This window comes from Pelodiscus sinensis, chromosome 26 (assembly GCF_049634645.1).
Source record: "Pelodiscus sinensis isolate JC-2024 chromosome 26, ASM4963464v1, whole genome shotgun sequence".
NCBI classification, from domain to species: Eukaryota; Metazoa; Chordata; order Testudines; family Trionychidae; genus Pelodiscus; species Pelodiscus sinensis.
In genome coordinates this window covers 19,273,912-19,418,090 of record NC_134736.1, presented here as the reverse complement: position 1 = coordinate 19,418,090, position 144,179 = coordinate 19,273,912, and the positions used below count along the sequence as shown (strand labels likewise).

The following is a 144,179-nucleotide window of genomic DNA, read 5'->3' as shown; positions in this document are numbered from 1 at the left end:
ATACAATATAAATATTCCTCCGATTAAAAAAATCGATTTTCATAATTTTTATGAAATAAGAGACATCAGCCAAGTCTTCATTCTTCATCTGATCCATTTAAGAGGGTAGCAAGGGAGCTTCTGTCACTTTTCTGCTTCCGAATCCCAAGTCCAATATCTATTTCTCCATTGTTTCTCTTACATCTTTGAATGCAGCTGTAACACACAAACAATAATAGTCATGGTTACTGAAACCACCACCCACCACTCCTGCTCTGCAGGCCACTGATATTAGTACATATTACGTACTAATATTGGGATCACATACTACGCTAGGAATTTGCTTGTGCCAGTTGCAGTGGTTTGTGTTATTCTATGATGTTGAATGATTTCTCTATTCTCCCCTGCATCAGATTCTTCATGTGCTGTGAGTGACCCACGAGCTAGGAGCTGAGAAGGAATGAAGGCAAAGTCCAGATGAGCTGCAGGTGAGCAGTGATACCTCTTTCCTGAATCAATTGCCACCAAAAGGGATCCCATCGGCCAGAAGAGACTTTCTAGCATTGAACCTCCGGATCTCCAGAAAGATCTCAGTCCCCTGTGTGATGCACTACAATATAAGACACATATAATATAAGGGAGATGGGGAGCTGCATTGGGTGTGCCTCCTCTTTATAGGAAGCACCTTACCCTGTACTCTTGAGGAAGACATCCCTTCTCATCTAACTTGGAAAGACACCTCCACCAAGTACTCGACAGACAAATTTCACCTCTTACCAGCAAGCCCCATGTTTGGTTCTCCTGGAGAATGGTCCCAAAAGGAAGAAACCCTTATTCACACAGTGCCCTAAGCATTATCTTTGAGGGCAGACTAGATGATCACAATTGTCCCTTCTTACTTAGAAATCTGTTTCCTAATGCCAACTATCCGGGGGCTGTAGCAGGATTACAGGCATTACGTGGGGCTGGAATAGCAGCCCTGGTAATTCTGAGAGATTTTAGCATATCAGGGATTGGATGCAGTCCTTGGGGGCATTCCCTGCAAGGAGTCTGGCATGTACCTATTGCTAACCTGTACAGGGAGAGCCACATCTGCTTTGTACTGCCAGAGAGGCTAGTGGTTTCAGGGAGCTGATTCACAGCAGGCAGAGACAAGGCTGTCTTGTTCTAAGGGCCAACAATAGCAAGGTGCCAAACACTGCATTTAATGTAGTCACTGCAGGGCTAGATGAGCAAGTGCAAGATATTCAGACAAATGGGCATTAGCTGGATACGGTTCAGGTACAGATGGGTTATACTGATGTTAGTGTGATACAGTCAAATATTCTTTGCGTTTATGGTGAGAAGTATGAAGAAAAACATTTCTGTGACTCAGAAACATTCCCGTGTTTCTATTACAGAGCTTGGCCACAGAAGTCCAGTGTGATAGAGGGCATCTTATTTACGGGGGTAAGTTTTCTTCTCCTAGGCACAAGTTATACTCACAAAGTTTAAAAATTACTTTTTTGCTCTTGGGATTGAACTGTGGGTCCAAATCAGAGTATCTGCACCTCTAAGTGCCTGAGTGCAGGCACAAATCTGAGAGTTAGAGGTCATATTTTAAAGGTATTTAGGGACTCTATGGATACTGATAGACATCTCATTTTCAAAGACACTTATCTAAATCTTTAAGCATCTTTATGAATCTGGCTCCCAATTTGTTTTGTAGGCCTAAAAATACAGCTGCAAATAACACTTAAAAAAAGGGAAGCCTTGTCTCAGCTAGGCTGAAAAAAAATATATACCCCTTACTCTCTTGTGGCTGTTTGTTTTCAATCTGAGGGTTTCCAGTGTTGTAAAGCAGGCTTTTTCTGTCCACGGCCTTTGCGTACAGCCCATCCTGCCACACAAGGCCCCTCACACAAAACCCGGATACTCAGAGGAGCATGGGAAGCACAATGCAGTTTCTGTGAATGGAATTTGACCTTACAGGCACCAGAAAACATGGAGGTGAGCATGACTAGATAGCGCCCAGCTGCACTTACAGATAAACCTCATTTGACCGTAGCTTGACCGGTCTTAGGGGCAAGGGAAAAAGCAAACATAGGGTAATAAAACACAACTGTCTCACACTAACTATGCCCCATCTGGTCCTGTCCAGAGGGGATCACGCATACATCACGGAAATTCCTATAGGGCAGTATCATACTACCTCATCACTAGCCTATCAGGCCCTGCCAAATGCAGACCCTAGCATGGCATTAGACACCAAATTTTTGTATAAAAGACCCTCTCCCCCTTTGTTCGACGGAGGTTTTGTGTATTGAGGGCATGTGTCTTTTTTTGCCCGGCTAAAGGATTGATCCCCCTGAGGCTGCCTCCCCACCCTTCGAATCAAATATAGGGGTGCACGAGTCCTGAGCATGCTCCGAGTTCTAGTGTGTCTTTGTGTTGTTATCATTGCTGGATTTGTAAGTATTGCTTAAATGTATTGGTTATTGGTTTAATTAATAGTTAAATTGTGTTAATTTCACTGTGTAATTCTGTAAAGTGTATCTAAGTTCTGTTAACCACACTGTGTAAATTGTATAAACTTGTGTTGTGTAGTAGTGTTGTATTTAGGTTAAATATAAGTGTTAGAAATAGAAGCCCTGGAGTTGTTAAGTTATAAAAGTAGATTTATGACTAACTCCACCAGCTGCCCTAAAATAACCATAGAGGGGCTGGCTTTGGACGAAGTTTTTATTATCATTATATTGGCTTTGTTTTTGTAATTTTTGTTAAGCAAATTAGAGACAGTGATTTGGTATAGTTGAATTGTAATCAAAGAAGTTTGTAATTAGTTAAGTACAGCTAAGTTTAGGGTTTTCTACCCTGTAAAAGCATTGGGCAATTGCTAGTTTAAAAAACCATTTGCTAATTGTTAGTTTTGATAAAAAAAAATCATTCCACTTAATAAAAATCATTTGTTTCACCATCTTCCAGTAGTTTTCACTGGGTAGTCGGTGTTAACCCTTGAGGCTCCCATCACATCACAGAACCAAAGTGTAACATCCAGGATACCAGTGTTGCCTGCTCTCATGATTTTATCACAAGTCTTGTGATAATTCATGTTTTTTTCTGAAGCTCCAGCTTGTGACTATATTGAATATCCCATCTTTCATTTGAAAAAAAAAGTGTCTTGCCTGTGTCTCTTTGGGCAACTCAGGATTCTCTGTGCATCAGTTCCCCATCTGTAAAATGGAGATGAAAGTACTTCCCTCCCTCACCAGCTCATTTTCCAGATAAAGACAGACTGTGCGGCACTCAAGTATTATAGTGCTGGGGCTATACCAACATCTAAGATAGATGGAGAACCCTCTTGGGGTATGTCTACACTACAAAGTTAATTCGAACTAACAGATGTTAATTCAAATTAACTTTGATAGGCGCTACACACAAGAACCGCTAGTTCGAACTTAATTCGAACTAGCGGAGCGCTTAATTCGAACTAGGTAAACCTCATTCCACGAGGACTAAGCCTAGTTCGAATTAAGTAGTTCGAATTAAGGGCTGTGTAGCCACTTAATTCGAACGAGTGGGAGGCTAGCCCTCCCCAGCTTGCCCTGGTGGCCACTCTGGGCCAAACCAGGGAAACTCGTCAGCCTCCCTCCTGGCCCTGGAGCCCTTAAAGGGGCACGGGCTGGCTACGGTGCCCGTGCCAGGTGCAAGCCTGCCAGCACCCAGCCAGCAGACCCTGCACCTGGCACGGCTCCAGCCAGCCACCCGCTGCCACCCAGCCCTCCGCCTCTTCCTGGGATCAGGCTGGCGGCTCCTGGGAGCCTGCCCAGGACCACAAGAGGCGGGCGCCTGCCTGGTCTAGTGCAGACATCGTGGACCTCATCCATGTCCTCCGCACTAGGCACAGGAAAGTGGCCATCTAGGGCAGGATAGCTGCCAGCCTGGCCACCCAGGAGCAGGTTTGCATGAAAATCAAGGTGGTCCACTAAGACCCCCGACCCTGAGCCCTGAGCTTAGAATGGCAGTACTGGGTCAGACCAAAGGTCCATCTAGCCCAGTAGCCTGTCTGCCAACAGCGGCCAACACTAGGTACCCTGGAGGGGATGGACTGAAGACAATGACCAAGCCATTTGTCTCGTGCCATCCATCTCCAGCCTTCCACAAACAGAGGCCAGGGACACCATTTCTACTCCCTGGCTAATAGCACTCCATGGACCCAACCTCCATGACTTGATCTCACTTCTCTTTAAACTCTGTTCTAGTTCTAGCCTTCACAGCCTCCTGCAGCAAGGAGTTCCACAGGTTGACTATTTGCTTTGTGAAGAAGAATTTTCTGTTATTAGTTTGAAGCCTGCTACCCATTCATTTCATTTGGTGTCCTCTAGTCCTTCTATTATGGGAACTAATGAAGAACTGTTCTTTATGCACCCTCTCCACACCACTCATGCTTGTATAGACCTCTATCATATCCCCCCTCAGTCTCCTCTTTTCTAAGCTGAGAAGTCCCAGTCTCTTTAGCCTCTCTTCATATGGGACCTGTTCCAAACCCCTGATCATTTTAGTTGTCCTCTCCTCTCTCACCCTCTCTCTTCCCCTCTCCCACCTCCTTTTCCCAGTCTCCCCAAGTTTTGTTCAATAAAGAGAGTTTCTATTTTTGAACACGTGTCCTTTATTTTGTACATCAGGAAGGGGGGCTGGGAAGGGGTAAGTGGAAGGAGGTGAGGGAGGAATGTGGTATGAGCCCCCGATGGGGAGGACTGGGGTGGCTCTGTGGGCTCCTCGGGGTAGAAGCTCTCCTGAAACCCCCCGATTGACCCCTCCTCCCCAGATGGCAGCCTGCGGCAAGTGCAGCCAGGCTGATGGCCGAGTGCTGTGATGTGCCAAGTGTGGGCACTCAGGGCACTCCAAGCCAGGACTGCTTTGCTGTCCCTCATCGAGTTAGACAAGCAAGCAGGGAACCCTGAGAACTGTCTGTCCGGGGTGGGGGTCGGGTCCCTTTAAGCACAGCCCTCGGCTAGCCTGAGGCAGCAGCTCCATGCTCTAAGTCCTAATCTGATGCCCTGCCGGCACTGCTTCCGACCAGCCTTAACCCCGGTTCAGGGTCCACTTAATGTGGACATGCTAGTTCGAATTAGCAAAATGCTAATTTGAACTAGTTTTTAGGTCTAGATGCATTAGTTCGAATTAGCTTAGTTCGAATTAACTAATTCGAATTAAGTTAGTTCGAATTAGTGCTGTAGTGTAGACATACTCTTGGTTACATGGAAAGCTAACCCTGTTGTATCAGGAAAGCTCAGAAACCAGGAAGTCTTCAAAGGAACTCCAAATATATTTACTTATTTTTAAAATAATGATTTTTTTAAAGGTAGCCTCATGATTTTCTGGAGTCTAGGTACTTTTTGCAAAAATATTTGGGATTGGCAATATTTTGCTCTACCTTCTAAACAAAGGTGTTGTGAATCTAGATTATTTGCTGTTTTAAAGTGCTTTGAGATCCTTAGAATGTAATAGACATTTCAGTGCCACGATACGTATTTCCAGCAATGCTTTGACTGCTGATGCTTTCATTCGTTTTTTTAAATTAATTCTTCATTTTCAATGGCCAGCCAGCACCCAGTGCAAAGAAATGGGGGTTTGATGGGTTTGGCTGTTCTGCAGTAACACAGGCAACTTTTGCTGGCATGGTTTGAATGGATGCACTTAGCAAGTGAAGAATATACCTCTTGCTTTGAAATTTAAAGCCACTAACATAGCCATGACTTTGTACTGCAGGTCATGATATAAGCCATTCTGCTTTATACAAATTGTTTCCCTCTCATCCCCATCCTTCCACCATTAACATACCAGTAAGCGAGAGTGTAGTTGGTAATCGTGATGAGAATAGCCACTGCGTAGTGCCAGAAGAAGCACATGGTGACAAACATGATGTTGCTATGGTCATCTTCAACCCAAGCTTGGCCTCCCCATGGTGGGAACAGAACAAACCCAATCTGGTTAGAATAAAAAGATTTGTTACCTTTGAGAAACGAGTGCATGCCAGACCCTCCCGCACCATGCCACTTCACCCTCATTATTACAATGCTTTGATCACTAATGGCAGGGGCGGAGGGGGCTGACCTCAACTCAGCTGCAAGGCTGGAATTGTGGCGGAAGCATTGGATTGGAATTGAAGTCACATCAAGTCACATCTGTTCCATAAACTTGCTATTTGACCTTGGGCAAGTCATTTAAAATCCATGACTCAGTTTCCTTATGCACAAAATGGGATGGTGACACTCCTTGATTTCTGAGGAGCATTGTGAAAATAAGTTAAGGTGACTATAGTGAAAAGCACTGAAGTAAAAATCTAGAACAGAGCTGGGGAACCTTTTTTGAGTGAGGGACCGCTGACCCACCGAAAAAAAAGCCAACTTGCCTCACACAAGTGAGAAACGAAAAAGCAAAAACCCCTCAGTGATGTGGCCCCCAACTGAGGAGAAAGACACTCCCCATGTTCCCCTGGCACACCAGAGTCTAGGGGCCCAGCCTAGTAGATTTTGTGTGCTCCATGGTGGGGGAGCTGGAGTGCCAGTGTGGGCTCCCTAATGCTGGAGAGGGCCTAAGCCTCAGAGGGCTGCGTCCAGGAGCCGGGGGCCACACCCAGACCCTGGGCCTGAAGTTCCCCACCCCAGTCTAGATCAATAAATGCCGCGCTGAGAAGGGGAAGGCTCTGGGCTCACCATCTTTATCAATGAACAGTTCCCAAGAGCTGCTTGGCAAACTTTTGTTATACATTTAATTCTATTAGAAAGGAAGCTCCCTATACTGAGTCACAGGGAAGGGAGAAGTTACACGCGAAGAAAGAAAACACGACCAATATTTATCTTGTGTTCCACTTAGTTCTACAGATACATATTTAACCAGTGGAGACCAACCAGCAGGTCGGGATCTACCGGCAGATCTTGGGGCCTCTGACAGGTGACCCTGACTGGTTTGGCCAGGAAGCTGTCAAGCTCTGGCACTTCAGTTTCCCCCACACACGCTGTTAGGCTGCACCTGCCCTCTGCCTTGGAGCTGCCCCCGGGAGCCTCGTACTTGCTGTGCAGGGTGTAGGAGGCAGAAGGGAGGGGGGTGCTGATGTCAGGGTGTCCCACCTCCCTCCACTTCTGTACCCTGTCTCCACACAGAGAGAAGGGGGTGGAAGGAGCGTGGCAATGCCAGTAACAAAGTGGGTTAGTTTTGGTTTTTGACTGGACTGTGCATCTCATCATTTTCATTTCTCTCTTATGCTTACATTTAATTCTTTGAGTAGTGAGATCTAAAATGCCTAACCTGACATGTTTGGATTCATTATCCCTGTGGTAATTGCTGCTTCTGGAAGTGGCTGGCAAGTCCCTGCAGCCCCTGAAAAAGGCAGAGCAGGGGGTCTCCACGTGCTGTCCTTGCCTGCAGACACCACTCCTGCAGCTCCCATTGGTCAACAATAGGGAACCGTGGCCAGTAGAGGCTGTAGGCTCAGTGCCTGTAGATGAGGGGCAGCACATGACACCATGGAGCCATTCCTGTACATGCCAGCTACTTTGAGGAGTGGTGCAGGGCCAGGGCAGGAGTAAGCCTGCCTTAACCCCACTGCTCCACCACCCAGAAGCCGTCTCAAGCTATGTCTATACTGCAGCCTTCTTTCGCAAAAACTTATGCAAATGAAGCGAGGAGTAGAATATCGCCATGCTTCATTTGCATAATTAATTAGGGGCCATTTTTGCGCAAGAGGCTTTTGTGCAAAAAGGAGCTGTGTAGACGGCTCCTTTTTGTGCAAAACCCCCCTCTTGCGCAAGAGCCGTTCTTCCTGAAAGAAATGTGGAAGAACAGTTCTTGCACAAGAGGGGGTTTTGCACAAAAGCCTCTTGCACAAAAACGGAGCCTCAGTAATTATGCAAATGAGGCTTGGTGATATTCCACGCTTCACCTCATTTGCATATTTTTTGTGCAAAATGGAGGCAGTGTAGACATAGCCAGACAGTCTAGAACTGTATGTGGATTTCTTCCCACTAAACCACACGGAATATTGTGAAGCCCCACTATGTGCAATAAACATGGAGGAAGATAGCTATAGTACATGGCTAGGAGAACATGGCAAAAGTTCTTGATCACAGAAAGTAATTTTGTTTATTAATTTACAAAAGAACAAGTCAGTAAAGAAAATCAATTATTTCATGGTCAATTGTCATAGTAAAGGATCTGGGCTCAGTATGTTTTCAGGACAATTATTCATGGATGGGTTTTGGAGCATTTGCAAAGTAAACACTGAAAGATTATCCTTTAGTGACAACTGATTTGTATGTACACACACAGGATTCCCCATCCCAATGCTCAGTCCTAGAACAAAGCTGAAAGCCTTGAATCAGAACTGACCTGCCAGAACCAGGTTCCCTGCAGGATGGTGAGGCTAGTCCTGAAAAGCTCCAAGACAATGTTATCACGCAGGAAGGCTTCCACCAGGATGCTGAAGGCTGCACCGAACAGGGCAATGAGCAGCAGGGAGTGGATGTGCTGATCTAGCATGGGACGGTGAAGGACGTGATAATAAAAGAGAAAACCTGTGGAAATTAATACCAAATTCAGAGCGAATAGTAAGGAACATCTAGATTTTGCATTGCAGTTTTCCCACATTAAAAATATCAAAGTGTTTTGCAAAAGAGGCTAGCTCCATTCCATCCTCATTTTGCACATGAAGCACATGAAAGCAAAACAATTTGCCTAAAGTCACTTAGGAGAGCAGTAGAGGACTGGAAATAGAACCTGAATCTTCCAAGTCCTCATCCTGCGATAGGATCTGGCTCACACATCACAAGCAAGACTAATAGGTTTCAGCTGCACATCGCTACAGCAAAGCCAGCTGTTCCCCCATTCCCATGGCATTCACAGATGTGCATGTACACATGCAAGTTTATGGCACTGGTGGGCAGAAAGAAATCTTGACATCTACCGTAAAGCTTCCTCTTATCATAATTTAAAGCCAGGTCAGGGTTTGGCTGTGCCAGGACAATGGGATATGCCCGGAATGGGATTGAAACCCATACAGAAAAAAGGCAGAATCACCAGGCAGGTGAAAGGGGCTAGTGGAAGTGTGCCTGCCCCAGTCCCGGGTGTCCCACCCTCCCCAGGCAGCCTTTAGGGAGGCTGGGTGGGGGAAGGGCTAAAGCTCTCTCGATGGGGAGCGCAGGGGGCAGACGAGCTGTGCACTTCGCTCTCACTCCCTGACAGGGACAAGAAGGGGAAGAGCAAGCATCTGTTACAAATCATGGAGTGAGGGATTTTAGCCCCCCTAACTTTCTTCCCCAGAGTCCCCTGCTCATCCTCCAACCCTGACTCCTACACCCTCCACCCTCAAAGGGTGCGTCTAGATTGGCAAAAATTTGCGCAAAAGCACCTGCTTTTGCGCAAAAACTTGCCAGCTGTCTACACTGGCCACTTGAATTTATGCAAGAGCACTGACTTTGTAATGTACAAAATCAGTGCTTCTTGCGCAAATACTTTCATGCTCCCGCTCAGGGATAAGCCCTCTTGCGCAAGAATATTTGTGCAAGAGGGCCAGTGTAGACAGGCACCTTAATTTTTTGCGCAAGAAAGCCCAATGGCTAAAATGGCCATCAGAGCTTTCTTGTGCAAAAGTGTGTCTAGATTGGCCTGGATGTTTTTGCACAAAAGCACTTTTTGTGCAAAAGTATCCGTGCCAATCTAGATGCTCTTTTGCGGAAATACTTTTAACGGAAAAACTTTTCCATTCAAAGTATTTCCGCAAAATCATGCCAGTCTAGACGTAGCCAAAGAGTCCATCCTTAAGGTAAATGTGTTGGTATAAACTAAGCAAAGCTGCCACAGAACCTCATCTGACCAGTTTCCCCAATTATAGCCTATATTTCCAAGCAACAAGAAGTTGGCTCAAAGCTTCTGAACAAAGCATATGGGCAGCAGAAGCAAATTAAAAGAGCATGGTACTAAAATCCCTGTTTGAAGATGCTAAGTCAACTCCCAACACCACCAGCAGAGCTCCCCTTCACAAGCGAGCTTTTGCTTCCCACTGTACTTCATCAGTTTATCATTCACCACTTCCTCCAGGAGATTAGCCCAGGCAGGATGCTTTTAAATCATAACCCTTTGCAAACTATCACTTCAGTGTCTGAGTCATTCTGTGCCAAAGCTCCTTGATATCCGGCCCTTCCCCCATCTCTTTTATGCTTTCTTTAAAGTCATGGGATTAGGAGGAAACGAATCTTGAGACATTCCTAGACCCAGTGGATTCACTAGCCACAGGAGCTCTGTTCGGACATATCATCGTCTTGTCCTTGGGACTCAATGATGTGAGGAAGGGAGTGAATAGACCATTTGGATTTAACAGCTGAGAGGAAAGCAGGCAAGACTAGCTGCCCACAGTGGACTTAATTGCTCTCTGAGGATACCCACGACACAAGGACAAAGCTCTATAGATGTGAGGTAAGAGCGACATCTACCAGCTGTTTACAGTAACAAGGGAATTCAGTCTTCTGTTTCATACCATAAAGCCTTGCCAGCCTACAGCAAGTACCCTATGTAATCATGGGGAAGTGAAATAATGGCAAGATCTTTAGCTTTATCTGTGTTGGTTACATTATAGTCTCTTATCCCCACAAACAGAGCTCACCTGCCTGATGTTCATTGCTGGGCATCAGAAAGGCCCTCATTCTAGTGACGGTGCAAGAGTGACTGGCCAGCTCCCTGTTGTGGCACATCCTGATCTCAGGTCTATCGCCATGCCCTGACCAGCACTTCCAGATTCTGGCCACTGAACAGTTTCAGTCTTCAACTCTGTCCGCTTCTAATGGATATAAGTTCAGCTAGGAAACCTGAAATCTCTTGTGGTCTTCAAACCTCCTCATAGTCAGAGATGCAAAGGAATCTCTCTTGCTGCAGATAAAAGTTCTGGTGCAGTAAAGCCAGAAGGAGGCCTCCTTTGATATAGGTGTAGTGGCTGCACTTGTATCTCACTGGAGGTGGACCTTAAGTAATTCGCCATAGTCCAAAGCATCCCAACTTTCATTCAGAATTTGGCAAGACCCAGCGCCTCTCTGCAAATCTCCATTAATCCTTCTTTTACAATATTTCCTGTGTTTTGTATTTATGATATTCCAAAACAGGGGAGCCAACAGCTTTACCAGGCCCCTGGGCAAGCGGGGGGGGGGCTGGCTCCACAGTCCCCTCAGTGCTGCATGAGGCTCGCCACACAGCACTCAGGCAAGAGGCTCCAGGTGCTGCTGCTGCCACAGTAGCAGGTGGTGGTGGTGGCGAGGAGCCCCAAGCCCTTTTGAATTGCCAGGTCCCAGGGCAACTTCCCTTTTTGCCCCCACGCCAACCCTGTCGGCAAGCCTGTCCCCGAGCTTTCTCCCTGATCCAGGCTGCTTTTAGCAACAGGTGAAGATGTTTCCCACCATTTCAGAACCCAATTTACAGAGTTTATTCCAGTGATTTTTGTGTGTGTAGTTTCTTTAATCTCTTAACTCTTTTCCCCAGAACATCAGTAGGTTTTACAATCCAGTTCTCCTCCCAGTGGTACATTTTCAAAGCTGCCTAGTGAATCTCTATTCCCAACTCCCATTAGGGTCAGTGGGAATCAGTCTAAATCCTCTGAGCAACTTTGGGAATATCCGCCCATCAGGCTACTCACCTTCAGCAAACACAGCAATCGACAGCATGAGGCGATCCAGTCCCAGGGGCACCTTGAGCGGGGAGTAAGTGAGCACATCCACCACTCCTGAGAGTCCATAGAACAGGTACATGGTTGTGTGCTGCCAGTTCATCAACTTCACCCAGCTTCGTTCCTTGCCACTGTAGAGGTACAAGTGGGGGCCATCGGGGACAAACTGCTCAGCCAGCATTCCTGGACAGAGATACAACAGGGTTACATGGCTTTCCTTCTCAGGGTGGAAATTAAAAAGATAGAAATCCAAAACCAAGAAAAAGAAATAATTTTTCACACAACATGTGATTAGACTGTGGAACTAACTGCCACAGGAAATCACTAAGACCAAGACTGTAACAAGATTTGAAAAGAAAATGGATATTTACATGGATATCAAGACTATCTAGTTATCATAATTAGTGACAATACAATTTTTGGCAGGTTGATTAAAGTTTGTGCTTTAGATCTTAAACCAATCTCTGTTAGAGACCAAAGCGAGACCTATCTTGGGGGCATACTATTCCACATGTGCCTACTGCAGAGTTCTTACACCATTCGCTGGCACATCTGATTCTAGCTACTGTCCGCTATGTCTACACTGCTGAGCTTTTCCAGGATACCTAGCTATTCTGCATCCAAGGAATGCGTCTGCTTTTTTGGAACAGTTTCCAAAAAAGCAGATGTGTTCTTTTGGCATCCATATAGTCCTTGTTGTATGAGGAATAAGGGAGGTTCTGAAAGAGGAGGTTTTCCCAACATTTGGCCAGGCAAATTTCAGAAAAGCCTCTTCTGAAAAAAAAAGTGGAAAAAGATACACAAATTGTGGTTCATAATTTGCATATCTTTTTCCTATATAACTCTGCAGTCTAGACATAGCCTTAGAGACAGGACACTGAACAAGATGAATCTAGCCTGGCCATAACTACAGGGGATAGATTTGAAGACAGAACCTTCTCCAGACTGCAGAGAACAAAAAAAGCCTGGTAGTGTTTGCCTCTGTTTTTCAGACGCTGGAAATTGGTGATAGGGGATGATTACTTGTTCCGTGCCTTCCCTCTGGAGCACCTGGCCTTGGTCACTGTTAGAAGACAGGATACGTGGCTAGTTGAACCTTTGGTCTGACCCTGTCTGCCTGTTCGTATGCTTCATGTTACCATTGGAAGACACTTGGTGGTGTACAGTTCATTGGACCTTGTTTATATTGTACTTTACCATTACTTTTGATGAAATTAGGGGGCTAAGGTGTGTGGAAAGGTCAGCCTTTCCATGGTAAGACAATAATTGGAGCATGGTGAGTTGTCCTGGATGGTCGGGGATGTGCTGTGTTCTAATCCTTACCTATTAAGGCAAAGATGATTTTAGCCACTCCTTCAATGACTTCCAGACGTTGGTAACACTGGCTTCTATGAGACTTTTTATTCACCTTCTCACTGAGGTACCTCAGGGGGTATTTCACAGACCACCAGAGGCCAAAGAGCAGGAAGAAACTGCCTGGGAGAGCATGACCTTTGAAATTTGCCATCACCGTCAACCTGCTGGTGCTAAAAGGCAAGGAAATAAAAGGTAATTGAGAGAACTGTTTTTGCATTCTCCCTATCAATGCAAATAACTCTTGCTTATGGTGCGTGACCATGGCTAGCTCAGGAAGAGAGCTCTGTGAAGAGCACCAAAAAAGTGTTTTTTTCCCCCCAGTCTATTTCAAGATAATTTTACAACCCAAATAGTTGCTTTTCACCTTATCTTGTAAAGAGGCAGTGGTATGACAGGTATGTTAAGCACATTCCCTTTGTTCCAGGCGTAGTCACAAACCAGAGCCCCCATGCCCTGCCAGTGGTGCCCCAGAGAGAAGCTCCTCCCTCTGTGTGAGCTACCAGAACTAGACTGATCTTTATTAAGATAGTAGGCACACTTCAAGACAGACCCAAAAGAGAAAACAACAGAATTCCACTTGTCATTACCTACAGTCCACAACTTAAACCCCTCCAACACATTATCCACAATCCATAAACTGTATATCATGGTCAGTGATGCAGCACCATTTACAGAGGGATTTCAGACCCAGTGATACTGAAAAGAATTCCTTTTGAAACTGACCAATATCCCTTCAGAGAAAGCATTAAAAAACAAAACAGAGTTAGAATGAACTTTCTATACTGTAGTATGGACAGAGATTAGTATGACACTATCTAGAGGTTCCACCAAGTATATTGGATCTGTGAGCTCTGAATAATTGTGACTGCTACACACTGTAGTTATCCAGACAAGTTGGTCTGATTTGTGGAGCACGTGCATCACTGCAAGTGGAGAAAGCATGCAAGAAGTTGAAATAACCATCTTGTGGATAGCCACAGCCCATCCAAACTGCTTGGCAGACAATGCAATCACTTCCTCACTGAATTGTGCTTTTACGACAAGAGAAGTATCTCCCCATTTCATCAGTCTGTTTTAAACTGATGGAGTTCCTGAAGCCTATTTTGAAGGATGGCTTGGTGGCAAGGACGAAGCTCTAGGGTACTGTGGCATATCTGCAAAGGCTTCAAAGGGGAAGAGTGCATAGGTAAGAAGAAGACTGAATTCACCTGCAATAAATCCTTCAGGACAACATAGTCATCCAAATCCATAGCCTCTCATCCAGTTCTGTGGCTTTTGCAAATAACCAGATGAGAACAGAGCAGGCAGGACAGTGACATGATCGACCTATTTATTCAGGATAGAAAGGATCAGTTTGGTGGTGGATGTGTAAGCCACACACCTACTGGGTACGGTTCATTGTCCCATGTAGTGGCACTTACACCACTCACAGAGAGAAAAGAGTTTCTTCTACAGCAGTGTCTCTGTCGAAGTGAGCCACGGGCCCACTCTGAGAAAGCTGCTAACGGGCTGCTCCGGTTTGTTTACTTAATGGCTCCTATTGGCTGTGGTTCACCATTTGAAGCCCCGGGGAGCCACAGGAAGTAGCAGCCCAGGCCATGCCACTTCCCACAAACAGCGAACAGGTGCAAATGGGACCTGCCAGGCTCTGTGGTTGCAGAGCCATTAAATAAACAAATGGCAGCCCGCTTTGAGAAACACTGCTCTGCAGCCTTAGCTGAGAACCAGCTGGCTTTATAGCTCACGCACTAAGCTCCGAAGTCCCAGCTTTGGTTACCCAAGCTCTTCCTAACACAAGAAAGGAAACAAATCTAAATACAGAAGCCACACATTTGCTGTGCAATATGAAGGAGGCTATTGCTAACAGAATTTAAGACCAAACGCTGATGGTTTTCAGGAGGTGTGAAGAGTTATCATCCTTGCAGGCTGTACAGAGATTTCTAATTTAAAGAAAATCCATTTCCCAAAGCTCAGACCTTCAACAAGAGAAAATATCTGGGTGCCAGCTGCGATTACTTCCTCCAGGCCATAGTGTATTTTACCTGGCTCTGGATTGGATGATCCAGTTTCTATGCTCTCATGTGCCACACTCTCCCCTGTGGTTCTTTGTATGGCTCCAGGCAATTACTGCTCGACTATAATGATTCCTCCCTGGCATTCTTTGTTAACCTTTTGGTGGCTCTCAGTAAGCTTCCAGCGACATGGTTTCACTATGCTGTCTTAGCTATTGTATGTGGACATACACCCTCCTGAAGCGTTTGTTTCCGTTAGAGCAACATGATCTGCTTGAGCAGCATTACTCTAATCACTAGGGCTATGTCTGTACTACAGCATATGTTGGCATAATGTATGTCATTAAGGGGTGTGAATAAATCACCCCTCCCTCCCGAGTGACGTACATTACAGTGACATACGTTCCAGTACTGTGGGAGCCTGAGAGCTTCTTGCCTGGACATGGTTGTATTAGGCTGACAGGAGAACTTTCTTCCACTGGCAGAGAGAGAATTCACCAGACACACTGCAGCAGTAAATAAATAAATAAATAAAATTCCAGTGATGTGAAAAATCCAGACTCCTGAGCGAGGCAGTTAAGCTCATCTGTGTCGAAGGCAGTAGGTCAACATCTGAATTTTTCCATCGACATAGCTACTGCCACTCAGGGAAGTAAATTATGCCAACAGGAGAATCCTCCCATCTGTGGAGATTGTGGATGCCCGTGTCGAATTAGAATAGTGTAAATTAGCAAATATTAAATTTCCTCAGCAAGAGGCAAGGAGGAGGATGTGGAACTCAACAAACATATGTTGTACCTTGATAACCTAAATAATACCATCGTAAATCATACAGCTACATAGAGAGGGAGCATAGTTCAGAGATTAGCGGCAGCAGCATGTGACTCAGGAGAACAATGTGGCACACCTACTTTGCCAAGGACTTGTGTGATCTTTTGTGAGTTACTTAATTTCTCTCTGCCCCAGCTCTCTACCTGTAAAATGGGGCTAATAAACACCTCCCACTAGCTGATGGGGTGATGTGAAGATAAGTACATAAACCTGGGGAACACATACACCTTTGTTACTTTATTACATATTTGAAAGCAATTTTTTTTTTTAAAAAAAATCCTGTTCCAGCCAGAAATGTTCCTGTCTGCTAGAAAATTGATACAGGATCTGTATCAGGGATCTATCCAGCAAACATTTTATTATGGTTTTAGATGAAAAGTGAACTGAATTGTTGAAATTAAACATAGATAGATTACTGTTCAGAGTTTGACTGCAGCTAACACACTTATTTCATGAACAGAGCTGAAAAACCAGATACCAATTACAGAAATGTGGTTGAGCGGAACAAAAGGATTAAGAGAACTGAAATGATTTACTATCTACATTAGAATAACAATTATGAAGAAAAGCAGAATGAATGGGAAAAGGTTTAAACAAGTTTTATAATAGTACATATATCACTGTAACTCCTAGACAAAGCTATCTAAATTCATAGTATCTGCATGCCACTTGTATTTGTCACCACTTAATATTTAGGCAAGAAAATAATTTTAGAGTCAGCAGCTCTGTGCATCTTAATTGCTAACTTAATAAATCCCAATTTGACACCAAATTTCCTTACCTGTGAACTGTTCTAGTTAGATCTGTAGAACTCTCCGTGGATATAAAATTCTGCATCAGCATCTGTATCTCCAAAAAGGAGCCCACAGATACCCGTGGATATAAAGCAGATATCCACAAATTTTCAGGGCTCTGTAGATCTGTCTGTATATAGACTACTCCTCCGAGAAGGTAATAAGTATGCCAGCAAATACCAGAGAAGAGAGAGTCTTAGCTGATGGAAGGAACTAAGATTCTTTCTGCTGTCCCTACCCATTTGTGAACTCACCTTTACAAAGGACACCAGAGCCCATTCTTTTAGGCCAGGGGTCTCCAACCTTCTTAACCACAAGAGCACTTTTTCAATTTAAGTGCAATGTAAGATCTACCTCAAACCCAAATACCCTTGCCCGGCTTCCTTCCCCCGCTTCTTTGAGGCCTCACCCTGCTCCACTCCTTTGCCGAAGCCTCACCCTGCTCACTCCATCTCCCTTCCTCTCCCATCCTCACTCTCTTTCACCAGACTGAGGTAGGAGTTGGGGGGCAAACTCTAGTCTCAGCCCAAGGAGTTTGGAGTGTGGAAAGGGTTCCAGGCTTAGCCCAGGGTGGGGGATTGGGGTCCAGGAAGAGTTTCAGGGTGAACGCTCTGGGAAGGAGTTTGGCTGCAGGGGGACTCACATCTGGGGCAGGAGATTGGGTGCAGGAGGAGGTTTGGGGGTGGAACAGGGGTTCAGGAAGCAGACTGTGGCTGGGCACCGTTTAACTGAGATGGCTTCCAGGTGGTGGACCAGTGGAGTTAAGTCAGGCTTACTCCTCTCTGTGTGGTGATAGAGTATAGAAGTGGGGGGAGCAGGGACACCCTGACATCAGCACCCTCCCTCCCCACCTTCTCCTTCCCACAGCCTGCAGAAGAATTTGGAAGCTGTACTGGAAAGTGGGAAAATCCCTTTTATTTGTACTTAGATTCTGTTGTTGCAGCTGATTTGGTTAAATGTATATAACTAAACAGTGCTTTGATTTCACAGAGGATGGGACACAGGGATGAAAGCAATTAGGTAACAGTGATGGCCCACTTGGTGTGCAGTAGGATTCAGGGTTGCCCCAAATATTAGTGAATCAGTGCTTGGTACTTTGCACTTCAATGCCATGAATGTTGATGAGACATCTGCTTCTTGCTGAATTCTGACCTGCCTTTGCTAACCAGTCTGTGCTCTCCCTGTCCTTTTGGTTCCTTTTATTAGAGCATTTCCTCTTATTTTAGATTCAAAGTCAACAAAAGCTCACTCAGCCAAAGTTAATGAACAGTTGGAGGAGGGAGATTATTATATCTGTCACATCATCTTATCTCCCCCTTCACCAAATCAGCATCCTGAACTGCCTTCAAACTTCCCCTTGTCATAGACCAGTTCCTCAAGCCAAATCCACAGGGAAAGCTTGGAATTACAATACATATGCAAAATCAATTAAATTAATTATGGACTTAATCAAGACAGGGAGTGATGGAACCTTTGTCAATGAAGGTGCTAACTACTTCCTGAACGGTATCCTTCCTGCCTTATCCATCCATTGACTTTGATCTTTATGTACTCAGGTTTAGCAGCCTTTCTCCTGATACTTTATGCATAGAGGTAGGGGGGTGGGTGACAGAACATCTTTCTTACCCCCCATGCCTTCCCTTCTCCTATTTATTTTGAGTTTCCTTATCCTCTAATCATAACTCCGGTCATCTGAAGAAGTGGGCTGTGCCCACGAAAGCTCATGATATCATCTACAGTAAACTACTGATAATCCGGCACCTTTAGGACCCAGGGGGTGCCAGATTATCAGATATGCCGTACTATCGGAAGGGGGGGCTATGACAGGTCTGGGGTGGGGTGGGGGGAGATGCCACCCCAGACCCCTCATAGCCCCCCTTCTGATAGTCCGGCTCTGTCCCAGGCATCCCCGATTCAGCCACTGCTGGTCAGTTTCAGCATCGGCTGAATCTGGGACGCCTGCGGCAGAGCAGCTGGGGTTCTGCCAGGTTGGTCCGGTAGCACCGCCCCTCGGTGCTGCGAGACCAACCCAGCAGCACCCGAGCTGCTCTGCCCCAGGCATCCCCAAGTCAGCTGCCACTGAAACTGATCAGCGGCTGACTCCAGGAAGCCCGGGGCAGAGCTGCTCTGCCCCGGGCTTCCCAGAATCAGCCGCGGGTCAGTTTCATCAGCGACTGAATCGGGGATGCCTGGGGCAGAGCAGGCCAACCCGGCAGCACTCCAGCTGCTCTGCCCCAGGTGTCCCCAAGAGAGCTGGGGTGCTGCCAGGTTGGTCCTGCAGCCCCGGGGGCAGCGCTACGGGACCAACCCGGCAGCACCCCAGCTGCTCTGCCCCAGGCATCCCCAAGTCAGCTGCCACTGAAACTGATCAGCGGCTGACTCCAGGAAGCCCGGGGCAGAGCTGCTCTGCCCCGGGCTTCCCAGAATCAGCCGCGGGTCAGTTTCATCAGCGACTGAATCGGGGATGCCTGGGGCAGAGCAGGCCAACCCGGCAGCACTCCAGCTGCTCTGCCCCAGGTGTCCCCAAGAGAGCTGGGGTGCTGCCAGGTTGGTCCTGCAGCCCCGGGGGCAGTGCTACGGGACCAAACCGGCAGCACCCCAGCTGCTCTGCCCCCAGCTTCCCCAATTCAGCTGCTGGTCAGTTTCAGCAGCGGCTGAATCGGGGAAGCTGGGCGCAGAGCAGCTCCAATTGTCCGGCTTCCCGGAGCACTTCCGGGTTCCCGATGGTGCCGGACCATCAGGAGTGCCGGAGCACTGGATGCCGGACCAATGGAGTTTTACTGTACATGTTTTGTTAGTCTGTAAAGTACTACCAGACCATTTGCTTGCTGTTTTTTTCCCCTTATTGGTGCAGCTTCAACCCATCTTTCCTTTATCTTCCATCCTCTATTCAACTGAAATAGAGGTTCCTCCCCTCTACTTTCTAACCTCAAACAAGATCCCTGTCAAATCTTACATCAGTGCTACTTAAGATTTTATGCTGAATGGGAAGTGACTGTCTAGGGAGGAGTACTGCAGAAAGGGATCTAGGGGTCATAGTGGACCACAAGCAAATATGATTCTGGGATGTATTAACAGGAGTGCTGTGAGCAAGACATGAGAAGTCATTCTTTCGCTCTACTGAATTGGACTATTGTGTCCTGTTCTGGGCACCACATTTCAAGAAAGATGTGGAGAAATTGGAGAAGGTCCAGAGAAGAGCAACAAGAATGATGAAAGGTCTAGAGAACATGACCTATGAAGGAAGACTTTAAGAACAGGGAGGCTGTTTTTCCGTTAAAAGTATTTGTGCAAGAGAGCGTCTATACTGGTATGTGCCTTTGCGCAAAAGATTTGCTTTTGTGCAAGAGCATCTGTGCCAGTGTAGATGCTCTCTTGCGCAAGAAAGGTCTGATGGCCATTTTAGCCATCGGGCTTTCTTGCACAAGAAATTAACGTGGCTGTCAACACTGGCTCTCTTGCGCAAGAATACTTGCTCCAGAGGGCTTATCCCTGAGCGGGAGCGTCGGAGTATTTACGCAAGAACCACTGATTTTGTACATTACAAAGTCAGTGTTCTTGCACAAATACTCGCGGCCAGTGTAGACAGGCGGCAAGATTTTACACAAAGCGGCTGCTTTTGCGCGAAAACATGCCAGTCTAGCTGCACCCAGATTGTTCAGTTTGGAAAGGAGAAGACTGAGAGGGGACATGAGAGCAGTTTTCAGGTATCTAAAAGGATGTCACAAGGAGGAAGGAGAAATATTGTTCTCCTTGGCCTTTGAGGATAGGACAAGAAGCAATGGGCAGCAAGGGAGGTTTAGTCTGGACATTGGGAAAAACTTCTGTCAGGGCGGTTAAACACTGGAATAAATTGCCTAGGGAGGTTTTGGAATCTTCATCGCTGGAGATATTTAAGAGCAGGCTAGACAGACATCTATAGGGATGGTCTAGGTGGTGCTGGGTCCTGTCATGAGGGCAGGGGACTGGACTCGATGACCTCTCAAGGTCCCTTCCAGTTTTACTGTTCTATGATTCTATGATTTCTGAAGAAGAGGGGGCCTGAAATCTCTGCTGCAATGAACTGATCTTTCTACAAGGTCATGTTCTTGCTTTCTGATTGGATGATGATTTTTCAGCTGTGGAATGACCCTATTGTGAATTTCTGGGTGAACAAGTAGTGCTGAAATTCAAAAACTTTTGGTATTCACAAATATTCTCAAGAATACCCAATGGAAGATAGCGAAGGGATACAGCAATCAGAGCATTGTAGGGGAGAGGGAAAGGGTAGAGGAATGATTTTAACAGCAGCATTTTGAATAGACTTGAGTGGGCACAAGATGGGATGTGGACAGTGCAGAGAAGAGTCAGTTGCAGTAGTCAAAGCAAGAGATGGACAAGAATTGGGGTTATGTGAACAGAGGGGGAAAGAGGATTTCAAAAGACAAGATGAAGCACAGTAGGATTCAGGGATTAAAAAGAGAAAGAGGTGTAGAACAGATCCCTTGGTTTATACAGAGTGACTGGGAGGTTAACACAGTCACAGATCTTTGGGTGACACTCTGACGTGTGACCCTGCTGTACACTGTGTTATATAGTACCACACTTTCAGGTTTATGGAATGAACTTTTCACCTGTGAACACAGAGAACAGCAGGTTGTGAGTCCCGGTGTTTCACTTAGTCACGGAGCACACGCACGTCTAGGTGAGTCAGGGGATTGGTTACCTAGGAGAATTGCAGCAATAAAACACAGTAGGTTCCTGTTTGCCTTTTGCTGGTTTGCTTAACGAGGTGAAGAAGCTGTTCACTATTTGGTATAGCCTGTGTCAGGAAGACCATCTGGCATCATTACCAGTCAGTGATGCCAGGATGATTAATTAGGCTTTTTTAATTAATAGCTAAAACTCAGTGCACCCAGATGTTTCTTTTCTGTTTATTAGCCTCTCTCTCACTCAAACTGACTTGTATTTAATGGTAAGCAGCAGCCATGTATTTTGCTACTTGGAATTATTTTATTTAAAAGAGACCGGCTGAACTGCAGAGCTGGCTCTGACATCATGGGACCCACCCACCTTCTGGGTGTGGTGTACTATCCTATATTGTGGCACTGAGACCATTAACAGAGATAATAAGCCTGCTCTGCAATGTTAGCTAATATGTAGTTGACTTTTAGCTCATGCAGGTAGAAGCTCATACACTTAGCTCCAGAGGTTCCTGGTTCAGTTCTGCCCACTGACAACAGGGATCTGATGGCAGCTTGCTAGTCCCATCCTCTCCGTTCACCAGCTCCACAGGGATTTCACACAATGTACCATTAGTATTAGAAACTGCAGGGGGTAGCCGAGTGAGTCTGTAAGGGATACACTTAAAAAACAACAAATGGTCTGGTAGCACTTTACAGACTAACAAAACATGTCGATGGTGTTGTGAGCTTTTGTGGGCACCGCCCACTTCTTCAGATGACCGGAGTTTAGTATTAGGTTGGTGCTCACCAAGGCACTGACTGGAAAGTCCCCTGCAGCCTGGTTCCGTCAGAGATGTGTTGCAATGGAGCTTCACGTGGGGGCACAGGAGCTGTGACAAAAGCTTAAAGTGCCAGCAGAGAATACAAGATCCTTGCATTTTGGGGCCTTTTCCATTCCATTACTCATCAGAGGCAGGGGACGTCTTTTTGTTCCATGTCTGTACAGCACTTGGAACTGTGGGGTCCTGATTGGTGGCAGAGGCACTTACGTACTAGAATAATACAAACACCAACCTACCAACACAGGCCAAAAATCTACAATGTCTGCCTGAAAATTCTGATCCCATGTGGGTTTCTCATCATGGAAAAGATGATCTGGGCTGAAGATTTTAAAATGGCTGCCTTACTGTGAGGCTTTGACTGGCTGAGACTTTATTTAAATGGCAAAGTTGCCCTGTCTTAGTTTAAATTGGTTTTTAAAGTAATTTAGTTAAATCTGTGGTGTTCAGTGCTCAAGGTGGCTTCAGGAGGAAGCTCTGTTATATTCCACGTCTGGTTCCAGTGGTCTGTGCATAGAGTCATGGAAATGTTGGGCTGGAAGGAACCTCGAGAGATTAGCAAATCATCCCCCCTGTGCTGAGCCAGGACCAATTTAACCCATACCACCATCTTGTTCTTACAAACTCCAAGCCATGAAGTTTCCACAACCTCCAAGAGTTTTACCAGCCCTTATAGCTAGAAAGGTTTTCCTAATATATAACTTAAATTTCTCTTGAAAAGTCCATTACTTCTTGACCATTCTACAGTAGACCACCATCATCTTCTTAATATATTTGAAGACTTATTAGTCCTCCCTCCGTCTCCTTAGAACTAAACATGCCCAGCTTTTTAAACCTTTCCTCATAGGTCAGATTTTTAAATATTTACAAGTTTTCTCTTGCTCCTCTCTTCTTACTCTTTCCAGTTTGTTCATATCTTTCCTAAAGTGTGCCACCCAGAACTGGATACAGTATTTCAGCTGAGATGAATGAGAGTTTTGCACCACCTGATCTAGATTATCTTTCTGGAAGCTCAGTCCTTAAATCCCCATCTCTTAATACCACAAAACCAGTGCAAACCCCTGTGTGGACACTTTTTTCCCCGTTTAATTTACACCTGTTCCCAGTCAACTTCAGGCAGTGGCAGATTAGCCATGGGGCCAGTGGGGCCCATGCCCAGGGACTGTGACCAATTGGGGGACCCTAAAAAAAGAGCACCCCCCTTATCCCTCTCTGCCCAGAGCTTCTGCAATGGAGAAGGGAAAGCCCCCACACCTGACCCCATTTCCCTTGCAGGAGCATCAGGGTGCAGGAGTGGGCAGGGTAGAGCAGGGGGACTGCAGGAGAAGGGGTGGGGAAGGTCCCACAAATGAGTTATCCAATGTTAAGTAAAATAAGCCACGCTTAAACCAAAAGAAGTGCATTCCCACAGAGGTACTGATTTAAATCAACACCTTCAGCTGAACCAGTGCCACTTTCTCAAACAGAAAAGCCTTGGGTTTTGTGATCATTGGTCACTGCAGCGCTATCTGTCTCTAGCTTTATTACTGTTTATCAGACACTTACTTCTTCAGCTGAAGACGTAGAGGACTTTGCTTCCATTGCTGGGGCGTAGGGCTCCTTTTCTACAAAACCCATAAAGCTGGGGTAGGGGACCTAAGGCCTGGGGTCCAAATCTGGGCTCTGGTTTTTGCCTGGATCTGGCCCCCAAGTCTCAGCCACTGTCCTCAGCATTAGGAACTCATGCTGGCACTCCAGCCCCATGTCCCTCCCCGCCTCCCAGTGCCAGGGCTGGCCCCCAACATTTTGGCACTTGAGGTGGGGAACTCAAATGACACCCCCATTCCCTCTTCTCCTGCCTGCCTGTTATGTCTCTTGTGCCCTCCTTCCTCCAGCGCAGCACTTCCCCATCTCTGTGCATCTAGAGCAGAGAATACAGATGCACCAGCAGCAGACACAATTTTCTACACTCTGGATCCTAGTGGTGCTCCCCCCCACCCCGTCTGGCACCTGAGGCGGTCGCCTCACTTTGCCTCATGGTAAGGCCAGCCATGCCCAGTGCCAGCCTGGGGCTGGACCACCGGCGCAGACTCCCCACTGTGGGGGGAGGAGCCTAGTGGGCCAGAATCAGGCAAGCCAGAACCAGACCCAACAGGCTCTGTCAGTGGCTCCGCACACTGCTGCTCCCCCTCCCCTTGGCAGCTGAGGTAAAGTGCTGCCTGGAGGCTTTTCCCCCACAAAATCTACTAGTGAGGCAGGTGGGGTTTTTTGTTTTCTTTGCTTCTCACTTTTGTCTGGCCCCTCACTGATTTCCTTGTGTGTCAGCAGTCCCCGACTCCAAAGAAATTCCCCACTCCTGCCATAAGGATATATTGCTCTCCCTGCCAGTACCTCCTATATGATGATATTTACAGCTGTGCTGTGTCTAAATTGGCATGCTTTTGCACAAAATCATGCTGCCTGTCTACACTGGTGGGCAGTTCTTGCGCAAGAACACTGGCGTTCTAATGTGTGAAATCAGGGCTTCTTGTGCAAGAACTATGATGCTCCTGCTCAGGAATAAGCCCTCCTGCGCAACTGATCTTGTGCGAGAGGCCAGTGTAGACAGGCAACATGAATTTCTTGCGCAACAAAGCCCGATGGCTAACATGGCCATCAGAGCTTTCTTGTGCAAGAGAGTATCTACACTGGCACAGATGCTTTTGCGCAAAAGCACATCTCTTGCACAAAGGCGCATGCCAGGGTAGACACAAATACTCTCTTGCACAAATACTTTAACACAAAAACTCTTGCGTTAAAAGTATTTGCGCAAAATCTTGCCAGTCTAGACGCAGCCCTAGATCGGAACTATCCCATGCAATAAAATATTATTTTCTAGTGCATTTTATAGTAACTTTGTGGCCAGCTGTTAGAAGCAGCTAAGACTTTGCTTCACTCTGTGGCTGAAGGGGAGAGATTATAGGCAAATAAGCATATTGGCTCATTAAACACATAAAGCAAGAGAGAATCCTTTACCAGCAACACTGATACAATCCAACAGTTTTATGTAAAAGATTCTTTATTTTCTTGGAGACACACAAACCACCTACCCAAATTGCTATAAAAAAGCCATATGAATAAACTATAGAGCTGGCTGAAAATATAAGATTTCTGGGTAAACAGATGACCATACAATGAGGCTGCATGAGCGCTTTAGCAGCTGAACTATGAAAAAACATTTAATGGCAATTAAAAGAGTGCCCCATAAAATGGGTGCTATCAGAATGCACCTCATCCTAATTAACTAATGCACAGATGCATCAAGGCATGAAAAGCTAAGGGCACACCCTTTGCCCCATTAAACAGCCAGCACGCAACCTGTTCCAAAAGCAAGACACTTGAATCAAAAGTAAGAGATTCAAAAAATTATCTTCAATGTCTTTTTAAGCACACCAAGATAGACCTAATGTTTTCCCATGTGCCTGACCCACCCTGAGAGAACAATCATGTGTCTGGACCCATCCTGCACAGCACAGAACTGCTGGCAGTGTTTGTGTGCCAATGTAAATAAAGGCTCAGGTGAGCACAAAAGAGCAGGAGACTGTCTCAAGCATTTCTGTGCAGAGCCTTTATTCTGAAGCAGAGAATAGGGCACAGTAACCTGTCTGGAACATGATTACTGGGAATACAAACTTGTCTGAATGCACTTGTCTCTGCTGTTACCTTGTCCCCTTTCTCTTCATTCACCTTTTGCTTATTATCTAAATCCTAGTGCTCCACAATCTGTGTTACTTGTTTGTAAAGCCCCAAGCACAATGGGGCACTACCACACAAGATACAAGTGAAAAGAGCCTAATGACTTCAGCTGAAGTTTGAGGGTGTTTAGTTTCTCATGAGAAAGGCAGGCCCAAGGCTTCTCATCTTGGGCACCCAAAAGTGGAGGCTGTTTTTTCTTTCAGAAGTTGGTTTGTCCTTACCTGATTTCCTGTTTAATTCCATTAATAAGTTCACCTTTGATCCACAGCACACCTGATTCTCCACTCTAATATCTTCCCTGAATTCATTTTTCTTTGAACCTGTCAATACTTCACTTTGAACAATCTCTCTGGTTCCTGGCGGTGTACAGTTGAAAAATAAAGTCTAAAGTCCAGTGTGTCATTATAACAAACAGTTCAGACATCCACTGTGCACCCTCCCTTCCTCAGACTACATAAATCATGCATGTTAGCTCACTGTCTGACCATGTGACAAGAACTACGCTGGTATCACTCGATGGTACCATGCAGGGATTGAGAACAGTGCCTCTGGCGTGTGTGTGTGTGTGTGTGTGTGTTAGAAGGATCATTGTAACCATCATAAGGGTATTGCTGGCCTCTTAATTCAAGTGAATAATAGGAAATCTTCCATGCTCAACATGAATTTAGTTCAAACATACATTTCACTGGAAAAGCAGCAGGAAAGTCTCAGGGTATGTCTACACTAAAAAGTTAATTCGAACTAACAGACGTTAGTTCGAATTAACTTTGATAGGCGCTACACTAGCGATCCGCTAGTTCGAACTTAATTCGAACTAGCGGAGCGCTTAATTCGAACTAGGTAAACCTCATTCTACAAGGACTAAGCCTAGTTCAAATTAACTAGTTCGAATTAAGGGCTGTGTAGCCACTTAATTTGAACTAGAGGGAGGCTAGCCCTTCCCAGCTTGCCCTGGTGGCCACTCTGGGCACCACCAGGGAAACTCTTCTGCCCCCCTCCCAGCCCCGGAGCCCTTAAAGGGGCACGGGCTGGCTACGGTGCCCGTGCCAGGTGCAAGCCTGCCAGCACCCAGCCAGCAGACCCTGCACCCGGCATGGCTCAAGGCAGCCACCCGCTGCCATCCAGCCCTCCGCCTCTTCCCGGGACCAGGCTGGCGGCTCCCAGGAGCCTGCCCGGGGCCGCAAGAGGCGGGCGCCCGTCTGGTCTAGTGCGGACATCGTGGATCTCATCCACGACCTCCGCACTACGTACAGGAAAGTGGCCATCTAGGGCAGGAGAGCTGTCAGCCTGGCCACCCAGGAGCAGGTTTGCATGAAAATCAAGGTGGTCCACTGAGACCCCCGACCCTGAGCCCTGAGCTTAGAATGGCCGTACTGGGTCAGACCAAAGGTCCATCTAGCCCACTAGCCTGTCTGCGGACAGCAGCAAACACTAGGTACCCTGGAGGGGATGGACCGAAGACAATGACCAAGCCATTTGTCTCGTGCCATCCATCTCCAGCCTTCCACAAACAGAGGCCAGGGACACCATTTCTACCCTCTGGCTAATAGCACTCCATGGACCCAACCTCCATGACTCGAACTCACTTCTCTTTAAACTCTGTTCTAGTTCTAGCCTTCACAGCCTCCTGCAGCAAGGAGTTCCACAGGTTGACTATTTGCTTTGTGAAGAAGAACTTTCTCTTATTAGTTTGAAGCCTGCTACCCATTCATTTCATTTGGTGTCCTCTAGTCCTTCTATTATGGGAACTAATGAAGAACTTTTCTTTATGCACCCTCTGCACACCACTCCTGCATTTATAGACCTCTATCATATCCCTCCTCAGTCTCCTCTTTTCTAAGCTGAAAAGTCCCAGTCTCTTTAGCCTCTCTTCATATGGGACCTGTTCCAAACCCCTGATCATTTTAGTTGCCCTCCCCTCTCCCACCCTCTCTCTTCCCCCTCCCACCTCCTTTTCCCAGTCTCCCCGAGTTTTGTTCAATAAAGAGAGTTTCTATTTTTGAACACGTGTCCTTTATTTTGTACATCAGGAAGGGGGGCTAGGGAGGGGCAAGTGGAAGGAGGTGAGGGAGGAATGGGGTACGAGCCCCCAATGGGGAGGACTGGGGTGGCTCTGCGGGCTCCTTGGGGTGGAAGCTCTCCTGCAGCCCCCTGGTTGATCCCCCCCCGGATGGCAGCCTGTGGCAAGTGCAGCCGGGCTGATGGCCGAGTGCTGTGATGTGCCGAGTGTGGGCACTCAGGGCACTCCAAGCCAGGACTGCTTTGCAAGCGGAGAACCCCTGAGAATTGTCTGTCCAGGGTGGGGGTCGGGTCCCTTTAAGCACAGCCCTCGGCTAGCCTGAGACAGCAGCTCCACGCTCTAAGTCCTACTCTGATGCCCTGCCGGCACTGCTTCTGGCCATCCTTAACCTCAGTTCAGGGTCCACTCAATGTGGACATGCTAGTTCAAATTAGCAAAATGCTAATTTGAACTAGTTTTTAAGTCTGGATGCACTAATTCGAATTAGCTTAGTTCGAATTAACTAAGTTAGTTCGAATTAGCGCTATAGTGTAGGCATACCCTCAGACAGGATTTATGTCTGTCCTGCCACTGGGTGCAAATGCATCTCTTGCAGCAAACACCTAGTTTGATTCAGTTTCTAAAGATAACTCCACTTAGGTTTAATGGACTATTTCATCTCCTGCTCACTTAAATGTGTATAGCAAGACTGCACAGTTCCAACATACAGTAATACTCATTGCTAATGCCAGTGTAGTTGAACAAATAGCCAGTTTACTTGGATCTGAAAGTTTTCTCTATTTATATTAACATCTTGCTCAGTCTTTATGGAACAATGGCCCTCTTAATCAGCACGGTTCCCTGCTGGTTCTAGTTCTGAAATACGTTTGGCCTGCTTAACTAGAGAACATTTGATCTAGCCAGAGGAATCAGACCTCAACAAAGCTGCCTATTCTCTCACATTTTCATTCATCTCAGCATGTGCTTTACTAGGAAAAGGGGTCTGATTTTCAAGATCTCTCAATTCTTTACCTGCATACTTGTTCAAAGAAAGATGAGAAATAAAAAGAAAAGATTGAATTTCTGTAGGTGCATGATCTCAGAAGGCAGAGACCTCTATCGCCAGCAATTAATTGCTAAGAACTTAACAGAAAAAGAACAAAATCCCTTTTATACTGGAGTTCCTCACCCTTTTTCTGCCCCAAGCAATGAGTTCGTTTTCATCATTTACATACTGGACAAATACAAGTGCAATTGTATGACACAGTTGCATATTTGGGTCGGAGACATAGCTCAGCAGCCATGGGGGTCATATGTTCCTAAGAGCTTCACAGTTTCAACTGGCCACCGGCAGAGGTCAGGTAGAGATTCCCTTCCCCACTGGATTCTGGGATTTTTAAAAATATCCTTCCTCTGAAGCATCAGGAATAGCAAGAACTAGAGATGGGACAATGGACAAGGAGGGCCAGAGAGAGCAGCAGGCATTTTCCCCTCCCAAGAACTTGGTTGGTTGACTCTTTCTAACACGCTTGGAATCTAATTGACTGCATATGCGGTGTTGGGAAGGATTTCATAGAATTATAGAATCATAGAGCTGGAAGAGACCTCAGGAGGTCATCAAGTCCAGCCCCCTGCCCAAGGCAGGACCAATCCCAACTAAATCAACCCGGCCAGGGCTTTGTCAAGCTGAGAGTTAAACACCTCTAGGGATGGAGATTCCATCACCTCCCTAGGTAACCCATCCCAGTGCTTCACCACCCTCCTACAGAAAGAGTTTTTCCTAATATCCAACCTAAACCTCCCCCACTGCAACTTGAGACTATTGCACCTTACTCTGCCATCCGTCACTACTGAGAACAGCCTCTCTCCATCCTCTTTGGAACCTCCCTTCAGGAAGTTGAAGGCTGCTGTCAAATCCTCCCTCACTCTTCTCAACTGGAGACTAAACAAACCCAACTCCCTCAGTCTCTCCTCATAGGACATATGCTCCTGCCCTCTAATCATTTTCATCGCCCTCTGCTGGACCCTCTCCAATGCGTCCACATCCTTTCTATAGTGGGGGGCCCAGATCTGGATACAGTACTCCAGATGTGGCCTCACCAGAGCCGAATAAAGGAGAATAATCACTTCTCTGGATCTGCTGGCAATGCTCCTCCTAATGCAACCTAATATGCCATTAGCCTTCTTGGCTACAAGGGCACAGTGTTGACTCATATCGAGCTTCTCATCCACTGTAACCTCCAGGTCCTTTTCTGCTGAACTGCTACTTAGCCACTCAGTCCCCAGCCTGTAACAATGCTTGGGATTCTTCCGTCCCAAGTGCAGGACTCTGCACTTGTCCTTGTTGAACCTCATCAGATTTCTTTTGGCCCAATTCTCCAATTTGTCTGGACTCTATCCCTACTCTCCAGAATATCTACCTCTCCCCTTAGCTTAGTGTCATCCGCAAAGTTGCTGAGGGTGCAATCCATCCCCTCATTCAGGTCATTAAATAAAGATGTTGAACAAAACCGGTCCCAGAACCGAACCTTGGGGCACTCCACTAGAAACCAAGCACCATCCTGATATCAAGCCATTGATCACTACCCACTGGGCCCAACCATCCAGATAGCTTTCTATCCATCTTACTGTCCATTTATCCAATCCACATTCCCTTAACTTGCTGGCAAGAATATTGTGGGAGACCGTATCAAAAGCCTTGCTAAAGTCAAGGTATATCACATCCACTGATTTTCCCACATCCACAGAGCCAGTTACCTCATCATAGAAGCTAATCAGATTGGTCAGGCACAACTTGCCCTTCATGAATCCATGTTGACTGTTCCTAATCACTTTCCTCTCATCCAAGTGCTTCAAAATGGATTCCTTGAGGATCCCTTCCATTTTTCTGGGGACTGAGGTAAGGCTGACTGGTCTGTAGTTCCCTGGATCATCCATCTTCCCTTTTTTAAAGATGGGCACTACATTTGCCTTTTTCAATCATCCGGGATCTCTCCCAATCTCCATGAGTTTTTAAAGATAATGGCCAAAGGTTCTCCAATGACATTTGCCAACTCCCTCAGTACCCTTGGATGCATTAAATCTGGGCCCATTGATTTGTGTATGTTTAGCTTTTCTAAATAGTTCCTAACTTGTTCTTTCCCCACCAAGGGCTGTCCACCTCTGTCCCATACTGTGTTGCCTAGTGCATTTGTCTGGGAGCTGACCTTGTCCATGAAGACAGAGGCAAAGAAAGCATTGAGTACCTCAGCTTTCCCCACATCATCTGTCACTAGGTTACCTCTCTCATCCAGTAAGGGCCCCACACCCTCTCTGATCACCCTCTTATTGCTAACATGCCTATAGAAACCTTTCTTTTTCCCCTTCACATCCCTTGCCACCTGCAATTCCAGTTGCGCTTTCACCTTCCTGATAACTCCCCTGCATTCTCAAGCAATATATTTATGCTCCTCCCTAATCATCTGTCCAAGTTTCCACTTCTTGTAAGCTTCCTTTTTGTGTTTAAGCTCACTATGGATGTCTCTGGTAAGCCAATCTGGTTGTCTACCATATTTGCTTTTCTTACTGAGCATCGGATGGTTTCTTCCTGTGCCTTTTAGAAAGCTTCTTTAAAATACTGCCAGCTCTCCAGGACTCCTTTCCCCTTATGTAAGCATCCCAGGGAATCTTGCCCATCAGGTCTCTGAGGGAGTCAAAGTCTGCTCTTCTGAAGTCCAGGGTGTGTATTTTGCTATTCTCCTTTCTTCCTTTGGTCAGGATCCTGAAATCGACCTTCCCATGATCACTGCTTCCCAGGTTGTCACCCACCTCTACTTCCCCTACTTGTTCCTCCCTGTTTGTGAGCAGCTGGTCAAGCTGCACACGGCCCCTGGTCGGTTCTTTCAGCACTTGTACCAAGAAATTATCCCCAACATTCTCCAAAAACTTCCTGGATTGCCTGTGTACTGCCGTATTGGTCTCCCAACAGATGTCAGGGTGATTAAAGTCGCCCATGAGAACAAGAGCCTGCGATCTGGACGCTTCTCTCAGTTGTCCAAAGAAAGCTTCGTCTACCTCATCCACCTGATCTGGCGGTCTATAGCAGACACCAACCACAACATCACTCCTGTTGCTTCCACCTCTAAATTTAACCCATAGACTCTCAACAGTCTTTTCTCCCTCTAAGTACTGAAGCTCCGAGCAGTCGTACTGCTCTCTTACATACAATGCAACTCCTCCTCCTTTTCTCCCCCACCTGTTCTTCCTGAACAGTTTATACCCTTCCATGACAGCGCTCTAGTCATGCGAGTCATCTCACCAAGTCTCCGTTATTCCAATCAAATAATAGTTCTTTAACTGGGCCAGGGCTTCTAATTCTTCCTGTTTGTTTCCCAGGCTTCTTGCATTGTTGTACAAACACCTTAGATAACTAGTTGATTGCCCTGCCTTCTCCATCCAAATCAGGGGTACTCCTTTCTTGCTCATTCCTCCTTGTGATTCTTCCCAGTGTCCGACTTCCTCACTTAGCTCAGGGCTTTGATCACCGCCCCCCAACAAACCTAGTTTAAAGCCCTCCTCACTAGGTTTGGAAGCCTGCCCGCAAAGATGCTCTTTCCTCTCTTGGTTAGATGGATCCCATCTCTTCCTAACAATCCTTGTGCCTGGAACAGAGTCCCATGGTCAAATAAACCTCTCTCCAACACCACCTGCTCAACCATGCATTTACTTCCTCAATTCGAGGATCCCTACTCAGACCTTTTCCTTGAACCAGAAGGATGGATGAGAAAACCACATGCTCTTCAAATTCCTTGATCCTTCTTCCCAGCGCTACATAATCTGCTGTGACCCGCTCAAGGTCATGCTTGGCTGTATCGTTAGTTCCTACATGGAGAATCAGGAAGGGGCAGCGATCTGAAGACTTAATCACTTTTGGAAGACTCTCGGTCACATCCTGAATGTGAGCCCCGGTAAGCAGCACACCTCTCGAGATTGCAGGTCTGGACGGCAGATGGATAACTCAGTCCCTCTTAGGAGGGAGTCCCGTCCACAACCACCCATCTTCTTCTTTTGGGGGTGGTGGTCGTGGAACCCCCATCCCTAACACTACGCACCTCATGCCTTCCAGCTTGCACTTAGTGCAGATGAAAGACCTTCTTTCTTCTGGGAGTCCCATTTGACTATCTTGGGTGGCCACCCAGGCACCCAACTTACAGGAACACTGAGGTCACTTGCCAGGATCAGTTATTTCCTTGGCATTGCTGGAACCTTGGGCAGTGATGCCCTGCTGCCCCTCTGACTCTCTGCCCGTGGCCCATAATAGCCTCCCATGGGCTGTGATACTTGGCTTTAGTTTTAATGGCTGGAGTTAGTGTGCATACCCTGGTCTATGATACCGATGGTCAGACTAGATGAACTGCTAGTCCTTACAGGCTTCAAACTGAGTCCTAGATATTCTATAGGAATAATGCTCCGTAACCTGTGCTGCTGCAAGGTTTTTGTTTTGTTTTTTGTCCAAGTGTTTATAAACAAGTCACTGAATGACCAGTGACCTGGGAAAATGTTGTGTCACTTTCTCCCTGTGACGGACCAGGCCGGGTCTGGGCACCGCTGAGGGTGTCTGCTCAGGACGAATTGCTCAAACTCGGGGCTCTCTATTGCCCCTGACTGGCAGCCCTTCCCAAATAGGCCACAGACCAGCCCCTCAGAGCACTTCAGCTGCCTGCCTGGCCAGCCTGAAGCCTCACAAGCAAACCCCTCTGACATCCTAGCTCTCTCCGTACCCCAAACAGCCCCAGGCCTGCTCATAGGTAGGGGTTTTAGAACCTACGGGTTCTGTCCGGTCCCAAGAAACCAGCCACAGGTCCCAATCAATTTACACTCTAGATCTTACCCACAAACCACGCTGAGCATCTAAAGGTTTATTACTAAAAGAAAGAAAAGCATGAGAGTAAGGTTGTTAAAGTATCATACATTACATGCATCGAATCTCCCAATTCTCAATGCAGGCTCGCAGCAGAGATGTTATAAATGCTGTCTTAAAAGTCCTTGGTGTACATCCTATGTCAGGATGGGTCCACAGTTCTTTCCAGCTCATTGATCCCTGCAATGCTGCATCTGGGATGAAGAGCCAAGCTGAACACAAAGATGGAATTGGCCCCATGGCGTATTTATATCCTCCCCGGCTTCTTCCAAGCTGGAGACAGCCACATGTTCAGTGGCCAGGTGTGTCTTTGGCCTTCAGAGGTCCATTGTTCCCGGGAGCTTTGCTCATTAGCCTGTCCATAGGCTGAGCATTCCTTGTCTATTGCTCAGCCACAAACAGAGAAGTTTCCAGTATTGACACAGAATACATATTAATAATTCCACACCCAGACACTATACAAGTATATGGATAGTATATACAGAACCAGTAGAAGGAAAGCTTTTGTTAGACACCTTACATGGCCCCCTTTGTATCTATTTTTGGGGCAAACACCCACCCCCATGGGTGTAGCAGTGATCTGGCTACTCCCCTCAAAATCCAGTAACATGACACTCCCACACTCTATCCATAAGCCAAATTGCACCCCTGGAGCTGTGACTGTGAGATGCCACTCCTCAAAGATCTTGGTAATAGAATTTTCCGACAGTTTTTGTAGCTCAAAGCATGCAAAGTGAAGTAGTTAATGTTGGCAAGGACATTTTCATCAGCTCTAATTACCCACTGGGACAGGTGTCAACTTTTAACTCATCTCAGGGCTGTTGTTCCAGGCTGTCTGCAGGCTCTGGCAGACATTACTGCATTAGTTACTCCAAGGCGGCATTTGAACACTTGAACAAAAGCTAAGATTCTTGAGCAAAGATGGCAGCTTCCAGATAAAGAGCTTAGTTTACAAGCCAGCTCATTTTGGCCTCTGCTTTATATGAGGCTGTTACACATGGCAGGCTTACTTGCCTCATTGATTGCAAGCCCACACGGGCCAGTGCAGTCCTGTTTCTTATTTACAGCCCACTGAAGTATATTGCTCCTCTTCCTACCATCATCAGGGAGTGGCAACTATAGGCAGTGGAGGCAAAGGAGACCTTCCTTACCCATCTGGTTGCTATATTCCAGATGTTACTTGAGTGCTTGGTTTCTCTTTGTCCAGGGCCCTTCATATATGGGACAACACATGGGGAGGAGACAGAGAGAAATGGAGAGCCTCTCCCACCGCTTCAAGAGAGGGGAAAAAATGATAAAAGGAACCAACAAGAGGTATGTGGAGAAAACTACTCCCACAATCTAAGTTGTTCTTAAATTTGTTTCCTTCCTTGCTCTGTTCACCCCTGTTCACCCACTGCCTGTTTGCAAATTCACCCTGTGCAAATATCAAATTTAGAATGCAAGGGTGGTGTCCTATTTGTCTGCAAAGTCTCACATACACCTCTCATCACATAAGCATTTCAACCTCTTCCCTTGATAATCTATTTCCTTGTTTGTTAGTGCTCTTGGTCAAGCTAAAATTCCCCATTGCAGAATTTCATGCTATCACTCAGATGTTTTCTTGTCTTCTTTCCTCCAGCTGCATCCAGGAAAAATGACAATGTTTGTGAACAGTTTCATTATTACTTATATTTAATTAGGCTGATAAAATCTGCAAGACTGGTGGAGCAACTTTCCTTCATTCTATAGTTGCTTCCGAAAATTTCCAGTCTTAGATTTAAAAAGGACCTAAGAATAAAAAAAAAGTCATGTTTGATACCTGAAAGTCACTTTATTTGGTGGGGAAAGAGGGCCCATGCATGTAGCCTGCTCATAGATGCTACCCTAGAAATGTAGGCTGTTAGCTACTGGGGTTAAGTCTCTGCAATTTTCTTGCATAAACATTTCAGATCAGTGCATAATTAGGGTTGGTCTCTATATCAGACCTTGTACCTTATGCTATAAAAAGAGATTGATTATCAATTTTAATAGAGGACAAGGATGAATTTTTAGCTTTCCTTATTGTTCCTATCAGAATTTTTGCTGAAGCAAATCAATCACTACTATCAAGCTCTGATAAAAGCTGTTTCTGGACTGTGATCTTGCTGCTATTCTTTGCCCTAGAAGCATTTGTTTTCTTTTCACTCACTATAAAGAAGAACAACACACATTGCTGGACAGTGTTGCCCAGGACAAATGCATTTCACACAGCTCTGTAACATACGGATGTAGTTCCGATTTTATTCTAGGTGTTGGAAGGAAAGGCTTTGTCTCGTTGGTTTGGTTGAAGACCGAGCAGAATAATCAGAATTAAAGAAAGAGACTCATACAGCCAGGGCCCAGGGACAGAGCAAAATCATCGACAAGTTGAAGGGGCCAAGGGCAGTGGGTATCCTTTTACCTCTAACGTCACTGAGGAATGGTCTTTTCCTCCCCTGCGTCCAAAGCTTTCAACTGCCACTCGCCTGACAGACCTTAGTGCAGCCGCCTAACGAAGAAGTTTCCTCTTGTAGGTTATTGACGCCGCTCCTGGCTGCCAGGGTCAGTTTGCAGCCAGGACACACACTGCGCCCTCACCTTTCCACCTGCCGGATTAGCCACCCAAACACCCCGCCCAGGGCCCGCGCAGGGCTCACGGTGATAGCAGCCCCACCCCCGGCTCTGCCTGCTCTTTTCCTTGCTGCTCTCTGAAGCTCAGGACGGGGAGGATCCAAGCGCAGGCCCCCAGCTGCCCTCTATAGGGAAAGTGGAGCCCGCGGGGTGCCAGGCTTCGGTGTGAGAGTCACCTGGGCAAAGCCTCCCCTCTGCGCTGCACGCAGCCTCCCGCCGGCGGACCGGCCTCCCGCAGCTCCCCCTGCCCCAGACTGCTAGAGGGCGGGGCGGGGCGGGGGATAAGGGAGACGGGCTCAGGTCCCGCTCCTCCGAACATGGGAAAATTCCCAGCCCCCGGGCCCCCTTCTCCATCCCGCAGGGTGGCCGCTGGATCCGACGCAGAGCCCCTGCCGGTGCCTAGTTCTCCCCGCAAGTCTCCGCTCACCAGCTCTCCTTCGGCTCCGCCGTCGCCCCCACTTGCTGCTGCTCCGGCCCCGCACCTGTCCCGCTCTGGACCCTGGCGAGCGGCTGACGCAGCGCGAGCGGGCGCAGGTGAGGGAGGGACTGTGGCGGCTCCGGGCCCCGCCCCGCTTCCCCTCTGGGGAGAAGGAAACAAAACTTCGGCTCAGTAGCTGCCGGGGGAGCCTCCTGGGCTTTGTGGCTCGTCTCGGGAGGCGCTCGGCCCGGCCCCCACCTTTCCCCGCAGCCATCCAGCCCGGCTTTGTCCTGCCCCGCTGCCCGGCGCAGCTCTCCAGAGTCCCGGGGGAAGCTGCTGCGCTGGGGCAGCAAGCCGGGAAAGCAGCTCGGGGAGGGGAAGGCAGGGATCCGTCTCCTTCAGCTAAGGAGGGGGGAGTGCGGTCGGTGCAAGGGCAAGCTGGTGTTTTGGGGGGAGGGGAGTAGATTGTGGGGGAGAGCTGGGGATGAGTGAGGGGGCTACGGGTGCATGTTTTGGGCCGGAGGATGGGGGCAGGGGAGGGGGGCAGTTACCTGGCACAGATGGGGAGGGGAGGGCGCAGGTGGCTCCACGTAGCCATGGGCTTGCAGACATCTGCCCCCCACCCCATGCTCCCACTGGCCCTCATACTACGACTAGGCAGCTTCAGTATTCTGGAGAGCAACAGAGGACTTCGTACTAGAATTACTGACCATACCTCCCGATTTTTCTGGGACTGTCCTGAATGTAAATGCTCTGTCCTGGCGCCCCATCAAGTAGTGAAATGTCCTGGAAAGCCCTACTGGACATTTCACTACCTGATGGGGACACCAGCGCTGCACAGCAGCCTCGTCCCCCTCCTTCCCCCTGCCAGCAGGGTGTGGAGGGCAGCCCAGCTGGATTCCAGTGGTGCATGGCCCCTCCCTCTCCCCCTTCTTTATGCCCCCCTCCCCATGGGACTGCTTCTGCTGCATGGGGTCCTGGTCAGGTGACCCCACCTCCTTCTTCAGGCCGCCTTAGAGCCTGGCAGGAGCCCGGCTGGGGCACTGCGGAGCAGGGCACGCTCGGGCTCAGCAAGTCTGGGACTGGAGCGGAGGCCCCGTGGAGCTATTTTTAGTGCCACAGTCTGGGTTCTCGCAAGCAGCCCCTGCTCCAGTTGGAGTCAAGTGGCAGCTGCACCAGCCTCACCAGGACAGGCCTTGTGCGGTTGCCGCTTGACTACAGCTGGAGGCAGGGCCACCCACAAGGATCCAGACTGTGGCACTAAAGGGCTGAGGGGAGTGAGAAGGGCAGGAGTCAGGACAGCAGAGGAGGGTGAAGGGTGGGTGTCAGCAGGCACCAGGGGCGCAGATGGGGTGAGGGGAGGGTCAGAGACATGGCAGCAGAGGGAAAAGGGAGAGGTTTATAAGACGTTTATTAATAACTTGGTTGTCACAGTGGCACATCCGAACAAGCCACATGAACTCAGTACTGGTGCACAGGACAAAATTCACTCCGCTCATGGGAGGAAAATCTTAGCGGAAACACTTTCACCAGCCTCTCCCCCTGAATTAATGCAATGCAAATTGGGTTCATGCAATTGCAAGATAGTTGCATTGGGGGGTGGTGGTCCTGTGAGGACGGTGAGAGGAGTTCTTAAAGGGGTCACCCAATACCCTTTACTTCTGGTCATGTGTCTCTCTTGAGTCCAGGAGTACTACCTCCAGAGGTGGGACTTCTTGTGGAACGGGTGTGGCTAGCTGGGTTCAGAGGCATTGCTAATGTGTCCCTTATTTTAAGACAAGCAGCAAAGAAAAGAGCGGGAAGAGCCAGGGGTAGGGCTGCTCTCACCGTGAGCCTGCTGTGTGTCCATGCTGGGAGAATGCCCCCCCCCCCATGAATGTTGTAATATGTACACTTGCTTCTAACGTTCTCCTTTGTATATTTTTTCTGTTCTGTGCGTTGATTTGCACTTTGTTTTCTATGTCTGGATACAGCATGTTCAGTCCATAACCACAAGTTCAGGGTGATGGTCATGTCCTTTCTGTGTTGTGTTCTTTTTAAAACAAAACACAGAACAGAAGGGGAGAAATGAACCCTGGCTTAATTGTGTTGTAAAACACTGTAGCCATCCTGATGTTCAGTGATTCTGAGCCCCGTAATATCCCATTGCAGGGAAAACAGGAAGTCCTGAATCTCCTGAATACAAAGCCATGTATTTTAAAACAGGAATATCTTAGATAGTCTAGTTTTAGATCTAATTTAAAACTGAGTCTGAGGTTTTCTAACACAGGTTCTTTAAATAAAAAAAGGGCATTTTTTGTAAACAAGGGTGAAATCCTGGACTAGTTGAAATCAGCGAGAGTTTTGTTATTAACTTCCATGGGACCAGATTTCAGCTCAAATCACTATTTTCATTTCTTGTAATTCCAATGATTGAGTTATCAGGTTCTCACCTGGATTACCTTGAGGTCCTTAAGTGTGGGAAATTGATCAGGTTCACCATGGCCCAGTACTTTGTGTAAAAATCGACATCAGTCGAAAGTGAATGAAAACCACTGTGACATAGTCGGGGTAACTTGCTAGGGCTGTGGTGACCTCTGCTGTCTGTAGCACAACCCAGCAGGGAAAAGTCATTATGCAAAGGGGGCTCCAAACCTGTCTGACCAGCTACCCCCATGCGGAGAAACAAAGGAAGGTGGAATGCTGCCCCTGGCTGGAGGGCAGGGCTGGAAGAGAGTTAGTTTTCTGTCTGGGATCATGGAGGAGACAGCCCAGTATCCCCCATATCAAGGGGGGCTGAGGCATCCTAGGCCTGCCCTGTAACCAAATTACATCTGTGCTGTGCTGTATCCTGGAGAAGCAATAAACTCCCTCTATTCTACTGGCTGGTGGAGCCCGTTCGTGCCATTACGGGGGTGCAGGAGGTGGGGGAATTCCAATGCGTCATCACACTTAAGTGTGGGAAATTGATCAGGTTCACCATAGCCCAGTACTTTGTGTAAAAATCTACATCAGTCGAAAGTGAATGAAAACCACTGTCACAGATGCATCTACACTGCACCCTTATCTCAAAATAAGCTATGCAATTTGAGTTTGTGGCGGGGCAGCCCCGCCACTCCTGGAGACGACCGCGGCCCGGGGGTGCTCCGAACCCGGAAAGACGCTGTTAGGGCCGGCCGGCCCGAGCGCCAGGGAGAATCGGCACCCGCCCGGCCCCACACCGAGCGTGATGTCACCAGCGCGACGGAGGGACGCAGCGCCTGCGGATGACGCAGGGCGAGACGTCATCGGCCTGCGTCGGGCGGGGGATTTAAAAGTAGCCACCGCCTGCCCTGTGGGGGGAGGCGAGCGGAGAGACGGAGCAGTCCCGGGGGAGACCGGGTACTGGCGGCCCTGGGTGCGGTTAAACACAGGGGGCCGAGGATAAGGGAAGGACGGACTGGGGAGAGAAAGAAGTAGCCCAGGGCGGGGCCACGGAACCCGTGAGCGGGGGAGTTTAGGGTTCGCAGATCCCCCCCCCCCCGTTGTGAGTGAGGACCAGTGTCCTCCAGTGAGGACCAGTGTCCCAACCAGTGGCCCTGGGTTGGGGTCCGGAGCGAGGGCGGGCCCGGACCCCCTTCCACTCCCCCTTCCCCGAGTGTGTGGCCGCTGAATAGGCAGCGGTGTAATCCGTGCGTGGCATAGCATGGTGAGACTAGCGAGGATTACAAAACCCTTGAGCGATAGGTGGGGCGCGCCCGGCAATAGGACGGTTAAAAGGGGGGGGGCTCCCCCTCCACCCTCTCCTTCCGGGACGGGGCGCCTTACACATGGTGGAGAACGTGGGCAGGAGACCCCGAAACAGGGGTCTAAAGTGGGGAAGGTAGAAAGCGTTAATGCGAATTTGAATTTCAGAAGAGATGGAACCCAACCGGATCATAGAGTGGTGGACGGAGACCCAAAAAGTGCAACAGCAGCAGCAGATGCAGGCCTTGCAGCAGCTCCTGAACCAGTTTCAAGAGCGACAGGAGCAGGCGGCAAGGGAATCGCGGGGTGCAGCCATCGGGGTCGTGACCGGCACGCCGGGAGCCGATGAGGAGAGAGGGGCCCTGCTGCCCATACGGCTAACGAAATTAGAACCGGATGATGACCCGGAGGCCTTCTTGGTCACCTTTGAGCGGGTGGCCACCGCGGCCAGATGGCCACAGGAACATTGGGCGACCCTACTCGCACCATATCTCTCAGGACCCGCCCAGCTGGCATACCGTGGGATGTCGACGTGGGACACGTTGTGTTATTATAAGGTGAAAGAAGCGGTCCTCGACCAACTAGGGGTTACCCCGGAGACACGCTGGCGGAGGTTCCGAGAGGCCAGGTACGACCCACAAGAACGACCGCGAGCGGTGGCGCAGCGGGTGAAGGAGGCATGCACACGATGGCTCGAGCCCGAGAATAAGACAGGGACCCAGGTGGCTGATATGGTTATCCTGGAGCAGTGTATTCGAATTCTCCCCACGGAAGGGCAGCTGTGGGTACGCCGTCACCTACCAGAGACCCTGGACAAAGCCGTGACCTTGATGGAACACTTTCTAGCTGCGGAGGGGGTAGAAGGAAAGCCCGCTGGCGGACAGCAACGGGAGGCCAGGAAGGGCGAGCCGACCACGCCGAAACTCGCCGGACCCCTACGTAGCGGTGAGGGATGAAGAGGTCCCTTAGGACCCCTCCCGGAAAGAAGGCTGGCACCACGGTGGAGCCGGCCCCCAACCGAAGCGAGGGTCGATCGAGCGACCGAGACCGGGCCGGGGATTTCCCCACCGGAAGGGGCGCCCAAGGTGGTTTGCTACCAATGTGGACAGGAGGGACACTACAAACGGGATTGTACGATGATGGACTGCACCTTCGGCCAGAGACGGGGAGCAGCGAGTACTGCACAGGTAATAAGGAAACTATGGGTCGAGGGGCACCCCATGGAGGCGATATTAGACTCAGGGTGTGGGCAGACCATTGTTAGGAGAGACATAATATACCCAAGGCAAGCAAAGGGTCCCACCATAGCACTCCGGTGCGTTCACGGCGATGTCCACCACTACCCCACAACGCGGGTGCGGATCGGGGATGGAGAATTAGAGGAGGAATGCATAGTGGCGGTAGGCCCCAAGTTGGCATACCCACTCCTGGTGGGGCGAGATTGGCCGGGACTAAAGAGACTTTTAAGCCAATGGGGTGAGGTAACACCCACCGGGAGGGAAGGGGACGCCGAACAGGGGACGCTGGTAGCCCAGGGGGACGAGGAACAGGAAGAACCAGGGCTCCCAAAGAGAGCGGAAGGGACCCCGGTGACGGCACGCCTAGCGGTGGAGGAGGGGGACTTCCTTACACAGGAGCGGGAAGACCCCACCCTGCAAACCGCCTGGGCCCAGATTCGGATGACGGAGGCACCCCGACCCGGAGGACCGTCACGTCAACCCGGAGGACCCCGGTTTGAGGTGAAGGGGGACCGTTTGTACCAGGTAGCAGAGGGAGACCTTCCCGGGGAGGAACGGTGGCAGCTCCTAGTCCCACGACCTTACCGCTGGAAGGTCCTAGAACTGGCCCATGAACATCCGTGGTCAGGGCATTTAGGGACGGAAAAAACTCAGCAGAAGGTGTTACAACGGTTTTACTGGCCAGGGGTGTACCAGGAGATTAAGAACTTCTGCACCTCTTGTCCGCAGTGCCAGAAGACTTCCACCAGTCGGGCACCCCCGGCCCCATTAGTCCCCCTTCCCGTGGTAGGGACCCCCTTCGAGCAGGTCGCGCTGGACTTGGTGGGGCCCCTAGATAAGTCCGCGCGGGGACATAGCTACATCCTGGTTATTGTGGACTATGCTACGCGCTGGCCTGAGGCCATTCCCCTGAAGAAGGCCACAGCCCCTGTAATAGCGGAGGCACTGGTAAAATTGTTTTCATGGGTGGGGTTGCCCAAAGAATTACTAACAGACCAAGGGACAAATTTAACGTCCAAAGTAATGGTGGACTTGTGTAAGGTGTTGCAGATCAGAAAGATTCGAACATCTGTATACCACCCGCAAACCGATGGACTAGTGGAACGTTTTAATCGTACCCTAAAGGGGATGCTGAGGAAATTCGCACAGGACGACCCTCGCGAGTGGGACAAGCTGCTCCCAGCCTTGATGTTTGCGGTGCAGGAAGTTCCCCAGTCGTCCTTAGGATACTCTCCGTTTGAGCTACTGTACGGATGGCAACCCCGAGGCATCCTAGACCTGGTAAGGGAAGGCTGGGAGGCCACCACCTCCACCGCGCTTGGGACGGCCCAGTACGTGAGCAAACTGAAGAAAACCCTGCGTGAGCTGGCGGAATGGGCCCAAGGGAACCTGAAGAGGTCACAGGACCGGCAGAAGGAAAATTACGATAGAAAGGCCCAGGTGCGGGAATTCGAGTCAGGTGACCAGGTCCTCTTACTACTGCCCAGTGGGGAATCGAAACTGCTAGCCCACTGGCAAGGCCCCTTCCGGGTAGTGAGGAAGGTGGGGCCCGTAGACTATGAGGTATGAGTAAATAGGAACCGGGGAGAAACGCAAATTTATCATGTTAATTTACTAAAGAAATGGAACCCCCGGGAGGCTCTCCTAGTAGACCCCCGGCCAACCGACATCGAGTTCGGCCCGTGGGGAGAGCCAGAGGTCAGGATCGACAGGATAAAGGTCGGAGAGGACCTCTCCCGCCCACAGCGGGACCAGTTACAGGGCCTTCTGGAAGGGTTCAGGGAGGTGCTGCCGAGCCGCCCCGGGCAGACCACCCTGGTGCAACATGAGATTAGGATGGAGTAGTACGGGATAATATTCCGTAAAGTAGTATGGGATAATATGCGCCCGCTTCCCCGGAAGCTGTGGGGCACTGTAAAAGAAGAGCTCCAAGCTATGCTGGAGTGGGGAGTGATACAAGAGTCCCACAGTGAGTGGCGGAGCCCTATTGTCTTGGTACCCAAACCCGATGGTTCCACTAGATTTTGTATAGACTTTAGGAAGGTGAATGCCATCTCATGCTTCGACGCATACCCCATGCCTCAGATAGACGAATTGTTGGACCACCTAGGAGGAGCCGCCTATCTGTCAACCCTAGACCTGACGAAAGGCTATTGGCAGATCCCGTTGGCAGCAGAGGCACAAGCAAAGACGGCGTTCGCTACCCCCTTTGGGTTGTACCAGTTCAGGAATATGCTGTTCGGATTACACGGGGCAGCCGCGACATTTCAGAGACTTATGAATCGCATTTTGAGAAACCATCAGAACTATGCAGCCGCCTATATTGATGACATCATAGTATTCAGCAACTCCTGGGAAGAACACCTGGAGCACCTGGCAGCGATACTGGAAGCCCTAAGGCAGGCGGGCCTAATGGCCAACCCCAAAAAATGCCAGTTCAGAAAAACAGAGGTCTCATACCTGGGGTGCACAGTGGGGAAGGGGAAACTTAGGCCCTTGGTAGATAAGGTGCGGGCCGTACGTGAATACCCCACCCCCACCACGAAAAGAAGGGTAAGACAATTCCTCGGCCTGGCGGGGTACTATAGGCGGTTCATAGCTAACTTTTCATCATTAGCAGCCCCCCTCACAGATCTCACCCGGAAAAGACAGCCCGAAAAAGTAAAGTGGACACCGGCGTGTGAGGCAGCCTTCCAGGAGCTGAAAGGTGGTTGGTATGCGTGCCGGTGCTGGCGCAGCCAAACTTTGACAAACCTTTTATCTTACAGACTGACGCATCAGAGGCCGGACTAGGGGCCGTCCTGACACAGGAGGAGGGGGGCGAGGGCCACCCTATCTTATATCTGAGCCGCAAACTTTTTCCCCGGGAAAAGGGGTACGCGACAATAGAGAAGGAGGCCCTGGCCCTGAAATGGGCAATTGACTCACTACGATATTTTCTTTTAGGGGGGAAATTTACCATGGTGACTGATAACGCTCTACTCCAGTGGATGCAGACGATGAAAGAGACAAACCCACGAATATTGCAATGGTACCTCAGCCTACAACCGTATCAATTTCAGGTGATACACCGGGCAGGAACCGCGAATGGAAATGTGGACTGTCTGTCACGAATATCCGAGCCACCGGGGGGTGAGACGGTAAGGAGAGACCCTGACTTGAGGGGGAAGGTGTGTGGCGGGGCAGCCCCGCCACTCCCGGAGACGACCGCGGCCCGGGGGTGCCCCGAACCCGGAAAGACGCTGTTAGGGCCGGCCGGCCCGAGCACCAGGGAGAATCGGCGCCCGCCCAGCCCCACACCGAGCGTGACGTCACCAGCGTGACGGAGGGACGCGGCGCCTGCGGATGACGCAGGGCGAGACGTCATCGGCCTGCGTCGGGCGGGGGATTTAAAAGTAGCCACCGCCTGCCCTGTGGGGGGAGGCGAGCGGAGAGATGGAGCAGCCTCAGAGGAGCCGGGGGAGACCGGGTACTGGCGGCCCTGGGTGCGGTTAAACCCAGGGGGCCGAGGATAAGGGAAGGACGGACTGGGGAGAGAAAGAAGTAGCCCAGGGCGGGGCCGCGGAACCCGTGAGCGGGGGAGTTTAGGGTTCGCAGATCCCCCCCCCCCGTTGTGAGTGAGGACCAGTGTCCTGACTCTAGGGCCCTGGGTTGGGGTCCAGAGCGAGGGTGGGCCCGGACCCCCTTCCTCTCCCCCTTCCCCGAGTGTGTGGCCGCTGAATAGGCGGCGGTGTAATCCGTGCGTGGCATAGCACGGTGAGACTAGTGAGGATTACAAAACCCTTGAGAGATAGGAGGGGCGTGCCCAGCAATAGGACGGTTAAAGGGGGGGTTTTCCCCCTCTCCCCTCTCCTTCCGGGACGGGGCGCCTTACAGAGTTACACAAATTGTGTAGCTTATTTCAAGTTAATTTTGAAATAGCTTATTTTGAAATTTGGTGCTATCTACACAGTACCAAACTTTGAAATAGAACACTATTTCGAAATATCTCTTAATCCTCATGGAATGAGGTTTACAGGGACATCAGAATAGCACCCCTGTTATTTCAAAAGCTATTTCAAAATAATGGATATGCTGTCAATATGCGGAAAACACTATTTTGGGATAGCAGAAGTATCCCAAAATAGCACTGCTGTCTAGATGTACATAGTGATAGAAATGTAGCCGTGTTAGCCTGGTGTAGCTGAAACAAAAACCAGGACTATGTAGAACTTTAAAGACTAACAAGATGGTTTATTAGGTGATGAGCTTTCGTGGGCCAGACCCACTTCCTCAGATCAAATAGTGGAAGAAAATTGGCACAACCATATATACCAAAGGATACAATCAAAAAAATGAACACATATGTGTCATGTAGCAGGTCCTTTTGACCACAGCCTCGCACGTATTGCCCATACTTCCACACAAAAGCCCCTCACAAGAAAAACACAGGCTGCTGAGGCAGATCCAGAGACAGAGCTTGAATTCCCTCAGGTGCTCAGCACAGTTCTCAGTAAACAGAACTGAACTTGGCAAGCACCTAGGCCAGGAAGATAAGAGCAGGGAAAAGAGTTAGGTTAATGAGCACTAAAAACAGGACAATATAGGAATAAGGGAAATGAGCTGTCATAATACACCAGTTAACAAAGCACCTGAACAGGGAAAGAAAAAACATAGCTAGCTTTCATGTGTGCCAGTCATGCCTGCATCAGGCTCCACAATGCCTTCAGGCAGATGTCTTATCAAACAGGAAAGAACCCTAATATGGTACCGGATGTCAAAATGATAGTATAAAGCACCCTGAGCCCTAAGCTCGGGGAGGTTCAGTATCAAAAAATAGAAGGCACGTATCGTCCAGCCTGTCTGAGGGGTTGATCACCCAAGGCTGCCTCCCACCCACCGAATCACAAAAGGGTGTACGAATCCGGAGCATGCTAAGTCTTGTTTTGTGTCTGTGCATCGTAATTGTTACTCGGCTTGTAAGAATTGCTTAATATATTATTTGTCAGCTTAGCAATAGTTAGTTGTATTGTATTAACCATATTGTATAATGGTACCACACCTAGGTCTAAATAAGAACTAGGAGTAGAATTGAGGGGTTGTTAAGTGAATAGGCAAACTAATATCTTTAATTTATGTTTTATTTGCATGCTACGTTGTCTTAAACAAATCAAAGACATAATATAATCAAATTGTAGTCAATAAAGTTTGTAATTGGTTAAGTACATTTAGGTCTCGGGCTTTCCTCCTTTGCAGCCCCAGTCCCTTGCCACAAAAAAGCCACTCCTAGACAATCTTCAAACCTCTGGTTCATCAATATGAAAAGGACAAATCAAATTTCAGAACAGAAGGAGGATGAGGGGGGGAGGTAAATGTCTGTGAGCTAATGATATTAGAGGTGATAATTGGGGAAGCTATCTTTGTAATGGGTAAGGTAATTAATGTTTTTGTTTAGACCTAGGTGTAAAGTATCAAATTTAAGCATGAATAACAGTTCAGAGGATTCTCTTTTAAGTCTGGTGTTGAAATGTCTTTGAAGCAGGATGCAGGTAATCAAGTCGTTGAGACAATGCCCTTTCTGGTTGAAATGGCAAGAAACTTTTTTTTTGTGATCCTGTCTAATATGTTTTGTGGGCATTGATACTTTGGCAAAGTGTCTGAGACTTTTGTCCAATGTACATAGCAAACGGACACTTTCGGCACATGATAGCATAAATTATATTTCTGGACGAGCAGGAATATGTGTTCTTGATCTTATAACTGAATTGGTTAGGTCCAATAATGGTGTCAGCGGAGTAAATATGTGGACAAAGCTGGCAACAGGGTTTGTTGCAAGGGAAGGTTCCAAGGTTGGTTACCTACAGATCAACTCGAGACATTGTTACAGGAAGAACACTGCTCATTATATTTCAGGAGACGATTTTCTGAAGATCTAGCCCTGTAGGCAATGTCCCTCATAGAAGAAGTTGGTTTGAATTGATTTTTAGCTGTAGCTGAGATGTTTGCACCCTGGGCCATTTGAACGCTGTGACCAGCTGTATACAACATTCCTCTAGCTCTGTTTCGCTTATGAGACGCTTTCTCTCGAGGTTTCTGGTATTTCCTCAGAAATGTGTGAAAAGCCTTCCACATGGTCTAGAGAAAGCAACAGCTCTGTTCAACTACATCTTTTGGGTGGGACTGTCATACATGGGGAAAAATGAAAGCTGTCATTTTTCCGGAACAGAAAGCTTTCAAAAGATCTGTATGAGCCCTCATCAGGAGACAAGTTCAGCAAACTCTACAGAGTTTGCCTATATGGGACGTAAGAAACTGTGACTAGCTAGAAACACTTCATTCAACGTTCCTCTAGAGCACTTTTGATTACGAGAGGATTTTTCACGCCATTTCTTGTATTGCCTCGAAAAGGTGTGAAGAAAGTGCCAGTTGCTGCAGAAACCGCAACAACTCTGTTCAACCACATGATTCATTTGGCACCTTCATATAGAGACAAAAACTAAAGTTTTCATTCTCGCTGAGAGGAAAGTTGTCACAAGCACTACGTGAGTCCAGCCACTTACCAGTATACAGCTGGTCCCAGTGTTCGAATGGCCCAGGGTGCAAACATCTCAACTTCTTCTATGATGAACATTGCCTACAGGGCTAGATCTTCAGAAAATCGTCTCCTGAGATATAATGAGCAGTGCTCTTCTTGTAACAATATCTCGAGCTGATCTGTAGGTAAACTGAGTTGCTGCAGTTTGTAGAATGGACGGCAGGACTTTCACAAATTTCCGAGCAAGTTGAAGACACTGTGTCGAAAAGTGTCTCGCAAGCAAAACTGATATGGGGAATGTTATACGCAGTTCATCCGTTTTCTAAAGACCACAGTTATAAACACGATTGGTCTTGCTGAAAACGGTTTTCAAAAGAGGGATCATGCAGCAAAATGGAGCACGAGCTTGTGAAAGTCATCTTGTCAGTGCGAATGAACTACTGCATTTTGCTCTGTGTAAGCAAGTTCCAACCTACCTTGTAGCTGAAATGCGTTGTTGTATTCTCCAGGACGTGGGGAAGGTTTTTCACACATTTCTGAGGTACTTCAAGTAATTGGGGGAAAAACGGAATCGTAACCATTTCTTGTACCATATCCTTCCTGTATAGGCTCCCCCCTCCCAAAAGTGTCCCCAGTTCCTAATAACTCTAAACCCCTCTTCCCTACACCATTGTCTCATCCACGCATTGAGACTCCGAAGCTCTGCCTGCCTACCTGGCCCTGCGCGTGGAACTGGAAGCATTTCCGAGAATGCCACTATAGACTTCCTGGATTTCAGTCTCTTTCCTAGCAACCTAAATTTGGCCTCCAGGACATCTCTCCTACCCTTCCCTATGTCTTTGGTACCTACATGTACCACGACCACCGGCTCCTCCCCAGCACTACACATAAGTCTATCTAGATGGCTCGAGAGATCTGCAACCTTGCCACCAGGCAGGCAAGTGACCATACGGTTCTCCTGGTCATCACAAACCCAACTATCTATGTTTCTAACGATCGAATCACCCACTACTAACACCTGCCTCTTCCTAACTGGCATTCCCTCCCCCTCAGAGGTATCCTCAGTGTGAGAGGATACCGCAACATCCACTGGGAGGAGGGTCTCAACTATGGGATGGTTTCTCTCTGCTCCCATTGAATGCTCTGTTCCCTTGAGACTTTCATCCTCCTTAAGAGCACTAGGGCTCTCAGCCTGGAGGTGGGACTGTACTACAGTGTACCAGAAAGTCTCATCAACATAGCTCTCTACCTCCCTTAGCTCCTCCAGTTTAGCCACCCTGGCCTCCAAAGCCCGAACTCGGTCTCTGAGGGTCAGGAGCTCCTTGCACACATACGCCACCCGCCCACAGGGCAGGTAATCATATATGTTACATTCGATACAATAAACAGGATAGCCCCCACTCTGCTGCTGGGCTTCTGTCTCCATTTTTCTAATGAATGAGTTTAAGTATAAACTGGGATTCTTTTTAAACCTCTGGGCTACGTCTACACTGGCCCCTTTTCCGAAAGGGGCATGCTAATTTCACAGGTCGTAATAGGGAAATCCGCGGGGGATTTAAATATCCCCCGCGGCATTTAAATAAAAATGTCCGCTGCTTTTTTCCGGCTTTTAGAAAAGCCGGAAAAGAGCGTCTACACTGGCCCCGATCCTCCGGAAAAAAGCCCTTTTCCGGAGGATCTCTTATTCCTACTTTGAGAATAAGTAGGAATAAGAAATCCTCCGGAAAAGGGCTTTTTTCCGGAGGATCGGGGCCAGTGTAGACGCTCTTTTCCGGCTTTTCTAAAAGCCGGAAAAAAGCGGCGGACATTTTTATTTAAATGCCGCGGGGATATTTAAATCCCCCGCGGATTTCCCTATTACGACCTGTGAAATTAGCATGCCCCTTTCGGAAAAGGGACCAGTGTAGACGAGCCCCTGGAGTATAGATTATTCTAAGAGCTATGTTTTAAAGAAGGTCAGAAGTCACTAGTGCCCTCTAACCTCCCCCTCTAAACTCACTCTCCAAACTCTCCTGTTAGCTGTTCCTGTTCACGCTCTCCCTGGTCGCTGAGTCACAAGCTTATATAGCTCTGGTAGCCCCTCCCCCTGACTGAGGCTCAGCCAATTAACAGAGGCTTCTAGATTTCAAAACTTTTAGAAGCTCCTTCAAACAAACAAACAAAAATACCAACCGAACAGAAGCTCAGCACACAGCACATAACTCCCCCACACACAAACACACACTCCAGATAGCCACTTACCAGTATACAGCTGGTCCCAGTGTTCGAATAGCCCAGGGTGCAAACATCTCAACTTCTTCTATGATGGACATTGCCTACAGGGCTAGATCTTCAGAAAATCATCTCCTGAGATATAATGAGCAGTGCTCGTTTTGTAACAATGTCTCGAGCTGATCTGTAGGTAAACTGAGTTGCTGTGGTTTGTAGAACGGACAGCAGGACTTTCACGAATTTCCGAGCAAGTTGAAGACACTGTGTCGAAAAGTGTCTCACAAGCAAAACTGATATGGGGAATGTTTTATTCTTAGCTGTTTCGTTTTAACTACCCAATCTTCAGGTGCTTCGTGATTTCCCGCCATCCCCTCCTTTTTTAACTCCCCTCTTTTTCCCCCCATTTATTTTGGGTCTGCACATTCCTAAACTCAAAACACCAGTCATCTGAAGAGCTGGGCTGTGCCCACGAAAGCACTTGATACCATGTACATGGTTTACTAGACTTATAAAGTGCTACCGGACTAGTGGGTGTTTTTTAAGGTTATCCAGGACAGACAGGCTACCCTGAAGGTGAAGCCCTAAGCCAGTGGTAGTAGGCAACCTAAGGCTCAGGAGCCAAATATGGCTCTTTTAGCATATTTGGATGCTTTGTGTGTCAGAGCTGGAGCTTTTCCTTGTGTGTCACATTGTAGCTTTTCCAGTGGCCAAGGCCGCAGTGCAGCCCCAGGAGCAGCCGCACCATGGCCCCAGCTCTGACACGCAGACCGAACCTGGGAGCGGCCAGACCTCAGTTCAGTTCTTTCCCAGGGGTGAGTCACGTGATGGCTGCCTAGCTGCTCCCAGGGTGGAGCTGTATGGCAGGTGGCTTGCTCCATGTGCTGGGGCTGGGGCCGAAGCTGTAGTGCAGCTGTTCCTGCGGTTGCCTAGCCAACAAGGCCCCAAGCCCAGCCCACATCTGAACACAGTGTCCTGTCCCCTGCCCTGATTCTGGGGTAGGCTCTGTGGTCCAGCCCCCCCATCTGGTCACAGGAAAGGCTGGTGGCGGTCTTCCCTCCTTAAGTGGCACGGTTCCAAGAGGAGGCCACGGTATGGCTGCGGTGATCCTGGCTTGGTCCCTTGTTCAGTCACTGCTGTCTGGGTGCAGCAGCCCAGCACGGGCTAGGTAAAGTAATCTAGCCCCAGTGGTCCCCTCCATCTTTAATTTCCCACCCCCAGCACCCTGCCCTGCCTTCTGCACTTCCCAAACACCCCAACCCTGGCTCCACCCCCACATCCCCAGCCCCCTGCCATAACTCTTCTGAGTCCCTCTCACCCCAACCCTGTGCCTGGAGTCCATCATATACCCAACAACCCTGCCCTGAGTCCCTCATACACTCCAAGCCTGACTCCCTCACCCCTACATCCCTAGCCCCCTGCCATAAGATTGAGAGAATGTGGGCATGAAGCTAGATTTGACCAGTTGTGTTGTAACTTCAAAGAAATGTGAAGTCCCATTAAATGAAGTCTGTGAGTACATTTCAGTTATGCTATTTTTAATCATGATGTAAACAATATTAAGTTGTATATTTTCAGTCATGGAAATGGGCCTTCTTATACGGCACTTTGACGACCACTTGTTCTGAATTTTGATGTAGTTTGACTCTTTGGTTTCAAAAGGTTGCCACTAGGCTACAGTTACACAGGCAGTTCTTGTTTCCCCCTGCCACGCACATCCCTGGGCTCTTTTGTGGGCATGAGGCAAATTATACATGGGCAGTTGGTGAAGCTTTCACTTGGGGAGGCAATAGCTTCCCAGCCTTTTCCCACTGTCTCCCTTTCATCTCCTCCCTGAGCATCCTGTGTCCCTGCTCACTGTGTGCATGTCCTCTTTCAGCCAAATCCCTGAACCCAAGCAAATTATTTTTTAACTCTCCCCCTACTTATCTGCCATTTCTTTCTCAACAAAATAGTGCATGTTTTGTACCATGTGCCAGACATGCTGAAGGTACCTAATTAAAAGCAGTAAACGTGGGCAAATTGCTCCAGCATCACACAATGGGAGGAGGAGTCACTCTATAAAGTCCCAAATTGAAATTATCCTGTAATCCAGGAGCAGTGGCTACTGCATGAATAATTCAGAAAGATTTTGAAATTGTAAAAAACACTTCTCAAAGTGCAAGTTGATGACATCAAAACACATAACTAAAACCAATTTATTTACACAAAATCCTGAGAGGCAGGCAAGTATTACTATTATCCCTTTTCTCAGATCGAGAAACTGAAGCACAAGATAATTAAGTTTCTTATCCACTGTTTGTTTTTTAATCAGTGGAAAAACTCCCCTTGAGGCCAAACCTTAAACGATAGTCCAATCTAATACTGGAAGTCTGTGAGAGGAAGACCATTGAGAAAATCCCTTATCTCACGTTTCTAGCAGAGAGCACAGGCCACTGATTGTACTGAGGTGTGGAGATCACCTTGGCATGTCTACGCTGCACAGTTATTTCAGAATAAGCTATTCCAGAAGAGATTTTCCAGAATAGCTTATTTCAAAATAGCGCAGCTGTACTGATTGGATGCTGAATCACATTTAAGGCCACCTGGAACTAGTTCAGGCAGGGCATCAGGTCAGTAGTTACTTAGCCTCAAGCAGCAGCCACACAATCTGAAGCTAGTGCTTAAAAGGAACCCCTGGACAGCTGTTTCTCAGGTTTTCATAGAATCATAGAATAATAGGACTGGAAGGGACCTCAAGAGGTCATCGAGTCCAGCCCCCCACCCTCAAGGCAGGACCACGCTCCGTCTACACCATCCCTGACAGATGTCTATCTAACCTGTTCTTAAATATCTCCAGAGAGGGAGATTCCACCACCTCCCTTGGCAATTTATTCCAATATTTGACCACCCTGACAGTTAGGAATTTTTTCCTAATGTCCAATCTAAACCTCTCCTGCTGCACTTTAAGCCCATTACTCCTTGTCCTATCCTCAGAAATCAAGAGGAACAAATTTTCTCCTTCCTCCTTGTGACACCCTTTTAGATATTTGAAAACCGCTATCATGTCCCCCCTTAATCTTCTTTTTTCCAAACTAAACAAGCCCAGTTCATGAAGCCTGGCTTCATAGGTCATGTTCTCGAAACCTTTAATCATTCTTGTCGCTCTTCTCTGTACCCTTTCCAATTTCTCCACATCTTTCTTGAAATGTGGCGCCCAGAACTGGACACAGTACTCCAGCTGAGGCCTAACTAGTGCAGAGTAGAGTGGCAGAATGACTTCACGAGTTTTGCTTACAACACACCTGTTGATACAACCTAAAATCATATTTGCTTTTTTTGCAACAGCATCACACTGTTGACTCATATTCAACTTGTGGTCCACTATGACCCCTAGATCCCTTTCCGCCATGCTCCTTCCTAGACAGTCGCTTCCCATCTTGTATGTATGGAACTGATTGTTCCTTCCTAAGTGGAGCACTTTGCATTTCTCTTTATTAAACCTCATCCTGTTTACCTCTGACCATTTCTCTAACTTGCTAAGGTCATTTTGAATTATGTCCCTATCCTCCAAAGAAGTTGCAACCCCACCCAGTTTGGTATCATCTGCAAACATAATAAGCGTACTCTCTATCCCAATATCTACATCATTGATGAAGATATTGAACAGTACGGGTCCCAAAACAGACCCTTGAGGAACTCCACTTGCTATCCCTTTCCAGCAGGATTTAGAACCGTTAACAACAACTCTCTGACTACGGTTATCCAGCCAATTATGCACCCACCTTATCGTGGCCCTATCTAAGTTATATTTGCCTAGTTTATCAATAAGAATATCATGCGAGACTGTATCAAATGCCTTACTAAAGTCTAGGTATATGACATCCACCGCTTCTCCCTTATCCACAAGGCTCGTTATCTTATCAAAGAAAGCTATCAGATTAGTTTGGCATGACTTGTTCTTCACAAACCCATGCTGGCTATTCCCTATCACTTTATTACCTTCCAAGTGTTTGCATATGATTTCCTTAATTACCTGCTCCATTATCTTCCCTGGGCCAGACGTTAAACTGACCGGTCTGTAGTTTCCTGGGTTGTTCTTATTCCCCTTTTTATAGATGGGTACAATATTTGCCCTTTTCCAGTCTTCTGGAATCTCCCCTGTCTGCCATGATTTTTCAAAGATCATAGCTAAAGGCTCAGATACCTCCTCTATCAGCTCCTTGAGTATCCTGGGATGCATCTCATCAGGACCTGGTGACTTGCTGACATCTAACTTTCCTAAGTGATTTTTAACTAATTCTTTGTGTATCCTATCTTCTAAACTTACCCTCTCTCTGCTTGTATTCACTACGTTAGGCACACCTCCAGACTTCTCGGTGAAGACCGAAACAAAGAAGTCATTGAGAATCTCCGCCATTTCCAAGTTTCCTGTTACTGCTTCTCCCTCCTCACTAAGCAGTGGGCCTACCCTGTCCTTGGTCTTCCTCTTGCTTTTTAATCTATTTATAAAAGGTCTTCTTGTTTCCCTTTATGCGTGTAGCTAGTTTGATCTCAATTTGTGCCTTTGCCTTTCTAATCTTGCCCCTGCATTCCCGTGTTGCTTGCTTATATTCATCCTTTGTTAGTTGTCCTAGTTTCCATTTTTTATATGACTCCTTTTTTATTTTGAGATCATGCAAGATCTCCTTGTTAAGCCAAGCTGGTCTTTTGCCATATTTTCTATCTTTCCTACACAGCGGAATTGTTTGCTTTTGGGCCCTTAACAATGTCCCTTTGAAATACTTCCAACTCTCCTCAGTTGTTTTTCCCTTCAGTCTTGCTTCCCATGGGACCTTACCTACAAGTTCTCTGAGCTTATGAAAATCTGCCTTCCTGAAATCCATTACCTCAATTGTGCTGGTCTCCCTTCTACCTTTCCTTAAGATCATGAACTCTATTATTTCGTGGTCACTGTCCCCTATACTGTCTTCCACTTTCAAGTTCTCAACTAGTTCCTCCCTATTTGTTAAAACCAAATCCAGAACAGCTTCTCCTCTTGTAGCTTTTTCAACCTTCTGAAACAGAAAGTTGTCTCCAATGCAGTCCAGAAACTTATTGGATAGCCTGTGCCTCGCTGTGTTAGTTTCCCAACATATGTCTGGATAGTTGAAGTCCCCCATCACCACCAAATCTTGGGCTTTGGATAGATGAGGCCTTAATTGTTTAAAAAAGGCCTCATCCACCTCTTCCACCTGGCTAGGTGGCCTGTAGTAGACTCCTAGCATGATATCACCCTCGTTTTTTACTCCTTTTAGCTTAACCCAGAGACTCTCTACACGGCTATCTCCTACGTTCATCTCCACTTCAGTCCAAGTGCGTACATTTTTAATATACAAGGCAACCCCTCCTCCCTTTTTTCCCTGTCTGTCCTTCCTGAGCAAGCCGTACCCTTCCATACCAACATTCCAATCATGCGTCCCATCCCACCAGGTTTCTGTAATACCAATGATATCATAGTTGTATTTATTGGTTAGCAATTCCAGTTCTTCCTGCTTATTACCCATACTTCTCGCATTTGTATATAGGCATCTAAGATACTGATTTGATCTTGCCTCCCTGTTGTGCCCTGACCCTCCTTTCTCCTTGCCATTATAGGCCGTAGTCCCCCCATTTCCAACCCATCTCCCAGTCCCGCACATGCAGCACTTACCTGTGGGCTTTGCTCACCTGCCCCCGTCGAACCTAGTTTAAAGCCCTCCTCACAAGGTTAGCCAGTCCGTGTCCAAACAAGGCCTTCCCGCTCCTGGAAAGGTGAACTCCATCTCCACCAAGCAGTCCCTCCTGGAAGAGCACCCCGTGATCAAGGAAGCCGAATCCCTCCTGGCGACACCATCGTCGCAGCCAGGCATTCACCTCCAGGATGCACCTCTCTCTGCCCGGGCCCCTACCTTTGACAGGAAGGATCGAAGAGAATACCACCTGCGCTCCAAACTCCTTCACCCGTACTCCCATTCACCATTTCCTGCTTGCTTGTCTACCTCTCTGAGGGTATGTCTACACTACCCCCCTAGTTCAAACTAGGGGGGAGGGTAATGTAGTCATACGGAGTTGCAAATGAAGCCCGGGATTTGAATTTCCCGGGCTTCATTTGCATAAAGCCGGCCGGCGCCATTTTTAAATGCCGGCTAGGTCGGACCCCGTGCCACGCGGCTACACGCGGAATGGACTAGCTAGTTTGGATTAGGCTTCCTAATCCGAACTAGCTGTACGCCTCGTGGAATCCTAATCTGAACTAGCTAGTCCATGCCGCGTGTAGCCGCGCGGCACGGGGTCCGACCTAGCGGGCATTTAAAAATGGCGCCGGCCGGCTTTATGCAAATGAAGCCCGGGAAATTCAAATCCCGGGCTTCATTTGCAACTCCGTATGACTACATTCCCCCCCCTAGTTCGAACTAGGAGGGTAGTGTAGACATACCCTGAGGGACAGCAAAGCATTTTCTCTTCTTGCTCTGGTTGCCTAGCTTTTGGACACCACAGTACTATGCACTATGGAGCCAGAGTTGCCTCTGGGCAGTCTTTAGCTCTTGCAGCTTTTGCAAGTCATGCAGCAGTTTCTGCATGCAGCCTTCCAGGCTCTGCAGGAACCCAACCCCCAGTCCTTGTTGGAAACCTTCCTCGGATCTGTGCGGGCACACCTCCTGTAGCTGAATCCTGTCCTGGACACTGCCCCACTGCATCTGGCATCTGCACACCAGTGCAGACTGGTGGGACCACATTGTTTTGGAGCACTGGGGAGACCAGCAATGGCTCTGGAATGTTAGAATGAAAAAGGTCACCTTCCTTGAGCTCTGTGAATGGCTCACCCCTGCCCTGAGGTGACAGGACACGCACATGAGACCTGCCATCCCCCTCCAGAAGCGTATTGCCATTGCCCTCTGGAAGCTCTCCATGCCAGATAGCTGTCGATCCGTGGGAGGCCCTGGTTATGCAGGTATGGAATTCTTGGGCTATTGTCCCAGAAGGGGGATGAGGGTGGAAGGACAGAATGGGCTTCCTTAGGGAAAGGAGGTGTGGTGGGGTGGTGCAAGCTCCCTCTCTGGGAGGGTTTGTTCAATCCCACCCTCACAAAGCCCTGCTAGGGGTTGGGGTGATTGGAGGGGGTTGCTCCTGGTGAGTGGGAGGGAGGGGGACTAGGAACGGGTCTGGGGGTACTCTCCGGGGCCAGGGCACCCCTGTGATTCTGTTACCCCTGAACACCCTGCAGGAGACTATCAACACCACCCTGCTGCGCAGTCATCTGCCTTGGAGACGTGGACGTCATCATGGACTTCCCCAACAGCTGGGGGGGAGGGGTGGCTATCGATGGGATCACATCCCCATCTGGGCCCCAGACCACCAGGCATCAATGTACATTAACCGGAAGGGATACTTTTCGGTGGCTGTGCTGGACCACTGGAGATAGTTCACCGACGCATATGTCGGGTGGTCGAGGAAGGTACACAACACACATGCGTTTCAGAGCATACGCTGCATGCTGGTACTTTCTTCTCCGACCGCACCAGCAGGGTCAGGGACATGGAAATGCCTGTCTGCCTGGTGGGGGATGTGGCCTATCCCCTGCAGCCCTGCACTAGCCCCCTCAATCCTTCCAGAGAACTATACAATGCAAGGCTAAGCAGGGCCTCCACTTTCAGCTGCTTGAAGGTGCGCTTTAGATGCCTCCTCATTTGCCTGGACCTCAGGGAGCATAACATTCCACACATGGTGGCTGTATGTTGTGTTCTGCACAATGGCTACGTCTACATTGGCAAAATTTTGTGCAAATACTTTTAACGCAAGAGTTTTTGCGTTAAAGTATTTGCGCAAGAGAGCGTCTACACTGGCATGTGCTTTTATGCAAGAGATGCGCTTTTGCGCAAAAGCATCCGTGCCAGTGTAGACGCTCTCTTGAGCAAGAAAGCTCCGATGGCCATTTTAGCCATCGGGCTTTCTTGTGCAAGAAATTCATGTTGACTGTCTACACTGGCCTCTTGCACAAGAACACTTGGGCAAGAAGTCTTATTCCTGAGTGGGAGCATCATAGCTCTTGCGCAAGCAGCACTGATTTCTTACATTAGAATGTCAGTGTTCTTGCGCAAGAACTCCCCGCCAGTGTAGACAGGCAGCAAGTTGCCAATGTGTGCAAGACGAAGGGGGAGGCATTCCTGCCAGGATGGGGGGCAGAGGCTGACTGCATAGGCAGGGCCTATGAGCAGCCATGCATGGCTGCCAACCGGCAGACCCATGGTGGGCTGTGTGCATCTGGAAGGCCCTAAGGGAGAGCTTCTCCCTGAGGACCAGTGACACTCTCCCCGGTCCACCCCACTGGGAGCTTCTGCTTCACCCCTCACTGCTGTCCCTCCACTTACCCTCCATTTCGCCCTAGTCCCCTTTCATGATGAAAAAATAAAGGACACATTTGTTTTTGAAAAACTGAAACCTCTGTATTTTCTATGTGGGGTCAAAGAAACTGGGAAGAGACTGGGGAAAAAAACGGGGAGAAGGGACGAGAGAGGGTGGAAGAAGGAGGGTAGTGAGAACCTTGGAGGAGGAATCTGGAAGGGGGAGGAGAGGTGAGGAGAGGGTCAGGGCTGGGGCTCAGAGTTGTGCAGGGCTCTTCAGATCCCACTGCCATGGGTTCGGGGACCTTGGTGTCCACCGGGGGGCAGTGGGGAGAATGTTGAGGGAGAAGTGGGAGTGGGAGTGAGAGAATGAGTGGGAGGAGGAGCAGAGACTGGAGCAGGAGGAGGCATCATGCTCAGGACAAGGGAGTTCACATCCCCACATATGGAGCAGCCCTGTCCAAGCAGCTCCCGCCAGCTCTCCTGATGCAGCAGCAGGTCCTCCTGGATTCAGTTGTGGATTGTTTGCTCCAAGTCTTGGAGTGCCGCCAGGTGCTGCCACTTGGAACTTATCCATGGGATAGTATCGCCTGAGGATGTATCAAGTTCTGGAGGCTGTCTCAGGTGGTGTTGACCACCCTCCTCTCGCAGCTAGTCTGGTAGTGGAGAATAAAGAGACATGGTCAGTCATCCCAAGGGACACAATGCCTGAAGCCTAGCCCCCATATGAGCGCCGAGTGACAGTTCTCATCTCTGTTGTAGGTGATGTGCTTGGAGCAAGGCGATGTGTGCTATGGTCAGTAGGCCCAGATGTCCCCGGAAGTGGGTGCTGCCCCCTGAGACTGTGGACAGGCTCATGTGCCATGTGCGAGACTGCTGTATGTGTTTGTGTCTGTCCCCTACCTCCTTCTAGAACAGTGGTCTCCAACTTTTTAACCACAAGAGCACTTTTTCAATGTAAGTGCTAATTAAGATCTACCTCAAACCCAAACACCCTGGCCCGGCTTCCTTCCTGCCCCTTTGTTGAGGCCCTGCCTTGTTCCACTCCATTTCCCTTCCTCTCCGAATCTCATTCACTTTCACCAGGCTGGGGTAGTGAATTGGGGTGCAGGCTCTGGTCTTGGGCCAAGGGGTTTGGAGTGCAGGAGTGAAGGAAGGAAGATAGGGGGGATGGGTTCTGCAGTGCCCTAAGGGATAGGGCATTAGCCTGGGGAGCGCAGGGGTGGGGGCTTGAGTCCCTCCACCCCCCATACCCACCCCTCCCAAGAGTGGCCAAACAGCCAACACCAGCTGCCCCAGGGATGCACCTGGCTCCCACATTAGGAAGGCAAGATAAGGGACCTGCTGATGGAAGAGAGGAAGAAGTTACTCACCTTCGTGCAGTAACGATGGTTCTTCGAGGTGTGTCCCCGTGGGTGCTCCATGTCTAGTATCAGGCTCGCCCCGGCGCCATGAATCAGAGGCTTCCCAAAGCTGTGTTTGGCTGGACCGCGCATGCGCGAGCGCTCGAGGCCGTTTGCGCCTTTCCTCTCCGAGCGCAGTCCAGCCCCCGCCTCAGTTCCTCTCACCGCCTCATCTGAAACGAGAGAAACAAACAAGATTCCATAGCAGGGAGGAGGGCGGGTCGTGGAGCACCCACGGGAACACACCTCGAAGAACCATCGTTACTGCACGAAGCTGAATAACTTCTTCTTCTTCTGGTAGTCCCCGTGGGTGCTCCACGTCTGGTGACTCCGGAGCAGTGGTCCAAGCTAAGGTTGCGCTACGGGAGCTGTGTTACGACAGCGTTGGAGCACCGCCGAGGCTACAGCGGAGTCTGAGGTGGAGTGCTGCAGAATTGCGTAATGTTTCATGAAAGTGACGTTTGACGACCAAGTAGCTGCCCGGCAGATGTCGCGCATAGGCACTCCTTTCAGGAAGGCCGTCGAGGTAGCCATTGCATGGGTGGAGTGTGCTCTAGGTTGTGGTGGGAGGGATTTGTTACACAGACTGTAACAGGTGGTAATGCAAGCGACAGTCAACTTCGAGATGCGCTGCGCAGAGGGTGGACGACCTCTAAATTGATCTGCAACAGATATAAGAAGAAGACAGTCTGTCTTTCGAATATAATGAGTTCTATCAATATAAAATGCGAGGGCTCGGCGAGCATCCAGCGTATGCAAAAGAGCCTCGAGGAGAAGCGTGCGGTTTAGGACAGAAAGAAGGCAAGACGACTGGTTCGTTAATGTGGACGTCCGAGCAGACTTTTGGGAGAAAGGTCGGGTGCAACCTCAGAATCATTGAGTTCTTATGAAAGATCGTATATGGGGGAGATGCTGTAAGAGCCGCTATCTCACTGACCCTGCATGTGGACATTATAGCAATAAGAAAAACAACCTTAGTCGTAAGTAGTTGAAGAGATGTAGTTGCAAGCGGCTCAAATGATGGCCGTGTCAACGCATCTAGCACGAGGTCGAGGTTCCACGCAGGAGGTGAAGGTCTACGTGGAGGGTTGAGATTGAGGAGGCTCTTGAGAAACCTCTTTGTAATGGGGTGGGCGAAAACCGACTGGCCATCGATCAGGCAGTGGAACGCCGTAATCGCTGCTAGAGGAACTTTAAGTGATGGTATGGAGATACCTGACATATGAAGGTGCAAAACATAGTCCAGAACAGCCTGCAATGGTGAGACAGAGGGTACAACCCTTTAGTGTCACACCAGTGCGTAAAGCGAGACCACTTTGCAAGGTATGTTTTTCTTGTGGAATCTCTTCTGCTATTGAGCAGAACACGTCTCACTTGATCTGAACAAAGGGTCTCCGACGTGTTGAACATCCAACATCTATGCAGTCAGATGGAGGGTGAGCAATTTCGGATGGTAAAGGGATCTGCTCTGCTTCGTTAAGAGGTCCGAGAGAAGAGGGAGCCAGTAAGGCGTTCGAATCGAGAGCTGTAGGGGAGTACCAGGCTTGCCAGATTTTTGGGGGATGAGGAAATATCGGGAGTAAAACCCTCTGTTCCAGGAACTAGTTCTATGGCTCCAATAGCAAGAAGATGATGTACCTCTTGCTGGAGCTGAGTCTCGTGTGATGGATCCCTGAAGAGGGACGGGGAGGATGGAGTAGTGGGAGGTATGGAGATGAAAGGTATCGTGAAACCTGACTTTATTACTTCCAAGACCCAGCGGTCCGAGGTGATGTCACGCCACTGGTGATAATATGGCTTGAGGCGGTGGTGAAAGAGAAGGGTGGTGGTGGGTTTTTCTACTGTGAGCACTGAAGATGTGTTTGTGTCCTTGACACGAGTCAAATTTGCTGTTCGGCATTAGCCCGGGCTGGTGCACAATTGAACTGCTGGCGCTTGCGCTGCGGACGCTGTCGGAATCAAGACTGCTCGGGAGCGCGCTGCTGTTTCTGGAATGGATAGTCATATCTCCTTTGAAATGGATAGTAACGCCTACGCTTAAAGGGAGGGGTATACATCCCCAGAGTCCGCAGAGTGGTGCGTGAGTCCTTACCTGAATGCAGGACGTCATCAGTTGAAGTAGCAAATAATTTCTTACGATCAAATGGGAGATCTTCGACTTTGTTCTAGAGCTCCTTTGGTGCTCCTGCTGCCATTAACCAAGAGGCTCTGCGCATGGCGATACCTGTTGCCATGGCTCGAGCTGCCGTATCCGCGACATCGAGGGCAATTGGAGTGATGTCCTACATGCAGAATATCCCTCCTGGACAATCGCCTTCAGCAGAGGTCTCTTAGTATCTGGAAGGTGCTGCATTAGGTCAGGTAGCTTGGCATAATTGTCGAAATTGTGATTCGAGAGAAGGGCAGCATAATTTGTGATCCTAAGCATTAGGGTCGATGATGAATAAATCTTGCGTCCAAAGAAGTCAAGCTTTCTTGTGTCCTTATCTGGGAGTGCAGTTTTGAAATGAGAAGCCTTGCTCTTATGGTGGACTGCATCCACTATTAAGGAGTTGGGTTGAGGATGATTGAAGAGAAAATCCATGTCTTTAGATGGAACAAAATATCTCTTTTCTGCTCTTTTGCTAGTAGGGGAGATCGTTGTGGGAGTCTGCCAGATCTCGTGTGCCACATCCAAAATGGCCTCATCAATTGGGAGTGCAATCTTGCGTCATTGCTGGGGATGCAGATTTTTCAGTGGCTTATGCTGCTTCACCTGTGCTTCAGACAGGTGAACCTCCTGGCTTTGTGCCACTGGCTTAAAAAGGTCCTGGAATTCCTTAAGGTCATAGGGTGGTGAGGTATCACCTGGGGTCACAGCATCATTTGGTGCATGAGATGAAGAGCACACATTCACAGGCATGTCTGTTTCTGCATTCAAAATCTGTCCCTCCTCAGGGTCCGAATGGTTCTGCTGCGGATCTGGACTTCTTGGAGGGGGTGGAGCATGAGATGGTGATCACGGCCTCGATCGATCATGATGAGAAGATGGACTAACCGAGCGACAGGAGCATGGAGACCTCCGATGGGAGCGGGAGTGGCCGTGACGAGTTGAGACATAATAATAGGGTCTGTCATAATGTCTATAGTGATGGTCCAAATACCGTGGGGATGAGGGTCGTGAAGAGGTGACACTAGCATGCCTGACGTAATATGCACGGCGTGTTGAATGCACAGGAGAGCGAGAACATCGTGAAGGAGAGCGCGAACGAGAATCCCTTAGGTAGGGAACAGGTTCTCTGCGATGGAGATAATAGGGTGGCAAACTCCTGCAGGCTCGAGTGTTTTGATCCCTGGTGGAGTGAGGTGCAGGAGAACGGTGCAGAAAAGATGGTCCGGGTGAAGCTGTAGGAGAAGGCAGAGGAGAAGATGCACGCCTGCAGGATTTAGAGATTGCCTTCCTCGGTGCCGGGGGAGGCAGCTCTGAACACACAGAAGATGGTGCTGAAGGGACAGCGACCTGTGGAGCAAGGGGAGCTGTTGATTCAGGCTGGAGATCTGCCAGTGCCGAGGCTGAGGACAGCTCCTGAGATGGGAGAGGGGGAGCTGCAGCTGAGCGTGGTGAGGAGGACCTCAGAACTGCCGGTGCCGGCAGGGCAGAGTCCTTTAAATGGCGCTCCGGTGCCGTGGCCGGTCGGGAGCACGGTGCGGTGCCGGTCGGCTTCTTCGAGCCCGAGACCAGTGCAGAGCCGGTAGAGGAGTTGGAGGTGCCCGGTTTGTCTCCTGCACTTATCCGCTTCTGCGGAACAACAGGCAGGGACCTGGCCGGTGAAGGTTTCTCCCTCACAGGAGGGGTACCCTCAGGGGAGGGAGCCCATCTCCTCCCTGCATCAGCAGTGCCGGCGTCCTGAAAGAATCATTTTTAGGCATCTCTCGCGGTCCTTGCGGGCTCTCGAGGTTAGGCTGGCACAGTGAGTGCACTGCTGTGGCAAGTGTGCCTCTCCAAGACACCTGATACAGGAGGCAAGGCCGTCGGAAACCGGCATAGCCTCATGGCAGAGGGAGCACTTTTTAAATCCCGGAGAACCCGGCATTTTGCCGCTTGAGTGCTCTTGCCCGCACACCACTCAGTTCGTGGTATATGTGCTATCTTCAGTTTGTAGATATATTTATTTTCTGAATTGCCTTACTTCGCTTATCCTGTTCTCTTATTCTTTGTGGTTTTATTTATTTATTTATTTATTTTGAGAGAGAGAGAGAGAGAGAGAGAGAGAGAGGCGGCTAAGCTCCAACTGAACAAGAAGAATGGCAGGGACAGGCAGAAACTACTGAAACGTCTCTATTTCTACTTCTTTTTTTTTTTAACTTTAACGGAGATAAGGAAAGGAAGGCAGATAATAGTTAATTTACTCTTCTGTCTTAACAGGATGCTGAGGTACTCTGAGGAGAGGAGAGAGCTCCGTCCGTGGCCAGAGGCGGCTGAGAGGAACTGAGGTGGGGGTTGGACCGTGCTCGGAGAGGAAAGGCACGAATGGCCTCGAGCGCTCGCGCATGCACGGTCCAGCCAAACACAGCTTTGGGAAGCCTCCGATTCATGGCGCCGGGGCAAGCCCGACACCAGACGTGGAGCACCCACGGGGACTACCTGAAGAAGAAGTGTGGGTTCTGGAGTGGCCCAGGGAGTAGGGGAGTGCGGGGTGGTGAGTTCAAGCCCCACCAACCCTGGGAGCAGTGGGACAGCCAGCAGCAGAGTCACTCCACAGCCTCTACTGGCCACAGTTCTCCATCACTGATCAATGGAAGCTGCAGGAGCAGTGTCTGCAGGCAAGGACAGCACATGGAGACCCCCCTGTGCTGACCCTCCCAGGGGCTGCAGTGACATGCCAGCTACCTCTAGGAACACAATCACCATCTGGACATGACAGGTTAGGAATTTTAGAACTCAATTCTCAAAGAATTAAATTTAAGCATAAGAAAAATGCAAGTTATGAAATGCACACACCAGTAAATAACTAAAAACAACCCACTTTCAAACAGTACTAATTCCCCAGTACATGTTGGGTCAGGACAGTGTGTGTTTGTGAGAATGACAGCCACTCAAAGATATCCAGAGAGCAGCCAGATGATAGCAAGAATATTGCCAGACAGCAGCCAGAAAATGGCCTGATGATAGCTGGGCCCTCATCTTACTACACTCTGGCTGTGTCTACACTGGCATGAATTTCCGGAAATGCTTGAAACGGAATACTATTCCGTTTTCAGTTTTTCTGGAAAAGGAGCGTCTACATTGGCAGGCTGCTTTTCCGGAAAAGCCCTTTTTCCGGAAAAGCGTCTGTGGCCAATGTAGACACGCTTTTCTGGAAAAGAGCCCCGATCGCCATTTTCGCAATCGGGGCTTTTTCTGGAAAAGGCTACTGGGCTGTCTACACTGGCCCTTTTCTGGAACAGTGTTCTGGAATAAGGACTTATGCCCGAGTGGGAGCAGAATAGTTTTTCCGGAATAGCGGCTGATTTTGTACAGTAGAGCATCATTGCTTTTCCGGAAATTCAAGGGCCAGTGTAGACAGCTTGCAGCTTATTCCGGAAAAGCGGCTGATTTTTCAGAATAAGTGGCACAGTGTAGACACAGCCTCTGTGCTGAGTTCAGGTGACACACCACCCCCTTCACTGCAACTAAAGCTGAATCCCAGGGAAGCAATTGCTTTTATCAGGTTTTTCACAATTATTCTAACACCTAGCAATCAAGTATGCTTTACCAAGTGTATCTTTTTGTTTTATTAATAAAATCACTTTTAAAAGACTGATCTGATTCTTGTGTCCTAGAAGGTAACAGGAGGTCTGTGTATGCATGCCTAACACACTGATAACTCAGCTATCAGATTGTTGGGATTTTTTTCAAGCTCTCTTGTGATAAAAGAGCTTGGGGTACCCCTTTGGAAGAAGTTTCCAAGTGAATCTTCCTGGGTTCAAGAAGAAAGGTGTCTGCCTCCCTCCCCAACTTGGGTAGTGGTAGCATACGTTCCAAGGTCAGGGAATCTGTGTTTTTAAAACAGAAGCTTCTACCTAGCGGCAAAGTATCTGTAAGGTCTCTTGTGGGCTTCCACCTTCTGCACTCAAAGTGCCAGAGTGGGGAACAGCCTTTACACATAAATATTGCTGAAAACTCCATGCCTTGTTCCTGGCTCAATTCATGTCTCTCAACTCTCCCCTGCTCATGCAAAGACTGCAGCAGGAGGGTCCTGCTTTTTAATAATAAAAAAAAAACCCACCATTTTCATTGGCTCCCTGCCAACACTTCTCGGAGACTCTCAGGGGAGATCTACACAGTGGGGCTAAAGTTGAATTAAGCTATGCAACTTCAGCTATGACAATTGCATAATTGAAGTCAAAATAGCTTAATTCAGTTTTTGGCGCTGTCTACACAGCAGGAAGTCAAAGGAAAAACACTTTTCCTTCAACTTCCCTTACTTCTTGTGAAATGAGGGTTACCATGAGCCAGAGTAAGAAATCCTCCAGCTCAACATTATTTCGAAATAAAGGCTTGTAGTGTAGACATGCACTATGTTATAACATCAGTAATTCTGAAATAACGTTGCTGTGTAGATGTACCTCTAAAGACCTACTGTCTCTCGGTTTAACTCTTACAGGCAATCTTGTTTACTGACTAGTTGGGATGTCCAGAAAAGGGTAGTATCCCCATTCATCACAATGTTGGTTTTGACAGGATACATCAGATGGCCCCAGAAACAAATGATTTTTGTTTAAAACTTATGGCTAATGCTAAGAATGAAGAGTTTGTTGAACGAAAAAGTGTTGCTAAACTAAAGCGTGAAAACTGGCAGTCAAATACAACTACAGTCATTATGGGAGTGAGTTTTGAGCTGCCCCCATGCTATCAGGCCTGCTGAAGAAGCAAGCTAGCCAGATGGATTAAAGCAGGACAGGAAGTTGAATGCTGACCCAAAACTGGGCATCCCCCGATCCCAAGGTGGAAACCATGAAAAAAGTTTCTTCTCTTCTACAGAAACAGAGCTAGAAAAGGGGCTCTCTTAGATGTTGGGAGAGGGAGCAGCTGGAAGGTGGTCTTTTGGGAATGACACATTGGCTTCATCCGGATCCTTTGCTTCATTAATAAGGATCCCCAGGAGCAAATGCTTCTGAAATGGAATTCTGTCCAGAATGCACGACGGCAGCCATTTGCTTTCTTTAAAATTATGACTATACTTTATTTTGTAAGTTTTTACAAAAAATTATACAAATTGTGTATTTTCACATCATTGTACATTTGACTGTGATTATTCATAAGTGGTCCTTGTTAATACAAATAAACTATGTACCATTAAAAGAAATAACTGCCTAAATAAGCCTGAATTTTAGGTACCAAGAAAGGGGTAAGAGAAAGGGATATTTCTTATTTCCATGAGACCCTGCTACCCTCCAGCAAATTCCCAACATAAGCTATTATATATAACAGGTTTCACTTTACCTTCCAATGTAGGGAAAACTACAAATACTGAAAAGGGAAAAGAGTTTAAAAAGGGACAAAAATGTTAATACAGTATCTATTCTGCTGCAGACCTCTAAGCCTGCAATACTTAAAACTATAAATGAACAATACAGTGGAATTAGTTCTTTGGGTTCAACCATTTTACTTAACAAAAGCAAAGGCCAAAAAGATATAATAAAATTTAATAAAATTACAAGTCTAAGGCCCACATTATCTCTATGCCTCTCCACTCTATCTCATCACATTTTATAAGAAAGGGTAACAAGTTATTGCTCAAACAGATTTAAAATCTGAAGATACAACAATGAAGTACGGGGGCCAATTTTTTTTTAATTAGATATAGACTCTTCCCCTCTAGCTATGTCCAAGGAACCCTAAGCCTGTAAATGGCTGCAGCAGTCTTGGGGCTGGATATATTCTCCCCAGAAGTCGGTCAACAACTAACAGTCAGGCTGGCTCCCACAAACACACAGCACCCCAATGATGATCCCAATGATTGCTGACTTAGCAGAAGGGAAAAATAAGCCTCATACCAGTAGCTACCAATAGGAAGGCATGCCACCGCTAACTTACTACAGTCAGGAACACCTCATGATCACTATTTGTCTGGGAGGCCCTGAAAACATATTACCAAATGTGCCCTTTGATGAAATGCCCTGGTGACAAGAGTGATCCCTAAAAAAGAGTTTCCATTGCAAGTTACTGGCAGCCACAGGTATTTATTTCTTGATGTGGAATAAAAATAAAAATTAGATCAGTGTAGCAGCATCCAATCCAACGGCAGTTGGAGCATGTGGCAGGAAGTCACACTTTCTGGGTGCTCACAATATCATTCAGTTTTCCCTTAATCTTCAGGAAGTGCCTCTTGAACTCCAACCCATCACCCTAGGTAATAAAAACAAGTTTATTTTGTGGACTGTATGCATGTATAAATAGAAGAATGGGAATGCTGTAACTCCTGCCTATCTGAGGGACATTGGCTTCTATTCTAGATATTTAATTTTTTTTCTTTACAATCTTTATGTTCATTATTTATAATTAGTTAGCAAGAAATTCTACCACCACCTCCACTATTGTTATATGAATTGTATTACTTTTATAATCTTTTACAAAAGGTTTCTATTCTTGCCACTTCAGAGACAGCCATTGTGGATTTTCTCCAAATTAGGGTGCAGCACATATTCTTCTGTTTAAGATTTAAACATATTTTAATTTTATCTTTCAAGAAAGGAAATATGAAACATGGCAAGAAGACTTCCCACCTCTACTATTATGCTCTTAACAGCTTGTTCCAGTCATGACCTAACCAATTTCATAGATTTATTTTTCATGCACACATTTGAAAGTGCATTGATGAGTATTTTCCATAGAAACAAAATAATCTTAAAAAATTCTCTTTGAAATAGCAAACAAATCAATCTATTACTGTTAATTGTCATTAGAAGAGGCAGAAGCTGGAGGTCTCTGCCTCACTTGCAACAGTCTATTCTATACCTTTGCCTAGATATGAGCATCTTTAATATTAGGCTAGGTCTGTTTCACAGAATCACAGATAAGTACTACTGGAATGAATCTCATGAGGTCATCTAGTCCATTCCCCTACACTCAAGACAGGATGCTTAACCTTTTCTCAGAAAGTTATTATCCATCTCTCTCAGTGAGACACTATGGACCAAGTTTATGGCACAGGGAGCCCCATGCACACCAACAGTCGTAATACAGCTGTAGTTTTGGCAGACAGTTCAGCTAGTGTCTGCTGAGCTTCCACAAAAGTTGCCCAACTGTAGTCATGCTTTGTCCCCCACCATAGTAAGTATAAACAGAGCTGATTGGAGAAAGGGAATAAAGCTAGCTACACCTTCAAGGGCTTGATGCTGCTTCCATCGGAGTTCATAACTATTTTTCCTACTGATTTCCATGAAAGCAGGATTACGCCAGCCCAGCATGCTTCCCCAGTGCCCAGAAATCATTATGCTTTAGACCAGTGGTCTCCAACCTTTTTATACCCAAGATCATTTTTTAAATGTCAGGACAAGCCAAGATCTATCCCATCCCTTCCCCAAGACCCTACCCCTTCCTTGAGGCCCGTCCTCTCTGTTCCTCTTCCCTCCATCACTTGCTATCCCCGGACCTTATACACTCTCAGGGTATGGATACACTGCTGCTTTTTTTCGTTCCTTCTGTTGGAAGAAATTTTTCCAACATTTGGCCTGTCCAGACTAGGCCAAATGTCAGAAAATCCCCTTTTTTTGGAAGCCCCCTCATTCCTTGTGGAATGAGGAATATAGGGGCTGCCAAAAGAGTGTGTTTGCTGGAAAAACTCCTGCAGTCTAGCCTCACTGGGTTGAGACAGGAGGTGCGGGCTCTGGGATAGGAATGAGGGATATAGGGTGTGAGAGGGTGAGAGGTGCAAAGGGTGAGGGATTTAGGGTGGGAAAGGGTGAGAGGTGCAAGCTCTGGGAGGGAATTTGGATGCAGGAGAATATGGAGAAGGGGCTGCTGGCTCAGGGAAGGGGCTCCAGGCTGGGGAGTGTCGGGCTCAGGTGAAGGACTGGGGTGCTGAGCAAGCCGCAGGCTTGTGGATGTGAAGATGCAGGAGTTTGGGTTGGGGTGTGTGAGAGGCTCAGGGCAAGGAGGTTGGGAGTATGATGGGCTCAGGACACAGATTTGCAGTGTGTGAATGGTGCAAGAGTGTTGTGGCAGAAGACTGACGATGTGGGGGTGCAGGAGTTTGGGGATATGAGAGGCTCAGGACAGGGGCTTCCAGTATATGATAGGCTCAGATCTGGGGTCAGGGTGGGGGGGTACAGGAATGTTATGATGCTGTGGCCAGATGAGGGGTGGGCCCCAATTGGGGGCTTGTTGGCCAGGCTTCATTTTTAAATAAAATATTATGTCAAACAAAAGATTTCAGCATTGTCTTTATTTATGAGAGGGGCGAGGAAACTGTTTTGAGTCAGGGGTCACGGACCCACAAAAAAGTCAGCCTGGGCCACACAAGGGAGATACAAAAATACAACCCCTCGAGCCTCACTAATGTGGCCCCAACTGTGCTGGTGGTGGCAGGGGACAGAGTGCTTATGGGTGCTGGGACAGGGTGCCAGGGCAGGGGTCTGGGGCAGGAGACAGGGTGCTGGGGCAGGAGACAGGATGCCGGGCCAGGGTGCCAATGGATGCTGGGGCAGGTTGCTTGTGGAAGCTGGGGCAGGAGACAGAGTGCCAGTGGGTGCCAGGGCAGCGTGCTGGGCCAGGGTGCCAGTGGGTGCCGGGGCAGAGGCCTGGGGCAGGAGACAGGGTGCTGGTGGATGCTGGGGCAGGGTACTTGTGGGAGTCCGGGTGGGGAGACGGGACAGGGATCGGTGCTGGGGATCCTGCAGCTGTGCGCTAAGGCCCAGGAAATGCGCGGGCTGCTCCCTCATTCTCCAAACAGCAGCCCAGTACCTGAAACGCTGGTCTGTCGAGCACCTGATGCCTTCCTGCATGGGGTGGGAACAAAGGGAGTCCTGGATCGCATCAGCTGGAGCTGGCGCACTAGAGACTTTATTCCCCTGCTGCCTTCCTGCGGGGGGGGGGAGGAGTCCCAGACTGCACCAGCCCCAACCACTTGGGCAGTGCGTGTTTTGCTCCTCCACTCCCTAAAGCAGCGCATGCCACCTGAGCAGCTGGAGCTGGCGCAGTCCCAGACCTCCATCCCCTTCCCCATGCGCAGGAAAGCAGCGGGGGAACAAAGAACCTAGTGTGTGACGGACCGACAATGCCTTCTCCCATAGTACTTGAAGACTCAAGGTGCTTGCTATCCACAATCATTAACTGGAAAGAGGATTTCCAGACAGTGAGCAGTAACAGCTTTTGCACTGCATTCAGTACCAGAGCCCAAGTTTCAGGAACCAGTGAAATAGTAACATTGCTCACTTCAATTCTGTAATAGAGATGTAGCCGTGTTAGTCTGGTCTTGCTGAAACAAAAGACAGGACTATGCAGCACTTTAAAGACTAACAAGATGGTTTATTAGGTGATGAGCTTTTGTGGGCCAGACAAACATCCACACCAACTAACACCTTAGAAGACTTTTGTTCCACCAGACAAGAAGTCTACTATACACACTTCTATTCTCTACAACAAAGAAAAGAGAATAAACTTTCTAAACTGCTCCACACCACAGGCTACAACAGCAACTACCTCAACCCACCGGATAATATTGTTAACCTCTCTAGCTACAAACTCAACCCAGAAGAAGAGTCTGTTTTATCCCGGGGTTTCTCTTTCTGCCCCACCTCTCCCACGAACTGGATTCAGTTTTGTGGTGACCTTGAGACTTTCTTTCACTGCCTCCGCCTATGAGAATATTTCCAAACTACCAATAAACATCAATCTGACCAACCAGATCCCCCCCATCAACACCAAAAGAAAAATAATTCTATATGGACTCCCCCTGACAGTTGGAATTACCATCTGGATTTCTATATACAAAGCTTCTGCAACAATGCACAGACTGACATTATTCACAAACGACAACAAGTGACATACAATCTCAGCCGTGCTAAACACTATGCTATCCAGAGTCTTAAAAACAACCTGGACATTATAATCAAACCAGCTGACAAAGGGGTTCTGTGGTCATTATGAGTAAGTCCGACTATGACCAGGAGGCAACCAGACAACTCTCCAACACCACATTTTACAGACCTCTCTCCTCTGATTCCACTTCAGAATACCAAAAGAAACCACACCGTCTCCTTAAAGAACTCCCTACATCTACTCGGGACCAAATCCACACAGAAACACCTTCTGAACCCCGACCAGGATTGTTCTATCTGCTTCCCAAAATCCATACACCTGGACACCCCAGACGTCCCATCATCTCAGGTATCGGCACACTCACTACTGGATTATCCAGCTATGTAGACTCTCTTCTCAAAACTTACACAACCAACACTCCCAGCTATCTTTGAGATACTACTGACTTCCTGAGAAAACTACAAAACATCGATAACCTCCGTGATAACACCATTCTTGCTACCATGGATGTAGAAGCTCTATACACCAACATCCCACATGGAGACGGATTACAAGCCATTAGAAACACTATCCCATAGGATACCACTGCCAATCTGGTAGCAGACCTATGTAACTTTGTTCTCACCCATAATTATTTCCAATTTGAGGACAACTTATACCTCCAGATCAGTGGCACAGCCATGGGTACCCGCATGACCCCACAGTACGCTAACATCTTTATGGCTGACTTAGAATGTTTCCTCAGATCCCGTCCCCTTTTACACCTTCTCTATTTACGCTACATTGATTACATCTTTATGATCTGGACCCATGGCCAAGAAACACTGGATGCATTCCACAGAGGCTTTAACAACCTATACCCCCCATCAACCTCAGCCTGGACCATTCTACATGAAAGATCCATTTCCTGGACACCACAGTACAAATCACCAATGGTAAATTAGATACCACTCTCTACAGAAAACCCACTGACTCACAGTTACCTACATGCCTCCAGCTCGCATCCAGAACACAAACTACGATCCATCGTCTATAGCCAAGCCCTTCGATACAACCGCATCTGCTCTAATCCCACTGGCAGAGACCAGAAACGTCAGGATCTCTACCAAGCATTTATAAACTTCAATTACCCACCCAGAGAAATAAAACAACAAATTGAAAGAGCTAGATGAATACCCAGAAACCATCTACTTCAAGACAGACCCAAGAAAGCCAACAATAGAACACCACTTGTCATCACCTATAGCCCCTAACTTAAACCCATCCAACACATTATCAATAAACTACAGCCTATACTGGAACAGGATACTACACTCCGAGAGGCTCTGGGAGACAGACCCATAGTCTCTTATAGACAACCACCTAACCTCAGGATGATTCTTACCAGCAACCACAGGACATACCACACTAATACCAACACCCTGGAACATTCCCTTGCAACAAACCCCGTTGCCAGCTTTGTCCACATATTTACTCTGCTGACACCATCACTGGACCTAACCATTTCAGTTATAAGATCAAGAACACATATTCCTGCTCATCCAGAAATATAATTTGTGCCAACAGAGTCCGTCTGCTATGTATATTGGACAAACTTCTCAGACACTTTGCCAAAGAATCAATGCACACAAAACAGACATCAGTTTCACAACGAAAAAAAAGTTTCTTGCCATTTCAACCAGAATGGGCATTGTCTCAACGACCTTACTACCTCCATCCTGCTTCAAAGAGGCTTTAACACAAGACTTCAAAAAGAAGCCTCTGAACTGTCATTCCTGCTTAAATTTGACACTTTACGAATAGGCCTTAACAAAGATGCTAATTATCTCACACATTACAAAGATGCTTCCCCAATTATCACCTCTAATATCATCTCATAGGGTATGTCTACACTATCCCGCTAGTTCGAACTAGCGGGGTAATGTATGCATACCGCACTTGCTAATGAAGCCCGGGATTTGAATTTCCCGGGCTTCATTAGCATAAGCGGGGAGCCACCATTTTTAAATCCCCGCTGCTTCGAACCCCGTGTAGCGCGGCTACACGGGGCTCGAACTAGGTAGTTAGGAATAGGCACCCTAGTCCGAACTACCTAGTTCGAGCCCCGTGTAGCCGCGCTACACGGGGTTCGAAGCAGCGGGGATTTAAAAATGGCGGCTCCCCGCTTATGCTAATGAAGCCCGGGAAATTCAAATCCCGGGCTTCATTAGCAAGTGCGGTATGCATACATTACCCTCCTAGTTCGAACTAGGAGGGTAGTGTAGACATACCCATAGTTATTAATCTCCCACCCTCATCCGCTCTCTGTTCTAAAATCTGATTTGTCTATTTTATATGTGTGCACTTTTTTTTTTTAAATTATATCCCTTTGATATATATGGTCATGCCAATTTTCTTCCACAATTTGATCTGAGGAAGTGGGTCTGGCCCACGAAAGCTCATCACCTAATAAACCATCTTGTTAGTCTTTGAAGTGCTGCATAGTCATGTCTTGTGTTTCAATTCCGTAGGTTCTCTCTTTGGTTAGACATAGACTACCAACGCAAGAACCCCTTTTCCATAGGCTTGTTGTCATATGCAAGCTGATCCAGTTTACTTTTAAACACTCACCCCTCTAATGGTAAAGTCCATTGGCTTATTTTGCATACCTTAGAAAGGCGGAAATCCACCAAAATCTTGTCTTCCATTTCTACCAAGTTCACCTTGAAAATTAGTTTATTATTCCTTCTATCAGTAGTTGATATGGTAACCTTTAAAGCAAATGAGAGAACATTTTTATGACAACAGGTTTCACATACTACGAGCATGTATGTATTATATTCACAGTATACCAGTGTTTCTGAAACTTTTTAAGACCAAGGAACACCAATTTTTTTTTTTAAATGAGGAACACCAAGGATTTTTTGTTGGGGGGAGCGGGAAGTTATTGAGAAAAAAAGAGAAGGTTCGGGGGGGCACAGAAGGGTCGGGGGAAAGTTATTGAGAAAAAAAAAGGTTGCCTGCCCCTTTAAGGGTGCCCATTTTGAATTCTGATGTTCTCCGTGGCACATCAGTGTGCTGTGGAACATAGTTTAAGAAACACTGCAGTATACTAATAGCTACGCTAAAGGAGTCTGACTAGGGATTTCATGTACAGATCTTGTGCTGGTTCAGAAAATGCTACATCTGACTACAGGATATTTTATAGGATTTGCAAATGGAATCAGAAGCATTAATTTGTTTAATTCCATGGACTCTACCTGGTTTGTGCAGCTTTTCTTCCAGACATAGCCCATCTTCTCACAGACCTCCTTCAAACTATTATAGGAGTGGTCAGCATCCAGCTTTGTAAAGAAACGGGTCATTCTCTTCACCAAGCGTTGCCATGGGTTCTGCAGATTAGAGATCAGATATATGAATTCTACAGATAACCAACTACCTTTCTTGGCTGAAAGTTTGGATAACACTCCTTTAATTTACTTGGATTTAAAATTAGGATAAAGTATCTGAAATGGTGTAAACTGAATCTTTACAGTCTGGAGCCAAAGAACAAAATTGCCAAGCTGCTGTGAACAAATACAGCGTTTTCAAATATTACCTGTGATGAGCCTGGGGTGCCAAGTAATTGACTATTAACTAGCATGTGCTCAGGGCATGCTGGCTGGGAGAAGCTGATCCCTTGCACTAGTTCGTTGATATTGGTTGGACTGCTGTCCCACAAGGAAATGCCAGTGCGAGGTTCTGGCTGAGAAGTGGAGTACCCCACTTTTTCTTCACTGAAACATGAAAACGTAATTAATTACAATCATTGTAATGTTACATTTCTCTTGTGATTTTCACACTGATGTAGCCCCCACACACTTTACACACAACACGAGGGGTTCCCAAACTTTTTGCTTGAGTGACTGCAATTTTGAAACTTACTTGTCAAGGGCTTCCTTTAACTCCAGACAGCAACAAAAAACAACTAAGCAATCCAAGGAATTTACGTGTTATTTAATGCTCTCAAGTGACAGATGAGCTTTCATATTGTGACAGTTCCTCAAAGTCCAACAGCATGATAGAAATTGTGCATCCAATCTCTGACATGCCATCAGCAGTAGCTCAGTGTGATCAAATATCACAAACAGATCTGATTTCTTTGCACAGTTTTGCAAATATACATGCATGGAAGTTAGGTTGCATGGTAGATCACGACAGATAAATGTCAACTAGCTTTGGATTCAGACCTTTAAATACCAGTTGCTCTCTGTGAATCATGCAGTGAGTCAACCAAGTAGACTGAGCAAGAGGGGGTTACTTACCTTGTGCAGTAATGGAGGTTCTTCAAGAAGGTTATCCCTGTGGGTGCTCCACCGTAGGTGTTCGGATGCCACTGCGTGCCTAGGTGGAGATTTTTAGTAGCAGTGCTCTTGGTGGGCTGCGCAGGCCACTACTATGCATGTGCAGCAACCATCCCTTCAGTTCCTTCTCTGCCCTGGAAGGAGAACCTAACAGTTCGAAGCGGGGTGGGGGCGGGGGGGAAGGAAGCACAAGATGAGTAAAAGGGAGACAGGTTGCCTGGAGCCGCAGCTCAGAGCCTTGAAAAACAGTTTCCCCTGTTGGGGCATGTATAGGAGGCGTCTTGAAATGCTCCCGCCTGAGTGTGCTAGCTGCACAGCTCAACCTCTCCCTTTCAGTTCCTCTTTTAGGCCCAAGACAGACAGACTCCAAGCAGAAGGGAGGGCTGTGGAGCACCCACGGGGATACACATCTTAAAGAACAGCTGTTACTGCATGAAGTGAGTAACTTCCCTTTTCTTCTTCGAGTGATGTCGCCATGGATGCTCCAGTGTAGGTGACTACAGAGCAGTATTCAATCCGGGTGGAGGGAGTTGGAGTCACTGTTTAGCGGCGGTGGACAAAACTGCTGTAGCCACTGCTGAATCAGAAATGAATTGTGTTAAGATGGCACAGTGTTTAGTGAAAGTGTGGTCTGATGACTATGTGGCAGCTTGGTAAATGTCTCTTAAAGGACATTGTTAAAAAAGGCCGTGGAAGCCGCTGTAGCTCTAGTAGAATGTACTCACGGTGGATGGTTCATTGGCCAGAGTATGACATCTAACTATGCATGTCGATATCCATTTTGAGATACGTTAGGATGAAATAGATGCACTTCTTGAGTGTTCAGCCATGGAAATAAAGTAATTGAGATTTACAAAATGGTCACGTTCTCTCCAAGAAGGCTAATACTCAGATATCTAGAGTATGTAGGCTAGCATCTTGGTGTGAGGCTTTGCGGAAAAAATAGGTAACACAATGGGTTCATTCATGTGGAATGCTGTATAGACTTTTGGTAAGAATACTAGGTGAGTCTCAGCATGACTCGGTCTTCTGTGAAAACCATGTATGGGGGTTCCGCCATAAGGGAAGTTCCCCTTCTCTCCTCACTGAAGTGACGGCTAGCAAAAAGCAGACTTTCATAAAGAGGAAGGGGAGTGCCACTGTGGCCAGTGGTTCAAAGAGGGGCCTGGTCAGATAACCCAAAACAAGGTTCAAGTCCTATAAGGTGGGGTGGGGTGCTATGGGGTGGATATACGTTGTGGAGGCCTTTAAGAAATCTTTTTGTGACAAGATGAGCAAATATGGAGAAACCAAGCACAGAGGTGTGAAAAGGAGGAAGTTACTCACTTCGTGCAGTAACGATGGTTCTTCGAGGTGTGTCCCCGTGGGTGCTCCACGTCTGGTGTCGGGCTGGTCCCAACGCCGCAAATCGGAGCTTGCCAGAGCTGTGTGTAAGTGGCCGGACTGCGCGCGTACGAGCCGGTTTTGCGCCTTTCATCTGCCGCGCACAGTCCGGTGCCCGCCAGTTCATCTCACCGCCTATCTGAAAGACTGAAAGACAAGATTCTGAAGCAGGGAGGAGGGCGGGTCGTGGAGCACCCACGGGGACACACCTCGAAGAACCATCGTTACTGCATGAAGTGAGTAACTTCCTCTTCTTCTTCGGGTAGTCCCCGTGGGTGCTCCACGTCTGGTGACTCCGAAGCAGTAATCTCAGTTAGACGTGGGCATCGGAATTGGGATTCTGAACACTAGGCAGCACTGCCAAGGCTACCGCTGAGTCAGAGAAGAAGTGCTGAACAATTGCATAATGCCTTGCAAAGGTGGAAGTAGAAGACCAAGTCGCCGCTCGGCAGATGTCCCGCAGAGGGACTCCTTTCACGAAAGCTGCCGACGTAACAACTGCTCGTGTCGAGTGGGCCCTAGGTTGCGACGTGAGCGGCTTCTTACAAATAGTATAGCAAGTTGTAATACAAGAGACAACCAGTTTAGAAATACGTTGAGCAGATAGACTCTCATCCTTAGAAGGCCCTGAAGTCGAAACAAAGAGTCGATCCGTTTTACGCAGAGTACGAGTTCTATCTATATAGAATGCCAAGGCTCTACGAACATCGAGGGTATACAGAAGAGCGTCACGCTGAGAGGTATGAGGTTTAGGCTCATTTATATGAAAATCTGTGCAGACTTTAGGTAGAAAGGCTGGATGAGTCCTCAGTATCACTGATTCTGCGTTGAAGACTGTATAGGGAGGCGTTGACATCAAAGCAGCTAATTTCGCTCACCCTACGTGCCGATGTTATGGCAAGAAGAAAGAGTACCTTCACTGTAAGGGTACGTCTAGACTACATGCCTCTGGCGACAGAGGCATGTAGATTAGGCTACCCGACAGAGTAAAATGAAGCGGCGATTTAAATAATCGCCGCTTCATTTAAATTTACATGGCTGCCGCGTTGAGCCGACAAACAGCTGATTAGCTGTTTGTCGGCTCAGCGCGATAGTCTGGACGCTCCCCTGCCGACGTCAAAGGGAGTTGTCGACAACCCAGGTATGCCTCCTGGGATGAGGCATACCTGGGTTGTCAACAACTCCCTTTGATGTCGGCAGGGGAGCGTCCAGACTATCGCGCTGAGCCGACAAACAGCTGATCAGCTGTTTGTCGGCTCAACGCGGCAGCCATGTAAATTTAAATGAAGCGGCGATTATTTAAATCGCCGCTTCATTTTACTCTGTCGGGTAGCCTAATCTACATGCCTCTGTCGCCAGAGGCATGTAGTCTAGACGTACCCTAAGCATCGACATGGGTACCGTGGCCAACGATTCAAATGGTGGTTGAGTTAGGACATCAAGCACCAAATCAAGACTCCATGCAGGTGGCGGAGGCCTACGCGGTGGGTTAAGGTTAGCCAGTCCTTTGAGAAATCTAGTCATCATCGGATGGGAAAAAACCGACTTGCCTTCAATGGGATAGTGAAAAGCAGCTATCGCCGCCACATGGTCTTTAAGTGATGAGATGGAGAGTCCAGTCAACTGTAGCTGGAGGACATAGTCCAGTAAAACATGTAGTGGTAAAACAAGAGGGTCTAGAAGCGCACCAGCGCACGAACCTAGACCACTTGGACCGGTAAGTTTTCCTGGTGGAATCCTTCCTGCTGTGTAAGAGAACACGCTTCACCTGGTCCAAACAAAGATTCTCGGACGCGCTGAACCATGCACCATCCACGCAGTCAGGTGCAGAGTATCCAGCTTCGGATGAAGAAGGGAGCCTTTCTGTTGCGTGAGCAAGTATGGTAGGTAAGGCAATCGGTGCGGTGGTCATACGGAGAGCTGCAGAAGAGTTGAGTACCATGGCTGTCTGGGCCAAGCTGGGGTTATGAGTATCACTCGTGCCCTGTCCATCACGATCTTCTCGAGTACTCTGGGAATGAGTACAACAGGGGGGAATGCATACAAAAGCAATGTGCCCCAATGAAGGAGAAATGCATCTCCCAGAGAGTGATCGCCCAGTCCTGCTCTGGAACAGTAAGCTCTGCATTTCTCATTGGCACACGTGGCGAACAGATCTATCACCGGAAAGTCCCACCGATGGAAGAGAGGTAAGAGGACATCCGTGCGGATCACCCACTCGTGGTCTTGAGAGAAATGCCTGCTCAGCGCTTCCGCAGTGGTATTGTTCGCACTCGGTAAGTATGACGCGACTATAAAAATGTTATTTTGAATGCACCAGTTCCAGAGGCGGATCGCTTCTGCACAAAGTGAATGGGATCGGGCACCCCCCTGTCTGTTCACATAATACATCGCCACTACATTGTCTGTGAGAATTCTCGTGACAGTGCCTCTTATGTGTAACTTGAAGTGTCTGCAGGCACGAAACACCGCTCGGAGCTCGAGAAGGTTGATATGGAGCATCATCTCCGTCGTGGACCAACGGCTTTGAACTGTTTTTGCGCCCATGTGGGCACCCCAGCCGATGAGAGAAGCGTCTGTGGTTATCTCCACTGACAGCTGTGGAGTGTGAAAGGGGACTCCTGACAGCATGTTGTTGCGATCGGTCCACCATAAGAGGGAGTCTTTAACATGTGCCGGTAGCACCACGGTCTTGCGGATGCTGTGCCTGGTTGGATTGTATACCGTGTTTAGCCAGTGCTGTAGACACCTGAGGTGTAGCCTTGCGTGGCGGACTATGATTGTAGTCGACGCCATATGACCCAGAAGCTGGAGGCATACGTGTACCGGGAGCGTTGGAGCTTGCAAGACTGTTTTTATCAGGTCTTGCATAAGTTGAAAACGCACGACTGGCAGATGAACTTTTTCTGACTGGAAGTCGAGACACGCTCCTATGAAGTTTAGAATTTGTGTTGGTTGCGGCCGTGATTTTTGAATGATCACAATAAGGCCAAGGGAGTCGAACAAATCCCAAGTTGCGACCACCACGTGATGTGCTTCGGACTGGGTGTGTCCCTTGATGAGGCAGTCATCGAGGTAGGGGAAAATGGAGATTCGTGTTCTGCGTAGATGGGCAGCCACTACCGCCAGCATTTTGGAGAACACCCTTGCAGCTGAGATGAGGCCGAAAGGCAGTACCCTGTACTGGAAATGGTCGTCGCCCACTACGAATCTCAGAAAACATCTGTGCGCTATGTGTATTGTCACATGGAAGTATGCGTCCTGCAAATCTAGGACTGTGAACCAGTCTCCTTTGTTTAGTGCTGGCATGATCTTGGCCAGTGTGGTCATTTTGAAGCGCTGCTTTCAGATGAAACGATTTAGACCTCTCAGGTCAAGGATGGGTCTCCACCCCCCGGATTTCTTGGGAACTAGGAAATACCTGGAGTAAAACCCTTTCCCCCGGAATTCGGTGGGTACTCGCTCTATGGCTCCAATCTCGAGCAGATGAAAAACTTCTTCTCGAAGAGCGGCCCTGTGAGATGGGCCCCTGAGAAGGGAGGGGGTGGGAGGGGTAGTAGGTGGGACTGAGGCAAATGGGATCGTAAGGCCTGATAATATGACCTCTAGGACCCATCGGTCCGAGGTAATGCTGGCCCATTGATGAAGAAATGGCCTCAGGTGGTGGTGGAATAAGGTGGTGGCAGGCTTTAGTGTGTTGACCAGTGGAGATGTGTTCGAGTCCCCTGCACAGGAGTCAAACCTGCTGCTTCTGAGGAGGCCGAACTGAAGCGCGGTTCTGCTGCTGACGTTTGCACTGAGGGCGCTGTCTAAATTTCGGTTGGTCAGATCCGCGCTGCTGTTGCTGCTTATAGGAGAAGTAATCATATCTCCTTGGAAAGGGATAGTATTGCCTGCGTTTGAAAAATGGCGTATACATCCCAAGAGACCGAAGGGTAGTACGAGAGTCCTTGCCCGAATGGAGAACCTCATCGGTGGCGGAGGCAAACAGATTTTGACGATTAAAGGGTAAATCTTCCACTTTGGTCTGCAACTCCTTAGGGGCTCCTGCCGACAGTAACCAGGAAGCTCTTCGCATCGCAATACCTGTCGCCATCGCTCGAGCGGCTGTGTCGGCAACGTCCGCGGCGATCTGAAGCGATGTTCTACAGGCAGTGAACCCTTCTGGGACAACTGCTTTAAGGAGAGACCTCTTATTGTCAGGGAGGTGTTGCATAAGTTCCGGAAGCTTGGAGTAGTTGTCAAAGTTATGGTTTGACAAAAGAGCAGCATAATTGGCAACCCGCAGGAGCAAGGTTGAGGAGGAGTAAACTTTTCGGCCAAAATAGTCCAATTTCTTTGTATCCCTATCTGGTAGGGAATTTTTAAAATGGGGCATCTTACTCTTATGGCGAACCACATCCACTATCAGGGAATTTGGCTGTGGGTGACTGAACAGAAAATCCAAACATTTGGATGGGACAAAATACTTCTTATCCACTTTCTTATTGGTGGGTGGTATTGATGTTGGCGTCTGCCAGATGTCCTGTGCTACCTCCATGATAGCATCATCTATTGGGAGGGCAATCTTTCGTTGCTGTTTGGAATGTAAATTCTTGAATAACTTATGCTGTTTAACCTGGGACTCAGTAAGCTGTACTTCCTGGGATTGTGCGACACGTTTAAAGAGGTCTTAGAATTCTTTAAGATCATCAGGAGGAGACGTTTCGCTCAGAGACACCAGTTCATCCCTCGAAGGCACAGGTGAGCAGGCATTAGGAGACATGTCCAGGTCAGTTTCTGAGAGTTGTCCTTCCTCTAAGTCTGACATTTATGATTGGGATACCAAAGAACGAGAAGGTATCGTACGTCGTAGTGGGGAGTGTTTGAGAATCTCTGAATGACCGGAGAGTGGGCTAACAGACCGACAGGAACATGGAGACCTGCGATGAGATCGATAGTTACTGTGATGAGATGATTCAATATAGTAAGGTCCATGATGGTGGGTATAACATTGGTAAGACCATGCAGGTGACGAATGTCTAGAAGACCTAGTACTGCTATATCTGACATAATGGGTGCTTCGTGAACGAATCGGTGAGCGAGAGCATCTTGTAGGAGAACGAGATCTTAGAACATCCGTGGTGTGAGCAGCTACGCTCTCTATAATAATGGCGACGAGATGAGAGACTTCGGTGATGATATTCCCTCTGCTCTCTTGTATGACATGTAGAAGCACCAGGGTGAGGAGATGGATCCCAAGAAAACCCTGGGGAGGTACGCAGGGAGATTTCCTGGGTATTTGATTTTGATACTGGAAGCTGTCCAGAGCCTGGAGACTGAAGGGTTAAAGGCTCAGAAGGGAGAATCTGGGCAGGAGTATGCTGCTCCGGTGCTGGTGCTGAGGACAGCTCCGTGTGAGGAGCAGTCATTGCAGGCATTTCAGCACCCGGTGCGGACAGGTCCGGTGCCGCTGTAGCTGGCCCTTTAAGAAGCCCCTGTGCAGATTGCGGTGCCGGCGGCTGCCGCGATCAGAGAAATGCCGGCCGGTTTCTTTGCAGTAGGAGCACGGGTTACCCTTGAGCCCGAGGTACCCGGCTATCACCTGCGCTCACCCGCGATTGCGGAGCAGCAGGCAGGGAATGAGTGGGGGAGGCTCTCTTCATTTTGGGTGAAGGCACAGCCTCGGAAGGAGCCCTCCGCTTTTCAGCTGTGGGGTCTGAGGCAGAGGATCCTGAAGCAGTGGAAGGAAGGAGAGCCTTATTGAACAGGATCTCTTTTAAACGACGCTCCCGCTCCTTGTGGGCTCTGGTCGTCAGGCTGGCACAGTGGGTGCACTTTTGGGGGATATGTGCCTCCCCAAGGCAACGGACACAAGCCGAGTGCCCATCTGACACTGGCATTGGCTGAGCACACCTGGAACATTTTTTAAAACCAGGGGAGCCCGGCATTTTGCACTGTGAGAGGGCTGACAGTTAGCGCCTCCTAAATGCCGCCTTTTTTTTGTCCTTCACCGGCTTTCTTTCCCTTATACTTCTTTATCACAAAAGTTATTATTTCTTTCTCTTTTTTTGTTGTTTGCTTTGTTTAACTGTTAGTTTAAAACATTAAGAGTAACAGGGAGAAACGGTGAATGAGGGGAATGTCTTTCCTGCGGTCTGCTTGTTCGGGTTTTCTCTCAGCGTGTTTTTTTTTTTTTTTTAAACAAGGAGCCCGCAACCCGAGCTGATGAGGAACGGTTTTAATCTTTTCAAATTTCCCCTCAGGTAGCTGCCTGAAGGAGAAGGAGAAGCTCTGTTTGAGGAGAAAGGGGGAGCTCATCTGTGACCCAAGGCGGATGAGAAGAACTGGAGGGTGCCGGACCGCACGCGGCAGATGAAAGGCGCGAAACCGGCTCGCTCGCGCGCGGTCCAGCCACTCACACACAGCTCTGGCAAGCTCCGATTTGCGGCGCCGGGACCAGCCCGACACCAGACGTGGAGCACCCACGGGGACTACCCGAAGAACTGTTATTGCGGAGAGATGGACCCTTAGAGAAGACAGCGAAAGCCCCATTGTCTTAAGATCTAGCACATAGTCAAAGATGGTGTTCAGTGGGGACGTTCAAAGGTCTATGTTGGCTCTCTGACACCACTGGGAGAACCGTGTCCATTTTTGCAGTTAATTTTTTTGTGTAGACAGTCTCCTGCTATGGCGGAGAAAATACTTCACGTGCTGAGAACATCGGTCTTTTACTTCTGATGAAGAGAATGTAGCTGTGGGTGAAGCCTCTTCCTGTTGTTCTGAGAAAGAAGATCCGCTCGAAGTGGTAATGGCTAGGGAGGTTGAACCACGAGTCAGGTATGGGTACCAAGTCTGGCGTGACCATGACGGAACTATCAGGATGACAAAAGCCCCGTCCATGTGGATTTTGTTTGTGTAGGACTCTGGGAATAAGTGATATGGGGGGAAGCATAATCCAGAGGGCTGTCCATTTGATCAGAAATACATCTCATAGACTCATAGACTTTAAGGTCAGAAGGGACCATTATGATCATCTAGTCTGACCCCCTGCACAGTGCAGGCCACAGAATTTCACCCACCCCTCCCAGAATAATCCTCTCACCTATATCTCAGATATTGAAGCCTTCAAATACTTTGAAGACCCCAAGATGCAGAGAATCCTCTAGCTGTGATCTGTACCCTATGTTACAGAGGAAGGCGAAAAACCTCCAGGGCCTCTGCCAATCTACCCTGGAGGAAAATTCCTTCCTGACCCCAAATATGGCGATCAGCTAAACCCTGAGCATGTGGGCAAGACTCATCAGCCAGACACCCAGAAAGTTCTCTATAGTAACTCCTATCATCCCTCCATTGACCTATTCCCACTGATAATGAATGGTCAAGTAGTTACCAAGATCATGTTATCTCAAACCATCCCCTTCATAAACCCATCTAGTTTAATCTTGATGTCTGCTAGATCTTTTGCCCCCACTACTTCCCTTGGAAGGCCATTCCAGAACCTCACTCCTTTAATGGTTAGAAACCTGCATCTAATCTCAAATCTAAACTTCCTACTAGCCAGCTTATATCCATTTGTTCTTTTGTCCACATTGGTATTAAGCTTAAATAATTCCTCTCCCTCCCTGGTATTTATCCCTCTAATATATTTAAAAAGTGCAATCATGTCCCCCCTCAGCCTTCTTTTGGTTAAAGTAAACAAGCCAAGCTCCTTGAGTCTCCTTTCATAAGACAGGTTTTTCCATTCCTCGGATCATCCTAGTGGCCCTTCTTTGTACCTGTTCCAGTTTGAATTCATCCTTCTTAAACATGGGAGACCAGAACTGCACACAGTATTCCAAATGGGGTCTCACCAATGCCTTGTATAATGGCACTAACAGCTCCTTATCCCTACTGGAAATACCTCGCCTAATACATCCCAAGATCGTATTAGCCTTTTTCACGGCCAAGTCACAATGGCGGCTCATAGTCATTCTATAATCAACCAGGACTCCGAGGTCCTTCTCCTCCTCCGTTACTTCCAACTGATGTGTCCCCAGCTTATAACTAAAATTCTTGTTGTTAATCCCTAAATGCATAACCTTACACTTTTCACTATTAAATTTCATCCTATTGCTATCACTCCAATTTACAAGGTCATCCAGATCTTCCTGTATGATATCCCGATCCTTTTCTGAATTGGCAATAGCTCCCAACTTTGTGCCATCCGCAAATATTATTAGGACACTTTCACTTTTGGTGCCAAGATCAGCAATAAAAAGATTAAATAAAATTGGCCCCAAAACTGATCCCTGAGGAACTCTGCTAGTAACCTTCCTCCAACCCGACAGTTCACCTTTCAATATGACCCGCTGTAGTCTCCCTTTTAACCAGTTGCTTATCCACCGCTCAACTTTCATATTAATCCCTATCTTTTCCAATTTAACCAATAATTCCCCATGTGGTACTGTATCAAATGCCTTACTAAAGTTGAGGTAGATTAGATCCACTGCATTTCCTTTATCTAAAAAAACCTGTTACTTTCTCAAAAAAGGAGATCGGGTTGGTTTGGCACGATCTGCCTTTTGTAAAACCATGTTGTAATTTGTCCCAATTGCCATTAGCCTCAATGTCTGTAGCTACTTTCTCCTTCAAAAATTTTTTCCAGGATCTTACATACTAAAGATGTCAAACTAACAGGCCTATAGTTACCTGGGTTGCTTTTTTTCCCTCTCTTAAAAATCGGAACTATATTAGCAATTCTCCAGTCAAATGGTACAACCCCTGAGTTTAGAGATTTATTAAAAAAATTTTGCTAATGGACCTGCAAGTTCATGTGCCAGTTCCTTTAATATTCTTGGATGAAAATTATCTGGGCCCCCCGATTTACTCCCATTAAGCTGTTCAAGTTTGGCTTTTACCTCGGATATGGTAATATCTACCTCCATATCTTTAGTCCCATTTGTTAACTTACCATTATCCCTAAGCTCTTCATTAGCCTCATTAAAGACTGATGCAAAGTATTTGTTCAAATATTGGGCCATTCCTAGATTATCCTTAACCTCCACTCCATCCTTAGTAATTAGCGGTCCTACTTCTTTTTTTGTTTTTTTCCTATTTAAATGGCTATAAAACCTTTTACTATTGGTTTTAATTCCCTTTGCAAGGTCCAACTCTACCTGACTTTTAGCCTCTCTCACTTTGTCCCTACATGCTCTAACCTCAATAAGGTAGCTTTCTTTACTGATCCCTCCCATTTTCCACTCCTTACATGCTTTCTGCTTTTTCTTAATCACCTCTCTGAGATGCTTGCTCATCCAGCTTGGTCTAACACACCTGCCTATAAATTTTTTCCCTTTTCTAGGGATACAGGCTTCTGACAGCTTCTGCAACTTTAACTTAAAATAATTCCAGGCCTCTTCCACTTTAAAATCCATAATTTCTTTAGTCCAATCAACTTCCCTAACTAATTTCCTTAATTTATTAAAGTTAGCCCTTTTGAAATCAAAAACCCTAGTCTCAGATTTATTTGTTTATCCTTCCATTTAATTTAAACTGAATTAGCTCATGATCACTCGAGCCAAGGTTGTCTCCTACAACCATTTCATCTATGAGGTCCTCGCTACTCACCAAAACCAAATCTAAAATAGCATCCCCCCTTGTTGGTTCAGCAACTACTTGATGAAGGAATTCATCAGCTATCACATCTAGGAAAATCTGAGCCCTATTATTATTACTAGCACTTGTTCTCCAGTCTATATCTGGAAAGTTGAAATCTCCCATGATTACGCAGTTTCCATGAGTATTTACTTCATTAAAAACATTAAAGAGGTCTCTATCCATATCCAAATTGGATCCTGGTGGTCTATAACACACCCCAAGCACTATCCCAGGGGAGGATCTGATAGTTTTCTTCCCCAAATGTGATTTTTGCCCAAACGGACTCTGTCTTCTCCATTCCATCACTTTTTATTTCTTTATAATCTACCTCATCTTTGATATACAATGCGACTCCACCACCTTTACCCTTATTTCTGTCTTTCCTAAACAGCACATACCCTTCAATACCTGTACTCCAGTCATGCCTAGTATTCCACCATGTTTCAGTTATTCCTATAATATCTGGTTTCACTTCCTGGACCAATAGCTCTAGTTCCTCCTTTTTGTTTCCTAGGCTCCTCGCATTGGTGTACAAACATCTGAATTTTTGCTGTTTGGCCTCATTCACATTCTTTACCCAATTTGGCATGGACGTTATACCTCCAAAATGACCTATTAGACTAGTATCCACCCCACCCTTCCTCATGTTCATTCTCCTACCCCCAACTATATCCTTTCTTACTTCGTTTTCCTCCTTCTCAGTGTTAAAATCTGGCATAGAGATTACCTGGGCATCTCCCAACCATCTCCCCCAAGTTCCTAGTTTCAAGCTCTCAATCAGTTCAGCAGGCCTCCATCCTAGAAGTCTACTTCCCTCCCTACTTAGGTGAAGTCCATCACTAGAGAACAGTCCTCTGTCCATAAACGCCTCCCAGTGACCATACATCCCAAAGCCCTCCTTATAGCACCACTGCCTAAGCCATCTATTGATCATCATAATCCTGTCACATCTTAGTTGCCCTTCTCTAGGAACAGGCAGAATCCCACTAAAGATCACCTGAGCCTCAATTTTCTTGAGCATCCTCCCCAGCCTAGCATAGTCTCCCTTAATTCGGTCCAGCGAGAATCTAGCCATATCATTTGTTCCTACATGATGGATGATCAATGGATTCCTTCCTGCTCCCTTAATAATCCTCTTCAACCTCAGTTCCACATCTCGTATCTTAGCACCTGGCAGACAGCACACCCTTCTATTCTCTGGATCTATTCTTCTCAATAAGGAGTCCCCAATCACATAGACCTGCCTTTTCCTAGTGACAGTGAAATTCTCTGGTCTATCTCTAGCTTCCTCTGGCTGCAAGTCCTTGCCATTCCTATTTTCCCTTGTAATCCTCTTTAACCCATCCTGTATCCTCCTAATGCTCATTATTGGTGTTGTCTCCATTAAGTCTTCCCCTTTATCTATGGGACTAGCCACTCTTCTCTTCTTCCTCACCCTTCTTCATTCTCCAGCTCCACATACCTGTTCTTGTGCTCTATTTTTCCTTCACTGACCCATCTTTTCCTCTGCCTGGTTCTCTGAGTCACATGCTTCCACTGTCCATTTTCTTCGCCCAGCAGTCTCCCCTCTGAGGCCCTTGATCCTGCTTCCATCTGCATATCTAAACTTTCCCCTTCAGCCACGTCATGCCTTTGCCCCATCATCTGCTCAAACTCCTATGGAATGTTTACCAATCCCGCTCGGGAACAGAATTGGGGGCATTTAGTAATCTTGGGAGAAGCAAAGAGGTCTATTGATGGCCACCCCCACTGGTTGAATACTGAGTTGGTGACCTTGTAATTCCCATTTGTGATCCATGGTGAATTTGCAGTTCAGGGAGTCTGCTTTGGTGTTGCTGGCCCCAGGTAGGTAAGATGCTACAAGTGTGACCCGGTTGAGGATGTACTAATTCCATAGGCGGATAGCTTCTGCGCATAGGGAGTGGGTACCACCTTGTCTATTATATAAAACATCATAGAGATGTTGTCCGTCAGGATGCAGACTGTACAACGTGCAATGGTATCTCGTTCAGAGACCATCTGCCCTGGACCACTAGTAATTCATATGGGCTCCCCAGCCAAGGAGAGACATGTCTGTGGTAATTTGTATAGTGGGCTCCATTTGGTAGAATGGGACGCCCCGCCAGATGACTGTACGGTGATGTTTACCATTGCAAAGATGCGAGAACGTTTGGTGGTATGGTAACTTTGTTTCGAGAGTGTTGAGATGGGATGTACACTGTTGCAATCCAGAGCTGAAAGCAGATGAAGTGTAGACAGGCATGATGGACCATGTAAGCAGTTGCAGCCATGTGACCCATGAACCGGACGTAGGTGAGTATCATGGTAGTCATGGATATCATGTTTATCATGTCTTCTATAGTTATGAATCATTGTCAAGGTAAGTATGCGTGAACTGTGACTGAATCTAGACAGGCGCCGATAAACTCTATGTCTTGGACTGGGTGCAGTGTTGATTTCTGTTAGTTGATTAGAAGGCCTAGACGACTGAGGAGGGTTCTGGTTATGTTTATCATGGAGGTGGTTTCCTCCCGTGATGCCCCTTTTATCAGGCAGTTGAGGTAAGGAAAGATGATGTGTTGTTGCCTGAGGTATGCAGCAATGACTGCTAGTACCTTGGAAAATACCCAGGGAGCTGATGAAAGACCAAAAGGTAGGATTTTGTATTGAGAATGGTCTGGTCTAAGAGTAAAGTATAGGTAAAGCCTGTGTGCTGGATGGATGGCAACATGAAAGTAAGCATCTTGCAGGTTGAGGGCTGCAAACCAGTCCCCTTGATCTAATGCCGGAATAATTGTCGTGAGTGTGACCATCTTGAATCGGTGTTTCTTGAGAAATTTGTTCAGTTTGCAGAGGTCGAGGATTGGTCTCCAACCCCTAGTTTTTTTTCTCGCGAAGTAGTAATTTGAGTGTTTCCTGGGGTACCCTCTCTATGGCCCCAATCTCTTGTTTTAGTAGGATCTCATGAGAAGGGTCCCTAAAGAGGGACAGGGTAGGCGGTAGGGTGTGTATGTGGGGGGGAGGGGAGGGTAGCAGTAAATGGGATAGTATATCTTACTTAAATTATTTCCAGCACCCAGTGGTCTGATGTTATGGACTACCATTGTGGTAGGAAGGGGCGCAAATGGTGGGTAAAAAGATGGCCATGTTGTCTTGGCATTAGATCGTGAGGGAGGTCTTGCGGACCCTTGACCACACCCTCAAATCTGCTGTTTTGTAGCTTGGTTAGTAGAGGGGTGACCCTGGTTAGAATGCCTTCTCTGTGCCCACTGTCTCGGGCTGGTATCTTCATATGGTCTCTGTGGTAATCCATTATATTGACTATATCTGTTGTGGTTATGGGCGGGGGAGGAGGACGGTATATTTTTTCCACCTGTAGGATGGGGTATACATTCCCAAAGTGCAGAGCGTAGTCCTTGAATCTTTACTATTGTGCAGAACTTAGTCTGTCATAGCTGCGGCCAACTTCAATTTATCAAATGGCAAGTCTTCCACTTTAGACTGAAGTTCACAGGGAACACCAGAGGCCAGTAGCCAGGAAGCCTTGGGCATTACCACCACAGTAGCTGTCGCACTAGCTGCAGTATCAGTGACATCCAACGCAGTTTGTAGAGTGGTGCAGGAGACTGTATGACCCTCATGGATTACTGCTTTGAGAATAGGTCTTTTCGACTCAGGGAGGTATTGCATGAGATCTCCCAATTTGGAATAGTTATCAAAATTGTGGTTTGCCAAAAGGGCAGAGTAATTTGAAATTCTCAAATGTAGCGTGGAAAAGAGAGTAGATTTTTCTGCCAAAGAGATCTCACTTCTTACGAGCTTTGTCTTGATTACAAGGACCTATACTATTGCAAATTAGATCTCTGCTGGACTGATTCCAAAGAGTTCGCTTTGGGGGGGGGGGGGTGTGAACAGAAATTCTGTCTTTTAGGGGAACAAAATATTTTCTGCCTACCCTTTTGTTGGTAGGTTGAATAGATGCAGGTGTTTTCCATAGTTCATCCGACTTTTCCATAATTGCCTCATCTATAAGTAAAGAGTGTCTTCCTGTGTAATGTAGGGTGTCGATTTTTTAATAAGTGGTGCTGTTTCTTCTGCACTTCTTGGAGGGAAACTTGTTGGTTTGCCACCACTCTTTTAAAGAACTCCTGGAATTGTTTAAGATTATCTGTTGGGCAAGTGTCAGATGGTATGACCGTTTGTGATGGAGAGTTATCTGATTGGAGCACATCGAGTGCGTGAGTGTCTGTGTCTTTGTCAGGAACTTGACCCTCCTCCTCCTCTGAGTCTTCTGTAGGAGGCAGGGATCGGGCTGCGGGCAAGCTTCTTTTTGCTGGGGTTGAGTGAACTGAGGACCAGTATTTATATGGGTCCCAGTGTTCCCAAGGCACCCACTGTGGTGAGTAAAGTGCGGGTGGGTAAGCCCAATATTAGTGCCAAGGGCGTTGATGTGGTCCAGCTCTATAACAGTACAAGCGTGACCTCATCAGCGATGTATGCCGTGAGGAGAATACGGTCAACTGATCATCAAGAGGTAAAGGGCTATGGTGAGACAACAGCAGAAATTTTAACATGTGAGGAGAGCCCCTGGCAGAGGACCTTGTGGGTGACAGACCTGCAGAAGGAGGACATGAGTATTGATGCTTGCTCTGTTTTTCAACATTTTATTTCGGTATCTCAGGTGCTGCCTGGCTCAGCCCAGGGTCCATGAGCACTGCTGGCATGGGTGCACACGGTGCTGTTGGAGCAGGTGCCGCTTTAACTGAGTGAGCCGCTTTTCCTTGTAGCTTCATGGTGCCAGTTTCTCATGCGGTGCCGAACGTGTGGAATGCTCCCGGGCTTCTGCCGGCACCAAGGAAGCACGCACCAGTCCAGGTGCTAGCCCTGAAGCTCTCCCAGCTGCTTTGGTAGTGGGGGTCCCCATGGTGCTCCAGGTCTCTGCCCTGCTAATTCTTGGGGAGAAGGAAGAGGGAAGACCGCATGATGGTGAGGATCTCTTTTTTGAAGTTTTCCTGGGGAGTGGGGAAGTAGGCCTTTTTGAGGCGAGTCTTTCTACGGTCGGGAGGTATTCTCAGCCGGCTGTAAAGCTTTATCAAATAGGATGATCCTGAGGCGGTGCTCTCTATCTTTTCTGGCTCTCACCTTGAGGGAGAAACAATGGTTACATCTTTGTGGTGTGTGGGTTTCCCCCAAACACCGTATACATAATGAATGGCCCTCTGATACAGGCATGGACTCCCAGCACTCCTCTCAGTTTTTAAAGCCTGAGGAGCCCAACCATAATTTGGTTGTTTAAGGTGCAATCTCGTTATTTCCTTTCTTCTTGTCTTTCTCTTTTCTCTTTCCTCTTTTTTTTTTTTTTTTTTGAGACGGGGAAGAGCCAGAAGAAGCATGGTTCATGGAGGCACTGAGCGGGAAGCTGCGTTCAAATCCCCTGAGGAGAGAATTTGTGTGTGTGTGTGCGCGCGCACGCATGTGTGTGTGTGTGTGTGTGTGTGTGTGTGTGAAAATGAACAAGGGAAACTATCTAATAACTTGTGGAAAAGTAAGAGAGGTAATAGGCTGACAGGGAAATATTAAATTAAATTAAAAAATTAAATTAATGGAGATTGCCTATCTCCTAGAATTGGAAGGGACCTTGAAAAGTCATTGAATCCAGTCCCCTGCCTTCATAGCAGGAACAAGTACCATCCCTGACACATTTTTGCCCCCAAATCTCTAAATGGCCTCTGCAAGGATTGAACTCACAACCCTGGATTTAGCAGGCCAATGCTCAAACCACTGAGCTGTCCCTGTCTGCTAATGAGGGCAGTTAAAGAAGAACTGAAAAGCAGGGGCTGAGCCACACAGCTAGCACACTTGAGCAGGATCATCTCGAGACGCCTCCTGCGCACGTGTAGTCCAACGGAGGGAACTGCTTTGTGTGGCTCTGGGCAACCCGTCACCTACAGTGGAGCACCCATGGGGACATCACTCGAAGAAGAGAGGGTTCTTCTTCAAGGAGTGTCTCTGTAGGCACTCCACCTTAGAGGACTAAAAAGCAGTACCCCTGAAGGAGGTGGGTGCTTCGGTTAGGTGTTATTGTGCACCATATTGAGGATGGTGTGTCCAAAATGGGTATCCTGAGAGGGGTGACTGTCCAGAGCATAGTGCTTTGCGGAGGACCATGTTGCCGCTCTACAAGTGTCCATGAGCAGGATACCGAACATATAGGCCGTGGAGGCCAAGCTGAGTGGGCTTACAGCTGAAAAGGTTGTCCACTAGTGGAGTAAGTTAATCTGATGCACTCTAGTATCCACCTAGATATCCTCTGAGTTGAAACTGGCAGGCTCAGATACCTCTCCATGGTGGAGACAAATAGTCTGTTTTGTGGAATGGTTTAGTTCTGTCCAAATAAAAGGAAATCACCTGATGGGTGTGGAGTGTGCGCAGCATAGCTTCCTGCACGCTGACGTTGGACTTCAGGAAAAATACAGGTAAGTTTATGGGCTTGTTACAGTGAACGGGGGTGGACACTTTGGGAGGAACTTTGGAGGAGGATGTAGAACAATCTTACCTTTGTGGAATATCATGAATAGAGGGTCTGCCATGATATCACCGATCTCATTAACTCTCCTAGCAGATGCCAGCACTACCAACAAGGCCACTTTCATGGATAGGTGGAGCACGGAGCACATTGCCATAGGCTCAAATGGGTTAGCAATGAGAGCATGCAGATCCAAGTTAAAGTCCCATGCCAGATAGGGGGCCTGTTAGGTGGGTAAGTATTCTTTGCTCTGTCCATCGTGAGAACCTCTGCTATTTGTAAAGGTAAGATTTTCTCGATGTCCTGAGACCGCTGCGTAAAATCTGTTTGACTTATTCTGAGCACATTGCTTCTAGAGAGGTGAGCCATTGGAGGAACCACTCATGGAGGTAGAATGCCTGTAGATTGAGATGGCAAAGGCACCCGTACTCCTGGATCAGGAGATGAGGAAGAAGTAGGAGACACCATAGTTGTTCCATGAACATCTGAATTAGGTAAGTATACCAAGTCTGCCTTGGCCAGTCTGAGGCTATAAGGATTACTGTTACTGCCTCTGCTCTGATTTTGTGGTCCACTCTGGGGATGAGAGGGATAGGAGGGTAAAAAAGGAAGGTATGTCTACACTAGTCCCCAGTTTGATCTAGGGAGGCTAATGAGGGTGACCGAAATTGCAAATGAAGCGCGGGATTTAAATATCATTAGCATGTTCCTGGCCGGTCGCCGTTTTAGAAATTGACTAGCCCGAAGTAACTGCCCGCGTCTACACACGGCAGTGAAACGGGATTCCGAATTAAAGCCCTAAATCGAATTCGCTGTTATTCCTCCTGCAATGAGGTTTACCAGCTAATTCGATTTAGGGCTTTAATTCAGAAACTCGTTTCACTGCCGCGTGTAGATGTGGGAAGTTACTTCGGGCTAGTCAATTTCTAAAATGGCAACCGGCCGGGAACATGCTAATGAAACGCGGGATACTTAAATCCCGCACTTCATTTGCAATTTCGGTCTCCCTCATTAGCCTCGCTAGATCAAGCTAGGGGGCTAGTGTAGACATACCTGGAAAGTGTTGTGTTCCATTGTATTGGAAATGTGTCTCCCAGGGAATGCTTGTCAATGTCTGCATATGAACAGCACTGGACACTTTTTGTTGGCATTGGTTGCAAACAAGCCCACTGTGGGGAACCCCCAAAAAGTAAACATCTGTTGTAGGATTATTGGATCCATTTCCCATTCATGATTGGCCTTGAAATTCCTGCTGAGGTTGTCTGCAGTGAAATTGTCTTTGCCTAGTAGGTATGAGGCCTGCAGGTATATGTAGTGCACTATGCATCAAGTCTAGAGGCAGACAGCTTCCCTGCATAAATGGTAGGATTTGGACTCTCCTTGTCTACTGATGTAAAACATTGCTGCCTAGTTGTCCGTAAAAGTCTGAACTGTGCATCTGTGTATTCGATGTAGGAAGTGTTGGCATGCATAGAATATCGCTCTGAGCTCCAGAACATTTAATGTGCAGGCTGGATTTCTGATGGGACCATCGACCTCGAGTCATGAATGGGCCTGAGTTCCCCAACCGAGAAGAGATGCATCCATCATGATGGTTGTGGATGGGGTACATTTGCAAAAAGGCATCCCAGCGCACATTTTTGGGGTCTGGCCACCAATATAGGGAACATTTGATTCTGATTGGGACTGACACCAGTTTGGAAATGGAGTTGTGTCATGGCCTATACACTGTCCTGAGCCAGTGCTTCATTTTGTCTCACATGAAGCCTGGTGTATAATACCACTGATGTGGCTACAGCCATGTGCCCCAGTAGTTGTAGACAAGTCCTCACAGTTGTATGTGAGGTGGTCTGGAGAGCTGTTATGAGGTCCTTGATAGTGTGGAAACTGCTGAGGTAGACAAGCTATGGCCCTCACACTGTCAAAGTGAGCTCCATTGTCTGAGATGGCTGAAATTTGCATTTGGAGATGTTTATCTGTAACCCTAGAGTGTGAAACAAAGATCTGGTCAGAGACTGTTTTTTGCATATCCAAGCTTGTGTTGGCTCTTATCAGACAGTCGTCCAGGTGTGGGAATATAGAGACTCCTTGCCTGAGTAGATGTGCAGCAACGACCACTAGCACCTTTGAGAATACTCTTAGGGCTGTGAAAAGTCCAAACGGAAGCACTGTATATTGGAAGCGTGCCCCACCAACTGTGAATCTGAGATATTTACAATGAGCAGGGTGAACGGACACATGAAAATAAACATCCTAAAGGTTGAGAGTCGATAATTGTCTTTGGTGAAGGCAGGAATTATGGTGGATAGGGTGACCATTTTGAATCGTTGTGGTCGTATATGTCTGTTGAGTCTCCTGAGGTCGAGAATTGGTCTCTACCCACCTACTCCCTGACTTCTTTGCAGTGAGGAAGTAGTAGGAGTAGAATCCTTTCTCTTTGTATTGCTGTGGTATGTGTTCCACTGCACTGAGATGGAGATGATGTTCAACCTCCTGGAAGAGGATGGTCTCGTGATATGGGTCCCTGAAGAGGGACGGGAAAGGTGGGTGAGGTGGAGGAGTAGAAGAAAAGGGGAAGCAGTACCCATTCTTTTCAATGTCCAGTACCCATCTGTCGGTAGTGATGGAAGACCATTGGTGGTAAAAGGGTGCTAGACATTGCCAGAATAGACGAAGGAGGTAAGGTTGCCCTGAGCAAGGAGATGTTACCGATCTCCAACATAACCTTCAAAATGTTTGTCTTGAAGTAGGCGGTTGGGAGGTGGAGGGTTGGTCAGAACTTTGTCTTCTCCTAGGCTGAAAGATGTTGGTCTGTACCTCCGAGTAAAACTTCTGCCCTGTTTACGTTTTACTGCAGGGACATGAATACCAAGAGTCTTCCAAGGTAGTGCGGAAATCCTTCAGGGAGTTGAAGGTAGGCATTCACTGTGCCAGCAAAGAGTTTAGATCCCTGAAAAGAGAGTTCTTCGACCGTGGCCTGAACCTCACATGGGAAGCCAGACAGGTATAGCCATGACAACCTCCTCATCACCACTGCAGTCACAATAGATCAGGATAGTGTCAAAAGCATTAAGCGTGGCTTTAAGGGCTGTGTGTGCTATCAAGGTGCCCTCATTAATACTGGCCCTGAATGGGTCTCTTTTGTCATCAGCACTTCAATAAAATGTGTCATTTCCTCGAAGATGTGGTGTGTGTACTTGGCCAGCATGGCTGTATCGTTCGTTATGTGTAGCTGCAGGGCCGCAGAAGAATATGCCTTGCTCCCCATGAAGTCAAGGCGTTTCCATTCTTTTTCATATGGGGTGGTTCTGGGCACAGCCTGTTTGCCCCTTTGGTTCACTGCATCAACCACTATGGAATGCGAGAATAAAAAAATCAGCACTTTGGGATGTAACATAATACTTGTAGTCTGACCTTTTGCAGACAGGCGGTATAATAGCTGGTGTTTGGCAAAGCACTTTAGCTGTATCCATAGGAAGTGCTGGCTTAACTGCTGGAGACGCATGTAGGATATTAGTTTATGTTAAGTCTCAGGGAGGTTAACCAATGACACTTCAAGGATCTCTGCTACCCTTCTGTACAGATCTTGAAAGGATTTAAAGTCATCCCCCGCTGTGGGAGGGGGGAGGCATCAGAGTATCATCAGGAGAAGACGATGATATATGTATTGGTGGGTGCGAAGGAACTGCAGACTTTTCATCAGGTGCAGGAGGCTCATCCTCCTCTTGATACTGAGATGTGTCCAGTGATGGTACAATCATGGTTGGTTGCGGCAGCATGTGTTGAAGCTGCTGGATCCTGTAAGGAACCCAGGGATCCCAGTATGGCCAGTTAGCTGGCATAAGGACTGGAGGCGGGACTCACTGGGGTAGTTGCCATTGGGGTGCTGGTGGTTGCATCTGGTGCTGATGTTGCAACTGAAGTTGTTTGGGTGAAGAGTGCCTTGATGCATGAGCTCTAACAAGGGGTTTCTCATCCTTGTCGCTTGACAAAGGCAGTGCTGAGCATGCAGGAGTGGATAAAATATAGCATTATTCAGGACTGAATAATGGAGTGGTCAGCTCAGACATCACTCTGAGCTCAACTGCTGTTAGCAGGACCGGCACTGGTAGCGATGGTACTGCCAGAGCTAAAGATAGCAGTACCACAGCTACCTGTGGTGCCAACAGTACCAAATGCGCAGCAGGTTTCTTTTGGGCTTTCTGGACCAGAGGAAGCGTACATACCAACAGCGTGGTGGGTACTTTGGTCTGTTTTGGTGCTGACAGAGCATTTTTGTGATGCGTCTTTGATTTGGTCTTTTTAGGTGCTGAGTCAGAGGCATGTGGTGCCATCAGTGCTAACTTTGACTTGTCCATTGCCCTGTCAGTCATCTTTGCAAGGTCCTTGGATCCTCGGGAGCCATGATCTCATGATGGTCCTGGTGCCTCCCTGTCCTGGGCCCTAGAGCGGGTTGGTACAGGAGGTATTTTAGGTGTTGGCCCCTGTTTTATTGAGGGAGAGTCACCTTTGCCCAAAGAGTGAAACCTCTTTCTGGATGGGTCTAGGGAAGAGTCTCGAATGGCAGAGGCAGACAGGGCTGCCTTCTCAGACACAGCCACAGGTGAGAGCTGCCGAAGTGGAGTAGCGTGCTCTGGGTCGGAGGCCTGCCTTGCAATACTTTCTAGGGAGATCAACTTCAGTTGTAGCTTCCTGGCCTTCTGCATGCAGGCCGTCAACTGCTTACAATGCTGGCAGTGAGCTGTGCTGGCAATGACCCAGGCACCGAACACACTGAGTGCTCATCTGAAATAGGAATAGAGAGGTATCGTTTGAAGCCTGGGGAATCTAGCATCCCAGGGGGGAGGATTATTAAAGCAATGAAAAATAGCCTGAACCAAGCAAAAATTGAATTTTTTTTTTTAAAACAATGAACTTTAACTGTGTAACTATCAACTGCAAAACAAACTGAAAACTAACAAGTAACTATGGCTATACTACTCTAAAATAGAAATCTATATTGGAGAGCACAGCAGTTCCAAGTGATGCTGGTGGCAGCAGAGAAGGAACTGAAGGAATGGTTGCTGCACATGCCACCTGCTCCATGTGTGAGGCACACCAGAGAGTACTGCCACCAAAAATCGCTGACTAGGCCATGTACTACATCGAACATTCTTTGTGCTGTCCTGTGTCCAGGAAGAGTCAACACAATGCTTTTGAAAACTACAGCCTACCATGTGTATTTCACAAAACCCAATAAATGTGCATCACAGCCCTCAGTGATAATATCAACTTACAAACCATAAGCAACTATTTTTAAGATGCTCTACTAGGCTATTTTTCCTTATCTGCTGCTAATGTCTCAATCCTTTGCTTCACTGTGTTACTGGAGAGTGGCATTGAGTTTGCCCTAGGCTATGCTTACAGTGGCATAGTTGCATTGATACTATGCATTACCACTGTAAGATCACTAGCGTAGCTGCATTATGCCAATGAAAAGGAGCTCTCCTGTGTCAAACATAACAAAATCAACTCTACAAGTAGCAGTAGGTATGCTGGGAAGAGAGCTGTATACGAGTGCTTATGCCAGCAAAATTTATGTAATACAGAGTGTGGTTTTTTTTTTTCACACCCCTCAGTGACAAAAGTTTTTCTAATGAAAACATGGCCTCACTTTCTCACATATTATATTCAGCATATTGACTATAGCTAGCAAAATCAAAGTCTTTCTAACTGTGTGAGGTCTCTTGGCCTGTGCAATATGGTCTGTAACTTCAAATGACGACTTTTGAGTTTGAACTACAGTGACTGATGCAAAAGTTATTTTTTCTAGCACTGGGAAAATGACCTTGGTTTTCCCTCTGCGTTCCTTGCAAAATATTTCAAAGTATTGCTTAAATTTATTAGGGGTGATGCTTTCACTTGAAAACCCAGTGTGACGTAGCAGACGTTTGGTCTTTCTTCATTCTTGACCAAAACACTGGAGAAACCATAATCTATGAAAACATTATATTTGCAAGTACATATCTTGAACTCTTGTTTTTTATTCACTACTGCATTACTTGACTCATTGCTGGAGGTTGAAGCAGAGGCTCTGTAAAAATGAGTTCCATTGTTCCTCTTATCACACATCAGAAAGACAAAGTCACTAGGTAAGCAAATGAGGCCAGGACAGAAGACAATTCTGTGTGGGCACAAGGCAAGACAAGATGATTCTTAACCAAATGCCAACAAGGCACTCAAAGGTGGAATGGGCTCTTAAGGAGCTTATAAAACCACTGTAAATTATCCATCTCAGAAGAGGCTAGCACAGGCTCCTATTAGCTTGAACAAGAGAGGATGTTCTGTTGATAAAGCTGATGCCCACAGATAAGAATCAAGTCCCTCAGCTGGATGCTTGCACAGCTGAATGGTGCAAATGGGAAAATTGCCAACTGCATAGCCAATGCATCTGGGCCTACATAAATGCAGTTTTAATCTACAAAATAGTGGCCTCCACACAATGAGATCTCATACACACCATACCGGCCCAGTGTTCATGGAGCATGTCTGTATACATGTGTGATCAGACTGCATCATCTCACAGGTCATATTTGACCTGTTGGACTTACAATGCCATTTCCTGATGGCCCACAGTTTGGGAACCACTAGAATACATACACACATTTAAAAACAGGAATTTGCATTACAGAACTTTTAATAAAGAGCCACTTTACAATCAGGCAGTGTCTAGACTGGCATGATTTTCTGGAAATACTTTTAATGGAAAAGTTTTCCGTTAAAAGCATTTTCGAAAAAGCGCATCTAGATTGGCAGGATGCATTTCCGCAAAAGCACTTTTTGCGGAAAAGTGTCCGTGGCCAATCTAGACGCACTTTTCCGCAAAAAAGCCCCGATCGCCATTTTCGCAATCGGAGCTTTTTTGCGGAAAACAGTACTGTGCTGTCTACACTGGCCCTTTTGCGCAAAAGTCTTTCAGAAAAAGACTTTTGCCCGAACGGGAGCAGCATAGTATTTCCGGAATAGCACTGACAATCTTACATGAGATCGGCAGTGCTTTTCCGGAAATTCAAGCAGCCAGTGTAGACAGCTGGCAAGTTTTTCTGGAAAAGCAGCTGATTTTCTGGAAAAACTTGCCGGTCTAGACACAGCCTCAATGTTTAGACACTGACAGTCAGGCTAGAGGGCTACAAGAGAGTAAATGGAAGGGGAATATATAAACTCTAGATTAAATAAATCCCTACTCCCAGGGCAGACTAAGGAAGACTGATTCAAAACTAGCAAGAACCACACAGAATCAGAGCAACCACACAGAATCAGAGCAATCAGGCCAATTACACCTGAAACCAATTAGGTGGCTTCCAGACTAGGGATGCTAAAAGGCAGGTTTTCAACTAAGCAAGTAGTCAATAGAATTATCATCAGACTACTCGGTTAGTCAATAGGCCAGGTGTGGGACTAAACCCCACTGCGGCTCTGCAACTTAAAAGGTACTAGGACCCAGGTAGCCGGCCCCTGCCCACACCATAGAGGCAGCAGCAGAGGGGGAGGGAGGAAAGAGTAGGTGGCACTGCAAAGACAGGGCTGAGGGAAATAGGTTAAGCTGGCTCTCCCCCCCCCCCCCCGCCAACACCAGCTCCTGCTTCCCTCCCCCCACTTGATGCCTCTGAGTAGTCAACTAGTCAATTACTCCCTTAGATCCCTATTCCAGTCTTAAGGGAGCCAGACTAAGCAGAACATCTGGGGGCCCAATAAGAACCAGTTGAGACTGCTTTAAAAAAAGCTTTCCTTCTGTTTGCTCAGTGTGAGAGGAAGGAACTGACGAGAGAAAGTGTTGTGGAAAGTCTGTGAGGAGAAAGTGCAAGCAGGTACCAGAAGGAAAAACCTGTGTAAAGAAGGTGCTGGGGAAGGCTGTGCGGAAGTGGCCCAGAGATTCATAGTTGTCACAAAGATGTTACCAGAGGCATTATAGACAGCTGCTATCACAGGTCCCAAGACTGGAAACCAGAGTAGAGGATGGGCCAGGGTCCTTCCCCTCCCCCCCCCCCATCACCAACTCCCCATTTCAGTACTATAAAGGGATTGGTTTTAAGACAAGGGGTTGCCCTACTTTGTATCACTTTGTATCACTTGAAGTGGTCACAGAGACTATGAAGTTTGGTCTCCTCTTTTTTTCCCATGCTGGCCAATGATGAGAGTAGCTCAACAAACAGGTGTCTAATCGAGGGCTGCTGTGAAACACTCAGGTAAATAATCCACCTGAAAGCATGGGACCCCCAAGGTTGAGAGAGGAGCTTTATCACCACATACACAGTCCTGTGGGTGTGGACAGAGTTGAATACTGTGTATTAGGGATGTTAAATTTAGATTAATGGGCTAATCGAATAGTTGATGTAATTTACACTTCAAAAGGCAAAGTGCTGGTTCCGTGCTCTGCACAGCATTTCAAAATAGCAGTGCTGAATGCAGCCCAGGGTCCCCAGCTGATCCCAGGCTCCAGGCAGCGCTGCTACTTTAAACACCCTATCCTCCCCCCCCCACCCCCGCTTGCTGCCTCTTTTTTATAGAGGCAGCAAGGGGGAGGAGAGGAGTGACTCATCAACTAGGGTGTTGACTATCCAATAAACATTTGCCTATTGGATAGTTGACTAGTCGTTCACATCCCTACTGTGTATGTGTTTGCTAATTCATGGCATGTTCAACAGATGGAAATTATTAAGGATCTCCCTGCAGCGTTTTAATGTACTGCAGAATTTGGGGAAAAGAGAAGTTACTTACTCTGTACAGTAACAATCGTTCTTTGATACGTGTGTCCCCATGGGTACTCCACTGTTGGTATCGGGCTCATCCCAGCACCACGGATCAGACTTTCAAGCAGTGATCAGGCAGGGTGTGCATGCACATGCGGAGAGCGGCGTTCCTGCCTCTGAAGTAGCGTGCAAAACCCGCTTCCCCTTCGTTTCTTCTTTGACGCCCTCGTGGGCTATTATTATTGCCTGAAGAAGGGGAGAGGAGGATGAGTAATGAAGCACCCACAGGGACGGATATCTCGAAGAACAATCGTTACTGCACAGAGTGAGTAACTTCTCTTCTTCAAGTGATGTCCCATGAGTGCTCCACTGTTGGTGACTATGTAGCAATGCCCATTTAGATGGATGGTGGGCTTCAGTTAATTGCTACAGATTTGTGGAGTGAACCACAGTGGCTACTGCAGTATCTGTTGTGGAGCATGGCGTAATCGCATAATGCTTTATGAAGGCGTGAGTGGTTGACCATGTTGCTGGTCTGCATATTTCCTGGAGTGAGACTCCCTTGAGGAAAGCAGTTGATGTCACCATCCCTCTGGTGGAATAGGCCTTCGGAGCCGCTGGAAATGCCATATTCTGGAGTGAGTAGTAGGTAGTAATGCAGAATGTTGTCAGTTTTGATATGTGCTGAGAAGACAGTGGTTTTCCCTTGGACCTTTCTGCCAGAGATACCAGCAATCTCTGGGATAGTCGACTAAGTCCTATCCAGATAGAAGGCAATTGCCCTTCTAAGGTCCAAAGTGTGTAATATGGCTTCTTCCCTGGAGCAATGTGGTTTTGGGTAGAAGTGGGAAGGATTATCGGTTCATTGATATTCAGAATCAATTTTGGGTAAGGACGACGGATGTGACCATAGAATAACCTGATGCCTGTGAAAGGCTGCATATGGAGGCGAGGCCATGAGAGCTGAAAGCTCACTAACCCTCCTTGTAGATGTGAATGCCAGAAGAAACAACCTTTTCATGTGACAAAGGTAGGTGATTAAGTTGCCATTGCTTCAAAGGGTGGTTTTGTGAATGAGTGGAGGACCAATTCGAAGTCCCACATAGGGGGTATGAGTGTCCGCGGTGGGTAAATGTTTTCTAGGCCCTTCCAGAACCTTTTAGAAATGGGGTGGGCAAATATGAAGAACCCATCAATGGGAGGGTGGAAGGCTGTAAATGGTGGCCCTGTGCACTCAAGTGATGAAGGTGATAAATGTTTCAGGTGCATAATGAATTCCAGTATTAGGTGGAGCGGGGCCCTAGATGGTTGGACTGCCCTGTATGTGCACACCATGTAAACCGTTGCCATTTGTATAGGTAAGTCTTGCATGTCGTCTGTCTCCTGCTATGCAGTAGGACATTTTTCACTCATTGGGAGCACTTTTGCTTCGCTTCCAAGAACCAGATAGGTACCATGCTGTCAGGTGTAGCGTTTGCGGTTGGGGATGAAGTATTGAGCCCTTGTTCTGGGAGAGAAGGTCCAGGTGGTTCAGTAGCAGGCAGGGAGGTCATAGAGATAGTTGATAAAGACATGGAAACCATGTCTGTCAAGGCCACAATGGGGCTATCAGAATTACACAGGCCCCGTCTGCCTGTATCTTCCAGAGGACTTTTGGAACGAGAGGGAAGGAGTGAGCCTCCCCACCAAGCGAGGAACATTGCATCTCCGAGAGAACCTCGTCCAATGCCTGCTCTCGAACAGTATTGGGGGCATCTGGAGTTCTGTCTGGTTGCGAAGAGATCTATCTGCAGTAGATCCCAGTGTTGGATCAGCTCATGAGTAATCTGACAAGTAGTTCCCACTCGTCTTCTGTGAGGAAACTGTGGCTGAGGGTATTGGCCATAACATTCCTGTCCCCAGGTAGATATGCCTCCACAATGGTTATGTTATGATGGATACACCAGTTCCAGAACCTGATCACTTCTGCACATAACAAATGGGATCTTGAACCCCTTGGGCTGTTAATGTAAAACACAGTGGTCATACTATCAGTGAGGATATGCACCAAAGAGTTCTGGGTATCTAGGAGGACGTGTTTGCAAACATTGTGAACTACTTGAAGCTCGAGCAGATTTATGTGGAGTCTGGACTTATCTTTGGACTACTTCCCTTGTGCAAATTGTTGTTGGAAGTGTGCACCCCAGCCTATGAGTGAGGCACCCATAGTAATATGTTTGGGCGGCTGATCCTGACAGAAAGGCACCCCTCTGCAGACATTTTGTGCCTGGGTCCATCATTGCAGGGAGGAAAGGACTTGTGGAGGAAGCGAAATGTGCCTGCGGACATGGCAGCTGGCTGGTGTGTACACTGAAGAAATCCAGTGTTGGAAATATCGAAAGCGCAGCCTGGCATGCAGGACTTCGTATGTGGTGGCTGCCATGTGCCCCATAAGTTTGAGGCAAGTTAGGATGGGCACAGTTGGGCTGGTGGTAATGATAGTGATGAGGCTTCTCATATTGTCGAAACAGTGAGTGGGGAGAGATAAACTTGTGCTGTTGTGGAATCTATGTAAGCCCCTATGAACTTCAGGGATTGCTGGGGCGTAGTATGGATTTCTGCTCGCTGATAATGAAGCCTAGCGACTGAAGAGGCCTTTGTGAATCAGATCATGGTCAGCTGTGAGGGACCTTAGATAAGACAATTGTCCAGATAAGGGAATACTGTGATACCATTGTGTCTGAGATGTGCTGCTACAACCACAAAGATCTTGGAGAAGACTCTGGGGGCAAAGGAGAGTCCAAATGGATGGATTCTACTGGAAGTGGTGTGAAGCTACCATAAATTGTAGGACATATCTGTGTGCAGATTGTATCGTGATCTACAAATGTACATCTTGAAGTCTGAGGGCTGCAAACTAGTCCCCTCTGACCAGTGCTGGAATTATTGTGGCAAGAGTAATCATTTTGAATAATTGTTTGTGGAGGTATTCGTTTAACTGACATACGTCCAAGATAGGCTTCCAACACCTTGGTCTCTTTTTGGTGAGAAAGTAGTTAGAATAAAAACCTCTCCCTTCATATTTTTGGGGGACTCGTTATAGGGCTCCTATATTGAGGTGGTGTTGAACCTCTTGGGGGAGCAATGTTTCATGAGAGGGGTCCCTGAAGGAGGGAGAGAGTGGGGAGGTGGGAGGATTGATGCGAAAGAGACAGAATATTAATGGCTGATGATTTCTAGGACTCACCAATCTGTAGTGATTGCTGCCCATTGATTGTAAAAGGGGCTCAAGAGGTGGTGAAATATATTGGACTCACCTGGTACTGGAGTGGACGGGAGGTTGGGCAAATCCCCGACCAACTTTTCAAACGTGCTGTCTAGAGACCTGAGTCATGGAAGAGCTGAGTTTGAGGCTCTTCTGCATTGGTTTCGTGGTCGGAAGCGGTTCTGTTCAAAGAGCTGGTACTGTTGTCATCTGGTAAAGGCTGTATCCCTCTGTCTTTGGTAAGGTGTGTAGAGCTTCTTTTGGTCAGGGAGTGTACATCCCCAATGTGTGCAAAGTAGTGCGTGAATCTTTGTTAGAGTGCAAGGCCTCATCGGTACCTGCTGCAAACAGTTTGGCCTTATCGAATGGCAGGTCCTCTACTTTGGCCAGGAGATCCTTAGGGACTCCTACTGCTTGCAACCAAGACACACGTCTCATTACCACAGATGTTGCCATAGCTCTTGCTGCAGTATCTGCAGAATCAAGGGCCATTTGTAGTACTGTACGAGATATAGTATATCCCTCTTAGATTGCTTTGAGGATAGGTTTTTTGTCCTCTGCGATATTGTGCATGAGCTCTGTTAGTTTTGCATAATTATCAAAGTCATGATTTGCAAGCAATGCCGTGCATCACAGAACCCTAGAACTGGAAGGGACCTAAAGAGGTCACAGAGTCCAGTCCCCTGCCCTCATGGCAGGACCAAGCACTATCTAGACCATCCCCGATAGATGTCTATCTAACCTGTTCTTAAATATTTCCAGAGATGGAAATTCCACAACCTCCCTAGGCAATTTATTCCAGTGTTTAACCACCCTGACAATTAGGAAGTTCTTCCTAATGTCCAACCTAAACTTTCCTTGCTGCAATTCAAGCCCATTGCTTCTGGTCCTATCCTTAGAGGCCAGGAAAAACAATTTTTTCCCCTCCTCCTTGTGACACCCTTTTAGATACCTGAAAACTGCTATCATGTCCCCTCTTAATCTTCTCTTTTCCAAACTAAACAAGCCCAATTCTTTCAGTCTTCTTTCATAGGTCATGTTCTCTAGATCTTTCATCATTCTTGTTGCTCTTCTCTGGACCTTCTCCAATTTCTCCACATCTTTCCTGAAAAGTGGTGCCAAGAACTGGACACAATATTCCAATTGAGGCCTAATCAGCACAGAGTAGAGTGGCTTCTTGTGTCTTGCTCACAACACTCCTGTTAATGCATCCCAGAGTCATGTTTGCTTTTTTTGCAACAGTGTCACACTGTTGACTCATAGGCTACGTCTACTCTACGATCCTCTTCCACAAGAGGAAATGCAAATGGAGCGCTCTGCATTTTCTTTTGCAGAAGAAAATCATAGTGTAGATGTAGCCATAGCCATATTTAGCTTGTGGTCCACTATGATCTCCTAGATTCCTTCCTGCAGTACTCCTTTTTAGAGAGTTGCTACCCATTCTGTATGACCATTTCTCCAGTTTGTCTAGATCAGAAGTCTCCAAATGTTTTGAGCATGAGTACTTTTAAGTGCAATCCAAGATAGTAAATATAAATACCTTTGTCCCACCTCCTTTCCACCCCTTCTCCAAGCCCCAGCCCTGATCACTCCATCCTCCCTCTCTTGCTCATCCTCACTCACTTTCATCAGGCTGGGGCAGAGGGTTGGGATGTAGGCTCCCCAGGAGGAGGGACAGATCTAAAGCATAGGGAAGGAGATGAGCACCAGTAGGAGGATGAGCAGCTGAAGTGCCTGCACTTGATAGCCTCTTGGACAAACTAGTGAGGCTCACCTGTCAGACTCCAAAATCTACCAGTAGATTCCAAACTACTGGTTTGTGACCACAGGCCTAGATAATTCTGAATTGACCCTACCTTCCAAAGCAGTGGTAACCCCTCCCCCAGTTTGGTATCATCTGCAAACTTAATAAGCTATTCTCTATGCAAATATCTAACTCGTTGATGAAGATATTGAAGATAACCAGTTCCCAAAACAGACCCCTGCAGAACCCCATTTGTTATGCCCTCCCAGCATAATTATGAACCATTAATAACTACTCTGAGAATGGTTATCCAGTCAGTTATGCACGCCCCTTATAGAAGCCCCATCTAAGCTGTATTTGCCTATTCTATTGATAAGATGATCATGCAAGACTATCAAATGCCTTACTGAAGTCTAGGAATACCACGTCCATTGCTTCTCCCTTATCCACAAGATTTGTTAGCTTTCTTTGATAGAATATCAGATTGGTTTGACATGATTTGTTCTTTATAAATCCATTTTGGCTGTTACCTATTACCTTATTTTCTTCCAGATACTTGCAGGGATTACCCTGAGGAGACTTCATGCTTGAGCCTTTATAGTTATGGGGGTCTAGGGCTTTGTCAATTGACAGCATGTGCACTGTGAGCTCTCTTTCCTTGTGAGCGCTCACTGACAGGCTGTGGCAATGGATTCATTTTTGTGGCCCCCCAAATAGCATATACAATAGCTGTGGGCATAGAGTCTCAGCATCTGCCACATGTTTTGTCTTTAAGAGAGCCTGGCACATCACACAGAGGATGACTATGCCACCTATGCTGTATGAGCACAGCTGTCTGCTTGGTTTGTTTGTTGTGGGTTTTGTTTTGTTTTTTGGCTGTTTAAACAGAGAAACGAGTCCTGCATGCTTCAGGACCACCTATCTTATTCCAAGTGCTTCTTGTTTGGTTTGCAGAATGTGCTGAAGAGGAGAGGGTGAGCTCTGTCCACAGTGGAGCACCCATAGGGACATCACTCAAAGGAGGAGTTCTATGGGCTGTTATACAGAAGGTTAGACAAAGACTATTCTGGCAAGTAAAGGCATGTGGGAAGTGGAAAGCGAGGATATAGTCATCTTTTAAGGTAGGGTAGGGAAAAACCCTGAAGCATGTGTAGCAGAAAAGAATAGAGTTATACTAGAGCTATCATTTAACTAGAGTTAACTCATAGAATTAACAAAAAAGATTGTGCTTAATTGCACTGTTAATAGAATAGTAACTGAAATTAAATATTTTGTATGTTTTTCTCTTCAAATATTTCTATTACAACACAATACAAAGTTTAGTGCTCACTTATTACAACTATTTGTACTGTAAATTGATAAAAAGAAACAGTATTTTTCAATTCATCTCATACATATTAGAGATGTAAGCGTTAGTCAACTACCCAATAAGTAAACGCTTATCAAGCAGTTGAGTAGGAACTCAACTAGTCGCTTCCTCCTGTCTTGCTGCCTCTATCAGAGAGAGGCAGCAAGGGGAGGAGCATGATCTAATGCTGGGGGGAACTGGCTTAAAACCCGGTTCCCCCCCATCCACCACCATCTCCGCAGGGGGCACTGGGTAAACGGTGCAAGCAGGGATTGAAATAGTACTGCTCCTGCCGGTGCCACTGCTGCTCCTCTCCCTTTGGAATGTATAACAGTCACCTGTGATTCTTCTTGTGCATCCTCCTTTGAAATGTACAAAGGGGAACCTATGCCAGTGGGGACTGATTTGTTCCCCACTGTGCAGGTTCCTGCTGCCTCTCCCCCTTTGAAATGCACAGAAGCCGCAGGCTGCTCCTGTACCTTACAGAGGGAGAGAGGCAGAGGGAACTGCTGTGTGTCTCCTTCTGAAATATACAAGAGACAAGGGCAGCTCTTGTACATTTCAAAGGGAGAGGCATAATAGGATGAGTGCCCCCCCACCTTATCAACTAATCAAGTAGTTGATGGAAATTCCATCGACTACTCAATTAGCTTATTAATCGAAATGTAAAATCTCTAATACATATACTGTAGTGCAATCTCTTTATTGTGAAAGCATAACTTACAAATGTAGTGTTTTTTTTGTTACTTAACTGCACTCAAAACAAAACAATGCAAAGCTTTAGAGCAGAGCTACTCAACTTTGGAAGTCCTGGGGGCCACAATGATACAGCACATGCCGAGGGCCGCAACTTAAGCGTGGCTGCATATACATGAAAATATATATGCAAAAAGCTTCTTTCACACGGCATGAATACAAAGATTAAGGCAAGACTACACAATATGCAGGCCCCATTTAAATCAGTTCTGTTGATCTTAATAAAATGCAATATTTACCTGATTTCCACCTGTATTACAGCACTTTTAATGAGCAATGACAGTCCAGGAATTTAACTACTAACGTGCATATCAACAGAAGACCATTATATTGACTACTTTTTTGTTTTAGCATCACAAATTTTAACAAATCAAACAAAAACTGCCAATACAGTACTGGAATTTACTGGAGTATAAGTTGTCGTTGTTGTTCGTCCATCGTATTCGAAGAGGACCTTGACATCTAACGGGTTGTGGACTGTCCACGGTGTGTCCACAAATGGCTGATAAGGCCAATACGGGCACGGAATGTTCTGCCACATGTCGGGCAGACATGTGTGGGCACCACTGTTGTAGCTTTTGCAACTCTGGCTTTATGGAGTGCTCGCTTCTCTTGTGCTATGGTTGTCCTTCTGGCTTCAGATGTTTGACAGCCTTGGTAGATCAGCGTGTGCCATGTTGATTGGTCTTGTGCCAGGGTCTCCCAGGACTTGAGAGAGGCTTTAAGCGTATCTTTGTATCGCTTCTTTTGTCCCCCGTGCGATCGCGTCCCTTGAAACAGCTCACCATAGAAGAGCTGTTTAGGATGCGATGATCTGACATCCTTGCAACATGGCCTGCCCAGCGTGTCTGAGCTTTCATCAGCAGGGTGTAAACTGACGGCAGACCTGCTCTAGAAAGGACTTCTGTGTCTGGCACCTTATCCTGCCACCGGATCCTCAGAAGTCTGTGGAGGCAAATCATGTGGAAGTGGTTCAGTTGCATACATCAGTCTCACTGGCATACATCAGGGTAGTTAACACTACTGCTCGATAGACTTTAAGCTTGGTAACAAGGCTTATTCCACGGCGGTCCCACACTTTGGTCAGCAGTCTGCCGAACGCAGAGCTTGCCTTAGCGACTCTGCAGTTGACCTCGATGTCAGTTGTCACTGAGTGGGAGAGGGTGCTGCCAAGATATGTAAATTGGTCTACTGCTTGCAGCTTTTGTCCCTTCACTGTGATGGTGGGCACTTGATGTTGAGCTTTCGGAGCTGGCTGGTGCATCACTTCGGTTTTCTTTGTGTTGATGAGAAGGCCGAAGTTGTCGCATGCTGCTGCGAATTTGTCCACGCTGGCTTGCATTTCCTGCTCTGATCCAGCATTCAGGGCGCAGTCATCAGCAAAAAGGAGATCTCGTAGCACAGTCTCCTTTATAAAGGAGATAAAGGAGTATAAGTATAACCAATGTGAAGATTGTGTCTGCAAACTTTTCACCAGCTTTTTCATTTCAGGCTTATATTCTGCTATAGCAGAATAGAAACAGTCAGTCAGATGTCTGTCAGTAAGGGAGGTGCACAGTTTTGACAATGACTCCCATGGAGGAGAATGAACTTTCACAGACATATGTAGATCCAAAGCAAGTTGGCACTTTTCTGGCACATTTCAGTAATGCAGTGTACATGTCTTCCTATACATAGGTCATCCAAAATGTTTCAATGTCCTCTTCCTTATGTCTATCTTTTAGAATACTATTGTTTTGTAGTTCTATCATCTCTTCTTCAAATGTGCTCCTCTCAACACCAAATCTCACTGTTAAAGGTGATAGAGATGTAGCCGTGTTAGTCTAGTCTAGCTGAAACAAAAAACAGGACTATGCAGCACTTTAAAGACTAACAAGATGGTTTATTAGGTGATGAGCTTTTGTGGGCCAGACTCAGGTCCTCAGATCAAATTGTGGAAGAAAATAGGCATCACCATATATACCAAAGGGTGACAATAAAAAAAAAAACCTGAACACATATGAAAAGGACAAATCAAATTTCAGAACAGACGGGAGATGGGGGGTGGGAGGTAAATTTTCGATTTGTTTTTTTATTTCTCCAGGTGTGTAATTGAGGTTTATAAATGCTTGGTAGAGATCCTGAAGTTTCTGGTCTCTGTCAGTGGGATCAGAGCAAATGCGGTTGTATCGAAGGGCTTGGCTATAGACGATGGATCGTATGGTGTGTTCTGGATGGGAGCCATAGTACGCTAACATCTTTATGGCTGACTTAGAACGTTTCCTCAGATTCCGTCCCCTTTTACCTCTTCTCTACTTACGCTACATCGATGACATCTTTATGATCTGGACCCATGGCCAAAAAACACTGGAGACATTCCACAGAAATTTTAACAACCTACACCCTACCATCAATCTCAGCCTGGACCATTCTACACGAAAGATCCATTTCCTGGACACCACAGTACAAATCACCAATGGTAAATTAGATACCACTCTCTACAGAAAACCCACTGACTCACAGTTACCTACATGCCTCCAGCTCGCATCCAGAACACAAACTACGATCCATCGTCTATAGCCAAGCCCTTCGATACAACCGCATCTGCTCTAATCCCACTGGCAGAGACCAGAAACGTCAGGATCTCTACCAAGCACTTATAAACCTCAATTACACACTCGGAGAAATAAAAAAAAAAACAAATTGAAAGAGCCAGACGAATACCCAGAAACCATCTACTTCAAGACAGACCTAAGAAAACCAACAATAGAACACCACTTGTCATCACCTATAGCCCCTAACTTAAACCCATCCAACACATTAGCAATAAACTACAGCCTATACTGGAACAGGATACTACACTCCGAGAGGCTCTGGGAGACAGACCCATAGTCTCCTACAGACAATCACCTAACCTCAGGATGATTCTTACCAACAACCACAGGACATACCACACTAATACCAACCTGGAACTTTTCCTTGCAACAAACGCCGTTGCCAGCTTTGTCCACATATTTACTCCACTGACACCATTATTGGACCTAACCAATTCAGTTATAAGATCAAGAACACATATTTCTGCTCATCCAGAAATATAATTTGTCATCATGTACATTGGATAAACGTCTCAGACACTTCGCCAAAGAATCAATGCACACAAAATGGATATCAGACAGTATCACAAAGAAAAAAGTTTCTTGCCATTTCAACCAGAAAGGGCATTGTCTCAATGACTTGATTACCTGCATACTGCTTCAAAGACATTTTAACACTAGACTTGAAAGAGACACACCTCTGAACTGTCATTCATGCTTAAATTTGACACTTTACACTGGGGTCTTAACAAAGACACTAATTATCTTACCCATTAAAGATAGCTTCCCCAATTATCACCTCTAATATCATTAGCTCACAGACATTTACCTTCCGCCCCCCCCCTTCCTTCCCCCTCTGTTCTGAAATTTGATTTGTCCTTTTTATGTGTGTTCACTTTTTTTTTTGATTGTATCCCTTTGGTATATATGGTCATGCCAATTTTCTTCCACGATTTGATCTGAGGAAGTGGGTCTTGCCCACAAAAGCTCATCACCTAATAAACCATCTTGTTAGTCTTTAAAGTGCTACATAGTCCTGTTTTTTGTTAAAAGGTGAGACTGCCTTTACCTCAACTGAAAATCAATTTTCAGTTAATTCAAGAACTGTCTTCAGGGATTTGACATCTAGAAAATGAGAAGAATTTGGTTTTCACCTCTGAGATGTACAGTGTAAAAAAAATCAGGCATAAAAGACGCATGTTCACTCAGCTGCGTCACTTGTGAGTTAAGGATGGGAAAGTGAGTTAAGTCGTTCTTATGAACCTAATCTGCAAAAAGGGCCAGTTTTGTTTCAAATGAAGAAACATTGCACATCAGAAAAAGCAAGTTTTTTCTTTGCCTTGAAGTTTAAGATCAAGTGTATTTAAGCAGTGTGCCATATCAGTGAGAAGTCATGTTTAACAGGAATGTTTCCGTCTAAACATGACAGCAAATACTGGCGATCCTTTGCCTCCAAAAACACTCATACAACAGGCAGTAGATCCATAAACTGATCTAACACTTTGCCCCAACTCAGCCATCTAACTTCTACAAGCATTGCCAAGTCACCATACTGTGCTTCATACTCCTCCACTAAAGCTCGAAATTGTCTATGTTTCAAGGCATTTGAAAGAATGAAGTTGACGATGTGTGTGACACTATCCATTGTGCTCTTGAGAAATCCTCTCTTCGGTTTGCTACATAACTGTTCTTGGTGCAGAATGCAATGGTATGAAAAGAAATCTGGAAACTGGATTTTTCTTCAGCAAATAAATTAGCCCCTCCTATTTTCCAACTATGGAGGGAGCGCCATTAGTTGGTACCAAAGTAAGCTTCTTCAAATCAATGCATTTTCCTGGTCCTTCAAAAAAAATGGCATCAGCGCAGTATAAAATGTCCTCTCCCCTAGTTTGACTTGTCCAAGGTAGCAGAGAAAGCATTTCTTCGACATACTTTTTGCCATTGAAAAAACATTCCTAGATTATGAGATGAGATATGTCTGAATGATTAGACATATCATTCAGTCCATTGCCAGACTGAAATACTGAGTGCTTTCAATGTATTTTAGCAATTTGGAAAACAGATTGCCTGAAATATTTTCAATTTGTCTTACTACAGTTGAATCAGACACTTGAAGTTTTGATATTTAAATTCTGCAAAAAGTGATTTGCTAAAGTCCAAGAAGCACTGCTTTGGTAAAAGTTCTTTTTGATTTTGCTATGTGCCAAGCCATTTTGAAGGAGGCTTCTGTAACGGCATTGCTTAACTAGTAAACGGAACATATCTTGTTGAGTATGGTAACCTTCCAGTAAGGAACGTATCTTAGTTTTTCTTAAATTGCTGTCAGGTGGATACAAGTCTTTGAACACAGAGTGACAAGATTAATGGTACCATTGCAGCTTTGTTTTCTTTAACGTAGGGATAGGCTTTTGACAAAGACGACACATTGGTTTTCCAGTTATCGCTGCAAAAGTGAATTTCATCTCCTAAACAGGATTGAATACCTTGTGATCATTCAACAAGTGTCTCTTTGTTGCTATTTTTAATGCTTCTTATTAAAAAGAAAATTGTATACCAGTGTTTTGGGTGTTTAGCTTGAAGCTTCAGGTTGTGCATTTCTTGGAGTGATTTTACAGTTAAAAAAAAAAAGTTTCCAAGCCAGAGAACTCCAACCTGCAGTGGGCAGGGAGCTGGGTGAGTCAGGCCGGACATAACAGGCAAAAAAGGACAGGTGCCTGGGAGCCCCATCCTGGATTCCCAGCAGGGCTGATGTCCCCACACGGGAGTCTGTCACTTTGTGTGGGACGAAAGTAGGGATGCCCAGCCGTGGTGCTGGACCCAAATGTGGCCAGCGAGAGCTAGTCAGCACCTCTCAGGCTCTGCCCACAAGGCGAAGCAGCTAGTACTTCCCACAATGCCCCGGCGCCTTCTCCCTGGGGGCTAGAAATGTCAACACCCTATACCTGTCTGTGCCTGCCAGCTCATCTGCTTTCTTCTTTTAATGCTCACCATGCCTGGGAAATGCCTTGCCATCGTGGAGCATGTTTCCACCTGCAGGCCGTGTGTTGAGCAGCCCTGCTTTAGAGCCTATAAATTTATACAGTCAGATGCCACCAACAGAAAGTTGATCATCTTCTTCCGTGGCTTGGGTTCTTTAGTTTTTGCATCAGAGTATTACTCTAAAAACTTCTGAAAATAGGGACATCCTTAGGATTTAATGGAGCCCTATGTGGTACTATTAAACTGGTGCCCATATACCCAATGGCAGCTGGGGGTTATGATATTTTGAGAGATGTGATTTTTATAATCTTCAGCAACTCACTAATGAAATGTTTTTAAAGCAAATTTTAAACTAAGGTCCTATAGACTAACAATACATTCAGAAGCTGACAATTTATTGGTGTTGTCAAATGCCTGTTAAATGGCTTCATTACCACTTGAACAGCTCTTTCACAGGTTTAATGTTCTGCTCATAGGTCTGGCAGGCTTTTTTTCTTTTAAGTTAACTAGATCATCTCCAAAAGGAAGTAGGACCACGGAACAGGAAGAGGCAGGTGGGTAAACGTTCAGATCCAGTGGTGCCCCAAATTTTCAGGCGCCCTATGCAACTGTGTATTCTGCATATGGGTAAGGATGACCCTATCTAAGAAATCATGCTTTATACCATCTCTCTCAGATTTTGGAAAGCACTTCAGATTCTTAAACCTTAGGCGGAGTGTGTTAGCTATTTTTAGAAATCTCACATTGTGTTCTTTGTGTCAAATCTACGGTGAAAGTGTTCTTAATGTTATCATCTGAGTCTATAACAAACCATGTTGCAGAATGCAGGTAAAACACAACAGGAGACATACAATTCCCCCCTCCTCCATCAAATTCAGTCACAAATTTAATAAATGCATTTTATAGAAACAATCAGCAGCAGCGTGGTCTCATGTCTTCTGGAATGGTGGTTGAAGCATGAATATGAATATGACATATGAATCTTTAGCGTGTCTGGCATTAAATACCTTGCAATGCCATCTATAAAAGTGCCAGCAAACGCCTATTCTCATTTTCAGGTGACATTGTAAACAAGAAGCAGGCAGAATTATGTCCTCAAAATTGTAATCAACTTGTTTGTTTGAGTCACTAGCTCAGAGGTAGGACTGAGTGGACTTCAGGTTCTAAAGTTTTACATTGTTTTACAGTATCTGTAAATACTGTAGTACTCTATTATGAAAGATGAACATACAAATGTAGAACTATGCACAAAAGAACTATATTCAAAAATAAAACAAAGTGAGCACTGTACACTTTGTATTGTATATGAAAACAGTATATCTGAAAATATAGAAAACATCCAAATGTATTGAAATAAATGCTATTCAGTTAACACCATGATTAATTGCAATTCATTTATTTAATTGCTTGACAGCCCTACATTTTTCATATCTCCATCTGAATAGCATTCTAATGTAAAACACAGGCATCTAGAAAAAAAAGCCTTTATGTGTTAGTCACTGAAAAAAACAAAAATACAAGCATATAGCATTCTGACCTGTGTGTACTTTTCATTGGTGAAAAATCCATATCAGACCGAATGTGCTTAGAAAAGCCACTTGGTGAGTCTGAAAGGCTGCTTGAAGAAACACGAGCTCGCTTTACACCTATCAAAAGATATCAAAGAGTCAGAAGAATCATTCTAAGAATCTCCTGGGGTTTAAAGCATTGGGAATTACGCTGGACTCTCCCATTAAAAATACATAGCTGCATCTTTTCCCCCCCATTTGTGTTCCAGTATCTGTAACATTTGAGACTATCATGGCAAACATCACCAAATAGAAATCTCAACTGCTGCAAAAATATATATCCTTAATACATTATTATTTTCAAAACTACTTCTAAAAGGAAGATCCTGCGCTGTAGCAATATCCTAAATAAAATCAGGAATAACTACTTTTTTTTTTATCCAAAACACATAATCTCAATAGAAAATACAGGAACTAGAATCCCTTAAATCCTTGCTTAAACTTATTCTGGTTTTAATGATTTATTTTTATGGTTGTGTCCACAGGGGAAAAATGCTTTCCAAATTCCCAAGATCTCATCCTGAAAACAATTTTTCACCACTGTTTGTTAAGGGCAGACCCCTTTTGTGGGGTGCTGACAGCACTCAGCTCCTTCTCCTATGATTCTGTGTAACAACCAGTTATAACAGCATCATTAAATAGAGCTATCATGCTCACATACGTAAATCTCCCAGGCCCAGATGACGACATTATAGCACTAATAAGAGAAGACCCAAGGTTAATGAGGTAACCAAAATACAACACTTGATCTCAAACATACATATGAATGCTTTAAAATCAATACTGTGCAGTGTACCTTTTTGATACTCCATTCACAGAGAAAGGAAGTTGGGAAGCAACATATCCAGAGGATGAATTAAGGTAGTCTGCACACTTTAACTGTGACTTCCCAGGCTTTAAGTTGTTTCAATTTAACCTTAATTCTAAATTTCTTGCCTTTAGAGTACAGGAAACCCTTGCCATTTGCAGTGGATGTGTCCCTGGCACAACCATGAATGGTGAAATTAGTGAATACTGGAAGGCATGGCTCCTGCCCTGAACTCACCACAGCTCCCACGGCAGTCGGGAGCTGAGGGGAAATCATTGCGGAGGTCAGGAGCCAAGAGGAACTCACTGCAGCTCCTGGTCCCTGCTGCATCCCAAGCTGGACAGGAGACTCCTGAAACACGTGGAACCATGAATCCCGAGTGGCTCCTGTAGTCTCTGCTAACCATAGCATTCCAAGCATTTTTACCCCCCAACACATCCTCTTAACCTTCACGTAAGCTGTCTATATTTTACAAAGCACTTAAAGACATTTACCTTTTTTCATAGGCCTGGTGTACCATCTGTCCTTTTTAATGTCTGCAATCGTAATCCTTGCCACGGGGCTCTCAGTTAGTATTTTGTGGAGCAAAGCTAGAAATGTAACATTCATAGGAAAAAACAATAAATTAACTGTCATATATCCTGATTTCTAGATCCATCAATTAGGTTTTCCTCAGCAGATTACACAGCATAAAACTTCAATTTCATCCCAAAGTTCCGGAGTTTATTAGTCTTAATTAAATCGAATCCACATTTTGATCACTCATGAAATAATACCAAATTAAGGTTAACTAGCTAGGATGGCTAACATAAGACCCAAGTTTGTGACTGAGGGTTTGTCTTCACTGGCATTTTAAAGTGCTACAAGTTTTTTTCTCAAGATACGAACCCTCCACCCGAGTGCAGCAAGTTACAGTTCTGTAAAGCACCAGTGTAAATTGGCTCCTTGCACTGGGAACTATAACTCATTTAAGGGATTTGCACAGAGTGCTGGAAGAGCTCTCTCTTAGCACTGGCGCTGTGGCCATACTTTCACTTTAAAGCAGTGCCATGACAGCATTTTAATGTTTTAAGGGAGGATGGAGCCTGAGTGTGTACCAAAGTCCACTGTGTAATACATGCGCTGTAGCCAGTGTACAGAGCCTTTGAAATAAGAAAACCTGCCATTGCAAATGTCAAATCCACCTTTATGAAGGCTTTCTAGCAGATTCCTGTAGATCTTAGGCAAAACTGTGATACAAACAAAATCTAGTGCTCTGTATTTTAGATCACTCTAGGATGAGGAAGAAATGTAGTGACCAAAAACATGGGGTGGGAGTTAAATTTGACAGGCTCAGATTACCATTACAATAATGACAAACTCATTATTTAAAAATAATAAAAACATAGCTTAGTTGTACATATCTTCATTGACAGAATTTTCAGCTATTCCCCTTGGAAATTCAGTCTAAGATCTCAGGCCCCAATTCTTTATTAGCTTGTAAAGTCAACGCAGCTATGCAAAGCAGGTATAAAATAGTACCACATCAACACATCTCCTTGTCCTCACCGGCAAGTTACTGCACTTTAACTTTCTCACTCAGGAGTGTGAAAAAGCATCCGCTGAACACAGAAAGTTTCACTGCTATGAAGCACCATTGTAGACAGGCTCCCAACACTGGGAGCTCTCTCTCTCTCTCATTGAGTTGTTTTATTTTATTTTTTTTTAACTGGGAGAGCTGTCTCCCAGCGCTGGAGTGCAGCCAGAACATTGCATTAAAGCACGACCACGTAAGTACTTTAATCTGGTATGGGTAGACAAAGCCTAAGTGGCTGCATAGGCAATGCAAAGTCAGGCCCCACATCTTTAGAAGTTTGACTGGATAATCTCTTCCTACTGCCATTGCTGTTATATAAACCAAAGGTGTCCTACCAGTCTCACTTAAGAGCAAGACAACACTATTGTTCCACCTCCCATTTTCAGGTACAGGTTGCTCTTCTAAAATCCAGGATTCTCTGGTTTGGCAACATCCGTGGTGCAGCATGACCACGGATGTTCCAGAATCCAAGTCTCCCAGCACTACAGGGGGATGGAGGCCCAGGAGCCAACACACAGTGCAGCTGGGCTAAGATGGAGGGGGGTAGGGTGCTGGGACATGTCTCAGCTGGGCTGTCAGGGGAGGGTGGGGTGCCAGGAGCTGGCACATGGCTCAGGGGAGCTGGGGAGAAGCTGGGAGCAGGCGCATGGCTCAGCTGGGCTGCAGGGGGAGCCAAAAAGCCTGGTGGTGGGTGGGGTAGCAGCAGTGGATCTGAAATGACTTCCCCATGTCCAGAAAAATCTCTCATCCAGGACCAGTTAGGTCCCCAGGGTGCCAGACCAGGGAAGTCCAAATTGTAGCTAGCTAACGGTGACTTACAAGGGCCAAGTACTGTAAGATCCTGAGTCCATGGTAAAATCTAGCCGAGGGGTGGGCAATAATTTTTGATGGGAGACCTCTCCAAAATATTGGAAAGTGGTCAAGGGCAGCATTCTTCCATCATATTAATTGAGGAAGTGCAGGGCCTAGGATGGAGATTTGATGCAGAAGGAAGGTTGGGGTAAGGGATTGGAGTGCAGAAGGCAGTTGTGACCTGGAGTACTGGACTGGCCAACTACTCAGAGGATTTAACAAACTTAATTGAGAGAAGTGGCTAGACAAATAAGGGGCTGCAGGGTCCCGATCACTGAGACCTCTTGCATATATGGATGAAGGAGTGGGGCACAGAAAGTGTGTATGTGGAATAGGGGGGCAGAAGTGGGGGATTGGGAAAGGGAAGGAGCTGGAGAGGAAGAGGCAGGCTCTGACCGGGAGACTTATCTGACTGACTCCTGACCAGCAGCCCAGCATGTCTCACAGGCAGGCAGCCTGCCCCATCCCTGCACAGGCTGCAGGGCCATGTGCATGTATGAATAACTATGAACCGGAGGGGTGGAAGGAATGTAGTGCTTTGCGTAAATAACAAGCAGCAAACAAGCAGCTCCCATTGACAAGTTTCCGGCCACAAACCGGCCAATGGGATCGAGCTGGTGGCAGGAGCAGCACATGAAACCTTCCTCCCCTCCGGGATCACAGTTTTTAAAGAGAAATGGCTCCGCAGACACTTTTCTGAGCAGCTTGCAGATGAGGTGAAGCAAGGAGGGAAGTCTGCCTGGGGCTCCTTGCAGCGTCTGCTGGACCTGATCCGGTGGCCTGGTAGGTTGGATCCAGCCCACAGGCCGTATTTTGCCCAGGCCTGATTTAGCCTTTAAACAGAATTATTTTTGAATAAAGACATGCATAAATCCAATATTTTATTCTAGAGAAGATGTCAGTGTCCTACTCAAATACATAAGTCAGTCAACCCAGTGACAACTTACCTAATGGTGCAGAATCAATCTTCTTCCAAGGTGGAAGGTATATTTTCTTTTCCTTCCAATCACAGTATTCTTGGCAACTGTCGCTAGGCTGGTCCCAGGGCAATTCTGCAAGACAAAAAAGAGACAGGTACCGAATTATTTTTATACCTCTGAAGACAAGTTTAAGAATTACACATATAGGAGAGATGGGAAAGAGTACTGCCATTGAACTAAATGGCTTTCAAGATAAGGAAAATGGAAGATGATGGTCCAGCTTGACTGTGGTTACAAGTTATAAAAGTGCCAAGATACCTAAAAGTCATTTATTTGCTCCAAACTAGTTCCATTTAATTAATGTAATTAAATCATCTGTTTAGGAAATATCCTGACCTCATAAAATTGTCAGTGGCTCCACAGAGAACTCTGTGCCACAAAAATCTTGGTAAATTTTGCTCCCTTTGTAAAACAGCCCCAATGCAGCACTTTGTTATAATAAGGTAATGAGAGTCATGTTCAAGAGTAGAATTATTAGAGTATTTTATAAAGTATTTTATAAACACCAAATAAAACGAAGATCTGTAGCTTAGAATGTTTTTTTCTGTATTTCACATTCTTATAGAAGCTTACACTGATGCAAAAGTAGAACTTACCAGTCCTTTATTAAAATCAGAAGAGATTTCAAATATCACAGGTGTAAGTGGACATTTGGAAGCAAGGACCCAGTTTTTATTCAAGGGGTTCCCAGTAATAATACCCCACATACAAGCAAAACAGTTTGTAAAGTTTCACCAGGAAGCATTAATGATTATTTCCTGCTCTGGTTCAAGTGGAATTGCTCTACAGTTCCAGGTAATCCATTGAAATGCTTCTATAATGGTGGTGAACCCTGTCAGCCTATAGCGTAAATACAAGGAGTACCTTAAAGACTAAGGAATTTATCATGGCATAAGCCTTCGTGGGATGCAGCTCACTTCCTTAGATGCATGAAGTGGAAGCTTCAGCATGACAGGGATTTATACATACCAAGATGAGAGCGTGACATTACTATGTGGAAGATCAGTGCTAATGAGGCTAATTCAATCAGGAATCCTACAAAAAGTGGAAAACAGGTCAAACTACAAAGGATGAATACAGAGAACCTTGCCATTCTCAGTGGATGTGTTTCTGATTAGGGATATGAAAAGTTAACTGCCTGCAGCAGGGGAGCCACTCCAGCCCCCACACCCCTGCCCCTCTTTAATCAGTTAACTGGTTAAACATAAATATTTAACCAATTAATTAAATGGGACACCACTGCAAATAGCAAAATCTGAATACTGGGAGCAGGGGGAAGCAGAGTGAGTGCGCTGTTTCTCTAAGGCTTCTGGCCACTGTGATGTGTGCAGGGGGCAGGGAGTGCTTGAGCACTGCTGCTGCCCTGCACATCCCGCTTAGGCCTGTAGATGGGATGCAATGGGGAGGAGGCAGTTCGACAGGGTGATGGTAGGAAGGGAATCCATGAATATGCAAAATCACAAAGTTATACAAATTGTGAGGGTCTGCTGTATAAACAACCACCACAAGTATGTAGGGGCAAAATTAGAAATGCAAAGGCACAAAACAAGCTCAAACTAGCTAGGGACATAAAAGGTTACAAGAAAATATTCTATGAATATATTAGAAGCAAGAGGGAGAACAAGGACAGGGTAGGCCCCTTATTCAGTGAAGCGGGAAAAACAAAAACAGAAAAGGTGGAAGTTGCAAAGGTGCTTAATGACTGCTTTATTTTGGTTTTCAACAAGAAGCTTGGTTGGTGATTGGACACCGAGCATACTGAATACCAATGAAAGGGAGGTAGGTTCAGAAGTTAAAATAGGAAAAGAACAAGTTAAAAATTAGATGCTTTCAAGTCACCAGGGTCTAATGGAATGCATCACAGAATATGAGCAGATATCTGAACCACTAGTGATCATCTTTGAAAAGTCATGGAAGACAGGAGAGATTCCAGAAGTCTGGAAAAGGGCAAATATAGTACCATCTATAAAAAGGGAACTAAGGACAACCCATGAGAACTACAGACCAGTCAGTTTAACTTCTGTGCCAAGAAAGATAATGGAGCAACATCTGGAAGACAATAAGGTGATAAGTAATCATATGGATTTGTAAAGAACAAATCATGTCAAACCAATCTGAGAGCTTTCTTTGATAGGATAATATGCCTTGCGAATGCATATTTAATGCGGTATACCTAGACTTTAGTAAGGCATTTGATAGTCTTGCACAAGCTTCTTATAAACAAATTAGGGAAATACAACCTATATGGCTGCTATAAGGTAGGTGTATAACTGGCTGGGTAACTGTTGCCAGAGAGTAGTTATCAATGGTTCAGTCATGACAAGTGGGGTTCCACATGAATTAATTTTGGGACCACTTCTGTTCAATATCTTCATCAACAATTTAGATAATGGCATAAAGAATATGCTTATAAAGTGTGACGATGATACCAAGTGGGGAGGGATTGCAAGTGCTTTGGAGGATAGGTTTATAATTCAGAATTATCTGAACAAACTGGAGAAACTGACTGAAGTAAATAGGATGAAATTTAATAAGGAGAAAAACAAAGTACTACATTTAGGAAGGAACAAATTTCACACACACAAAATGGGAAATGACTGTCTAAGAAGGAGTACTGCAGATAGAATCTAGGGGTCATAGTGGAGCACAAGTTAAATAAATATGAATCAGTAATCAGAGTGACACTGCTGAGAAAAAAAAAAAAAAAAGAGCTCCCCAAAAAAACCCAAACACCATTCTGGGACATATTAACCAGAGTGCTGTAAACAAAACACAAAAAAAATTATTCCACTCTACTGTGCTGATTAGGCCTCAACAGGAGTAGTGTGTCAAGTCTGGGTGCCACATTTCAGGAAACGTGGACAAACTGGAGAAGGTCTAGAGAACAGCAACAAAAATGATTAAAGGTCTAGAAAACATGACCTATGAAAGAAAACTGAAAGAACTGGGTTTGTTTAGTTTGGAAAAGAGAAGACAGAACCTAAAAGGTTGTTACAAGGAGGAGGGAGAAAATTTAACCTCTGATAATAGGACAAGAAGCAATGGGCTTCAATTGCAGCAAGGGATGTTTAGATTGGGCATTAGGAAAAACTTCCTGCCAGGGTGGTTCAACACTAGAATAAATTGCTTAGGGATGTTGTGGAATCTCCATCATTGTCTAACTGAAACCTGAAAATAGAGACTGCAAGAGACAGTAAATAAAACAAGGGAAGTAACTAAGCCGCCACAGCAAAACTTCCTTGTGATCATATGTAAGTGGACTGTTGTCCCCTTGCTAAAACTGAGTTAAGGGTTTTAGTTGGCTAATTCCCAGTACCAAAATTAAGGGGGAAGGGTGAATGGAAAAAAAAAATCAGGATCCTGGGACTGACAGTCCCCAGGATCAAGGAGAGAGGTCAGCTACAGCCTGATTGACAGGGCAGGCAGGCTAATGAGTCCCATCCTTTGTCTGAGCTGTAACTGCCTGGAACAGAGTGGGACCAAACTAAGGACAGCGCAGGAAGCTGAGTTGAGCTGGGGAGCAGAGTTGTGTCAGCCAAAGCCAAAAAGGTAGCCCGGGGAGCAAGTCAGAGCTGGGAGCAGAGCAACAGCAGCAAAATCAAGAGAAGAAGTCCAGGGAGCCAGTCAGTGCTAGGAGAAGAGCTACAGAAGCAGCCCAAGGAGAAGATCTATTCTGGGAGTAAAGCTGCAACAATTAGAGCCAGAAGCGCCAGAAAAGCAGATCAGGGAGATGGAGGCAGAGCACCAACAGTCCTAGGACTGGAGCAGGGACTAGAGCTGGAGCAGTTCAGAGCTGCATGCAGCATGCCCCAAGCCAAGAGACCTTGCGGTTACAGATCAGACTTGAGGAGGTTCATAAGCCTGAGGGAAGGGGAGAAAAGGAGATCTGAAGCTGGGAAGAAGGGTCTTGCCACTTAAAGCCAGAAGGTCAGAGAAAGTGTTCAACCCACAGCATTCCTACAGCTCAGCCAGCCCCTGAGAAGGCGGTCTGGGGTTTGTGAGGAAAAGCCTTCCCTTCCCCCACACTCTAGAGATGGCTATTTCTGATGTCTCCATGCCACAGAGATTATGAGTTTCTTTAAAATTATCATAGGTTTCCTTTTTAAAAATTGAATGATATTTAATAAATTGTATTTGAACTGTATATAATGATCAGTGGATCAGGGAAGCATCCAATATGGAGAGAGCACTCTGGAGTGGATACATCTCAGCCCCTGTCTTAAGTGATCAATTGAGCCCCTCAGGAATCCTGGGCCCAACCTGTTGGGGTTATGAGGACTCTGCCACACAGGAGAATGGAAGGGGAGACCTTGAGGGCAGGCAGGCCTTTGGGTAAAGGAAGTGGGAATGAAGACTCAGATCCTTTAATGAGCCCATTTCACCAGGGTAACCAGAAAAGTCCCAATAGGGGGGAACTTGCACATATACTAGGGATGTGATAGTGTACACAGTTACACACAGTTCCCACTCCGACCCCACACTGCAGCCTCTGAAAGAAGCAGCAGGAGAGGGGGACAGGTGGTTACCTCGGAGCTTAAAAGCCAGCTCTGCACACACCAGCTCTCAGGAAGCTGGCCCCCTCATGTAAACGTGTAACTGCTTAGTTTCAGCAGCTACATGTTTACATAAATATATGCATTTCAACATCCCTAACATACACCAGTGGTTCATATACTATAGATATATTTTTTCCAAGGATGCAGCCCACATAATGCAGCCTGCCATTTAGAACCAGAAGGCCAGAGTTGCAATGGCAAATAGAAAGAAAGCCAATGGAATATACTATAGCCACAACAGAACAAGACAGTCCATGGAAGATGACCCCTAAGAGAATCTATTAAAAAGCTGACCATGATATGAAAGTTTGAGAAAATATTTGAAATACACTTTTTACTTTCCCCATGATTTGAGATCAACTCTACAAATCTATACCGGTTATGAGCATTTGTACTTGGAATGCTCTCCCCCCACGCCTTCCCTTCACCTATTTATTTCGAGTTTCCTTATCCTCTAATCATAACGCCGGTCATCTGAAGAAGTGGGCTATGCCCACAAAAGCTCATGATACCATCTATATGTTTTGTTAGTCTATAAGGGTATGTCTACACTAGCCGCCTAGTTCGAACTTGGGAGGCTAATGTAGGCATTCGAAGTTGCAAACGAAGCCCGGGATTCATTTGCATCTTTCTGGGCGCCGCCATTTTTAAATGTCCCCTAGTCCGAACTCCGTGCCCGCGGCTACACGCAGCACGGAGTAGGTAGTTCGAATTAGGATCTCTAATTCGAACTACTGGTACACCTCGTGGTGGTACCGGTAGTTCGAATTAGAGATCCTAAGTCGAACTACCTACTCCGTGCCGCGTGTAGCCGCGGGCACAGAGTTCGGACTATGGGACATTTAAAAACGGCGGCGCCCGGAAGATGCAAATGAAGCTCAGGATATTTAAATCCCGGGCTTCATTTGCAACTTCAAATGCCTACATTAGCCTCCCTAGTTCGAACTAGGTGGCTAGTGTAGACATACCCATAAGTACTACCAGACCATTTGCTTGCTATTTTTTTTTCTGTAACAGACTAACCCCCTGAAGCTTCTGGAATACTTAATCACTGTGAAGCTACAGTAAATATGCATGTTATAAAATAGTTTATGTAGTGAGAAGAAATTGACCAGCTCCTACCTCCTGCTAACATAGCAGTAAGTACTATCCCACATGACCAAACGTCAACTGGCTCTGCATGGAATTCTTTTCTCTTTAACAGTTCTGGGGCAACATATGGAAGAGTGCCACACATCTTGTTTAACAGTCGCTCACGACCATTGTGCTTAAATACAGTAGCTAAACCGAAGTCAGAGATTTTGAGATTATCTAAGCAAAAAAGAAAAGTCATTAAGTATATTGTGTAAAAAGGTATTTTCATTGTCTCTGGTAGAAGACTTATGTTAAAGCTAGACAAAACCAAACCTAAGCACATTTACACTTACTCTAAGGTCCCCTTTACACATTGCCAGTGCTGTATAAATGGGCAGTAATAAAAGTGAAAATCAATCTTTTCCTTGTTTCACATCATAGCCATTTATACAATTGATATGAGGGGACATGGGCTCTGGGCTGAGCACTGGGCAGAGGGTTGGGATGCCAGAGGTGGTAACAGGTGCAAGCTCTGAGAAAGTTTGGGTGCGAGAAGGGGTTCCAAGCTAAAGCAAAGTATTGGGGTACACGAGAGGGTGTGAGGTGTTAGCTCAGAGGGGGCTCAGGGCTGGGGGTGCTAAGAGGATATAGGGTGCTTGCTACAGGAGGGGGCTGGGGCATGGCCTCCTACCAGCCAGCTCCCAGTTGGCTCCCATGCTGCTCCCAGAATGGGCCCAGATGCCTGTGGCCCCTGGAAGTAGGAGTGGGACAGGAGGCACATGGCTCCATACCAGGGGTGGGCAAAAGCCTCTCAGAGAACCTCTCAGTTCCAGGCCCCGTCCCCTATCACATTGCCTGGGAGCCCTTTTAACTGCTTCTATTTAAAGGGCTTGTGCTTTCCCCATGGCTGCCAGGCAACAAGTTGCCCAACAAGCATGGGAAAGGTGCAAGCCATTTAAAGAAAAGCAGTTAAAAGGGCTTGCAAGTCCCAGCTCTCTGGCAATGCACTAGCAGCACCAGGAGCTGTGAGCACTTTTAACTGCTTCTACTTAAACGGTTCACAGCTGCCGGGTGGCTGCATTGCCTGGCAGGCTCAAGTCCTTTGCACCTTCCCTATGGCTGTCAGGCAACAGCCCCAGGGAAGGTGTGAGACCTTTAAATAGAAGCAGTTGAAAGGGCTCTAGTGTCCCCAGCTCCCGGGCAGCATGTGAGCAGCAAGGCTGGGAGCAGCGAGCTCTTTAAACAGCAGGAATTGAAAGAGCTCGCAGCTCCCATCCTCTGCCACAGGAGAGGGGTGAGCCCTTTCAACCCCTACTATTTAAAAGGCCCCTTCCACCTGAGGCCCTTCCCCTGTCAGTCCGAGGCTCTGCCCCTTTCCAGGTGGCTTGGTGACCTCTTCAGAAATTTTTGAAGTAGCCCTTAATAAAAAATTATTGCCCACCCCTACTTCACACACTGTCTTTCTCTGCCAGAACCACCCATTCAGCTTTCACTGGCCACAGCTGCCTGTTCCAGGCCAATGAGCACTGTGAAGGACTATGCTTGCAGGCAGTAGCAGTGTGTCAGGAATCCTACCGCACGCCCTCACTTCACACAAACTGGGCTACATCAGCTGCTTTTATGATCAAGCTGGCAGCCTGCCTTAGTGACAGCCCTGATATCACTACTGACTGGGAAACTACCCAGGATCTTCCAGTTGATTGCAATTGATCAGTTGGTGACCATTGCTCTAAGAGTTTGTGCAGATATGTTCTCTCCTTAAATAATGAGGAGTCCTGTGGCACCATAAAGACTAAGGGTATATCTACACTGCACAGCTATTTTGGGATACCTCTGGTCTAGCCCAAGTCTTAAACCTTCCGCTATTTCAAAATATCTTTCGAAATAACGGGTGCCCTAGTTCAGCATCCTGGTAACCCTCATTCCACAAGGATTAGGGATGTCTCAAAATAGCACATTATTTTGAAATTCAATCAAAATCCGATACGCAATTTGTGTAGTACAAATTGCATATCTTATTTTGAGTTTAGGGTGCCATGTAGACATACCCCAAGAGATATATTTGGACATAAGCTTTTGTGGATAAAATCCCACTTCATCAGTGGGGAGCAGGCAGGAGTGCATACACTCCAGGTTGACCTCCACAATTCTAAACACTGAATTGTCTTAAACTTCCAATAAAAAAGTTATTCAGAGTTCATGGAAACATTGAATTGATTACAAGATTTTGTAAGAACAAGCTTTAACAAAACTCAACTTTTAGTCAAGTGGCCTTTAAAGGCCACTCACTCTGCAAAGATCCAGAATAACTTTAAATTTAAGAGATGAAGTCAGAGGTTTTTATACTTACCCCTTTCATCTAGCAGTAGATTTTCAGGCTTAATGTCCCTGTGAGTTATTCCTATACTATGGAGATATACCTGAAAAAAATAAAGGCTTTAATACCATGTTCTGTTTAGTTAAACTGTAAAAAGGAGCTTGAAATAAATGCATAAAAGTATGACACTTACCACACCAGCCATAAGCTGATGAAAAAACTTCTGTGCATCTGGTTCAGGCATTCCTATATCAGGCTCTATAAAAAGTCATTCAGAATAGACATACCAAAATGCTTTTCTTCCATCAAACAAATTATGGAAAAGAAAGGCTGCGCTATGTTTTTGTAACTATTTTACAAAGTTTCCTGGATACTCTGCTCAATATTTTTCACCTGTCTTGAAACAGTAACGACAGGCAATGCAAAAATGTAATGAATGGTTACACCGCAATGATTACAATGAGTTACACTGCAGAGGCTGGGACTCCTTGTGTACATACGGCATTCAACTGTAGTCTATATTTCACTTTCTAGGAGCAAATTAATTGCCTCAAATGCCAATCTAAAGACCTGTTTGGAAGTAGTGTAGAGCCCTCTAATGTAGAGGGACCAGGATCCTTCAGGTCCCACAAGACCCACTGCCATAATAACAGGAGTGATTGGGAATGCCAAAAGCTTCTCTACTTTAAAAAAAGCTAATTGGTAAGTTAATATTAAGATGCACACTGAAAAAAGAACCAAGAGTTATGTTAAAAAAGGCTTCTCTACATAAATACAAAATATTCCTTTACTTAACTGAAATTCATTACTACTGAAGAATATGCATTGTTACAACTTTTATCAGAATATTCCATTTAGAGCTCTGCTTCAGCAGTTTTAAAATTCCAATGGGAGGGAAAAAAAACAAGAAAAATTGTGGATTTTTTGTACTCAGCTACTTTTGTGGTTTGAAATGCTAATTAAAACTTCCAAGAGACAGATATCTACTTATGGCCCAGACATTTAGTTAAAAAAACTTCAGAAGGATTTTTGCTGTGCACATTAATCTATTTGCTAAACGCAATTTAAATACTCAACACTTCTGCTTTTCTGCTCTACTGGGTTAGGTGATTTATAGAATTAACATTCTCTAAATCATAATTAAAACAGTGCAATCTCTGAAGTAAAACCAATCTGAGACCAATTATATTATATCCGGAAGACATTGTTTAAAGAGACTTCCTCTTTGCAACAAAAACTTTGTCACATGACTTGTAAGCAAGCGATTTTTACAAAATCAAATGCAAAGAAAAACGTTTAATTAGATCAGTGAAATGGCACTAAATCCTTTATGATTTATAAAGAGGACATCAAAATACTTTTGAAAAGTGTCTATATTTGGAAGTCAGGCCAGGATATTTCTCATTCTTCTGGAGGATTCTGGCAAGGACTTCAGTGGACTTTGAAAATGCCCAAACACCAGTCCAAGGCTTGTAAAAATTGCCCAATGCATGCTAACCCAAGTTCTAAGCCTAGCAGCTAGAATGAATAATAGCTTGTGCTGCCACTACCCTTGACATTTTAAAGGAATTAAAGAGTTGTGTACTACTATATTTAATAGCTTTTAAAAAATAAAGTACAGGCAGTCCCCAGGTTACATGGATCCGACTTGCATCGGATCCCTACTTACAAACGGGGTGAGGCAACCCCGCACTAGCTGTTTTCCCCCAGCAGACCAGGGAGACGCGAAGCTAGTGCCCCCCCTCCAGCAGACCAGGGAGACGCGGAGCGGCTTTTCTCAGCAGACACCTCAGCTTGAGAATAAAGGACTGAGGGAAGTGAGGTGTGGGAGAATAAAACTGAGCTCTGGAGAAATGTTTGGCTAGAGTTTCCCCTACAATATGTACCAGTTCTGACTTACATAAAAATTCAACTTAAGAACAAACCTACAGTCCCTATCTTGTACGTAACCCAGGGACTGCCTGTAACTCTCTATATCAGGGGTCTCAAATCCCCAGCTTGCAGGCCATTCCCAGCCAGAAAAGTTGCACAATCTGGCCCAGGAGTCCCAGTGCAGACTCTGTTCAAATCCCTCAAACCCTGCCTTTTCCCACCATTGCCTCGCCCTCTTTATGGTCTCCCATCCCCCTCAGGGATTACTAGGGAGGCCTGGCATGAGGCAGCAACAGTGGTGAGCTCACATGCTCCCCCCCCCCCAGAACTCGGGGGAAGCAGAGCACACTTGCTCCGCTTCCCTACGCCTCCCACTGCCACAGGAAGTGCAACGGAGGCTGGACCGCTGCTGCCGCCCCGTACCAGGTCCCCTGGTAATCCTGGAGACTGCATTTCCTGAGGGATGGGGTATCAAAGATGGGAGGGCAATGGTGGGAAGGGACTGGTCAAGCCCCAACCTGCATTGCACAACTGCTGTGGCTGGGGATGGCTGACGTCTTTTGCATTTATTATACCTTTTTTAAAAATCCTGGCTGCATTCCATTTTCTCTTTTCCTACAAGATGTTTCTTCTTGCATTGGTCTCAGGGTCAGTTTCATCTAAATACCAAAGAATTAAATAATCTAGCCTAAAAGCACACAAGTAAGAAACCAACCCCAACTAGTTGGTGCACTTCCACTTCATTACTTTCCTGGCTGACATGAGGAGTTGATTCCAATATTTCTCATATGTTTGTGATGATTTTATGTTCTCCTTAGCACTACCAATATTTGTTATCTATATACTACTGAGTTTTCTCAATCAGCAGCAGAGTGAAACTGACCTTTCTTTCCAGCTTCACTGCTACATAGTAGGTTCTGAATATTAACAGACGATAAATCTGACATAACTAGTCAGTACAACCAACAGCATAGGCACTATTGCATTGTGAAAAATACTACTTCCTCCATTCACATTGGTGACTTCTGTAACTGTAAGAGCTAGATTTTTACGTAATGAAAGCATAGATTCTGTAAAAACTGAAAGCACGGACCAGGGAAAACATCAAGTTATCTTGTTTAAATTATCTTTCCTTGTGAAAATGATGGCTGTCAACAGTTTTATAACAGGTTTTAAACTAGGATTATGCTATCAATAGCGAACATAACCATAGTTACGCACAGAAACTCCTGCAGGCTTCAATGCCTAGACAGGGTGCACATAGTGCCCATTAAACAGAACTGTACACTTGAAGGGGAATATACTACACACTGAATTTTGATCTGATAATCACTGGAATGCAAGTCTGTACATATTACATTTTCTAGCCCATTTACCATATTTGCTCCCAAACCATTCCCCCCAACTAATTTAATCTATAGCATTAAATATATAGAATTTCTGAACTCTTAGGGATCATGCTAAGTGAAGTGAACTAAGGTTTGAAAGACAGAAATCCTACTTCTAGCTATGGCTTAGTCACTGAGGCTGTGTCCAGACTCCATGCCTCCGTCGACGGAGGCATGTAGATTAGCCAGCTCGGAAGAGGGAAATGAAGCCGCGATTAAAATAATCGCGGCTTCATTTAAATTTAAATGGCTGCCCCGATCTGCCGATCAGCTGTTTGTCGGCAGATCGGGAGAGTCTGGACGCGATGCCCCGACAAAGAAGCCTTTCTTCATCGACACAGGTAAGCCTCGTGAAACCAGGTTTACCTGTGTCGATGAAGAAAGGCTTCTTTGTCGGGGCATCGCGTCCAGACTCTCCCGATCTGCCGACAAACAGCTGATCGGCAGATCGGGGCAGCCATTTAAATTTAAATGAAGCCGCGATTATTTTAATCGCGGCTTCATTTCCCTCTTCCGATCTGGCTAATCTACATGCCTCCGTCGACGGAGGCATGGAGTCTGGACACAGCCTGACTCACAACATGCACAAGGATAGGCTGGCTTTTCAGGTGAGTATCCCAGACACTTTCCTTCTGAGATCAGTGGCACTGGAAGAATACAATAAGGAATCCCTCTCATCTTACAAGGCAACTACAATGTTATAATGAGTCTATACAGCCATCACCAGAGTTGTCTTCAGACCCTCCCCTCCAAAGGGATGTTCAGAATTCTGTACCTATTCGGTCAAAGAGCTCTCCCCCACTGCAATACTCCAGGAAGAGGTATTGAATACTGCCTTCTCTACGATGTCCATAGAATTTTACAATGTTCTCATGATTTAACATCTTATTAATGCAGATTTCTTTTTTTATGTTTTCTGGACAGTCCACAGCACGTTTCATGTCAACTATCTTTACTGCAACAGCTTCTTCTGTACGTCTGTTCACAGCAAGCTGAACTCTGTAGAAGTGGAGGAAAAAAGCAAGGTTACAAGGGACAAAGCAAGTAGCTGTCTATGAACCTATGAATGCAAAACATTATAATGGATATACTCAGTGGAAGTTAGCCACCAAAGTCAATGGGAGCTCAGCACCTAACATCTTTCAGGATGGGGGCTTGACACTGTGGCAGGGGTAGGAACCTTTACTGGGTCAGGACAATGTGTTCCTTCTAATTTTTTCCATCCATGCGGAGAACAAATTTTGTTATGTGCACCAAGGCATACACAGATGTGCACCACCAACAGAAACACATGCTTCTGACTGTGGGCTGCTATGAGTACTCTACTAATCAGCAAAGAGGCATCTGAATTCTCTCCCGAGTGGGCACCCAAGCACACAGCTTACAGGGAACACTGGTCAGGAGTCAATAACCTAGAGAAAAATCAGTACAAGTGAGAAAAATGATTACCTCTCAAGGATTAGCATGAGGTCTAACCCACAGTCTGAGTTTAAACCCCATATTGAGATGGGGTATGTAAAGTAGGGATGTAAAATCCTGTTTAAATGTACTGTAATATTAAATAAAATGCTTAACTGGTTAACTGATTAAGGGGGGGGAAGCCAGAGAGGCCACTGCAGTGGACAGGAGCTGCTCTGGCTGGGCAGAGTGCTGCTCCAGCCCTCACTGGTTAACCTGTTAAGGGTGAGTCTAACTAGTTAACCATTCACATTCCTAGTTTAAAACCAGTCTCCACAGACCTGTATGTTCATGTTCCTAGACAATTAATAAGGTGCCTGGACACATAGAAGGTTTACAGCTGTACAAGTTGTAAAAATATTGATAAGCATTTAATGTTTGAAAACTAAATTAGAGAGGTAAAAGGTTAACTAGCGGGCTGAAGCAAGTGCTCCATGGTGGGGCCAGCCAGAGCAAGCCCCCCAGCCTATGGGACCCCAGCCCTCCACAGAGCCCACGAAAAGCTAATGCCCAAATACATTTGTTAATCTTTAAGGTCCCATAGGACTCCTCATTGTTTTGAAACTTGCTTACACCAATGAGTGTCACTGAAGTGTCATGCCTGAGCTTTAAAAATAGCCACATAAAGTTAATGAAATTGCCAATGAACACAAAAGTCAGTGTTTAAATTAATTCTTACGTTTGTTTAATAATTTACAACGTATTCCTAAGTATATGAAGCAAAACAAGATGACTGATGCGACAAGGCGCACCAAGAACTATTGCACTGCCCAGCTAACTGCTGGCGTGAGACACACATGCTACAACGGCAGTATTGGACCGCTGCATATATGGGAGGAGGGCACAAGTGTCTTGGGAATTCAGGCACATGGACCTGTCCCTTCTGGTGACCCACCGCTGCCCTGCCATCAACGGGCCCCCAGGCCTTCCCCCAGCCTCTCTGCACAGCCAGCTGGGGGCTGGCCAGAAAGACAAGCCTGGCTGCCCTGTAAGAGCTGCGAGGGGCCGGGTCCCGGCTAGGGACTGGGTACATATCTTATCCGGCAGCAGAGCGGGCGGGGGGGCAGGAGCCAGCTCCCCCCAGCACCGTACCTGAGGTGCGGCCTGTACCCGCCGCTGCGTGTCAGAGGCAGGGCCCCAGCAGGAAGCTGAAGGACCCCCCCCACACACACTCCAGTGGGCAGGGGCTGGGCGGGCAGGCCCCCTCCCCACACACACACTCCAGTGGGCAGGGGCTGGGCAGGCAGCCCCCCCCCACACACACACACACACTCCAGTGGGCAGGGGCTGGGCAGGCAGCTCCCCACACACACACTCCAGTGGGCAGGGGATGGGCGGGCAGCCCCCCCCCACACACACACACTCCAGTGGGCAGGGGCTGGGCGGGCAGCCCCCCCCACACACACACTCTAGTGGGCAGGGCCTGGGCGGGCAGCCCCCCCCACACACACACACACTACAGTGGGCAGGGCCTGGGCGGGCAGCCCCCCCCACACACACACACTACAGTGGGCAGGGGCTGGGCGGGCAGCCCCCCCCCACACACACACACTCCAGTGGGCAGGGCCTGGGCGGGCAGCCCCCCCCACACACACACTCCAGTGGGCAGGGCCTGGGCGGGCAGCCCCCCCCCCACACACACACTCCAGTGGGCAGGGGCTGGGCGGGCAGCCCCCCCCCCCCACACACACTCTAGTGGGCAGGGCCTGGGCGAGCAGCCCCCCCCACACACACACACTCCAGTGGGCAGGGGCTGGGCGGGCAGCCCCCCCCACACACACACACTCCAGTGGGCAGGGGCTGGGCAGGCAGCCCCCCCCCCCTCACACACACACTCCAGTGGGCAGGGGCTGGGCGGGCAGCCCCCCCCACACACACACACTCCAGTGGGCAGGGGCTGGGAGGGCAGCCCCCCCACACACACACACACTCCAGTGGGCAGGGGCTGGGCAGGCAGCCCCCCCCCCACACACACACACTCCAGTGGGCAGGGGCTGGGCGGGCAGCCCCCCCCACACACACACACTACAGTGGGCAGGGGCTGGGCGGGCAGCCCCCCCCCCCACACACACACTCCAGTGGGCAGGGCCTGGGCGGGCAGCCCCCCCCACACACACACTCCAGTGGGCAGGGGCTGGGCGGGCAGCCCCCCCCACACACACACTCCAATGGGCAGGGGCTGGGCGGGCAGCCCCCCCCCCCACACACACACTCTAGTGGGCAGGGCCTGGGCGAGCAGCCCCCCCCACACACACACACTCCAGTGGGCAGGGGCTGGGCGGGCAGCCCCCCCCACACACACACTCCAGTGGGCAGGGGCTGGGCGGGCAGCCCCCCCCACACACACACACTCCAGTGGGCAGGGGCTGGGCGGGCAGCTCCCCCCCCACACACACACACTCCAGTGGGCAGGGGCTGGGCAGGCAGCCCCCCCCCCCCCAGACACACACTCCAGTGGGCAGGGGCTGGGCGGGCAGCCCCCCCCACACACACACACTCCAGTGGGCAGGGCCTGGGCGAGCAGCCCCCCCCACACACACACACTCCAGTGGGCAGGGGCTGGGCGGGCAGCCCCCCCCACACACACACACTCCAGTGGGCAGGGGCTGGGCGGGCAGCTCCCCCCCCACACACACACACTCCAGTGGGCAGGGGCTGGGCAGGCAGCCCCCCCCCCCCACACACACACTCCAGTGGGCAGGGGCTGGGCGGGCAGCCCCCCCCACACACACACACTCCAGTGGGCAGGGGCTGGGCGGGCAGCCCCCCCCCACACACACACACTACAGTGGGCAGGGGCTGGGCGGGCAGCCCCCCCCCCACACACACACTCCAGTGGGCAGGGCCTGGGCGGGCAGCCCCCCCCACACACACACTCCAATGGGCAGGGGCTGGGCGGGCAGCCCCCCCCCCCCACACACACACTCTAGTGGGCAGGGCCTGGGCGAGCAGCCCCCCACACACACACACACTCCAGTGGGCAGGGGCTGGGCGGGCAGCCCCCCCCACACACACACTCCAGTGGGCAGGGGCTGGGCGGGCAGCCCCCCCCACACACACACACTCCAGTGGGCAGGGGCTGGGCGGGCAGCTCCCCCCCCACACACACACACTCCAGTGGGCAGGGGCTGGGCAGGCAGCCCCCCCCCCCCAGACACACACTCCAGTGGGCAGGGGCTGGGCGGGCAGCCCCCCCCACACACACACACTCCAGTGGGCAGGGCCTGGGCGAGCAGCCCCCCCCACACACACACACTCCAGTGGGCAGGGGCTGGGCGGGCAGCCCCCCCCACACACACACACTCCAGTGGGCAGGGGCTGGGCGGGCAGCTCCCCCCCCACACACACACACTCCAGTGGGCAGGGGCTGGGCAGGCAGCCCCCCCCCCCCCACACACACTCCAGTGGGCAGGGGCTGGGCGGGCAGCCCCCCCCACACACACACACTCCAGTGGGCAGGGGCTGGGCGGGCAGCCCCCCCCCACACACACACACTACAGTGGGCAGGGGCTGGGCGGGCAGCCCCCCCCCCACACACACACTCCAGTGGGCAGGGCCTGGGCGGGCAGCCCCCCCCACACACACACTCCAGTGGGCAGGGGCTGGGCGGGCAGCCCCCCCCACACACACACTCCAATGGGCAGGGGCTGGGCGGGCAGCCCCCCCCCCCCACACACACACTCTAGTGGGCAGGGCCTGGGCGAGCAGGCCCCCCCACACACACACACTCCAGTGGGCAGGGGCTGGGCGGGCAGCCCCCCCCACACACACACTCCAGTGGGCAGGGGCTGGGCGGGCAGCCCCCCCCCCCACACACACACTCTAGTGGGCAGGGCCTGGGCGAGCAGCCCCCCCCACACACACACACTCCAGTGGGCAGGGGCTGGGCGGGCAGCCCCCCCCACACACACACACTCCAGTGGGCAGGGGCTGGGCGGGCAGCCCCCCCCCCACACACACACACTCCAGTGGGCAGGGGCTGGGCGGGCAGCCCCCCCCACACACACACACTCCAGTGGGCAGGGGCTGGGCGGGCAGCCCCCCCCCACACACACACACACTCCAGTGGGCAGGGGCTGGGCGGGCAGCCTCCCCCCCCCACACACACACACTCCAGTGGGCAGGGGCTGGGCGGGCAGCCCCCCCCACACACACACACTCCAGTGGGCAGGGGCTGGGCGGGCAGCCCCCCCCCACACACACACACTCCAGTGGGCAGGGGCTGGGCGGGCAGCCCCCCCCCCCCCACACACACACACTCCAGTGGGCAGGGGCTGGGCGGGCAGCCCCCCCCCACACACACACACACTCCAGTGGGCAGGGGCTGGGCGGGCAGCCCCCCCCCACACACACTCCAGTGGGCAGGTGCTGGGCGGGCAGCCCCCCCCCCCCCCCACACACACGCTCCAGTGGGCAGGGGCTGGGCGGGCAGGCCCCCCCCACACACACACACACGCTCCAGTAGGCAGGGGCTGGGCGGGCAGCCCCCCCCCCACACACACACACGCTCCAGTGGGCAGGGGCTGGGCGGGCAGCCCCCCCCACACACACACTCCAGTGGGCAGGGGCTGGGCGGGCAGCCCCCCCCCCACACACTCCAGTGGGCAGGGGCTGGGCGGGCAGCCCCCCCCCACACACACACACACTCCAGTGGGCAGGGGCTGGTCGGGCAGCCCCCCCCCCACACACACACTGCAGTGGGCAGGGGCTGGGCGGGCAGCCCCCCCCCCACACACACACACTCCAGTGGGCAGGGGCTGGGCGGGCAGCCCCCCCCCCACACACACTCCAGTGGGCAGGGGCTGGGCGGGAACCCCCCCCGGGCAGGGGCTGGGCGGGCAGCCCCCCCCCCCACACACACACTCTAGTGGGCAGGGCCTGGGCGAGCAGCCCCCCCCACACACACACACTCCAGTGGGCAGGGGCTGGGCGGGCAGCCCCCCCCACACACACACACTCCAGTGGGCAGGGGCTGGGCGGGCAGCCCCCCCCCACACACACACACTCCAGTGGGCAGGGGCTGGGCAGGCAGCCCCCCCCCCCACACACACACTCCAGTGGGCAGGGGCTGGGCAGGCAGCCCCCCCCACACACACACACTCCAGTGGGCAGGGGCTGGGCGGGCAGCCCCCCCCCACACACACACACTCCAGTGGGCAGGGGCTGGGCAGGCAGCCCCCCCCCCCACACACACACACTCCAGTGGGCAGGGGCTGGGCGGGCAGCCCCCCCCCCCACACACACACACTCCAGTGGGCAGGGGCTGGGCGGGCAGCCCCCCCCCCACACACACTCCAGTGGGCAGGTGCTGGGCGGGCAGCCCCCCCCCCCCACACACACACTCCAGTGGGCAGGGGCTGGGCGGGCAGCCCCCCCCCCCACACACACGCTCCAGTGGGCAGGGGCTGGGCGGGCAGCCCCCCCCCCCCACACACACACCCACTCCAGTGGGCAGGGGCTGGGCGGGCAGCCCCCCCCCACACACACACACCCGCTCCAGTGGGCAGGGGCTGGGCGGGCAGCCCCCCCCCCACACACACACACGCTCCAGTGGGCAGGGGCTGGGCGGGCAGGCCCCCCCACACACACACACACGCTCCAGTGGGCAGGGGCTGGGTGGGCAGCCCCCCCCCCACACACACACAAACTCCAGTGGGCAGGGGCTGGGCGGGCAGCCTCCCCCCCCCACACACACTCCAGTGGGCAGGGGCTGGGCGGTCAGCCCCCCCCCCCACACACACTCCAGTGGGCAGGGGCTGGGCGGGCAGCCCCCCCCACACACACTCCAGTGGGCAGGGGCTGAGCGGGCAGCCCCCCCCCCACACACACACTGCAGTGGGCAGGGGCTGGGCGGGCAGCCCCCCCCCCACACACACACTCCAGTGGGCAGGGGCTGGGCGGGCAGCCCCCCCCCCACACACACACACTCCAGTGGGCAGGGGCTGGGCGGGCAGCCCCCCCCCCCACACACACACTCCAGTGGGCAGGGGCTGGGCGGGAACCCCCCCCGGGCAGGGGCTGGGCGGGCAGCCCCCCCCCCCACACACACACTCTAGTGGGCAGGGCCTGGGCGAGCAGCCCCCCCCACACACACACACTCCAGTGGGCAGGGGCTGGGCGGGCAGCCCCCCCCACACACACACACTCCAGTGGGCAGGGGCTGGGCGGGCAGCCCCCCCACACACACACACACTCCAGTGGGCAGGGGCTGGGCAGGCAGCCCCCCCCCCCCACACACACACTCCAGTGGGCAGGGGCTGGGCGGGCAGCCCCCCCCACACACACACACTCCAGTGGGCAGGGGCTGGGCGGGCAGCCCCCCCACACACACACACACTCCAGTGGGCAGGGGCTGGGCGGGCAGCCCCCCCCCCACACACACTCCAGTGGGCAGGTGCTGGGCGGGCAGCCCCCCCCCCCCACACACACACTCCAGTGGGCAGGGGCTGGGCGGGCAGCCCCCCCCCCCACACACACGCTCCAGTGGGCAGGGGCTGGGCGGGCAGCCCCCCCCCCCCACACACACACCCACTCCAGTGGGCAGGGGCTGGGCGGGCAGCTCCCCCCCCCACACACACACCCGCTCCAGTGGGCAGGGGCTGGGCGGGCAGCCCCCCCCCCACACACACACACGCTCCAGTGGGCAGGGGCTGGGCGGGCAGGCCCCCCCCCCCACACACACACACGCTCCAGTGGGCAGGGGCTGGGTGGGCAGCCCCCCCCCCCACACACACAAACTCCAGTGGGCAGGGGCTGGGCGGGCAGCCTCCCCCCCACACACACACTCCAGTGGGCAGGGGCTGGGCGGGCAGCCCCCCCCCCCCACACACACTCCAGTGGGCAGGGGCTGGTCGGGCAGCCCCCCCCCCCACACACACACTCCAGTGGGCAGGGGCTGGGCGGGAACCCCCCCCAGGCAGGGGCTGGGCGGGCAGCCCCCCCCCCACACACACACTCTAGTGGGCAGGGCCTGGGCGAGCAGCCCCCCCCACACACACACACTCCAGTGGGCAGGGGCTGGGCGGGCAGCCCCCCCCACACACACTCCAGTGGGCAGGGGCTGAGCGGGCAGCCCCCCCCCCCCACACACACACTGCAGTGGGCAGGGGCTGGGCGGGCAGCCCCCCCCCCACACACACACTCCAGTGGGCAGGGGCTGGGCGGGCAGCCCCCCCCCCCCACACACACACACTCCAGTGGGCAGGGGCTGGGCGGGCAGCCCCCCCCCCCCACACACACACACTCCAGTGGGCAGGGTCTGGGCGGGCAGCCCCCCCCCCACACACACACACTCCAGTGGGCAGGGGCTGGACGGGCAGCCCCCCCCACACACACACACACTCCAGTGGGCAGGGGCTGGGCGGGCAGCCCCCCCCACACACACACACACTCCAGTGGGCAGGGGCTGGGCGGGCAGCCCCCCCCCACACACACGCTCCAGTGGGCAGGGGCTGGGCGGGAACCCCCCCCGGGCAGGGGCTGGGCGGGAACCCCCCCCGGCAGGAACCCCCCCTCCACACACACACACTCCAGTGGGCAGGGGCTGGGCAGGCAGCCCCCCCCCCCCCACACTCCAGTTGGCAGGGGCTGGGCAGGGGCTGGGCGGGCAGCCCCCCCCCCCACACACACTCCAGTGGGCAGGGGCTGGGCGGGAACCCCCCCCGGCGAAAACCCCCCCTCCACACACACACACTCCAGTGGGCAGGGGCTGGGCGGGCAGCCCCCCCCCCCACACACACACTCCAGTTGGCAGGGGCTGGGCAGGGGCTGGGCGGGCAGCCCCCCCCTCCACACACACACACTCCAGTTGGCAGGGGCTGGGCAGGCAGCCCCCCCCACACACACACACAAACTCCAGTGGGCAGGGGCTGGGCGGGCAGCCTCCCCCCCACACACACACTCCAGTGGGCAGGGGCTGGGCGGGCAGCCCCCCCACACACACACACTCCAGTGGGCAGGGGCTGGGCGGGCAGCCCCCCCCCCCCCCACACACACTCCAGTGGGCAGGAGCTGGTCGGGCAGCCCCCCCACACACACACACACACACTGCAGTGGGCAGGGGCTGGGCGGGCAGCCCCCCCCCACACACACTCCAGTTGGCAGGGGCTGGGCAGGGGCTGGGCGGGCAGGAGCTGGTCGGGCAGCCCCCCCCCACACACACACACACACTGCAGTGGGCAGGGGCTGGGCGGGCAGCCCCCCCCCCCACACACACACTGCAGTGGGCAGGGGCTGGGCGGGCAGCCCCCCCCCCCCCCACACACACTCCAGTTGGCAGGGGCTGGGCGGGCAGCCCCCCCCCACACACACACTCCAGTGGGCAGGGGCTGGGCGGGCAGCCCCCCCCCCACACACACACTCCAGTGGGCAGGGGCTGGGCGGGCAGCCCCCCCCCCACACACACACACTCCAGTGGGCAGGGGCTGGGCGGGCAGCCCCCCCCCCACACACACACACTCCAGTGGGCAGGGGCTGGGCGGGCAGCCCCCCCCCCACACACACGCTCCAGTGGGCAGGGGCTGGGCGGGAACCCCGCGGGAACCCCCCCCGGCAGGAACCCCCCCTCCACACACACACACTCCAGTGGGCAGGGGCTGGGCGGGCAGCCCCCCCCCACACACACACTCCAGTGGGCAGGGGCTGGGCGGGCAGCCCCCCCCTCCACACACACACACTCCAGTTGGCAGGGGCTGGGCAGGGGCTGGGCGGGCAGCCCCCCCCCCCACACACACACACACTCCAGTTGGCAGGGGCTGGGCAGGGGCTGGGCGGGCAGCCCCCCCCACACACACACACACTCCAGTTGCCGGGCCGTAGCAGGGCTTGGTCCGCGCCTGGCTGCTGCCGACCAAGCAAGTGTGACAGTCCCACTGGCTGCCCTCCGGGCTGTGTCCCGCGCGCGCCCCCGGCCCAGCCTCGGCCTGACCCCCGGCTAAGCCCCACTCACTCTCCGTAGGCGCCTTCGCCCAGGGTCTGCACCAGGTCCCAGTCCTCCACGAAGGGCACGGCCATGGCGGCCGAGTCCGGGCCCGGCCGGGGAAGGGAAATTAGCGGGAGGTGACCCGGCGCGAGCCCCTCGCCTCCCCTCAGAGCCTTTCCCGCCCAAACACGGCGCCCCGCCCCCCGCGCGCCACGGGCGTAGCCCCGCCCCCTCCCTATCGCGGGGGCAGCTCCTCCCGCGAAGGGATGAGACCGGGCTCGGGGGGCGGGGCTCCTGTCCTCGCTCTGCTGCCGCCTCACGGAGCGATCTGGGGACAAACGGAGCCTCCCCCCTCTGCTCCGAAATGCGAGTTCGCTTCTTGCCCGGATTCCTTGGGTCTCTGTGGCTGCGACTGTCTCTCCCGCTGGTTGAGCTGGGGGAGCGGGCCCGGCCACGGGAGCTCAGCCCCTAATAAACCATCCTGTGAGCCTGCCAAGTGAGCACCGTCCTGTCTGTGCAACCCCCCCCCGGGCCTGGTTTGCAAAGGGGAGAGAGTGATGCAAACGCCGGAACTGAACTCATCTGTGTCTGAAGCGCCTGGGAGGAGGAGGCTGGCGCTCGGAGCTGCTGGCAGAGATGTGCAGGCCCCTGGCAAGCAGATGCCGGTGTTGAGCTAGAAGAAGGAAGCAGCTCCTTGCAGTATCCCTGGCCATGTGGAGGCAAAGCAGCACTGCTCCTGTATACATTTAAATGGACACAAGTTAATGTGTGGAAGGGAAAAATGTTGCAGGTACTTGCTTCCATGTTATTTCAGGTAAAAACAAGCTCTCCCGAGGCTAAACCGGTTACCTCCTCCATACAGGAGCATCTCTACCTACAGGCAGTTCTGCTAAATACATATACCAGGCAGGAGTGCACATTCCCATGTCTTGCATAGGGCTTAGCATTGCACAAGCTTCCTGTCTGACTATACTCCATCTCTCCCAGACACTGGGGAGGGGGAGTTGCTGTTAGCACTGTATGCTGCTCAGGTGAGCGGTGGGGATGGCTGGGTCCAGAGGAGCCAAGCCTTGATGGGGGCTCGTATGCACCTGGACAGACCCTGGTCAGCAGGACCTGCCTTAGGCCGATTCATCCCATTCTCCTGAATCGGGCCCCGCACCTAAAGGGGCCCCGTGCCCTGAACCTGGAAGTGTGCCGGGCGCCATGTGCAGTAAGTTATATGGGTTCGTGGTGCCCATGCTCCGGGGGGGAGGCCCAGCAATATTTGGAGCTGGGTCTTTCCTCTGGCCCTGCCTGGAGCGGTCCCCGGACCCCACCTACCCCCCCCCCCGCACATCCTCCCACCC

The 144,179-nt window shown here is 48.3% G+C and overlaps 2 protein-coding genes across 5 annotated transcripts in view; both read right to left on the bottom strand.

The window, feature by feature from the left end:
* Positions 1–36,962, bottom strand: part of LOC142818234 (transmembrane protein 45B-like) — a 37,557-nt gene extending 595 nt beyond the window's left edge. The window contains exons 1-7 of one of the 3 annotated variants that reach the window (XM_075909671.1): positions 36,835–36,899; positions 36,199–36,285; positions 12,992–13,194; positions 11,639–11,851; positions 8,350–8,534; positions 5,803–5,948; positions 1–195 (exon numbers count right to left, since the gene is read on the bottom strand). The exon at positions 1–195 is cut by the window's left edge and continues 595 nt beyond it. In XM_075909671.1, the coding sequence (XP_075765786.1) occupies positions 78–195; positions 5,803–5,948; positions 8,350–8,534; positions 11,639–11,851; positions 12,992–13,175 (846 nt within the window). In that variant the 5' untranslated portion in view covers positions 13,176–13,194; positions 36,199–36,285; positions 36,835–36,899 and the 3' untranslated portion in view covers positions 1–77. Of the gene's footprint in view, positions 196–5,802; positions 5,949–8,349; positions 8,535–11,638; positions 11,852–12,991; positions 13,195–26,099; positions 26,234–36,198; positions 36,286–36,834 lie in introns of those variants that run through there. The other 2 variants (XM_075909670.1, XM_075909673.1) reach the window with 2 other exon arrangements.
* A 30,447-nt stretch (positions 36,963–67,409) lies between these two features.
* On the bottom strand, positions 67,410–143,043 carry LOC102451245 (serine/threonine-protein kinase Chk1). Of its 2 annotated transcripts, XM_075909326.1 has the most exons (12): positions 142,858–143,043; positions 133,228–133,451; positions 129,386–129,450; positions 129,226–129,295; positions 126,924–127,112; positions 121,213–121,317; positions 118,332–118,427; positions 116,999–117,107; positions 75,817–75,994; positions 75,479–75,610; positions 74,888–74,989; positions 67,410–68,606 (listed from the first exon to the last, which is right to left on the bottom strand). In XM_075909326.1, exons 1-12 carry the CDS (start codon positions 142,920–142,922, stop codon positions 68,526–68,528), a joined length of 1,416 nt encoding a protein of 471 aa, XP_075765441.1. In that variant the 5' UTR covers positions 142,923–143,043; the 3' UTR covers positions 67,410–68,525. The 2 variants fall into 2 exon arrangements, with proteins under 2 accessions (XP_075765441.1, XP_075765443.1); XM_075909328.1 differs by lacking the exon at positions 126,924–127,112.
* Between the last annotated feature and the right edge of the window lie 1,136 nt (positions 143,044–144,179).

Bases quoted from the DNA above. Each gene is read 5' to 3' on its own strand.
- LOC102451245 (XM_075909326.1), bottom strand. From the start codon at position 142,922: ATGGCCGTGCCCTTCGTGGAGGACTGGGACCTGGTGCAGACCCTGGGC. The intron at 75,611-75,816 runs GTAATATTTGAA...TCTAATCTGCAG, and splicing joins GCACCCCAGGCTCATCACAG to AACCCATGGCAACGCTTGGT. The intron at 74,990-75,478 runs GTAGAGTCCATG...TTTGCTTTAAAG, and splicing joins AGAAAAGCTGCACAAACCAG to GTTACCATATCAACTACTGA.